This window comes from Diceros bicornis, chromosome 5 (assembly GCF_020826845.1).
Source record: "Diceros bicornis minor isolate mBicDic1 chromosome 5, mDicBic1.mat.cur, whole genome shotgun sequence".
Taxonomy (NCBI): domain Eukaryota; kingdom Metazoa; phylum Chordata; class Mammalia; order Perissodactyla; family Rhinocerotidae; genus Diceros; species Diceros bicornis.
In genome coordinates this window covers 38,399,301-38,529,846 of record NC_080744.1, presented here as the reverse complement: position 1 = coordinate 38,529,846, position 130,546 = coordinate 38,399,301, and the positions used below count along the sequence as shown (strand labels likewise).

The 130,546-nt window shown below is 38.9% G+C and overlaps 3 protein-coding genes and 2 non-coding genes across 12 annotated transcripts; 2 read left to right on the top strand and 3 right to left on the bottom strand.

The window, feature by feature from the left end:
- Positions 1–28,475: 28,475 nt before the first annotated feature.
- On the bottom strand, positions 28,476–89,596 carry KNL1 (kinetochore scaffold 1). 4 transcript variants are annotated; one of them, XM_058541243.1, is made up of 26 exons: positions 89,296–89,594; positions 83,881–83,934; positions 82,907–82,946; positions 81,624–81,683; positions 78,892–78,953; positions 66,030–66,082; positions 65,742–65,775; positions 61,748–61,785; positions 59,311–59,363; positions 52,608–57,716; positions 50,326–50,464; positions 49,577–49,644; positions 49,086–49,184; positions 45,728–45,843; positions 43,888–43,978; positions 43,175–43,291; positions 42,028–42,115; positions 38,293–38,367; positions 38,083–38,122; positions 37,086–37,187; positions 36,544–36,644; positions 34,211–34,279; positions 32,635–32,744; positions 32,312–32,430; positions 31,444–31,566; positions 28,476–30,127 (listed from the first exon to the last, which is right to left on the bottom strand). In XM_058541243.1, exons 2-26 carry the CDS (start codon positions 83,913–83,915, stop codon positions 30,013–30,015), a joined length of 7,056 nt encoding a protein of 2,351 aa, XP_058397226.1. In that variant the 5' UTR covers positions 83,916–83,934; positions 89,296–89,594; the 3' UTR covers positions 28,476–30,012. The 4 variants fall into 4 exon arrangements, 3 of the variants coding, with proteins under 3 accessions (XP_058397226.1, XP_058397227.1, XP_058397228.1); XM_058541244.1 differs by lacking the exons at positions 78,892–78,953; positions 81,624–81,683; positions 89,296–89,594 and having other exon boundaries at positions 83,881–83,893; XM_058541245.1 differs by lacking the exons at positions 78,892–78,953; positions 83,881–83,934; positions 89,296–89,594.
- LOC131406687 (U6 spliceosomal RNA) lies at positions 38,778–38,884 on the bottom strand. The gene has a single exon (XR_009220313.1). It is a non-coding gene; the product is annotated as a U6 spliceosomal RNA (small nuclear RNA).
- Positions 89,597–89,771: 175 nt separating the features above from the next.
- TRNAS-GCU (transfer RNA serine (anticodon GCU)) lies at positions 89,772–89,853 on the top strand. The gene has a single exon. It is a non-coding gene; the product is annotated as a tRNA-Ser (tRNA).
- A 16,476-nt stretch (positions 89,854–106,329) lies between these two features.
- RPUSD2 (RNA pseudouridine synthase domain containing 2) lies at positions 106,330–114,254 on the bottom strand. Its single transcript, XM_058540535.1, has 4 exons — positions 114,077–114,254; positions 109,877–110,589; positions 107,961–108,257; positions 106,330–107,275 (listed from the first exon to the last, which is right to left on the bottom strand). The coding sequence occupies exons 1-4, from the start codon at positions 114,252–114,254 to the stop codon at positions 106,541–106,543; spliced, it is 1,923 nt and encodes a 640-aa protein (XP_058396518.1). The 3' UTR covers positions 106,330–106,540.
- CCDC32 (coiled-coil domain containing 32) lies at positions 114,069–122,752 on the top strand. Of its 5 annotated transcripts, none has more exons than XM_058541237.1 (4): positions 114,069–114,161; positions 115,652–115,907; positions 119,158–119,314; positions 122,064–122,752. In XM_058541237.1, the coding sequence occupies exons 2-4, from the start codon at positions 115,664–115,666 to the stop codon at positions 122,200–122,202; spliced, it is 540 nt and encodes a 179-aa protein (XP_058397220.1). In that variant the 5' UTR covers positions 114,069–114,161; positions 115,652–115,663; the 3' UTR covers positions 122,203–122,752. The 5 variants fall into 5 exon arrangements, with proteins under 5 accessions (XP_058397220.1, XP_058397223.1, XP_058397221.1 ...); XM_058541238.1 differs by having other exon boundaries at positions 114,087–114,161; positions 115,657–115,907; XM_058541239.1 differs by having other exon boundaries at positions 114,115–114,165.
- Positions 122,753–130,546: the final 7,794 nt, after the last annotated feature.

The window sequence follows — 130,546 nt, the reverse complement described above, 5'->3', positions numbered from 1 at the left end:
ATAGAGCTAGTGGAGGGAAGAAAGAAATGGCTGAAGTATTAGTCAAGCTGTGGTACATTACTGAAGATTTGCAGGACTCCAGAGGAAAGAGGCATTGATTGTGAGAGGGTAAACCTTATGGTTTACTAGAAAGTTTGACCTGTGATTCCGATTTTAAAGAGTCAATAGGGTTTCCCAGGCGAGGAAGAGAGAGAAGACATAAACAGAGCAGTGTGGGCATGGACATTAACGACATGGTCAAGGAATAGTATTGTCTGATGAGGGAGGAAAAGTGTCGTAAGAGGTGCTGAGACTGGAAAGTTACGTTTAGTTCAGGCTATGAAGAGGCTTAAGACCAAGTATGGAGCTTTGTCTTTATTTAGGTAATGGGGAAATCATTGAAAATTTTTAAGCAGACGAGTCATGTGGTTAGATCTACTTTTTTCTCCACCAATACTTTATATTTGTGGAGTGCTTCAAAGTTCATAAAGTTTTTATTTAATCCTCACACCATTATCACGTGGCAATGAAGGATAGATTTCGGGAGAGTGAGAGTCAAGACAGCAAAAACTGTCAGGAAGCTCTTGGCAATATTTCAGGCAAGAGATGAAGGCTTGAATTAGAGCAATGCCAGAAAGAACAAGTTCAAAAAGCATTCTGGAGGTAGAATCACCCTAACTTAGTGATTACATATAGTACCTGGGGATAATAGTGAATTGCTTTCCATACCAAAGATACCCACATTTACATCCCGTTCTTCACACACCCTCCTCCTGAGAGCATCTGCAAACCCACAGCTCCTCTTGGCTGAGTGATGTTGTATGACTTTGACCTTTCCTTTTAATGAAATTTATGTGTCTGTGTAGATGTCAAACCAGAGAAGTCCCATCTGCAGAAAGATTAAGAAATTGAGAGACTGAAAAATTGGGAGAGAGTCTGAGACAGAGAGAAACAGTTTTAAATTCTGACTGCTTTCCAGATCTCCTTTCCAGTTTCTCAGAGGCCTGGCAGCACTTACTGCTCTTGAAGTCTGTGAGATACCTCTACATTCCAATAAATCTCCCTTCCATTTTTTTCTACTTAAACCAATTTGAGTAGTTTTCTGTTCCTTTCCTCCAATAACCCGCTAAGAACTGAAAATAAGACAAACTAGATTTTTTGCTGACAGTAAAATTAGCAATCCATGAAAATGTTGATAAATGTGTAACTGATAAGTTTTGGATATATCCTAAATTATAATCTAAGTGATCTATCTGAAATCTCAAGGAGACAACCTCTAATAAGATCAAAACTTAATCAGCAGAAACGTAATCTTTTGTCTCAAGAAAAATAATAATCTCTGGGCCCTAGTGGTTAAGTTTGCGCGTTCTGCCTCAGCAGCCCGGGATTCACCAGTTCCGATCCTGGGCACGGACCTACTCACTGCTCATCAAGCCATGCCGAGGCAGTGTCCCACACAGAACTAGAAGGACCTACAACTAGGATATACAACTAGGTACTGGGGCTTTGGAGAGAAAAAAGAAAAAGAGGAAGATTGGCAACAGATGTTAGCTCAGGGCGAATATTCCTCAAAAAAAAAAAATATGTATATATATATGTGTATATATATATATAATCTCATTGGCATAGTCAGCCTGGAGCACAGAAAGGGAAAGCCAGTGTCACATCCAAGTGATCCATTTGAGTAGTGCAAGGATGATTCAATATTAGGAAGTCTGGGGCCGGCCCCGTGACTTAGCGGTTAAGTGCGCATGCTCCGCTGCTGGCCGCCGGGGTTGGGATCCCGGGCACGCACCAAGGCACCGCTTCTCTGGCCGTGCCGAGGCCGAGTGCAGCACATACAGCAACTAGAAGGATGTGCAACTATGACATGCAACTATCTACTGGGGCTTTGGGGGGAAAAAATAAATAAATAAAAATCTTTAAAAAAAAATATTAGGAAGTCTGTTATTATAATTGACCATATTAATAGGTCAAGAAGAAAAACCGTGTGGTTAATTTCATCATATTGAAAATGCATTCAATAAAATTCAACATAAATTCCTGAAGAGGGCAAAAAAGTTAAAAAGGAATTAGATGTTTCCCTAACAGGATCAAGAAAAAAATAGATGTCCCAAACAAGCTGCTGTCATCTGCTTACCGTGACATGTTAGAAACATTTTCATTAAAATCAAGAACAAAATTGTCTATTGCCTCTGTTATTTACTATTTTTCAGGAAGTGCCACTAAGTATAATAATAAGAGAATGAAGTAATAAAAAATAATAAAAGATGTAAATGTTGGAAAAAATTTACAGATATGATTATATACCTGGATAGTTTAAAGGACAATAAGAGAATACATTAGTGTAACTAATTACAAAATACAAAAAGATCAGAGCTTTATTAACTGCTGACAATAACTAATTAGACAATGTAGGGAAAAAAAGATCCCATTCACAGTAGTAACAAAAACCATTTCTACGAATAAACTTTTGGAAATGTTCAGGGGCTGGCCCCACGGCTTAGTGGTTAAGTGCACACGCTCCGCTACTGGCGGCCCGGGTTCGGATCCTGGGCGCGCACCAGTGTGCCACTTGTCCGGCCATGCTGAGGCAGCGTCCCACATACAGCAACTAGAATGATGTGCAACCATGACATACAACTATCTACTAGGGCTTTGGGGAGAAAAAGGGAAAAAAAATGAGGAGGATGGGCAATAGATGTTAGCTCAGGGCCGGTCTTCCTCAGCAAAAAGAGGAAGATTGGCATGGATGTTAGCTCAGGGCTGATCTTCCTCACAAAAAAAAAAAAAAAAAAGAAAGAAAGAAATGTTCAGGACCTATATGGAGAAATCTCTGAAACTGTGTTCCCAGAGGAGGCTCAACATTATAAAGTTGAAAATTCTCCAAAATCAGAGAATTCCCAATAGAAATCCCAATGGGCTTTGTGGCAATCACTGTTGGTTGCCTACCCAACAGTCATTGCCCTTCTTTATGCCTAAGAGAACCTAGTTTGTGGAAGGATGCTCACTCGTAAGATTTTGGATGACTTTGCCTTTATCTGTATCAGTTTTTTTTAATTTAATTTTTTTGAGGAAGATTGGCCCTGCGCTAACATCTGTTGCCAATCTTCCTCTTTTTTCCTTTTTTCTCCCCAAAGCCCCAGTATGTAGTTGTGTATCATAGTTGTAGAGTTGTAGCTCTTCTATGTGGGGTGCCGCCTCAGCATGGTTTGATGAGTGGTGAGTAGTTCCTCGCCCAGGATCCGAACTGGCAAACCCTGGGCCACCGAAGCAGAACACGTGAACTTAACCACTTGGCCACTGGGCCAGCACCTCATCTATATTCTTTATGTATTGTTTGAATTTTTGGTATGAATTTGTTTTGACTTTATGATGATAATTTAAAATGGTAACAAAAATATTAAATGCCTTGGAATAAACTTACAAGGAAAGTGCACATCCTGTGAGAAGGAAACTTTGAGATATTAAAGAAGGACACAAGGGGCTGGCCTGGTGGTGTAGTGGTTAAGTTGGCGCACTCCGCTTTGATGGCCTCGGGTTCGCTGGTTTGGATCCCAGGTGCGGACCTATGCAGCGCTTACCAAGCCATGCTGTGTCAGGCCTCCCACATGTAAAGTAGAGGAAGATGGCCACGGATGTTAGCCCAGGGCCAATCTTCCTCAGCAAAAAGAGGAGGATTGGCAACAGATTTTAGCTCAGGGCTAATCTTCCTCACCAAATAAATAAAGAAAAGAAGGAAACAAAACAGAAAAGCATCCTATCTACTTGTTTTGGAAGAGTCAGCATCTTAAACATATCAGTTCTCCGTTAGTTATCTTTAAATCTAGTATAACATGATCTCAGTAAAATGTCAACAAGATTTTTTTTTTGGAATTGAACAAACTAGTTCTCACCTTTATATGGTAAAATAAAAAGCAAGAAGAGCCAGGAAAATCCTGATATAATAGAGCCTGAACCAGCCAAATATTAAAACATATTATAAAACCACAATAATTAAAAAGTACTTGTACAAAAATGATGGGTCAATGGAACAGAATAGTTATCCCACTGTCTAAGTTTCCTATTGCTACTGTAACAAATTACCACAAATTTAGTGGCTTAAAGCAACAAAAATGTAGTATCTTACAGTTCTGGATGTCAGAATTCCAAAATGGGTTTCACTGGCCTAAAATCAAGGTGTTGGCAGAATTATGTTCCCTCTAGAGGTCCTAGGAGAGAATCTGTTTCCTTGCCTTTTCCAGTTTCTAGAGACATCAGCAGGGGCTGGCCCCATGGCTGAGTAGTTCAAGTTCTGCATGCTCTGCTTTGGTGGCCTGGGTTCACATGTTCAGATCCTGGGCACGGACCTACTCCACTCATCAGCCATGCTGTGGAGGCATCCCACATACAAAGTGGGGGAAGATGGGCACAGATGTTAGCTCAGGGCTGATCTTCCTCAAGGAAAAAAAAAAGAGGAAGATTGACAATGGATGTTAGCTCAGGGCGAATCTTCCTCAGCAAAAAATAAAAATAGAGGCATCTGCATTCTTTGGTTCCATCTTCAAAGCCAACAATCACTCTGACCTCTGCTTCCATCATCACATCTCCTTCTCTGACTCTGACATTCTGCCTCCCTCTTATAAGGACCCTTATGATTACATTGGACCCACCCAGCTGATCCAGGATAGTCTCTCAGTGTCCAGATCTTTCAAAACATCTGCAAAGTCCCTATTGCCATGTAAGGTAACATTCACAGGTTTCAGGAATTAGAATGTGGACATCTTTCAGGGGCTATTATTCTGCTTACCACACTCAGATATAGATACGAAAACAGAGAGAAATTTAGTGTATGATAAAAGAGGCATTCCAAATGAGTGAGAAAAAATAGGCTGTTTACTAAATGGTGCTGGGATAACTACATAGCCATCTGGAAAAAAATAATTTAGATACTTATCTCATACTGTATGTTAGCGTAAATTTCCAAGTGGATCAAAGATATAAATGTAAATAAAGTATTAAGCCATAAAAGTTCTGAGAGAAACCATGGATCTTACAGTGGGGAAAATCTAGATATGCCACAAACCCTAAAAGCTATAAAAGAAAATATTGATACATTTGACTATATATCTTTAAAATTCTAAATGGCAAAACTCCTCATAAATAAAGTCAAATAAAAAAACAAACTGGGGGGAAATTTGGCAACCTAGATAGCAAAAAGTTGTTTTCCCTTATATTTAAAGATGTCCTACAAGCCAATTAGAAAGACAAATAACTCGGAAAAGTGGGCAAAGGTTATCAACAGATAGTACACAGAAAAGGAGATAAAAATTGCTCTAAAGTGTATGTAAAGAAGCTTAACCTCACACATATTGAGAGAAATGCAAATTAAAACTGTATTGAGATACCATCAAAAAGTTTGGAATGTACTGTATTAGTAAGTTTGGGAAATCAGGCACTCATTGCTCATAGAATTGATAGAATATTTTGGAGGGCAATTTGGTGATATCTATTAAAACTACAAAAGTAACTAGTCTTTGACTTAACTCCATTTCTAGGAAGCTATCCTACAGATATACATAGGAAAAATTTTGGCATTGTTTGCAGTAGCAAAACGTAATAAACGACCTACATGTCTATCAATAGAGGTATGATACATCCATCCAATGGACTGCTATTGTTACTCAGGGAAGTCCCTAAAACATTTTCCATGTCTAATGCTTTGTTTTTAAGTTGTGCTTGCTTATATGAACCAAGGCAGAACATTGCCAGATGGCCACACGGCAGAACCAGTCAAAGTCAGAAAGGTCCAAGATTGTCATGGGGTGCTGTGTACAAAAGGAAACGTGTGCAAAAGGTACCGTGTACAAGAATGGAAGATCTGTGCATGCCCCAAATGCCCCTGCCCCAAGGGATGACTCAGAGACCCCTCCCTCTTCACATCCCATAAGAACCCTGCTCCCTTCCCTTGGCAGGGTGGGGAAGGTGTTTTAGACCTCAAGCTCGGCTTCCTCCATTCGTTGATCAATGAATAAAGTTTCTGCTCTGCTATTCCCAACCTGGTCTCATTCTATTGGCGCCAGTGGCTCTGGGCAAAAGGACCTGCTGGCAGGTTACTGGTCCCTTAGGGCTCAGTAACACTATTCAAGTAAAACAAAAAACATATACTGTAAGTTCTTTTGTACTGATCTGAACCTCTCAAGATATGTAGTTTGAGCAAAAAAGGCAAAATGAAGAATAGTGTATACTGATGTGCTATTATTTGTGTAAAAAAGAGGGAGAGAAGAAATATATATTTACACACTCCTACCTACTCGCATACATGTTTGCTTTCATACATAGGATATTTGGAAGGATGGATAAAAAACTGGTAACATTGGTGGTCTCCAAGAAGGGAAATTGAGTGTCTGGGGGCAGAGTAAAAGAGAAACTTTTTAGGTGGCTCTGCAGCGCAATGTGTAGCACATTGGACTTCTAGAGGCTGAAGGCATTCAAAGAGAAACTATTTACTTTCCTTTTGGTACTTTTTAAATTTTGGACCATGTGAATGTATTACCCACTCAAAAACTAAAAATAATACAGATTTAGATCTGATTTTTTAAAAAGAGCACTCAATAAAACTTTTCATTTTGGAAAATTTTTAAAGGATGGAGGAACTTCAATAGCAAGAATTTGGCATAGTCTAGGGGAGAAAAAAACGAAATTTGGCATCAAAAAGAGTTGCTGGAAGATATACTCCCTTATGGAACAAAAGTAATTCATCAGCCTTCCCTAAAGCCTGTATGAACTCTCTCTCAGCACTATACTACCTCTAGTTTCTTGGCTACCAAGCAAACCTCTTTTCACTTCCAAGTTTTTATTTTGAAAAAATTCAAGCCTACGGTTGAAAGAATGGAGCAATTAAACACCTGTGTACCCAATATCTAGATTCATGAATTGTTTAACATTTTGCTATATTTGCTTTCTCTCTATTTTCTTTGTCTCTGTCACACACACATATATATACACATACACACATATATACTTTGGAGTTTTTTTGTTTTTTTTTTTGTGACAAAGATCAGCCCTGAGCTAACATCCATGCTAATCCTCCTCTTTTTGCTGAGGAAGACCGGCTCTGAGTTAGCATCTATTGCCAATCCTCCTCCTTCCCCCCAGCCCCAAAGCCCCAGTAGACAGTTGTACGTCATAGTTGCACATCCTTCTAGTTGCTGTATGTGGGACACGGCCTCAGCATGGCCGGAGAAGCAGTGCCTCGGTGTGCGCCTGGGATCCGAACCCCGGCCACCAGTAGTGGAGCGCGCACACTTAACTGCTAAGCCACGAGGCCTGCCCAACACACATATATACTTTGAAAAAGCCATTTGAAACTAAGTTGCAGACATGTATTTCCTAATAAAGACATTCTCTTCTATGACCATAATACAGTTATCACACCCAAGAAATTTAACATTGATACAAGAATATTATCTAGTATATAGTTTGTATTCAAATTTCCAAGTGTCCCCAAAATGTCCTTTATAGGTTTTGTTTTTCAATACAGGATTCAATCAAGGATCAAGCATTGCCTTTTAAGTCTCTTTAGTCTCCTCTCATCTAGGAGAGTTCCCCTGCCTTTTTGTTTTGTTTTGATTTCATGACGTTGACATTTTTGAAGAGTCCAAGCCAGTTGTCTAGAGAATGTCCCACAGTCTGGATTTGGTTACTTACTTCCTCATGATTAGATTCAGGTTAAACTTTTTGTTGTTGTTGTTGAGGAAGAGTGGCCTTGAGCTAACACCTGTTGCCAATCTTCCTCTTTTTGCTTGAGGAAGAGTGGCCCTGAGCTAACATCTGTGCCAATCTTCCTCTATTTTGTATGTGGGTCACTGCCACAGTATGGCTTGATGAGTGGTGTAGATCCGCGCCCAGGATCCGAACCCGCGAACCCTGGGTGGCTGAAGTGGAGCATGCTGAACTTAACCACTACGGCACTGGGCCAGCCCCAGGTTAAACATTTCTAAAAATAAGAATACTATATAGATGATGTGTATCAAGCAATCTAATCTGCTGCTCGCTAATTCAACTTCCCTAGTACTCTGACAAAATGGAAGGAGTCCTTGGGTAGCAGACATGCATTGTAAATAAATGAACACCTTTCCACAAGTATGTTTCCCCAAGGTTCAGCTGAATACAATTTAGCTATGATTCCTTAAGATTCAATCTGATGTGGAGCTCAATAATTTCACATGCAATAAACTCATAAGCATCCAGTTTTCCCATGGAAACTAAGCCCAGCTGAACCTTGGGAAACATAACTATGTATTAAAAATATATGTATGTATATGTTATATAAGGTACTAGCTACCATTTTTGGGTACTTACTTTTTGCGGCACTTTATATGCATGAGCTTATTTAACCCTCACTAAAGCTACGATTAAGTACTACTATTGTTTTACAGATGAAGAAAAGTAAAGCTCAAAGAGGTTAATTGCAGCTAGCAATTGCCACAGAGAAGACTCTAATCCAGGATATTTATAGAAGGGATTTGTGACAGGTGTAGCTGCTTCCTATCAGTCCTAACTCAGCAAAGGCCTCCAGAGGCCAGAAGGAAAGGAAAAGACAGCCTTCAACTCTCCACCTTCCTAGGGTAGAGACATTGCTGGGGTAATGGGAATCTAGGTCGTAGCAGAAGATGGCGGAAATCTTCACACCTATCTCAGCGAGGGCTGGCCTTGGACACATTCCCAATCCAAAGAGCAGATTTTTATCCAAATACAGGAGAAATTCAGAGGAACAGCTGAAAAACTTGATTGGACTCAATAAATGAACCATATGAACCAGCTTGACACACAACCAGCTCAGACTCACTAATCACCTAGAAGCTGACAACTCTGGACATATTATCACTGTACACACTGGCCAATTTGAATACTCCAATCATCCCAAACAATGAACGTCCCCAACTAACCATCTTGGGATAGAAAGACTTGCCCTACCTCCAGGACCCTAGGAGCTCTTCACTCACCCTGCCCATTTGCAAAGGATGGGAATGGGAAATGTTAGAACCAGAGCCCCTAGCAAGCAATCTTCTATTTATGTAAAATATTGACGAGTGTTTCCTTTGGAGTTCAAGTGGATGTGGTTATCTCATGATCACTCTTCAAATGTCCTTGGATGACATGAAAACCATACTTCTTAATTATAAGTGCTGATATTGACAGCTGACAAGTAAGTGGTGACTGTTGCTGAGAATTTGTGCATCTGAGTTTTCTTATTAAATCCGTTTGACATTAATTTTAGAATTTTTGCAAGTGATGTTTAAAATTACACCCTTTTGTACTTACAGTTGCATAAGTGTCTAAAGTGTTTAAAAATTGTATGTGCTTCTTATTAGTTGGACACAGGAATGAATTTTAGACAGAATCTGTATTCTGTTTTAGAATTGTGGTATCTGTATGTTTAGCCATGGACTACTAAATATTGCTCTCTCACAACACTGACTCCTGCGATAATGCTGTCCTAATAATGTAAATGCCGGTTGTGCTTACAATAAAGTATGAGGATAAATAAACTTCTTAACATTTTATTAATAACTATTAAGATCTGCTGGGATGTTGTATATTACACTGGCTAATAGCTGCTATGAAGAAATCTCTTGTGAATTTTGTTAGTGCAAGTCTAAACATCTTGCTGAGTTCCAGTAAAGGTAATTCATGTGCCTGCAAATCTGAGCATCAGACTGGATTTTGAAGTTCTTTCCAAAAAAATGATACCATGGTGATTAAAATTTTCTACCTCATTACGTTTTTGCCCTACTTAAATATTTCTGGTGAAATATTACTAAAGGTTTGGAATGTATACATTTGTCCACTTGGGATTTATTCTATTTTTCAGTCTAAACATCTCTATCTCTATCTTCTTCAGCTATAAGTATAATTACTCTCAGCTATAAGTCCTACCTTGGCTCAATCTGATATGTTATTCATTGTTCCTTTTTACAAATCTTGAAACTGAAGATAAGAACATTTTAGGAGTAAGTATATCATTGTTAGGAGTTATAGGGGTGGAAGAAATTTTTCTGTACCTTCTAGATTCTTCTGGCTGGTCTAAGAATTAAATTGACATGAGGTAGAATAACAGGAGAAAATAAAACAAGTTTAATAATGTGTGTACATGGGAGAAACCCAGGAAAACTGAGTAACTGGCCAAAATGGTCAAAGCCACCACCTTAAATACTTTCTTCAGCTAAAGACAAAAGAAGATGTTGGGGGTAGTGGTTTGGGACTTCAAAGGGGAGCAAGGCAATTCACATGGTGATGGAAAAGCAAATGTTTGGTAAACAAATGTTTATCACACCTTGCAGACACAATGGTAGAGAGGACTTTGATCAAATGGGCCTTGCTAGGTTCCTCCCTGTCTACCACACCTACTTAATATTATACTATAGTTATCTATGGTGATAGCACCTTCCTGGAACAGGCCTTTTCAAATTCTTTTAGGCAGTTAGAGGGAAGCTCAAAATTTCTTCCTGAGTCTTTTTTCTTAAAAATAATCAGGCCGGGGGCCAGCCCAGTGGTATCGTGGTTAAGGTCACGTGCTCCACTTTGGTGGCCCAGGGTTCGCAGGTTTGGATCTTGGGCGAGGACCTACACACTGCTCATCAAGCCATGTTGTGGCAGAGTCCACATACAAAATAGAGAAAGATTGGCACAGATGTTAGCTCAGGGTCAATCTTCCTCACCAAAATAAATAAATAAATAAAAATAATCAGGCCAAAGAGACACATTTTGGGGTAGCGAATTCTGCTCCCCTACAGAGTCAATCTCTTGCCCCTCAGGTATTTTGCATTTATGGGAGCACTCAACTTGAAAATTCCATCTGTTTTCCAAGTTTGATTTGTAACTTTGGGGCTGAGCTCTATTATGAAGTCATGTTCCGAAAACCAATAATAATCTCTTTTTCTTATTGACCACAAGAGAAAAAAAAAGACAAATATATATTTTAATATATTATATAAAAAATATAATATATATATATTTAAAACATCAGGTTAGGAGAAGAACAAAATGATAACAAAAATATCACTTAGAAATAAATACATAAGCTTAAGTACTTATTAGAAAAGAAGACTGAAAATTGAGCTAGATATCTACCGATGCAAGAAGTTAGAAAAATAACAGCAAAATGAACCTACAAAAAGTAGAAAGGCAGACATAATAAAGATATAATCAGGAATTAGTAAACTAAAAAACTGCAAAGCCAAATTTGATCTTTTTTTGTTTATTGCTGTAACATTGGTTTATAACATTGTATAAATTTCAGATGTACATCATTATACTTCTATCTCTGCATGGATTACATCATTTTCTCACGTTCACCATCTAAATACTAATTACAATCTATCACCGCACACATGTGCCTACTTATCCCTTTCACCCTCCTCCCTCCCCCCTTCACCTCTGGTAACCACCAATCCAATCTCTGTCTCTATGTGTTTGTTGTTATTATCTACTACTTAATGAGCGAGATCATACAGTATTTGACCTTCTCCCTCTGACTTATTTCACTTTGCATAATACCCTCAGTGTCCATCCATGTTGTCACAAATGGCTGGATTTCATCGTTTCTTACAGCTGAGTAGTATTCCATTGTGTGTATATACCACATCTTCTTTATCCATTCATCCCTTGATGGGCACTTAGGTTGCTTCCACGTCTTGGCTATTGTGAATAACCCTGCAATGAACAGAGGGGTGCATGTATCTGTACCCATTGGTGTTTTCACGTTCTTTGGATAAATACCCAGCAGTGGAATAGCTGGATCGTATGGTAGTTCTATGCTTAATTTTTTGAGGAATCTCCATACTGTTTTCCATAGCGGCTGCACCAGTTTGCACTCCCACCAGCAGTGTATGAGAGTTCCTTTCTCTCCACATCCTCTCCAACACTTGTTGTTTCCTGTCTTGTTAATTATAGCCACTCTGACGGGCGTGAGGTGATATCTCATTGTAGTTTTGATTTGCATTTCCCTAATAATTAATGATGCTGAACATCTTTTCATTTGCCTGTTAGCCATGTGTGTATCTTCTTTGGAAAAATGTCTGTTCAGGTCTTTTGCCCATTTTTTAATTGGGTTGTTAGTTTTTTTGTTGTTGAGATGCATGAGTTCTTTATATATTTTGGAGATTAACCCCTTACCAGATGTATGGTTTAAAAATATCTTCTCCAAATTGTTAGGTTGTCTTTTTGTTTTGTTGATGGTTTCTTTTGCTGTGCAGAAGCTTTTTAGTTTGATGTAGTCCCATTTGTTTATTTTTTCTATTGTTTCTCTTGCCCGGTCAGACATGGTGCTTGAAAATATGTTGCTAAGACTGATGTCGAAGAGCGTACTGCCTATGTTTTCTTCTAGAAGTTTCATGTTTTCAGTTCTTACATTCAAGTCTTTAATCCATTTTGAGTTAATTTTTTTTTTTGTGAGGAGATCAGCCCTGTGCTAACATCTACCAATCCTCCTCTTTTTTTTTTGCTGAGGAAGACTGGCCCTGGGCTAACATCCATGCCCATCTTCCTCCACTTTATATGGGATGCCGCCACAGAATGGTTTGCCAAGCAGTGCATCAGTGCATGCCCGGGATCTGAACCAGCAAACCCCGGGCCGCCGCAGCGGAGCGCGCACACTTAACTGCTTGTGCCACCGGGCCAGCCCCCATTTTGAGTTAATTTTTGTGTACGGTGTAAGGTAATGGTCTATTTTCATTTTTTTGCACGTGGCTGTCCAGTTTCCCCAACACCATTTGTTGAATAGACTTTCCTTTCTCCAGTGTATGCTCTTGGCTACTTTGTTGAAGATTAGCTGTCCATAGATGTGTGGGTTTATTTCTGGGCTTTCAATTCTATTTCATTGATATGTGTGTCTGTTTTTGTGCCAGTACCATGCTGTTTTGGTTATTATAGCTTTGTAGTACATTTTGAAATCAGGGAGTGTGATACCTCCAGCTTTGTTCTTTTGTCTCAGGATTCTTTCAGCTATCCGGGGTCTTTTGTTGTTCCATACAAATTTTAGGATTCTTTATTCTATTTCCATGAAAAATGTTGTTGGAACTTTGATAGGGATTGCACTGAATCTATAGATTGCTTTAGGAAGTATGGACATCTTAATTATGTTAATTCTTCCAATCCAAGAGCATGGAATATCTTTCCATTTCTTTGTGTACTCTTCAATTTCTTTCAGCAATGTTTTATAGTTTTCAGTGTACAGATCTTTCACCTCTTTGGTTAAGTTTATTCCTAGGTATTTTATTCTTTTTGTTGCAATTGTAAATGAGATTGTATTCTTAATTTCTCTTTCTGCTACTTTGTTGTTAGTGTATAGAAATGCAACTGACTTTTGTATGTTGATTTTGTATCTTGCAACTTTACTGTATTCGTTTATTACTTCTAAAAGATTTTTGGTGGATTCTTTAGGGTTTTCTATATATAAAATCATGTCATCTGCAAATAGTGACAGTTTCACTTCTTCATTTCCAATTTGGATCCCTTTTATTTCTTTTTCTTGCCTGATTGCTCTGGCTAGGACTTTCAATTCTATGTTAAATAGGAGTGGAGAGAGTGGGCATCCTTGTCTGGTTCCTGTTCCTAGAAGGATAGCTTTCAGTTTTTCACCATTGAGGACGATATTAGCTGTGGGTTTGTCATATATAGCCTTTATTATGTTGAGGTACTTGCCTTCTGTACCCATTTTATTCAGAGTCTTTATCATAAATGGATGCTGTATCTTGTCAAATGCTTTCTCTGCATCTATTGAGATGATCATGTGATTTTTATTCTTGATTTTATTAATGTGGTGTATCATGTTGATTGATTTGCGAATGTTGAACTATCACTGCATCCCTGGAATAAATCCCACCTGATCATGGTGTATAATCTTTTTAATATATTGTTTTATGCGATTTGCTAGTATTTTGTTGAGGATTTTTGTATCAATGTTCATCAGTGATATTGGCCTGAAATTTTCTTTTTTTTATGTTGTCCTTGTCTGGTTTTGGTATCAGGGTAATGTCAGCTTCGTAGAATGAGTTAGGGAGCTCCCCCCCTCCTCAATTTTTTGGAAGAGTTTGAGAAGGATAGGTATTAATTCTTCTTTGAATGTTTGGTAGAATTCACCAGGGAAGCCATCTGGTCCTGGACTTTTATTTTTGGGGAGGTTTTTATTACTGTTTTGATCTCCTTACTGGTGATTGGTCTATTCAAATTCTCTATTTCTGGGCTGGCCCATGGCTTAGTGGTTAAGTGCGAGCACTCCACTACTGGCGGCCTGGGTTCGGATCCCGGGTGCACACTGACGCACCACTTCTCCGGCCATGCTGAGGCCACGTCTCACATACAGCAACTATAAGGAGGTGCAACTATGACATACAACTATCTACTGGGGCTTTGGGGAAAAAAAAAGGAGGAGGATTGGCAATAGATGTTAGCTCAGAGCCGGTCTTCTTCAGCAAAAAGAGGAGGATTAGCGCGGATGTTAGCTCAAGGCTGATCTTCCTCACACACACACAAAAATAATAATAATAAAAAAAACAAAAAACAAAAAACAAATTCTCTATTTCTTCTTGATCTAGTTTTGGAAGGTTATATGATTTTAGGAATTTGTCCATTTCTTCCAGGTTGTCCAATTTGTTGGCATATAGCTTTTCATAGTATTTTCTTATAATCTTTTGTATTTCTGAGATGTCTGTTGTAATTTCTCCTTTTTCATTTCTAATTTTACTTATTTGAGCCTTCTCTCTTTTTTTCTTGGTGACTCTAGCTAAAGGTTTGTCAATTTTGTTTATCTTTTCAAAGAACCAGCCCTTGGTTTTATTAATTTTTTCTATTTTTTTTTAGTCTCTGTATCATTTATTTCTGCTCTGATTTTTTTAAAATAATTTTATTTATTTATTTTTTTCCCCCAAAGCCCCAGTAGATAGTTGTATGTCATAGCTGCACATCCTTCTAGTTGCTGTATGTGGGATGCGGCCTCAGCATGGCCAGAGAAGCGGTGCGTCGGTGTGCGCCCAGGATCCAAACCCGGGCTGCCAGCGGCGGAGCGTGCACACTTAACCGCTAAGCCATGGGGCCGGCCCTCTGCTCTGATTTTTATTTCCCTTCTTCTACTGATTTTGAGCTTTGTTTCTTCTTCTTTTCCAGTTCCTTTAGGTGCATTGTTAGATTGTTTATTTGAGATTTTTCTTGTTTGTTGAGATAGGCCTGTATTGCTATAAACTTCCCTCTTAGAACCACTTTTGCTGTATCCCATAAATTCTGGCATGTCGTATTTTCGTTTTCATTTCTCTCCAAGTATTTTCTGCTTTCTCCTTTGATTTATTCATTAACCCAATCATTGCTCAGTAGCATTTTGTTTAATCTCCACATATTTGTGGCTTTTCTGATTTTCTTCCTAGAGTTGATTTCTAGTTTCATACCGTTGTGGTCAGAAAAGATGCCTGGTATTATTTCAATCTTCTTAAATTTATGGAGACTTGTTTTGTGGCCTAATATGTGATCAATCCTGGAGAATGTTCCATGTTCATTTGAAAAGAATGTGTATTCTTCGGTTTTTGGATGGAATGTTCTGTATATATCTACTAGGTCCATCTCTTCTAGTGTGTCATTTAAGGCCAATGTTTCCTTATTGATCTGCTGTTTGGATGATCTATCCGTTGGTGTAAGTGGAGAGTTAAAGTCCCCTACCATTATTGTGTTACTGTCTATTTCTCTTTTTATGTCTGTTAATAATTGCTTTATATATTTAGGTGCTCCTGTGTTGGGTGCATAGATATTTACAAGTGTTATGTCCTCTTGTTGGATTGTTCCCTTATCATTATGTAGTGCCCTTCTTTGTCTCTTTTTACAGTTTTTGTTTTAAAGTCTATTTTGTCTGATATGAGTATTGCTACCCCATCTTTCTTTTCATTGCCATTAGCATGGAGTATCTTTTTCCATCCCTTTACTTTCAGTTTGTGTGTGTCTTTAGGTCTGAAGTGTGTCTCTTGTATGCAGCATATATATAGGTCTTGTTTTTTTATCCAGTCGGCCACCCTATGCCTTTTAATTGGAGTATTTAGTCCATTAATGTTTAAAGTAGCTATTGATAAGTATGTACTTACTGCTATTTTTCAACTTTTTCTTCTTGGTGTTTTAGTAGTTCTTCTCTGTTCCTTTCTTCTTCTCTTGCTCTCTTCCCTTGTGGTTTGATGGCTTTCTTTAGTATTATGTTTGGGTTCCTTTCTCTTAGTTTTTTGTGTATTTATTATAGGTTTCTGGTTTGTGATTACCATGGGGTTCATATATAGCAACCTATATATATAGCAGTCTATATTAAGTTGATAGTCTCTTAAGTGTTTTTTTTTTGTGTGTGTGAGGTGGACCAGCCCTGAGCTAACATCCAATGCCAATCCTCATTGCTTTTTTTTTTTTGCTGAGGAAGACTGGCCCTGGGCTAACATCTGTGCCCATTTTCCTTCACCTTACATGGGACCCTGCCACAGCATGGCCTGCCAAGCGGTGCGTCGGTGTGGACCTGGGATCCGAACTGGCGAACCCTGGGCCTCCGCAGTGGAGCGCGTGCACTTAACCACTTGTGCCACCGGGCGGGCCCCATAGTCTCTTTAGTTTGACCTTTGTCTGAAAGCTCTACTCTTTAACTCCCCTCCTCCCAAATTTTATGTTTTTGATATCATATCTAACCTCTTTTTTGTGCATTTGTATCCATTACCCTCTTATCATGGAAATAGATAATTTTTCCTATATGTGGTCTTCTCCTTTCCCCTTAAATAAGTCCCTTTAGCATTTCTTGTAGTACTGGTTTCTTGGTGACAAACTCCTTTAATTTTTGCTTGTCTGGGAAAATTTTTATCTCTCCTTCCATTTTGAATGATAACCTTGCTGGGTAGAGTATCCTTGGCTGTAGGTTTTTTCCTTTTAGCACTTGAAATATATCATGCCTCTCTCTTCTAGCCTGTAAGGTTTCTGCTGAGAAGTCAGCTGATAGCCTTATGTGGTTTCCTTTGTATGTAACTTGTCTTTCTCTTGCGGCCTTTAGGATTCTCTCTTTATCTTTAATTCTGGACATTTTAATTATGATGTGTCTTGGTATGGGCATCTTTGGTTTTATCTTGTTTCGGGCTCTCTGTGCTTCCTGTACCTGGACGTCTGTTTCCTTCTTTAACTTAGGGAAGTTTTCAGCCATTATTTCTTCAGATAGATTCTCTGCCCCTTTGTCTCGCTCTTTTCCTTCTGGGACACCTATAACATGGATGTTAGTGTGCTTGATGTTGTCCCAGAGGTCCCTTAGACTGTCCTCATTCTTTTTAATTCTTTTTTCTTTTATCTGTTCAGCTTGGGTGATTTCTTCTAGTCTTTCATCCAGCTCACAGATCCGTTCTTCTGTATCCTCTACTCTGCTTTTGAGTCTCTCTAGTGAATTTTTCATTTCTGGTATTGTATTCTTCATTTCTGATTGGTTCTTTTTATATCTTCCATTTCTTTGTTGACATTCTCACTGAGTTCATCCATTCTTCTCCCAAGATCAGTGAGCATCCTTAACACTCTTTGTTTGAACTCTCTGTCGGGTAGGTTGCTCATTTCTGTTTCGCTTAGTTCCTTTTCTGGGGTTTTTTCTTGTTCCCTTACTTGGAATGTGTTCCTTTGCCTCCTCATTGTGCCTCTTTCCCTGTGCTTGTGTCTACGTATTAGGTAGGTCAGCTACGTCTCCTGCTCTTGGAGAGGCGACCTTATATAAGTGATGCCTTAGGAGGCCTTGCAGTGTGCTTCCCTGTCCTCTCCAGTTGCAGATGTTCCAGGAGTGACCCCTGTGTGGGCTATGTGCGTCCTTCTGTTGTGGCGAGTTTTTCTTCCAGTAGGTGCCCAGTGAGGCTGAGCTATGCCCCTGGCCAGCTGTTGTAATGCTCAGCTGTGTGTAGTTGCTGTGGGCCCTTCAGTCTCTTTATCGGGTATGAGGTGTCCCAGCACAGTTGGCTGCAAGGTCTAATAGCACATTCCTGTTGCCGTATTTCTATTGAGTGAGTAGGCCCCCAGCGTGGCATGTTGTTAGGCTCAGGGGCTTACAATTGCTATAAGCCTCTAGCCTTTAGGTCCCTTGTCAACTCTCTGAGGATTGCAGCCGGGTGGGGCTGGCATCAGGCACCTCAGGCACGGGAGCACCCAATTGTTTCAGGCTTTGGAAGGTGGGGCCAACCCCCTATGTCGCCCTTTGAGAAGCACAAGTCTTCTGCAGCTGACAAGCCCCGCCGCCAACAGGTCCACACAGTCAACACAGTCCTGCCCCGTGTGCGTGCCCCAACCTCCTGAAGTGGACCCAGTCTCTCCAAGGCGGGAACCCCACACTCTTCACCACCGCCCCACACTCTCCACCCACTCTTTGCACACACACTGCCCTACAGAGGCGGACTCAGTTGCCAGGCTGTGGAGAATCCAGGTAGCTCTCTTAGCAGGCCCACAAGTTGCACGAGGGCTTGTTGTTGGGTGGAGACAGTCCCTAGGGTGGGCTGCCTGCCCTGGCTGAGCTGGATTAAATCGGTTCTCTAGTGGGTGGGGCAGACCCTGGGCTAGCAGGCCCCAGTGAGAACTCCAATGGCGTCTGCCGCTGTCTGTGTCTGCATGCCCACACTAGGCCACAACAATGGCTGCCACCAATGTCCCAGTCCCTGGAGAGGTCTCACTTCTCACCGAGATGCACTCAGAGCCTATCAGGTGAGTCTCTTTTCCCCAAAGGGCTGCGCACTTTTCTTTCTGCTGATTTTAGGCTGCTTTCTGAAAAGGGTGAGTTTGTGTGTGGGCCCTTTAAGAGCTAGTTTTAATTTCTTTGTGCACCAGCATTTCTGGGGGTACACCCCAATATTTTAGTAGCAAGCAAAGTCAGATATTATGCCACTTGTCTTGATTGTGCTAGGTCCAAAAAATGACTATAGCAGGCATGCTCCCCGGCTCAGGGCCCCCGCTCCTCCAGGGAGGGCTGCGTACCTTTGGGCTGCTCCCAGGTGGCCGTGAAGCACTGCGGCTTGTGTAGGTGGCATTTTTTTCTTACCAGAAGGGAATTTCTGTCTCTTCAACCTCAATTAGGATTGTCGTTTGTTGCAAGAGGTCCTCTTACCCAGTTTTCAGTTCTCTCTCAGGGGTAATTTTTCCAAGAGGAGTTGTAAATTGGCTGTGTCCGCAGGAGGAGGTGAGTTCAGAGTCTGTCTATGCCACCATATTGACTTCTCTCCAAATTTGATCTTTTCTTTTAAAAGCCTAATAATCTTCTGGCTAGACTGATCAAGAAAAAAAGAGAGTAAGTACAAATAGCCAATGTCAGGATCAATGATAGGAATATATCTTCATATTTTAGAAAAAAATAATAAGAATGTATAATAGTATTATTAACTATTTTGTGCCAATAAATTTAAAAACCTAGAGGAAATGGATAAATCCCTAGAATTCACCACACTAATAGATAAAAGGAGTAAAATGGTATGATCATCATGGTGAACAAAAATAAAGCACGTGATGAAACTTCAGTATCTATTCATGTTAAATCTTTTAGAAACTAAGAGTAAAATGGAACTCTTCTTAACTGGAAAAAGGGTATATCAACAGCGACAGCAGCAACATGAAAACCTTCAGTAAACATCACACTTAATGGTGAAACTTGAAAGCTTTACTTTGAGATGAGAACAAGACAAAGATGCCTGCCTATCATCACCACCTCTAATCAACACGGTAGTGGAGGTTTAATCCTATGCATTAAGGCAAGAGAAAGAAAGAAAGGGAATAATTATTGTAAAGGCAGAAATAAAACTCAATTTTGAGGATAATCTGATTATGTACATGGAAAACTGAAAAGAAATTTCATAAATTATTAGAATTAATAAGAGTTTAGCAAAGTGTCTGTACACAAAATCAACATACAAAAATAAATTTTATTTTATATACTAGGAAAAATGATGACATTTAAAAAAGATATTTTTTACAATAACATTAAAAAGTAACAAGTAGCAAAGAATAAATTTAGAGGCCGGCCCAATGGCGCAGCGGTTAAGTGCAGGTGCTCCGCTTTGGCCGCCCCGGGGTTTGCAGGTTCGGATCCCCTGCGTGCACCGTCGCACTGCTTGTCAAGCCATGCTGTGGTGGCGTCCCATACAAAGCAGAGGAAGATGGGCACAGATGTTAGCCCAGGGCCAGTCTTCCTCAGCAAAAAGAGGAGGATTGGCATTGGATGTTAGCTCAGGGCTGATCCTCTTCACACACACAAAAAGAATGCATAATGATATAAGGGGTAAATAGAAACATGGGGGGAATTAGGTACAAGAAGTGGGAACTGCTGGGCCTATAAGAGGGCCAGAAAAGTAAAAAAAAAAAAAAAAGAAGAAGAAGAAATTTAACAAATATATATACAATCTCTATTGGGAAACTTATACAACTTTATTGAAAGGTTTTAAAGAAGACTACATAAATGAAGAGACATATCATAGCTATAGATTGGATACTCAAATTTGTAAATATGCCAATTTCCCTCAAATTGATCTATAGATTCAATGCTATCACAATGAAAATCCCAACAAGTTTCCCTTTCCCCTTTGCATCTTTACAATCTCATTCTAAATTTTATATGGAAATGCAAAAGGCTAAGACTAGCCAAGGGAATCTTGAAGAAAAATAAAATGACAAGACTTTTCCAGATATCAAAATTTAAAGATATAGTAATTAAGATGGTGTTTTACTGGCTCAGATATAGACAAGTAGATCAATGGAACAAAATAGAGAACCCAGAAACAGACCCATGCATATTTGGACTCTTGATTTATGACAGAGGTATCACAAATCATTTATCAGGGGAAAGGATGGTCTTTTCAATAAGTGATGCTTGGACAATTGGGTATCCATTTAGGGGAACAAAAAATAAAACAAACTTCTACCTCACATCATATATCCAACTTCAGTTATATCAAAGATCTGAATGTGAATGGGAAAATTATAAAGTTTTAGAAGATAGGATAAAAGAATATCTTCATGACTTTGGGTTTGGTAAAGATTGATACACTTTTGAGAACAATTTGGCATTATCTAGTGAAGTTTAAGATTTACATGTCCTTTGACTTAGCAGTTCCTCTCTTCAGTATATGCCTTATATTCTAGGGCCTAGAGAAACATTTGCATCAGAACCAACTAGAAAGTATATCACTGAATTGTACACTTACGAATGGTTAAAATGATCAGTATTATGTTATGTATATTTTACCACAATACAAAATACCAAAAAGATTAATTTTTTAAAAAAGCAATTCAATGGAAAGATGGGCTTTTCAAAAATGGTGCTGAAGCAATTAGATAGGCATAGGCAAAATATGATTCTCAATCTTAAACCTCACACTTTTTACAAAAATTAATTCAAAATGAATCATAGATTTAAATGTAAAGCATAAAACTATAAAGCTTTTAGAAGAAAATTTAGGAGAAAGCTTTCAGGAACTAGAACTAAGTGAAGGGTTCTTAGACGTGCCACCAAAACCACAATCCATAAAAGAAAAATTAAGTTGCTGGGGGCCAGCCCGGTGGCACAGCGGTTAAGTGTGTGCGCTCCACTTTGGCGGCCTGATGGTTCGCAGGTCAGGATCCCGGGCGTGCACCGAGACACCACTTGTCAAGCTATGATGTGGCGGTATCCCACATAAAGTAGAGGAAGATGGGCATGGATGTTAGCCTAGAGCCAACCTTCCTTAGCAAAAAAGATGAGGATTGGCATCGGATGTTAGCTTAGGGCTGATCTTCCTCGCAAAAAAAAAAAAAAAGAAAAAAGAAAAATTAAGTTGCAATTCATCAAAAATTTTAAGTGTTCTGCAAAAGACCATGTTAAGAGGATGAAAAGACCAACTACAGACTGGGAAAAAACATTTACAAACCACATATCTGACAGAGGACTTGTATTTATTGTATACAAAGAACTTTCAAAACTCAACAGTAAAAACAAAAACAAAAAACAATTAGAAAATGGGCAGAAGACATGAATGGATATTGCACTAAAGAAGATATACAGGGTCCGGCCCAGTGGTGCAGTGGTTAAGTTCAAGCATTTCGCTTTGGAGGACCAGGGTTCGCCAGTTTGGATCCTCGGTGAGGACATGCTCACTGATAATCAAGCCATGCTGAGGCGGGGTCCCACAGAGAAGAACTAGAAGGACCTACAACTAGGATATATAGCTATGTACTGGGGTTTGGGGGAGAAAAAGAAAACAAGAGGAAGATTGGCAACAGATGTTAGCTCAGGGCCAACCTTCCTCAAAAAAAAAAAAAAAAGATATTCGATTTCAAACAAGCACACAAAAAGATGTTAGCCATTAGAGAAATGCAAATTTAAACTGCAGTACTATCATTATACATATATCAGAATGGCAAAAGTAAAAAATAGTGCTAATACTAAATGTTGAGAAACTGGATCTCTGATGCATTGCTGGTGGGAATGTAAAATGGTGCACCCACTCTGGAAAACAGTATGGCAGTTTCCTATAAAATTAAACATACACTTGTCCTATGACAAAGCAAGTGCAGTCTTGGACATTTATTCCAGAGAAATAAGAATGTATGTTTATGCAAAACTTGTATATGAATATTCATAGCTGCTTTATTCATAATAGCCAAAAACTGGAAACAGCCCAATGTCCTTCAATGGGTGAATGGTTAAACAAGCTATGGTACATCCATACAATGGGAATAATCCTCCACAGTAAAAAGGAACAAATTATTTATACATTTGACAACTTGGGTGAATCTCAAAGGCATTATGCTGAGTGGAACAACCCCCAGTATCAAGAGGTTGCATACCTTATAATTCCATTTAACAATTCTAAAATTGATAAAATTATAGAGATGGAAAAAAGATGAGTGGTTGCCAGGGGATAGGGATGGAGGTGTGGGTGTGACCATAAAGTGGTAGCATAAGAGAGTCATAACGCTCCGGTGATGGAGCAGTTCTGTATCTTGATTGTGGTTGTGGTTACACAAATCTATACATGGGATAAAATTGCGTAGAACTATACACACACACACACAAATGAGTTGCATGCAAAAACTAATGGAACAGAAGAAGGTCTGTACATACCTCATATAAGTGGAATCATACAATATTTGTCCTTTTGTGTCTAGTTTATTTCACTAAGTGTAATATTTTCAAGGTCCATTCATATTGTAGCATAAATCAAAATTTTATTTCTTTTTATGGCTGAATAATATTCCATTGTATGTATACACTACGTTTTGTTTATCCATTCATCTGTGGTATGTATATACTACATTTTGTTTATCCATTCTTTCATAGAAACTTGGGTTGTTTCCACCTTTTGGCTATTGTGAATAATGCTGCTATGAACATTGATGTATCTTTTTCAGTCCCTGCTTTCAGTTCTTTTGGGTGTATACCTAGCAGTGGAATTGCTGGGTCATATGGTAGTTCTACGTTTAACCTTTTGAGAAACTGATAAACTGTTTTCCACAGTGGCTGCATCATTTTACACTCCCACCAGCAATGCACAATGTTCTGAATTCTCCACATCCCTTCCAACACTTTTGTTTTTTTATTTTTATTTTTTTTATTATACTCATCCTAGTAGGTTTAAGGTGGTATCTCATTGTGGTTTGAACTTGCGTTTCCCTAATGACTAATGATGTCAAGTATCTTTTTCATGTGCTTGTTGGTCATTTGTGTATCTTCTTTGGAGAAATATCTATTCAAGTCCTCTGTCCATTTTAAAAATTGAGTTGTCTATTATGTTATTAAGTTGTAAGAATTCTTTATATATTGTGGATACTAGACTCTTAGATATATGATTTGCAAACATTTTCTCCCACTCTTTAGGTTGTCTTTTCACTTTCTTGATAATGCACAAAAGTTTTTGATTTTGATGAAGTCTAATATACCTTTTTATTGTTTCTTGTGCTTTTGGTGTCATCTCTAAAATTCCATTGCTACATCTAATGTCATGAAGATTTATCTCTGTTTTCTTCTAAAAGTTTTATAGTTTTAGCTCTTACATTTAAGTCTTTGATCCATTTTGAGTTAATTTTTGCTTATGGTATAAGGTAAGGGTCCAACTTAACTATTTTGTCTGTGGATATCCAGTTTTCCTAGCACCACTTATTGAAAAGACTGTCCTTTCCCCATTGAATAGTCTTGGCAGCCTTGTAGAATTATTTCACCATATATGTGTTGGTTTATTTCTGGGATCTCTGTTCTATTCTATTGATCTTTATGTCTGTCTTTATGCCAGTACCACACTGTTTGATTATTGTAATTTGGTAGTAAGTTTTGAAATCAGTAAATGTGAGTCCTCCAACTTGGTTCTTCTTCTTGTTTTTTTTTTTAAAGGAAGATTGGCCCTGCGCTAACATCTGTTGCCAATCTTCCTCTTTTTCTTTTTTTCTCCTCAAAGCCCCAGTACATAGTTGTATATCACAGCTGTAGTGTTGCAGCTCTTCTATGTGGGACACTGCCTCAGCATGACTTGATGAGTGGTGAGTAGGTCCTTGCCCAGGATCCCAACCGGTGAATCCCAGGCCACTGACGCAGAGCGTGCGAACTTAACTGCTAAGCCACCGGGCTGGCCCCTTGGTTCTTCTTTTTCAAGATTTTTTGGCTATTCAGCGCCCTTTGCAATTCCATATAAATTTTTAGGACCAACTTTTCCATTTTCCACCCTGCAAATAAGCCTGATGGGGTATTGATAGGGATTGCATCAAATCTGTAGATTGCTTTAGGTAGTATACAATTGCCATCTTAACAGTTTAAATCTTTCAATCCATGCACATGAGATGTCTTTCCATTTATTTAGGTCTACTTGAATTTCTTCCAGCGGTGTTTTGTGGTTTCCAGTGTACAAGTCTCGTACCTCTTTAGTTAAATTTATTCCTAAGTGTATTATTCTTTTTGATGCTATTGTAAATGGAATTTTCTTATTGTCATTTTTGGATCGTTCATTGCCAAGTGTATAGAAATACTATAGACTTTTTTTGAGGTTGCCTGTTTTTTCAGCTTTACTGAGGTATAGTTGACAAATAAAATTGTAATATATTTAAGGTATAGAACATGATTTGACATATACACTGTGGAAGGATTCCCATCATTGAGTTAATTTCAATTATATCATACAGTATTATCAACCATAGTCACTGAAATATTATTGATTTTTCTATTTTGATCTTGTATCTTGCACCCTTGCTGAACTTGTTAGTTCTAATGGTTTTTAGTGAATTGCTTAGGATTTTCTATACATATACAAGATCACGTCATCTTCAAATAGAGAGCTTTACTACTTTCTTTCCAGTCTGGATGCCTTTTATTTCTTTTTCTTGCCTAATTGCCCTAATCATGTATAAACAAAATGTGGTATATTCATATAATGAAATATTATTTGGCCATAAAAAGGAATGAAGTACTGATATACACTTTGAAACATTATGCTAAATGAAAGACCACATATTACATGCTTTCATTTATATGAAATGTCCAAAATAGGTAAATTTATACTGATAAAAAGTAGATTACTAGTTGCTTTAGGGGGTGGAGTGGGTGAGAGTGATGTGATGATAGGGTGCAATGCCTAATGGCTATGGTTTTTGTTGTTTTTGTTTGTTTGTTTGTTTTGCACACACACAACCCAGCATTTATTACATGTGGGAGAGAGGGGTTTCACTCGGTCCAGCAGTGGCCGAAGCGTGAGGCCCTGGTACTACGAGCGCTTGGTGTCCTCAACCCTGGCACTGTGTGACTGGAAGAATGCTGCCTCTTTGTGGCCGCACTTCTGGCACAGGTGGTCCTCGGTTTGCAGCAACGTGGAGTCTTGGGACACTTCAGCAATGATATGGATCAGGTCGTCCACTTCCTGTGTGATTTTAATGACACAGATGCAGCTGTGGAAGCTTTCCTGCTGGTAATCACAATTTCGGCACTCATAGAATAGAATGTGATTCTCCTTGTCCTCCTTGGTAAAGCATGTTACATTCCTGGTAGAATCGAATACCCATGAAGCCGGGCTTGTAGGTCCTGTCTGATTCCATAGCAATACTTATGGTTTTAAAAACGTTTTGGTAAAAATATACATAAAATTTGACATCGTAACCTTTTTTTTTTTTTTTTTTGGTGAGGAAGATTAGCCCTGAGGTAACACCTGTTGCCAATCCTCCTCTTTTTGCTGAGGAAGATTGGCCCTGGGCTAACATCCGTGCCCATCTTCCTCTACTTTATATGGGACACCACCACAGCATGGCTTGATAAGTGGTGAGTAGGCCTGTGCCCGGGACCTGTGAACCCCAGCCACCCAAGTCGGGCACGTGAACTTAACCACTATGCCACCAGGCCGGCCCTGACATCTTAACCATTTTTAAGTGTACTGTTCAGTAGTATTAAGTATATCCACACTATACAAGCGGTTAAGTGCACGTGCTCCGCTGCGGCGGCCTGGGGTTCGCTGGTTCGGATCCCAGGCGCGCACCGACGCACCGCTTGTTAAGCCATGCTGTGGCAGTGTCCCATATAAAACAGAGGAAGATGGGCACGGATGTTAGCCCAGTGCCAGTCTTCTTCAGCAAAAAAAAAGAGGAGGCTGGGCATTGAATGTTAGCTCAGGGTTAAGTGCACGTGCTCCGCTGCTGGCAGCCCGGGTTCAGATCTCGGGCGCGCACCGATGCACCGCTGGTCTGGCCATGCTGAGGCCGTGTCCCACATACAGTAACTAGAAGGATGTGCAGCTATGACATACAACTATCTACGGGGGCTTTGGTGGAAAAATAAATAAATAAAATTATTAAAAAAAAAAAAGGTATATCCACACTGTTGTGCGAACAATCTCTAGAACTTTTTTCATCTTACAGAAGTGAAACTCGATCCCTATTAAACAACTCATTTCCCTCCCTTAGTTTTTGTCTCCGAATTTGACTGCTCTAAGTATCTCATATAAGTGGAATCACACAGCAGTTATCTTTTTATGACTGGCTTATTTCACTTCACATGTCTTCTGGGTTCATCTAAGTTGTAGCAAGTGTCAGAATTTCTTTCCTCCTTAAGGCTGAATAATATTCTATTGTATGTATACACCACATTTTCTTTACTCATTTATCCATTGATGGACACTGGGATTGCTTGCATCTTTTAGCTATTGTGAATAATGCTATCAACATTGGTGTACAATATCTCTTAGTGTCCCTGCTTTCTCTTCTTTTGGGTATATACCCAGAAGTCGAATTGCTAGAACATATGGTAATTCTAATTTTTTGAGGAACTACCATGGTGTTTTCCAAAGCAGCTGCACCATTTTACATTCCCACCAACAGTGCACAGGGTTCCAATTTCTTTGCATCCTTGCCAACACTTGTTATCTTGTCTTTTCCATTAGTCATCGAAGTGGTTGAAAGTGGTATCTCATTATGGTTTTGATTTGCATTTCCCTAATGCAAATAATAAGCATTTTTTCATGTGCTTGTTGGCCATTTGTATATCCTCTTTGGAGAAATGTCTATTCAAGTCTTTTGCCCATTTTTTAATTGGGTTGTCTTTTTGTTGTTAAATTGAAGGAGTTTTTTGTGTATTCTGGATATTAAACCCTTATCAGAGAGATGATTTTCAAATATTTTCTCCCATTCTATACATTGCACTCTGGTGATTATGTCCTTTGATGCACAAGTTTTTAATTTTGATATAGTCCAATGTATCTTTTTTACTTTTGTTGCCTGTGCTTTTTGGTGTCATATCCAAGAAATCCTTGCCAAATCCAATGTTATGAAGCTTTTCCCCTTTGTTTTCTTCTAAGAGTTTTATAGTTTTAGCTCTTACATTTAGGTCTTTGATCCATTTTGAGTTAATTTTTGCATATGGTATGTAAGATAAGGGTCCAACTTTATTCCTTTGTATGTGGATATCCAATTTTCCCAGCACCATTTGTTGAAAAGTGGGGTTTTTTTGAGATGATGAAAATGTTCTGAAATTGATTGTGGTGATGCACATATCTGTGAATATATTAAAAACCATTCAATTGTCCACGTTAAATGGTGAATCGTATATGTGAACTATATTTCAATAAAGTTGTTTAAAAAAAAAAGTGATGAAAAAACAATACAGATTGCTGGTCCCCACTCCTAGTGTTTCTGATTCAGCAGGTTTGGGGCGAGGCTGATGCTGCTAGTTTAGGGACTATACTTTGAGAATCACTCCATTAGCTCATAGATAGTTTCCTGAGGAACTTCAAAATAGTTTTCTTTTACTGTCCTTTAGAGACACAGGGATAACTGTGGTTTGTACCTGGTTCTTACATGCAGGTTCTGACATATTTTAATCTTATCTCCGTTTTCAAATAGGTGAGTGTTTCTAAAGGGAGCTTTTTTTGGTATATCTTCAAAGGTCTATTGGATACATGGTAAAAACACTCTTCACTTCATAAAGAGACACTGCTTAAAAAAGATTTCATATAATAAAGTTATTTTAATAGTGCAAAAAATAATCTACTTCCAATCAGTGAAAGAAAAACTTCCAAAAATTTTAATAAAAATAGCCAATACTTTGAACAAATACAAATAAGTAGGTAAATATTACAATTATGTACTCCAAACCCAAGAAAGCAGAGACCATTATTACAAGCCAAATAATTCTTGGAGATGGTCATTCCAGGTTACCAAAATGCAGAAAACAAAAATTCTACTTTTTAGGCTTACAGAAAAGAAAGAAAACAACTTCAGTATGAAAAGTAATTTAAATTTCATGGGAAACAGACCAAATTGATGACTTCAAAAGTTTTTCAAGGTGTTCATAGAAATAGGGAACATCTATATCTTGATTTTTATGGGAAATGACTCTTGTGTTGATTTTTGAAGTTTAAAAGACTATGTGATCTTTTGACTAATAGCTCAGAAGTAGAAGCCAATCAAGAAGGAAGATAACATTCATGGGACCCACAGGACTTTAACTGATCCTAAAGTATAAAGCAAAACTTTAAGATGAATTAGTTTAAAAATCTAAATATATTATAGTTTAGAATTAAACATAAAAGAAACAAAAATTATCATGATTAGGATTTGACTAAAGTTTGGGTAAAAGTTTTCCCATATTTATCTATCTCAAAGAAAGATAATACTGACCATTCAATATCAATGAATATGTTTATTTTTGTATATGTGAATGGTGTGGCTTCAGAAACCAATACTTATATTAAGTTCATTAATTAAGTTCATTACTACTGCGAGAACTTGATAAAACTGGTATTTTGAGTGTGAGCTTATTTGAAATATAATTATTTAATAAAAGGAGATTGAGAATTTGGCTGTAAACCATCCTTCAGAAACTGCCCAGGCAGAAGGGTATCTCTCTATACATCTCCGTGCATTTCTATATATCTCCTTACTACATCACAAACACAAAAACAATATTAATATATTTACATGTATGTATTGGGCCAAAATGAATTAACTTTCCCTACAAAATTATACTTATTAAGAAAACAGTAATAGGAGGCAAGGCCCTCAAGAATAGATGGCAACCATTCCAATAGTTGAGTGCTATTGCTTTCTCTCAGTAATATTTCCGGAATGGAGAAAATAAGAGGATGAATAGTTTGTAGACAGACATGTCTCTACTCCAGAAATATCTGTTAGGCAGAAGCCAGGCAACCTAAAAATCATAGCTCAACACATGGGGAAATGGCTAAGGTTTTTGTCAGTGGTGACACCTCCTCTTATATTTAAAAGTTACTCTTTAGGGCTTGTACTAAAGCAGAGAGCACCACTTTAGTTAGGAGAAATTCTCTCTACATGTTCTATTACTTAAACCTTTGGTAGAGAGATGATCAAGTTGATTGCAGGCTACTTGAGGCCTTTCATCATTCTTGACTGTAGAGATTTAAAAACTAACCATACAAATTAAATATAACATCATCAGAAGGAATTTTACTAGGCTTTTTTCTATGACCTAAAGACAAAGATTAAACAGCAATAGAGATTCTGACATAATATCATTATTAAGTACACTGTGCTTGGTTGTTACAGCTGTGGTCCATGGTTCTAGTGGTAGAAATGGCAGTCCTGAAGCAGATCTTGGTAAATTTGCTTGACTACATTCTTTAGGTAGTTGTCTTCCAGTGGCACTTTAGATAGAATGCTGGTGATTTCATCTTCGCTGGAAAGAACAAAATGTTAATTAATTTTTCTGGAAACTTACACTTATCTCCATTTCAGTGGAATTCATGTTTTTGGGTACGGTCTCTGAGTCTCCGAGGAAACACAAATAGGTATTTCTGGAAATAATTAGACTGTCCAGTTTGAACTGAGAGTCCAAAAACAAGGCCTAAGAACCAATTCTGTATGTAATTACGAGGTGTCTTGACCTAGTTGTTTTCTCTGACTATAAAAATCTAAACTGTTGGTGTTTGCTGATGGATTTGAGGTGGGCACGTTTTTTTTTTTTGTTTTTTTTTTTGGTGAGGAACATTGGCCCTGAACTAACATCTGTTGCCAATCTTCCTCTTTTTGCTTGAGGAAGCTTGTCCCTGAGCTAACATCTGTGCCAATCTTCCTCTATTTTTTTGTATGTGGGATGCCACCACAGCATGGCTTGATGAGTGGTGTGTAGGTCCATACCTGGGATCCGAACCTGTGAATCCCGGGCTGCCGAAACAGAGCGCACAAACTTAACCACTACACCACCAGGCTGGTGAGATGGGCACATTTTAAATTCTGCCATCTTACAGTCTGTCAGCAATGTGTCTAAAAAGTCACAAAATATATAGTAGATATGAAATATTTTTAGTTCTGGTTCCACAGACTAATTGAGAAAAGCATGACTGCTCAGTTTTTAAAGTGATTATTCTGTTTTTAAGGCCATAAAAGTTGTTCATATATGATCTGGGCTAAGCTTATGAAGGATTTTTTTTCCTTCTTGATTCCTATTTACATACAAGTGTTCAAAAAGTGGAGCAAGTATAGAGCCAGCCCTGATGGCCTAGCAGTTAAAGTTCAGCACACTCTGCATCAGTGGCCCAGGTCTGGTGCTTCAGCGGCCTGGGTCTGGTTCCTGGGTGTGGAACCACACCACTCATCTGTCAGTAGCCATGCTGTGGCGGCAGCTCACACAGAAGAACCAGAAGAACTTACAACTGTACACAATTATGTACTGGGGCTTTGCAGGGGGAAAAAGGAAGAAAAAAGGAGGAAGACTAGCAACAGATGGTAGCTTGGGGAGAATCTTCCCCTGCAAAAAAAAAAAGGGGGAGCAAGTATAAAAAAAATAGACCTATGGTCTCCAGCATCCACTGGAGATAGCAACGAAGGTTACTGACTTTAAAGGAACAAATTCTTCAAAATGAAGTCAGAGAGAAGTAACATTTGGCTCTCACTATGGTCTATCCATTTGCTGACCACTTTGAGGGATCTTTCAAATGATAAAGCAAACTAAAAAAGTAGTTGGGAGCCCTATCCTGCTGGCTCTTTACTCACCCAATGTTTCCAAGGTGATTTTGAATGGAAAAAGGTAACGGGACAGATGGATAATGGGCTGAGAGAGACAAAGTTATCTCAAACTTTGCAAATGCTGTAGAGCTGGAGAATAAAAGCCTCAATCTGTAAAAGATGAGATCCTCAATTAAAAATACAAAACAAAAACAGAACAAAACACAAATACATTTTTCTTTTACACTGGCATGTGAAACTTAGGTGTACATTACTTCTGTCCTTATCAAACGGGGAGAGGGTAAAACACCTGGAACAAAGTATTATTATGGTTGTTTTTTCATTGTTAGTCATGAAACTCATTAATAAATTATTTTAAAAAGTTTTTGACTAATTACTTATTATTATCGGTTGAACTGTGTATACCCTCAAAATTCATATGTTGAAGTCCTAATCCCCAGGACCTCAGAATGTGACCTTATTTGGAAATAGGGTCATTGCAGATTTAATTAGTAAAGATGAGGTCCTACTGGAGTAGGGTGGGCCCCTAATCCAAAATGACTGGTGTCCTTAGGAAAAGGGGACATTTGGACCCAGATATACATACAGGAAGAAAGTCATGTGAAGATGAAAGCAGATATTGGGGTTATATATTTACAAGCCAAGGCATGCCAAAGATTGCTTGCAAATCACCGGAAGTTAGGAGAAAGGCATGGAACAGATTCTCTTTCACAGCCCTCAGAAGGAACCAACCCTGCTGACATGTGGATCTCAGACTTCTAGCCTCCAGAACTGAGACAATAAACTTCTGTTGTTTAAGCCACCCAATTTGTAGTACTTTGTTACAGCAGCCCTAAGCAACTAATACACTTACTCAATATTATTTACATCTATGTTCATTAAGTTACACACTTACTCAATATTATTTACATCTATGTTCATTAAGTTATAATTTGGTCCCCATCTCTTTAAAAACTCAATCTCCTCTCCAAGGAGTCTGCAATGGCTCACTACCAGTGAGATTTCTTGAAGCATCTGGGAAAAACAGAAAAAAAAAAAAAAAAAGATGAAATTATGAAAACATTTCAGTGTTTATGGCTTTTTATAAAGAACCCCTCACAGTTAAACAATTTAATATATTTATGATTTCAGGATCCACTATTACATATATAAAATTTCAGTTCTGCTTTTTGGAACAGATAATGTAATTTTCCTTTAAATACTTCAATCAGAATTTACCTTGGGTACCTGATGCTGTGTTGTACATTTCTTCTTCCAGGATTCCTGTTCCTCAATGTACTGGAAAATAAGCTTATGAACTAAAAGGGAGGAAGGAGGAGCTTTATCTTCTGAGGAAGGAAAAAAAAAAAAAAATCCAAAGCAAGGTATTACTTATTATTCACATATTTTATATACATAAGCTAGAAATATTATATAAACTAGAAATACCTCAAACTACTAGGTGTCTAAGTATCTTCTTTTTATTTTCAAACACATAAACCAACATATATGGTGAACATAAAACATTCTTATAAAAATTCAGGCTTTATCACATACAAAATAGAACTTGGTTAAGAGCATGGGCTTAAATGTAACATAACTTGAGTTTAAATCCTGGCTTTCCTTGCTATCTGAGTGATTCTAAGCACAACACTTACTTCTTTTGAGCTCTAGTTCCCTAATTTGTAAAATGAGGAATAATACCTACTTCACAGTGTTGAGGTAACACACACATCTGATACAGAACAAGTACTCATAATGGTAATTTTTTAATTATGGAAATAGCTATTATTAATCTTTGCTCAAGATCTAGTAATAATTAAAAAGAAAAAAATAGGGCCGGGCCTGGTGGCATAGTGTTTAAGCTTGCAAGCTCTATTCTGGCGGCCAGGGGTTCACAGGTTCAGATCCCAGGTGTGGACCTACATACTGCTTATCAAGCCATGCTGTGGCAGGCATCTCACATATAAGATAGAGGAAGATGCTGCCGGCCCTGTGGCTTAGCAGTTAAGTGCGCGCGCTCCGTTGCTGGCAGCCCGGGTTCGGATCCCAGGCGCGCACTGACGCACCGCTTGTCCGGCCACGCTGAGGCCGTGTCCCACATACAGCAACTAGAAGGATGTACAACTATGACATACAACTATCTACTAGGGCTCTGGGGGCGGGGGGGAAAGGAGGAGGATTGGCAATAGATGTTAGCTCAGAGCCGGTCTTCCTCAGCAAAAAGAGGAGGATTAGCATGGATGTTAGCTCAGGGCTGATCTTTCTCACAAAAAAGATAGAGGAAGATGGGCACAGATGTTAGCTCTGGGCCAATCTTCCTCAGCAGAAAGAGGAGGATTGGCAGCAGATGTTAGCTCAGGGCTAATCTTCCTCACCAAAAAAAAAAAAAAAAAACCCAAACAAACCCCAAAACCCCATTTCTTTGAAAACTTATCTAATATTTGGAACATTACCTAGCAGTTTTATGTCTAATATACATTTCTTTTTTCTTTTTTTTTTCCCCCAAAGCCCCAGTAAATAGTTGTATGTCATAGTTGCACATCCTTCTAGTTGCTGTATGTGGGACTCGGCCTCAGCATGGCCGGAGAAGCGGTGCGTTGGTGCACTCCCGGGATCCGAACCCAGGCCGCCAGCAGCGGAGCGCGTGCACTTAACCGCTAAGCCACGGGGCCGGCCCTAATATACATTTCTAAGGACAAATTATTATTATTATTGTTTATATTTATCTTAGTATGTGAAAGCATTCTTAAGGAGCAATTTACACTTGTACATTTCCAACAAATTTTTAGTGGCTTAAATGTTTTGAACTTACCATCTAATAAAGACTGAAAATTCAGGTCAACAATCTTCCTATGAGCGTTGCCCAGAAAAGAGAGACCAACTAGGAAGAACCAGAATAAGGACAGTATTTCTTTTTATTATGTGATTTTAAGCCATAAAACTCATAAAACTCAGTACTTTAGAATCTTACTCTTTCTGAGTAGCAGGGCTTTTTCATAGGCATTTGAAAGTTTATCCTTGAATCATATTGTTCTCTGTCTATGGTAAAGGCTCCCCTTAGACTGCTGAACTACACTGCCTGGCAGGCCTTTGAAGGAAATTTAAGGTGTAGTACATTTACAGTAAATTTATCAAGCCTCTGCCTTTGACCCTTAACTTCTGTGCAAAGATAGTATTATTTTCAGGAACGATATAAGGAAAATGGCTATGACTTCCCACACCTTTTGACTGTCTTTGTACAAATACTGTAAAAATAATTTATGCTTTTACCACTACAGTAATGAGTTTTAGCTGGCCAGGATAGCTGCTTGTTCTTCCAGACTATACAGTTATCTCTTGTCTCTCAAATTCTGATTCTTTTCACTTTGTTGCATATTTTCTATATGTTAGGCGTTGTGGATACAACAGTGAGACAAACAGACATGATCAATCTATGCTCTCAAGAAGCTTACAGCTCAGAGGGACACACAGATAACTGCACTAATAAACACACCAAGAACTACAAACTGTGATAAGCGCTATTAAGGAAAACTGCAGGAAGCAATGAGAACAAATAACAGGGGGGCAAGTAGCAGAGGGAGTAGGTAAAATGAAAGTCATGGAAAACTTTCCTGAGAAAGTGATAACTCAGCTGAGCTCTGAAGGATTATTAGTAGAAATTTATTTAGTGAAGAGGGGGTGCTCTGGTCTGAATGTTTATGTCCCCTTCAAATTCATATGTTGAAATCCTAATGCCCAATGTGTTGGTTTTAGGAAGTGGGACCTTTGGAAGATGCTTAGATCATGCGGGTGGAGCCATTATAAGTGGGATTAGTGCTCTTATAAAAGAGAGCCTGGAGAGCTAGCACAGCCTTCCATCATGTGAGGATATAATGAGAAGTCTGCAACCTGGAAGAGGGCCCCACCTGACCATGCTGGCACCCTGATTTCGGACTTCCAGCCTCTGGAACTGTGAGAAATAAATTTCTCCTGTTTATAAGCTATCCAATTTATCGTACTTTTGTTCTAGCAGCTCAAACAGACTAAGACAAGAGAGCGAGCTTCCAGGCATAAGAAACCTCAGTATGAAGGTCCTGAGGTAGGATGGACTATGACTAAGCATAAAGACCATGATCTTTTAAGGAAATGAAAGAAATCCATTGTGGTCAACATGCAGAAAACAGTATAAGATGAGGCAGGAAAAGATGGAAAAATTCAATTCATGCAGGGCTTTACAGGCTATACTAAATATTTTGATCATTAGTCTAATAGTAGTAGGCACATGATCAGATTTTCAACAATCACAATAGCTTCAGGAAGGAGAATGAATTGGAGAGGAAAAAGAGAAGATCCAGAAAGACCAGTTGGAATGTTACTGTAGTCATCTAGGTTAGAGATGACTGTTGACAGAAGAGATGAAGAAAAGTGTTTGAATATTAAGAAATTAAAATCAACAAGTCTTATTGATGATTTAGATATACCCGGTGAGCAAGAAAGAGGTATAGAGTGATTTCTAAGTTATAATTTTGGACTCGGATGGAAGTTGATGGTATTCTTTGAGAAAAGGAACTTTTAAGGAGAATCAGGTTTGGAGGCTGGGAGATTTTGAAGATCCTAAGTTCCAATTTGGCCATGCTAAAGCTAACTGTTTCAAGAGAAAAGATCTAAACATACTGACAGGAAACTTCAACAAAACAGCTAGGACTCCGTCTAGTCACCATATGGTGATGTCTATCTACTATGATAAGCCCACCAACACACACAGAACTTCCAGTTAACTTCTTAGGTTAACTTAAGTACAAAAAAAACAGTCAAGAGTCACCAGCCATTAGAGTAAATCCTCTATTACAAAAGACAGATGGAAAAAAGGAACTCAGAGTAAACAGTGTGAAGTGCACATTGATCCATTATTTGGATAGACAAAATTTCTATCGTCTAATGTAATTCAACAAAGGGCAACTTTCACTAGCTGAATTTTCATTTTATTCTTTATCTAACAAAATAAAATTCTATTATCACTAATTAAAGTGATCGCCTCTTCTAAGATTTTCAGCAGTGCTATCATTATGTCAATAGTTATTATTGTATTAAAATAAAGATTTGAATCTTTGGTGAGTTTAGCCATACATTTTTCTGCAGAGGAATTATCTTACTTTTGCTACTCACCTACTGGCTCTCCAAAGGTGATGGTGAGTTCTATTGTGTCAAAAAGAAAGGTGAATACAGCTTGATTATCACTCCACTCAATGACATCCCACTCAGACAAACTGGAAAGAGATAAACAAGACAAACATTTTTTGAGGGGGAATAAAAGAAGAGAGTTAACTTCTGATACCACCCAAACAGTACTAGCAGCAGCTGCTGGAGTTTTTCTACTGGCTTGGGAGACAATCAATATTTTAATTCAAATATTGTGAATGTACAAATTTATGCTTTTGAAAGAAGTAAGAATTGACTCAATCTTGAGTTGTGTATCAGGGAAAAACCAAGTCTAGGCAATATAAAGTGTTAAATATTTTAAAATTATAATTCCACAGCACTCCTACCTTGTATATTTTCAGCTTAGTGTTGAGTACACTGACTCTTTTTGAGGTTGCATTGTTAAACAGTGATATACATTACAAACACATGTCAACTGCTATAGTCAGTTTAGACAACCATGAAGGCACAGGATAAAACAGAAACCATTGACACCTGTTTGTCCTTACCTCAACTGATCCAGTAGCTCTTCAGTTCTATTTGTTTGTTTTTGCACAAAGTCTATTTGAGCGAGGGTCTGCTCTTTCTGTACCTCCAGTTCTAAGAGATTTCTGCAAATCAAATTAGGTATTCACAAAAAGGTAAGGCCATCGTTAGGGAATTTGAACTCCACTAAAATAAAAGGTTTATGATAAGAAGTCACATGCTAGATGGCTCCTCAGTGAGGTGAACGGCATCCAAATTTTTGCATTCTTAGTTTTTTTTTTTTTGATGAGCATTAATCGAGAAGTATGAGTCTAATTAGGAAAGGCCTAAATCAATGTCTCTCAAATTAGGATCCATGAAAATTTCTTTGGGGGTTCATATGTTCTTTAAGATTATTATTAAAATTTACATTTTCACTTTGATGATAAAAATATAAGGATAATGGAGATCACAAGAATTCCCACCTTAAAACTGAAATATGCTATAATTTTGGTGCCTGCCATTGGTTTTGTTTAGTTTATTGGAGCTAAACAGAACTTATGCTTTGTTAGTCATTTTGCTAGCATCAGTTTATTTTCAGCCAAACATTATCTCCTGTCAGATTAATGTTGTCAATTGGAATTTTATTTGGTTTTGTCATTATTTGTATTTGATTTCTTTTAGTCTTATAGTTAAATAAGATCCATGAGTATAAGAAATACACAACTCATTTTATGTTTACTTATACTTACTTAAGTACAATATAAAAGCAGTTTAATGCTAGGTTTATTTCTTTAAAAGGATCCTGATATTATTCAAGCTTGAGAAACACCACCTTGGATTAATGCCCTGTAAACAATAAGTGCTTAGAAAATACTTTCGACTAAGACGGCCTCAAGGGTCAAGTTCAAAGTGGAGCAAAAGCCTTGAGTCAGCCTTAGTCAATACTCATGTCCCCAACCTTATCAGTTTCTGAAGGTAAGAAGTCATTTAGCCTTGTAAAGTTTAGCATATTTTTTAACACTCAAACTGAAGGCTGACCTCTGAAGCTCTTCTTCTTCAGTTTTCAGCTGTTCCAATTCTTTGAAAAGAAACACAAAAACAAATTTATCAGAATGGACACATTAAAATGTTGCTACAAAAATCACGTTTTATTGAAATTCTATCTCATTTAATCTTACCTAAATAAATAAACTCAGGACAATAGGTTTTTTTTTTTTTTCCATTTACCTCCTTAATTAATTCAGTTACCTTTCTCTGCAGCTCTCATTTCAGAATCCCATTCTTCCACATTGTCTTTCTCTTCATCCTCCAAATTCTTAGTTTCTAAAGTAGACAATGTGCATTAGAATAACTCAGTCAAAAATAAACCACTAGAGATGAAAAGAATAGATGGTCCCAAAATGAAGTGTGAAGAATATGTCACAAACACTCATCTTTCCCCACCTTTCCTTGCCAATAGACCATGGAGCAGTAATTATAATTTCATACAAAGACTTGCTTCTAGTGGCAGAGAAGTGAACTTTGAGCCATGTGGCAATGATCTCCAATAGCACCCTCTCAGGGGTCACTTTGAGATGGAAATTGTTTATGTATAATTTGCATATATCAATGTTATTGTTAGGCAACCCCATGGACTAAGCAGGAACAGATACTCATATACAAACACATGCACACACATTTTTAATTTTTTGTTTATTGCAATAACATTGGTTTATAACATTGTATAAATTTCAAAAAATATGGAACGCTTCACGAATTTGCCTGTCATCCTTGCGCAGGGGTTATGCTAATCTTCTCTGTATCGTTCCAATTTTAGTATATGTGCTGCAGAAGTGAGCACTTAAATTTTTAATTTAATTTGTTTTTGAAGCCTTGAAGTCATCCTTAAAATCCCTCTCTCTCTCCCCACATCCAAATCAAGCTTAGACTTTTACCTCAAAAGTATTTTTTGAATCTACTTTTTTTCTTCATCACCACCAGCTTCCCTAAATATAAGCTACTGTCCTTTCTAAACCATACTACTCCTTTCTAAGCCATACTAGTCCAACAACTACTTAACTTCTTAGAGTTACTCTTGATCTATTCAAATCCAATCTCTATACTGCAACCAGGGCTTGACACCCTTCAAATGGCACTTAACTGTTCTTAGAAAAAGTCAAAACTCCTTAAGAGGCCATCTTTGGCCTGGCCCCTAGTAACATCTCCAGCTTTATCTCAGACCATGTTCCCTTTTGCTCTCTCTATTCTAGTCACATTGGCCTATTTCAGACCCTTATAATTGGTATATTCTTTCCCATAGAAGGCCTTCTGCATGTATTATTCATTTTTAATAGTATGCTTTGCCTTCCCTTCTCACTTTAACTCCTATTCATTCTTTAGATCTTGGCTTAAACGTCATTTCCTCAGAGGGAAGCCTCTCCTGACCTGACTAGGTCAGATTTCTGTTTCAGGACATTACAGCACCATGTAACCTCTCTACCATAGCACTTACCTGAAAATTATTTGTTTAATTCTTATATTCTCTTCTAGCTCCATTAGGGCATAAAGTTTTTGTTTTTAATCATCATAGTTTTCTTAGCACCAAGCACTGTACATGGCACATAATAGATACTCAGTATATTTGCTCAAGGAATAAGGAAGGGACAAGAAAGAAATAGGGAGCCATTCAGTGGTACTGGAGAGGTAAGTGTGGTTGTTGGTATTTTTAAAGATGAGAGAGAGGTGAATATATCCAGTAGAGGAGGCAGAGAGGTTGAATATACAAGAGATAAGGGAAAGTCAGTGCTATACAATTCCTAAGAAGACAAGAGGGGATGGAATTCAAAGTTTATGTGAAAAGATTGGTTTTAAGGAAAAGAAAGGAATGATGAAAGAATGGATGTAGAAATATATAAGTTTGGTTTGTTTGGTAGCAGAAAGTTTAGAAGTTCTGGCCTAATGGCTTCTATTTTTTTGTGTGTGTGTGTGTGAAGTAGAAAGTAAGGTAATAAACAAAGGTGGGGACAGTTTACGACCATGGAACTCACATACTTATTATCAGTTCATGGAACTCATATACTCATTATCAATTCAATGCAGAAAACATGTACTAGGTACTTACTCTGTGCAAGGCATAGTGCTAAGAACTTGGAAGGACATGGAGAAAAATAAAAGCTGATCTTTGCCCCCACAGAGCTTACAATTTAGTTAGGAAGATAAACTATAAAAAAGTAACTACAATTACAAGTAGATGTGATAGGTACTATAAGAAGTACTAACAAAATAGCCACAGTAGCTCAAGGGAGACAGAGACCACTTCCTTTGGTAGAAAACAGAAAGAGAATGCATTAGCAAAGACCAAGTGGCAGGACTGCTTAGAAATGACAAGACTTGGTTGGAATTTAGGATGTGTAAGGGAGTAATAGTAAATCATGTAAGAAAGGAAGATCTGAAAATGATTGTAGAGAATGTTAAATGTCAAGCTCAGGAATGGAAAGACAGAAAAGTTTTTCAGGGGAGTAACATAATGAAAACTGTCCTTCATAATGATTAATCTGGCAGCAATATACAGATTGGACTGCAGTAAGACAAAATCAAGTTAAGAGTGTAGAAAAATTAGTTAGAAGACTTGAAATAGCACATTTCAGAATTAACAATAGCGTTAATGGGAATAGGAAAGAATACAAGAGATGTTGAAGAAGCAGATATGACAGGACTTGATAAGAGAGACTCAAAGACAATGCAAGTTTTGAGCCTTTTACAATACATAAGAATAGTGACGCCATCAATAGAGATGAGAAACATCATAGGGAGAACAAGTTTTCAGATTTTATTTTGAAAATGGGAGAAGATAATAAATTGCCTCTTACACAGACTTGAAGGTGTTTAAGGACATTTTTGCAGAGAGGTTCAGTAGGAAGCTAGAAATGTTAACTCTGGAATTCATGAGAAAGAGGCTAAAGATGCCCTCACTCAAAATAATTATAAGCTACTTAACAGCAAAATCTGTGTTTTATATATCATTTTTCTTTTTTGGTGAGGAAGATTGGCCCTGAGCTAACATTCGTTGCCATGCTTCCTTTTTTTTTCTTTTTCCTGAGGAAGATTAGCCCTGAGCTAACATCTGTGCCCATCTTCCTCTATTTTTTGTATGTGGGATGCTGCCACAGCATGGCTTGACGTGTGGTGCATAGGTCCGCGCCCGGGATCCGAACCTGCAAACCCTGGGCCACTGAAGCAGAGTGTGCGAACTTTAACCACTACGCCACCAGGCCGGCCCCTATATATCATTTTTGTAATGCTAAGCACGGTATCTGGCATGCAGTAGGTGCTCAACAAATGCTTGAATGAATTTAACTGAATTTGGGAATCATTCATATAAACATAATTGTTAAAGCAGATGAAAACATTAGGGGAGAGAATATAGAAATGAGTAGATGACAAAAATCTAAATGCCTGCTCAATAGGTTAGTTAGAGAGGCCAACAGAGGAGCTAGAAGGAACAGCCTGGAAAAAAGAATAGGGACAGGGTAGTGCAATATCAGAGGTTCAGGGAGATGAAAGTTTCAGGAAGAAAAGAATAATCAGCAGTGTCAAATACTGAAAGAGGTCAGATGGTTAAGGACTGAGAGCTACCGAATTTGATGATTATGTGGAATTTTGTGATCTTTGAGAAAGCAGTTTCAGGACAACAACATTAACAAGTCAGGATTATGAGAGGTAAACTGAAACAATAATTTTCAAATGGAGATAAGTTCACCTAAGTAAAAAAAATAACAAGAGTATTGTCTAGGTAATGAAGATCTTTCCAAAGAGACTTATCTTGGGCATCTCTTGTTGACTGTGTTATGGATGACCACAGTAAAGGAGCTTTAATTTGCTCTAATTTAATGTCTCAAGCTACTAATATAAGGTTTCAGCATAGTGATATCAGCAATCTGTGCTATAGGGAAACATTTAGATAAAATTAAATTTTCTTTTGGAAAAGTATTCAAAATACTTTACCTATTTCCACTTCAGTGAGACAGTTATCAATCTTCTTAAGTATGTTGTCCATCTCATCTATCCTTATGTGAAGCTTTTCCCTCTCATTCTAAACACACAATATTATAGACTGTCAAGTTAAACCTCCAAACAAAACATAAATCGTTCAAATTGCTGATATAACTGCTATGTATAAATCATGAACAGGCAAATCTTAAAATGAAGGTTAAAACTTCAAGTCTGGACTTAAAAATTTTTAAAAAGCAAAAATAACAGATTAATATACAGTCATATGTTGCTTATTGATGGGGATACGTTCTGAGAAATGTGTCATTAGATGATTTCACCGTTGTGCAAACATCCGAGTGTACTTATACAAACCTAGACAATATAGCCTACTACGCACCTAGGCTACATGGTACTAATCTTACAGGACCACCATCGAACATGTGGTTGGCCATTGTCCAAAATGCTATGTGGTGCATGACTGTAAAATCATTTTTTATGCTTTCCTTTATTCCAGTATTTCCATGTAATATAAAATGTTAATATATATTACTTTAAAAAAAGAGTTCTTTAAAAAATGTTTTATGGTCAAATAAATATGGGAAACACGGGTCAAACAGAATTATAGCATTTTTTTCTTTTTAGACTTTAAAAAAAAAAGATTTCTCACTTTAGAATTTAATATGCTAGCTATTATATTTCTCCAAAAGGGGGACATTGCATGTAACATTTCTCAGACTTATTTGCCAATGGAAAGTTTTTTCAAGCAGAGCCTTTCTTAAAGGATGATCATTTTGGGAAGTGCTATTTTAAACACACACACACACACACAGCTGGGTATGGACTATGAGGAAGATAATACTACAGTATAGTCCTTAGCAATGGAAGATCAGAATCCTATATTGTTTTATTTCAATATGTATAATGGATAAGAAATTTGAGATGAGACACAGGCCCATATTAGTAAGTATATTCCAGAATTACTCAAGATGCCAGGATTTGCCACTTTTGATAAAGTGAACCCCACTTCTTACAAACAATTGTAAGTTTTTGCCCAAGTCTCATTCACGTGTCTTCTAAGGAACATTCTTCATATTCCACAACCACTATAAAGTAATTTTAATAGACCTTTCTTTCTATGCTGTTAACTGTCTCGAATTACCTGAGCTGACTGTACCAGCTTGCTGTAGAGAGCCACTTTTCCTTGGTGAGTGAAGACTTTAGTCATCTTGGTAAAATGTGATTTAATTTTGTTCAGGTAAATTCCAAAGGTCTTCAGCTGCAAGGGAAAGTCAAAAGCTATACTGCACTAAAACAAATGAGTTGGAAAAGGCAAATGGTCTGGGAATGCTGGTTCAGCTGCTATGTGCTAAGCTTTGCCCATACTAGACTATGATTTCTAAGGCAGGGCACTTCTCATTTGCAAATTTAATTCCATTTAATAATTTAAAAGCAGAACCAAAGATTTCAATTTTGATTTCTGCTTTTAATTCACTTATTCATATTACAAATTAGAAAATGATAGGATTTTAGTTAATAAAACTCTTTTAACATATTAGGGCACACATAAAATGAGTTGCTTATTATTTAATCAATTAAAGTAAATCTTTTCCTCATCTAAGTCTAAGAGAAAGGCAAACAAGGAGGGAACTCTAAATAAACTTCAAATATATTTCATATTTTAAATTGATGAATTCTGGTTTGAGAAAAGATTATCTATTAGCAATTACTCACATATAATTAATAAAACCTTGGTAACATATTACACCTGAGAAGTTAAAGAACTCATCACTAAGTAACAGTTACTTATTTCATAATAAAACATTGTTCAAAATGTCTATACTGATTCCCATTCAGAAAATGAGACAAAAGTACCTCCTCATCAGAGCAGTGTCTCATTTTTTCCCACAGGTTCTTATTTACACAAGTCAACAGTTTATCTTGGTTCAATGCAGAAAGCTTTAATCTAAAACACAGAAAAGTTAATTACCACAGAGTTCAGAAGTCAGCTTGAATGAATCAACTCAGATCTACAGGCATACTTAATTTAATTCTTCTTAGTCCTTTTCTATACAAAAAGAGAGGAATTCACTCAAGAACAGTGGCCAGCCTGATTTTTTTTTTTTTTTTTGAGGAAGATCAGCCCTGAGCTAACATCCGTGCTAATCCTCCTCTTTTTGCTGAGGAAGACCGGCTCTGAGCTAACATCTATTGCTAATCCTCCTCCTTTTTTTTTCCCCCAAAGCCCCAGTAGATAGTTGTATGTCATAGTTGCACATCCTTCTAGTTGCTGTATGTGGGACTTGGCCTCAGCATGGCCGGAGAAACGGTGCGTCGGTGTGCGCCTGGGATCCGAACCCGGGCCGCCAGTAGCGGAGCGCGCGCACTTAACTGCTAAGCCACGGGGCCGGCCCCAGCCTGACTATTTTGACACTTGTAGAACAGTTCAAGAATGTTATGAATCAAAAAAACTTCCCTCACAAGTAGAATTCTCATCTCAATGTATCAACTTGTTCCAACATGAAAACATGTTGCTTATAAAGAATCCTTAAGGCCTGTCAATGCATAACTATTGTGAAGCTGTAGTTATTATTTTAAGTAAAAGTTCCCAATTCAGTTCAAAGTCCTCTCTCACCTCTGTAGAACAGCATTTATAAAAGTAGCAAAGTTATATATCAGTCTCTTCTTAATAAGTATAAAAAATAAATGTCTATCAGAGTTAGAAGATATTATATATAGGCACACAGGTGCAAAATCAAACAGTACAGCACATCTAAACAGACTGTTTATTGTATGCGAGATCCCATTTCATTCAAAATAAAACATTCTCAGACAAATCCTGAGACACCCAACTCTTTTAAACAACATAAAGATAAGAAACTTGTCTGTCTTGTTCAGTGATGAACCCCAGTACTTAGCACAGTGCCTGGCACATAGAAGGTGCTCATTATATATGTGTTAACCTGCAGGACTATAATTTAACAGCATCCTAATTTTCAAACTACATAGTTACTAAAAGATTATTTTATTTCTTTTCTGTTAGATTGGTTTAAATTTAGTCGGATAGTTCTAGATAAGTACGATATAAACATTATTTTGGGTTGCAAGTCCTGATTTACCTGGGGGAATCTAAATATACCTAATTTGTAAATTAGTCTATAGCGCCTACATAAGCCAAAGCACTGAGCTATAGTCTGAGTAAAACCATGTTCTTTTATACATGCAAATCAAGGGTAAATGTGATAAAATTATAAACCGAAAGGCAATCTTGATTTTAGGCACTATATATAAATCTCTAAAGGAAAAAAATTTTCTTTTGAAGATGTGCTTTTGCAATCAACTTATGATATCATAATCTAATTATTATTGTTTATTGAGGACCTACTTTTTGCTAAGAATGGCAAAAAAACATTTTATATACAGTACACTATTTTTACTGCTCATTTCTACCCACTGAGTAGGTATTATTATCCCCAATTTATGGATGTGGAAAAGAAGGTTAAATGACTTACAGAAGGTTACATAGCTAGTGTTGTAGCCAGTATTGAGCTTCAATCTGTCTGACTACAAAGCTGAAACTTTCCCATATACCATATCACACCGCCAATTAATGCCATAAACTTTTTCCTATGCCAGTGTTATTCTAATTGAAGCTTTACTACACAGATTATTCATTCATCTAGCAAAACGCACACAAAAATGAAAATTTTCATACTCTTCAATCTTTTGGCGAAGAGTCTCGCAATCTTCTCTATAAATCTGTATCTTGGGTCGGTAAACATATTGACTTAACATCAGATCTTCTGGAGTAGGTGGTGTGTTTATCGTAAACTGAAAAAAAAAAATCAGTCCCTCAAAACTGGTATTTTGAGGACAAAACCATATTCAAGAACTCTTTCAAGTTTCAGAGTGCCCATTTTAAAAAGTTCTACAAAGAAATATTTGAATACTCTATTAAATTCACAGACCTAGTAAGCTACAAGTTGAAATTTGAATTCAAGTCTTTGACATCCAAGTCCATTTCCCACAGATGTTTAGGGGGAAAAAAAAAAGAAAATGGTTATGCATTATTTTAAGAAAATCAATTCCTAAAAATTCAAACTTACCGGGAATCCCTTCATTAAAAGAAAGAAAAAAGGTGCCAGTTTCCCAGATTATCCTTTTCTCTTCCCATTTGCTAGTCCTGATCCTTATTTCTACCCCAGGTTGAACTCAAAATGTTCCAGCATATGTAAAATAAGGCAGTGAAAATTTGGTTATTTAAGAAATATCTTATAGCTCTAATCCAATGACTTTTTGATTTCCTTGACGCAGTATTGGAAAAATCAAATCAGCTCCCTACGTCACATTATGTATAAAACACAAACCAAACAAAACCCCCAAACTGTCCATTATTCATAGGCAGTGCGGCACAGAGTAAGTCATTACACCCCTCTACGCTTTGGTCTCCTCGTCTATAAAATGGGCATACTACTGATCAGCCTCTTCAGATTGTAGTAAAAGTTTTTTTAAAAAGGTACCAAAGCCCAGGGCCTGCTAAAGTAATCTAATGAATGTTAGTTTCCTCTCATTCTCCCCTTTTAGTTGATAAATTAAAAGTAACTGAGGTTTTAATCTCTTTTCTCTGTCCCTACCACATCTTCTAGCATATGTGCTAAGAAAATGTAGAAATGTGCTAAAAGCAATTATAATTGAAGTTGACTTTTTTTTTTTAATTTTTATTTATTTATTTTTCCCCCCAAAGCCCCAGTAGATAGTTGTATGTCATAGCTGCACATCCTTCTAGTTGCTGTATGTGGGACGCGCCCTCAGCATGGCCAGGGAAGCAGTGTGTTGGTGCGCGCCCGGGATCCGAACCCGGGCCGCCAGCAGCGGAGCACGTGCACTTAACCGCTAAGCCACGGGGCCGGCCTCCAGGATTTTTAGATTTCTTTCCTGAGATAGCAAAAACTCTCTTTCCATCTTGATGGGTTTGTTCCCAGATCTATTTCCCTAACATTGGTCCTTCTGACCTCTGCAAGGCCTGAAAGGAAAGGAAAAGGGGAAGACCCATACCCTCAAGGGTTAGCTCCTGAGGTATCCTCTCCCTTTTCCACCCTGCCAGCATCCTCTCTGCCTCCTATCCTTCCCCTCTGCTCTCCTCTGTTTCTCCTGGTCCCTTAGTACTCTCTCTGCTTTTCCTAAGAAGGGTGTAGACTCTGGATGCACATCTAGGCACTTTTCTACTCCCCATCTACAGCTGAGGCAAGAGGATTCTAGTGGGAAGGGGCAGCTGTGGTGATAGGAATAATAAAGTTGGTGACCCAAAAGATGTGAGCCCATCGTCCCAGTTTTGGTCTTTGATCTACTTTTCACATTTAGACATACAATCCTCCTGGAATTGATTTCCTTCTAAACAGCTTTATTGAGATTTAATTCACACACTATATAATTCACCCATTTAAGTATACAATTAAATGATTTTTTAAAGTATATTCACAGGGTTTTGCAACCATCAACCACAATCTAATTTTAGAGCATTTTCACCCCCCCAACAAAAGAAACCCTGTACCCATTAGCTGTCCCTCCCCATTCTCCTCCATCCCCATCCAAGCTCCAAGTAACCACTAATCCGTTCACCTTTTGGCTATTATGAATAATGCTCATGTATAAGTTTTTGTATAGATGTATGTATTCAATTCTCTTGGGTATATACCTAGAACTGGAATTGCTGAACCTAGAACCATATAATAGTTCTATGTTTAACTTTTTGGGAAACTGCCAAACTGTTTTCCAAAGTGGCTGTATCATTTGACAATCCCACCAGCAATGTATGAAAATTCCAATTTCTCCACATCCTTGCAAACACTTGTCATTTTGATTACACTTGTCTTTTTGATTACAGCCCTCCTAGTGGATGTGAAGTAGTAACTCATTGTGGTTTTGATTTGTATTTCCTTAATGACTAATGATGCTGAACATGTTTTCTTGTGCTTATTAACCATTTGCTTATCTTCTTTGGAGAAATGTCGTTCAGATCCTTTGATTATTTTTAGATTGGGCTATCTTTTTATTATTGAGTTTCAAGAGTCCTTTATATATTCTGGATACAAGTCTTATAACATGTTTGGTTTGCAAATGTTTTCTACCATTCTGTGGGTCTTTTCACTTTCTTGATGGTATCATTTGTAGCACAAAAGGTTTAATTTTGATGAAGTCCAATTTTTTAATTTTGTCACTTGTGCTTTTGGTGTTGTATAGAATTGATATTTGTGTACAGTGTGAAGTATGGGTCAATGTTCATTTTTTTCCTATGGATATCTAACTGATGGAACACCATTTATCGAAAAGACTACTATTCTGCAGGGGCATCTTTGCCATAAACCAAATGTCCATATATGTGTGAGTCTGTTCTTTAAAAGTTAGATAGAACTCATCTGGTCCTAATGACAATTTTTTTTTGTGTGTGAGGAAGATTAGCCCTGAGCTAACATCTGTTGCCAATCCTCCTCTTTTTGCTGAGGAAGATTGGCCCTAGGCCAGCATCCATGCCCATCTTCCTCTACTTTATATGTGGGATGCCTGCATTGGCTTGATGAGTGGTGCATAGGTCCACGCTCAGAATCTGAACCTGCAAACCCCGGGCCGCTGAAGTGGAGCGTGTGAAATTTAACCACTACGCCATGCTGTGGCGGCATCTCACATACAAAATAGAGGAAGACTGGCACAGATGTTAGCTCAGAGACAATCTTCCTCAACAAGAACAAAACAAAAACAAAAGAAACTTCTGCTATATTTGGATTTTTATAACAGTAAGAAAAAGCATATGTTCAGGAAAAAGTATCAAAAACAAAATAGATGGCAAGGAATGACAGAAAAAACAAAATTTTACCTTATCAAAATTCATGATATTAAAAAAAATCAATTTTTATGCTAACCACAAATGTTCCTAGTACAGGAAAACCTCTGTAGGAAAATGTGCTTCCTCAGAGTCTTTTTTTGTTTTTGAATAAATGCTTGCTTTGATGCAGTTTAGTAAACAAGTACAATATATTTTAACTGAGATAACTATTTTGCCAAGAAATTACACTTACTTTGGCTGGGAGATTGCTCTGTCGGGGTTTCTGTATCAAAATGTGGACCTGAAGAAGTATAAAGAACTCCTTTGTTGTTATTCTCCCATCTTTGAGTTTCTGAGGAAAGAAAAAAAAAGTTTGCATGACTATTCAAGGTGAGCTTTTTTTGACTATAACCACCTCACTTTTTCTAAATAGCTTAAAGTATTTTGCATATATTTGTGGAAATATTATCCAGATATTTGTAGGCTATATATGAGCAGATTTTATCTACTATTATTTCTTAAGGTTATTCAGTAACAGTAGAATTGGGAAAAAACAACATAACAAACGTCTTCTAATTGTGATTTCTACTCCACATAATTAATTGCCATGATGGGTCCTTAACAAAAAAACAGAAAACTAGTCTCCTATATATTTGAAATATTTCATAATTTTTTAAAAATTTAAAAAAGAGAAACAAACCAAGGAAATTAGTTGCATTAGAAATGAGAAATATTTTAACATACCTCCTTCAAGCTCTCTTCACAAATAGTGTCTGTGAGAAACTGTGATTCCATTTGACTATTGCGGTGTGCTAGAAGTAAAGCAAATTCAGGTGATGAACAAGTCAAAATTAAATTGTAAGCTTTATTTTAGTTATCGTTCAGGTTTACATGTGGCTCATGCTCCTGAAGCTATCTACCAGGATCTTTCTGGGAAGATAGTCATTTGTAGGGCAAAGTATATTACAGTTTTGAGGCTCCATTCAATGTTTCTCTACTAATTATAAGCCTTTTAAGGAAAATCACTCTACCACTTGTAGTATAATACTTCTCAATTTATTTTTATTTTATTTATTTTTTTGTGAGGAAGATCAGCCCTGAGCTAACATCTGATGCCAATCCTCCTCTTTTTTTTGCTGAGAAAGATTGGCCCTGGGCTAACATCCGTGCCCATCTTCCTCTACTTTATATGGGACGCTGCCACAGCATGGCTTGACAAGTGATGTGTTGGTGCGCGCCTGGGATCCGAACTTGCGAATCCCCGGCTGCCGAAGCGGAGCGCACGCACTTAACCGCTGCACCACTCGGCCGGCCCCCTCAATTTATTAAAATAACTAAGAATTAAAAATAAACTAAATATTATTTTACTTATCAACTATTTATAACTCCCAAAAAGCTTATATGAATTTCAAATATCTCCTGCACTTAAATACATTTATTACTAGTCAAGCAAGCAGATAACTTCTATTACTTAGCTTTCGTAAAGATCTTACTGCTGAAGTCCAGAGAAGTCCCATCAGCCTTGATTGAATCCAGAGAACTGCTGCAAGTAGATGGGGTCCTGCTCAGGCTTTTTATCAATACACTGTTGGCATTTTTATCTATATCCCCTTCAGCAAGGTGATCAAAAATCTGAAATTATCAATTAAGGAACATCATCAGGACAAAGTTGACAATGAATACTGTATCACTGTATGATGATTACCTACTTGTTGAACACCAACAGAAATACTACTTCTAGCATAAAATTTATCTATAATTCTTATGAAATACCTTAGTAAAAAATTAGAATAAGTAAGAGGCAACTTAGGTCTTTAGAGTTAAAAGTAATTTTATTTAAAAATATACAGAAATAACTTTGTTCATTATATCGTATAAGCAAATTATTTCTCAGATGTATCTAAGTTACAGTCAGATCCTATGAGCTACCAAATGTTGACCTATCTGGTTATTCAACTACTAGTCACGAGGGTCAGGGCTACTATGTTGCAGAAAACCAGAATAGAATATTGGCTGTATGTGGTAGCCTTGGCTAGAGTACAGAGAAGAAATTTATTTCCAGGCTTAGGTACTTCTTTTACCAGGTGACCAAGACTCCTTTGGCTGAAGTCAAATAAGTCATGTGGTCCTGCTTTTACCATTTTAACAATTTGACTTTACAGCCTTAAATGCCATTTTTATGTACCTACTTAGGTATGTTTTTGAGGACAATCTATTCTTTGTCTAAATGCTAGAATGTAAGCTCCATGAGAGCAGATTTTTGTCTGTGAATTCCCACTGATGCATTCCCAGCACCTAAATAGTACCCAGGACATAGCATATACTCAATAAATATTTACTGAACAAAATAATACTAATTTTCACAGAATCTATTCAGTTATAAATTTTATATTACTGTTACTACCTTCTCAAAGCTTCATAGATGAACCATTTCCTCAGGAACTCATCTTATAGAACCACTGAAATCATCTTCTAAGCTTACTTATATACTTCTTAATGGAGTTTGTACTTTGTTTTCTACGAACCTCTGATACTTTCTAATCTTTATTTCTCCACTTACAAAACTCAGTTTAAGTGACAGGTTTTTTCTCCTCTAATTGTCCAAGGAGTTTTGTAAGTTTTGTAAAAAGTTGAGGGAATTCAACTCAACTTTTTTTTTTTTTTTTTTTGCGAGATCAGCCCTGTGCTAACATCTGCCAATCCTCCTCTTTTTTTTGCTGAGGAAGACTGGCCCTGGGCTAACATCCGTGCCCATCTTCCTCCACTTTATATGGGACGCCGCCACAGCATGTCTTGCCAAGCAATGCATCGGTGCGCGCCCGGGATCCGAACTGGCAAACCCCAGGCCACCGCAGCAGAGCACGCGCACTTAACCGCTTGCGCCACCAGGCCAGCCCTCAACTCAACTTTTTACAAAATCTATGACCTCTTTCATAAATACAAAAATCTTACTTCACTTTTGAGATACTGGGCTTGACCTAGGCATTCTCCCATTCACTGAAGAAACAGACTCTCAGCTTCTATGCTTCTACATATCTTCATTAGCCAAGAAAATTCAGTCTTTTCTTTATGCAGTTTGCATAATAAACAGACTTTTTACCCTCCAAATATTTATAACACTGAAGATGACTTTTCAAACTACATATTCCCTGCCTAGAGATTCTCATACACAAAGCCACAGTGGCAAATCACCAGAGGTGACAAAATATCTAGAATTACACACTTTTTTTTTTTTTTTGTGAGGAAGATCAGCCCTGAGCTAATATCCATGCTAATCATCCTCTTTTTGCTGAGGAAGACCGGCTCTGAGCTAACGTCTATTGCCAATCCTCCTCCTTTTTTTTCCCCAAAGCCCCAGTAGATAGTCGTATGCCATAAGTGCACATCCTTCTAGTTGCTGTATGTGGGACGCGGCCTCAGCATGGCCAGAGAAGCGGTGTGTCAGCGTGCACCCGGGATCCGAACCTGGGCTGCCAGTAGCAGAGTGCGCACACTTAACCGCTAAGCCGTGGGGCCGGCCCTAGAATTACACAATTTCAACATTAATTTTTGTACTACTTTCCATTTCATTTTTTGTGACCATTTGTCACTTCAAATTGTTTTCAAGTCTAGCTGTTAGCCAATTAATTCCTTGAGATTCTATATAAAAATATTTCTCCAGCCCCATAAATTGGAAATAATCAATTCCTGCTTATCCAAGACTAAAATTAAAATTCAAAAATATTCATAATTTTTAAAAAACCAAGAACATTCCTTAGTTCAAGACAGAACTCACCTCCTGATCTTGTGCAGTATCACTAAACCTAATCTCACTTTTTCTGATTTTTTTTTCATTCTGAATATCATCTTCTTCTTCTTGTACCCAGGTTCTTTTTTGGCTATTGCAGGTTTCTTCCATTTTATTTTCAGATGGTGAAATCTCTTTTTGGTATGTCTCAATCAAAGCCTTTTCCTCAGTTTCTATACTAATAGAGTCTGAGGAATTAATCTCACCAGGATATATAGGAAGATTTTCCTCATTTATATATTGAGATGGACTTAAGTTCAGTTTAGTTGCAATAAATCCAATGCTTGAATCCTTACTGGAGACGGGCCGACTTTCTAAGTGATTTAAATCAGTTGTGTCTGCTGGAATCTGCTCCAGGTCATCAATACCAGTGACACTACAATTTCTCTTGTTTGGCAATCTGGGCAAAAAGATTCCCAAAGAACATTTCCTCACTTTATCTTTTACACCTGTCGTTAATGGTACAGAGTTGGTTTCAGCTCCATTATGAGAAATTTTATTTTCTTCATCTCTATCATCTTTAACACTGTTAGACACTACATTATCATTATGTATTTCTGTGGTTTTCACTATATTCATATCATTGTGTGGCGTATTTACTAATTGAAGTAATTGTTCTGGAGAAGGTGGTATATGAACAGTTTGGAAATCTAAAAATTCTTCAGTTTTCCCATTCAAATTATTCAAATTTGGTTTGACACTACTAAAACTTGCACCATCAGATGCAATTACAGGATATGATGCTTCTCTAGGATTGGCACAAGTTTGCATGACTTGCTTAGTCAAGTCTGAGTTACTGTGGAAGTCTATAGCTGTATTATATTTAGCTGTTTGAATATTTTCCTTCAGTTCTTTTTTACAGGCTATAGTAAACTGTTTCTCATTATTGAGCATTTTGGACTCATTTTCGCATGTGGGTACAGAGGAATTTCCTATAACAATATTTAAATTATTATTTCCAGCTTTAGACAATATTGTTTCATCTTTATTGACAATACTCTGTCCTTGTTTAGGTAATGGAGGTAGCTGGGTTGAGAGATGAGGCTGAGAAGCAACAAAAACATCATTAAGATAGGTCTTCTTTAAACTATGTTCCGCATCGTCAACAAAGGCCTCCATTTGATCCTTTGGAAGCTTAAAAGATACTCGTTTTGAATTAAGTTTAGTTATCTCTCCCAGATCTTGACCATATACTAAAGTCTGATTAGCTAATAGATTTTGGGGCTCCTTAATCAGATCTTGATCTTTGAGCACTTTTATGACACGGTCTAACTGTCCTTCAGTATTGGTTTGAATAACTATTTCCTTCTCTAGCAAAGAACAAGGGGCAGAGAGTGGCAGTCCCTCAGATTTCAAGGAATATTCACTGGCTAAATCATTTGCATAAGCAAGATCATTTTGTACTGGGCAATTATTGGCTTTCTCATCTTTATCACATAAGGACACGACATTCCCCTCTACATTATCAAAACAGGAAATAACATTTGGTAAACAAGAACAATTATCACTGGGTCCACAAATAGCAGTTGCATGACTCTTTGTAAAATCCACATTTCTTCTGTCTGTACTATTTAAGTGACAGCTTTCAATTTTGGCTTTTTCCAACGTATCAGCCTGGTCTACAACTTTCCCCATGACCTCTTCATCCACAGCAGTGGTAAGAAATTTGACAATTTCCAGCTCACCTTGACACCCAGACAATGTATTAGTAGGAACAAAGGGTATCATATGATGCTTTTGCTCAGTGTGAAGAACAATTTCGTTTTCTACACCCAGTGTTTGTTTTTTAGCGATTTCTTGAAAAGAGCTACCATTCTTAGGAAAAGAAAAATTCAAGGTTTTTCCTTTTGTTATTCCAAATTTAGGGCACTCTTGAAGTATTTTCTCCGTGGCTTGACAATCAATGAAAATAGTATGGGACTTGGTGACTTCCAGATCATTGTGATTACCTACAAACATTACAGTTCTGTCCACAGGCCTAGTGATTATTTTATCTGGTGAGACAATTTTACATTCTAAGGCACTTGTGTGGCTTCTAGTGATCTCCATGTCATCTTGCCCACATGTATACAAAACAGTTTTAGAAGTTCCTGCCAAAGGCATTAAATGGGAGTCTTCTCTATCTTTCAGGACACTTTGGTTATTTATTTCCACTGTACAACTCTGGATGATATCCATATCATTTTTGTCATTCTTTGAAAAAACAACGGCCTTGTCATTTTTGAGTCTAAGGCTTTTCCTTCTTTGACTTTTGCCTGATAGAGGTTCATTCAGAAATCCAGGCTTTTGTACATCTCTGTCATTTTTCCAAATGATTGATTTAGACATTTCCATGTTATCATCAGCTATAAATGCTGCAGCTTTCTCTGTAGGACCACTACTAGACCATTCCTCCAGTGGTGTTAGCTGGCTGACTTTTGCTGCTAAATGGTCACTTTCACCATTTTCTGGAAAGAAAACACTCTCCTCAGCAGGATTAGATGTCACTTTTGGTTTTTCTACGCTTTTCCTCTTGGATAGTTCAAAGTTAGGTCTGTCTGGAAGAACAGTTTTCTCCTTTGTGTGGTAGTCAATGAAAGCGGTATGGGACTTCGTCATTTCTAGTTCATTGTGATTATCTACAAACATTATAGTTTTGTCCCCAGTCTTAGTAGTTATTTCATCTGGTGAGACCATTCTACATTCTATGGCAGTTGTGTGACTTTTAGTGACCTCCACATCATCCTCCCCACATGTATACAAAACAGTTTTAGAAGTTCCTGCCAAAGGCACCAAATGGGAATCATGTTTACCTAATAAAGATTTTTGATTTATTTCCTCTGTATAACTTTTGGTGATATCCATATCATTCTCATCACCCTCTGAAAACACAATAGTCTTATCAATTTTCAGTTGGCCAACACTTTTCCTTCCACAAATTTTGACACCTTGCTTTTCATTCAGGAATCCAGGTTTCTGTATACTTTTGTCCTCCAACACATCCATGATGTTATTAGAAATAAATACTCCTCCAGTTTTTTCTATAGGACTTTTATTACATTTTTCAACTTTTACAGCTATCTGTCTGTTCACTGTTGTTAGCTGGCTGTTAGTGTTTTCTAAATTAGTCTTACCAAGTTCTTGTACTTCAGAAGGACCAAATCCAATGGCAACAGTGTGACTTTTGGTTAGATCCATATTCTGCTCCTCTTCCGAACACATAATTATCTTGTCATGAGAACAGTCAGTTGTGGGATTGCCTAAACTTTTCTTCAGTGGCTCAGGCAGTTTAGAATTCTGGCCCGGTACAGATTTCACTGTATGACTGTTAATAGCAGTATTATGATTTTTCATGGCAGACTGTCCTTCTGATAAGACCAATGGCTTTGTGGTAGGAAACAAAGATTGCTCACATGAAACTGTATTTCTATTATTTCCCAGTGTTACTTGTTTATCAAGATCTCCACCAGAATATACCATATTATGGCTTGTTGCTACGTCCTGGTTAATATCAGCTGACTGAGAAGAATCTTTATCAAGATAGGGTGAAATCTTCAAAACTTGATCTTTTTCTTCGCTCCAGGTGTCAGTTAGGAAGTTTTTAGATATTATGTTTGGTTGTCGGGATGGTTTAACATGACTTTTGGTCATTTCTTCCCATTCATCTGAAGAGCTTTTGCTTTGAGAGTGAGATTTACTGGTATTCTCAGATGCTAGATTATAAGATACAAGAAGAGCTTGACTTTCTAAGTTAGTTGTGTGACTTTTAGTCAAATCCATATCTATACCTGTGAAGATTTCAGTCTTTTTGTCAATCAATGAAATAGATAAAGGATTTGTCAGGCTTTGCTGTAATCTTTCCTTAGATACATGAGGAACTGAGCTCCAATTTACATTCATTTCCCCATCCTCTGACACAGTTATGTGATTTTGGAGCATCATTTCTTTTTCAGATACTGGTGCAGCTGCTATCTGTACATTTGTCTGATCTTGTTTAAAATTCTGATTATCTATTGCAACTGTGTGACTCTTGGTAATGTCCATGCTATCCTCTCCTGAATAAATAGTTTTCTCTATGAGAGGAGTGATGGCATCTGGATTGGGATACATTTTAGAATAATTACTCTCATGCTTTAGCAAGTTTTTCTCCTCTTTCATACTTGAGAGACACTTGGTCAGGTCCATGGCATCATTACAACTAGAATAGAAAAATGTCTTATAATCTTGAATAGCTGGACTGGAACATATAGATTCTGGGATCATGGTCAATGTTCTGGCATCTTGGTTAGAAGTCTGTGTGACTGTATGAGTTTCTGTCCCTGTAATATGAATTCTGGTAACATGTATTTCACCTTTAGGGTTTAAGGAAGGGTCTTGAAAAGGAGCATTTGGTTTATCCTTAAAGATTGTCTTCTTTCCTGGAACTTTAGTTCCATATCCTATTGTAACATCTGTCATGACATTTTGAGTTTGATTTTCTACTTTCGATAAATTATCTGCTGAGGGTAAAATCTGTATAGTGTGGTTAATTGTCAAGTCCATAAAGTCATTGCCATAAACTGTAGCATCATGACCTTTAAATTCCCTTAAGCTGACCTCATTGGATGTGGAAACCAAAGTCTGAATATTGGCTGTGTGACACTGGGTGAAATTCATCCCATCTTGTTCTCTAAAGATTCTAGTCACATTACCGCTATTTTCATCCACATTAAGAGATGCAGGCATTTGATGTATAGAAGAGGCCCTATTTGATTCTTTGGAATGAACAGACATCTCAGAATTTTCTTTACCAGGTCCCGTAGAAGAAGCCTTAGATTTTCCTGTTGTCAATCTTTTTATAAAGTCATTGAAATTTATTTTCTTTTCTGAAGAAGTGTTTTGATCCACAGAAAAATTTAATTCTTTCTTCATTCTTGAATCCTCAGTGTGGAGCTTCAAGCTAGCCAGAAATGATGTGGTATCTATCTTGGTGGACTTGTCACTTTTGGTATAATCTAAAAGGCCTTTGGTAATCATCACAGTGTGACTTGCTGTCAGATCCATCTGGTTTTCATCTGAAAAGATGACTGTCTGGTCATTTGCATGTTTCTTTTCATGGCTGGGTTCTGTAATTGAAATCTATAATGAAAGCAAAATACAAGAGATCAGATCAAAGACAAACTTTTTTTTTTTTTTGTGAGGAAGATCAGCCCTGAGCTAACATCCATGCTAATCCTCCTCTTTTTGCTGAGGAAGACCGGCCCTGAGCTAACATCTATTGCCAATCCTCCTCCTTTTTTTTTTTTCCCCCCCAAAGCCCCAGTAGATAGTTGTATGTCATAGCTGCACATCCTTCTAGTTGCTGTATGTGGGATGTGGCCTCAGCATGGCCGGAGAAGCGGTGCATCAGTGCACGCCTGGGATCCGAACCCGGGCCGCCAGTAGCGGAGCGCACGCATTTAACCGCTAAGCCACGGGGCCGGCCCCAAATACAAACTTTTAAGAAGGCATTTTATAGCATGTATTATGTAGAGAATACTATATAAACAATCATCAGTGATGGTTTCATGATACACTGGTTTGCTTGGATCCATGGTGTGGTGTGTAGCCTGTAATTTGTGATTAAAAAGTTTTCTAGGAGCTGGTCCCGAGGCATAGTGGTTAAGTTTGGTGCACTCTGCTTCGGCAGCTTGGGGTTCAGTTCCCAGGCGTGGATCTATACCACTTATCTGCAGCCATGTTGTGGCAGTGACCCACATACAAAATAGAGGAAGACTGGCAACAGATGTTAACTCAGGGTGAATCTTCCTCAGCAAAAAAAAAAAAAAAAAAAAAAGTTTTCTAAAATCTGTAAACAATTTTAGTGTTTTTGGACAAATTAAAAGTTCAAGGTTAATTATACACCCACTAGAATGACTAAAAAATGAAAAAGACTGACAATACTAAATGTAACTATAATGAAAATTCTAATTACTTTATTAGATAGGTCATTCTCATTCTAAATAAAAAAGACTTGGAAAGGGATAAGTGCATGACGGCTACTTTATAGTACATGCTGTACTCTTGGGAGCTGAGTTCACTTTGAATCTTAATGCAGTGGTTTTATTTGTAAGGACATGGTCTAACTCCTTGCTACTCAAAGTATGGTCTGTGGACAAGTGCACTAGTATCAGTCAGGAGATTGTTAGACATATAGAATCTCAGGGCCTACCCCAGATCTACTGGATAAGAATCTATATTTTAACAAAATCCTGAGATGATTAATATGCCCATTAAAGTTCAAGAAGTCCTGATATAATTACTATATTTGCCTATTATTTAAACTGGCAGTGATTTAACTATTGCTAGTTAATTGGAAAGGTAAGAAGTTTTTCCAGTCTATGCTGGTTCATTTTGTTTTGTTTTTTTTTTTTATAATTTTATTTATTTATTTTTTCCCCCAAAGCCCCAGTAGATAGTTGTATGCCATAGCTGCACATCCTTCGAGTCCCTGTATGTGGGACGCGGCCTCAGCATGGCCGTAGAAGCGGCGCGTCGGTGCACGCCCGAGATCCGAACCCGGGCCGCCAGCAGCGGAGTGCACACACTTAACCACTAAGCCACGGGGCCGGCCCTATGCTGGTTCATTTTGGTAAGTAATCCCTAAATTGTGCCATTACCATTAAAATTCTTTTTTTAAAGTTTTAACTGTCAAGGCAGATTAAAATATGAAGGCCTTTGCATGAACTCATACCTCTCTCTGTTGCCTCTGGGTCTGAATGGGAGCACAAAGCAATGTGTCCATCCCTATTGAGAAAAAAGAAAAAATATAGTCAGTGACAAAAATCTGTATCACCAAGAGCCTGATTTTCCTTTGCTTAGGTTCTTCATCAGTTATGAGTATTTACTGAAGTTTTATCAGTTACTAAGCCCTTCGTAAGCACTTAGGTATTAAATTTCAATAAGACATTTAATTGTCCCATTTTAGGGACAGATCGGTGATTACTGCATTCTCTATGTGACTGAAATATTTCTAGAATGTGGTGGAGATTTTAAAGGCGGAATTTTAAGGGTGGAAAGTTTGGACTGTTTTTTCCCCCTTCCTTCCTCCATTTTTATTTCCTGGATAATAGAGGATACATGGTAAAGAGTACCAACCGATGAGACTGAAATGTTAGGGTAAGATTTTGAAGCGTCTTTTATTCTATATTAAGGAATCTGGACGTTCCCACGATGAGATGTGCATTTTATAAAAATAATTCCAGAGAAGAAGAAAGTAGATTCAAAAGAAGATAAATCAATGAGGAAGCTACTGTAATAGTTCAGACACAACATGATGACAGTTTATGTTAGGGTAAGAGACAATGAGAATGGAAATAAGTAATTAGACTCAAGATATTTTAGAATTGAAATATAAAGGTTTAGGTAAGTAACAAACTGGATTTTGGAAATAAGAAAGACATTGAAGATACTATAATAAAACAGAAAATATATTTAAAAATACTTAAGTTTAAAGGCAAATCTTTAGAACATTTTAAAGAATTTACGGCAACCTCAACTGAGTATGATGAAGTAACTATAGGCTTTTTATTAAAAGTCTTATTTATATATCAAGCTTCCACTCATTTATTCAACAAATACTGATTCAGAAACTATTATTTGCCCCAAAACTCAACTATCTGCTAAAGCACAAAGAACAAGACAAAATCTCTGGATTCAAAGAGTTTCAAGGGCCACCCCAGTGGCTTAGCGGTTAAGTGCGTGCGCTCCGCTACTGGTGGCCCGGGTTCGGATCCTGGGCGCGCACCGACGCAAGGCTTCTCTGGCCATGCTGGGGCCGCATCCCACACGCAGCAACTAGAGGGACGTGCAGCTATGACGTGCAACTGTCTACTGGGGCTTTGGGGGAAAAAAAAAAAAAGGAGGATTGGCAATAGATGTTAGCTCAGAGCCAGCCTTCTTCAGCAAAAAGAGGAGGATTAGCCTGGATGTTAGCTCAGGGCTGATCTTCCTCACAAAAGAAAAAAAAACCAAAAAAAAAAAAAAACAAAGAGTTTCTAGTTTAACAAGAGAGCCAGAAGTAAATACCTAAAATACAATGTGATAAATTCTACAATAGATTGAGAAATAAAAGCAGTGTTATGAGAACACAGGACAGAGTGACTGACTCCTTGGTTTTGTCAGAGAAGGCTCCATTTAAGACAGTATAGTACTACTTAATATATGGTGCCAGTCTGTGAACTGCTTGTTATCAGTTCATAATGAGATAAGGAACTTGCAGCCAATGTAAATCAAGTAATATTTCCTTCACCAAGAAAGCTTTACTAAGAAAAAAAGATGTCAGCTAAACTAAACAGTAGCTTACTGCCATAGCTGATTTACATTCTAGTGCAAGTTCCTTTTCTTTCATGGACTGTAACAGTTTGTGGACTGGCTAATTTGAATAGCACTGAATTTAAGCTAAGTTAAGTGAAAAATGAGAAGACTGCTAGACAAATTGGAGTAGGAAGAGCACTTTAGTAGAAGAAATAAGCATTTACAAATGGATACAGGTAGCAAAAAAGTCACGTGGGGAACTGCAAATAGTTCTTCACGGACTAGAGCCTAGGATGTCTATAGAGGGCACAAGAGATAAAGCTGAAGAAGATAAGCCAAATTATAAAGGCCTTTCTAAGTCTATCCTAAGGAGTATGGGTTTTATCCTGTAAGCAAAAAAGTGTCATTGAAGAATTTTAAGCTGGGAGGTAATATGATCAGATTTAGAAATATGTACTATGGATTAGAAGGATAAGAAAATAAATACAATAGCTCAGGGAAGAATAATGAGGACATGAATTCAAACAGGGACGGGAAGAATAGAGAACAGGTAACAGATTTGTAAGATACTTAGGATAAAGAAGAGGAAGAGAGTAGGGCCAAATGAATATGGGGAATGAAAGAAAAGTCCAAAAATGACTCAATTCCTGACTTGAATGAATGACAGAGTGAGTGAGAGTCCAAGATAGAGAAAAGAAGAGGAACAGCAGATTTAAGAGAAATCATAAGTTTGTAAATTTTAAACTGAAGATTTTCTGTAAAGAACAGAGTGTTCTTCACATTTTTTTTTCATAGTTCTTTTACATATTACTTATCAAGGACTCTGGATGAGGAGAAAAGGTGTATGATAAGAAAAGTATTCTGGTCATACTCACCAGTAATCTCACAGTAGTTATCTTCTGGATTCTTATTCCTAAAAATTAAAAAGTATTTTCAAAATCTATACCATAAACAATTACCAAGAATCATAACAGTTGAAAGAGTAGGGAAGGTGAAAGGTTTTCGTAGGGTGAGTGGCAGAAAAACACAAAGACATCTTTTAAAAAAGAGTTTCTAACACTGGCAGAAGAAATTACAGGGCAATTACAGGACACTCTTCAGACTGGTCTTAATGGCTTGTTAATTTCAAGAATACTATAAAAATATGTTTAATACATGCCACTTGCTTATTTTTATTGTATTTTATTTTTTTCGTGAGGAAGATTGGCCCTGAGCTAACATCTACGCCAATCTTCCCCTACTTTGTATGTGGATTGCTGCCACAGTATGGCTTGATGAGTGGTATAGGTTGGCGCCTGGGATCTGAACCCGCAAACCCAGGCCACTGAAGTGGAATGTGCCAAACTTAACCACTATGCCACCAAGCCAGCCCCTTATTTATTTATTTTTAAAAAAAGAATGACCAAGCCAGCCCTGATGGCCTAGTGGTTAAAGTTTGGCACATTCCACTTTGGCGGCCAGGGTTTGGTTCCCAGGTGTGGAACCACACCACTCACTTGTCTGTCAGTAGCCATGCTGTGGCAGTGGCTCACACAGAAGAACTAGAATGGACTTACAACTAGATTATACAACTATGTACTGGGGCTTTGGGGAGGGAAAACAAAAAAAACGAAAGAGGAAGATTGGCAACAGATGTTAGCTCAGGACGAATCTTTCTCTGCAAAAAAAAAAAAGAAGGGGGCCGGCCCCGTGGCTTAGCAGTTAAGTGCGCGTGCTCCGCTGCTGGCGGCCCGGGTTCGGATCCCGGACGCACACCGATGCACCGCTTCTCCAGCCATGCTGAGGCTGTGTCCCGCATACAGCAACTAGAAGGATGTGCAGCTATGACATGCAACTATCTGCTGGGGCTTTGGGGGGAAATAAATAAAATCTTTAAAAAAAAAAAAAAGAAGGACCTATAAAGCAATTCATTTTCTAGCAATTTAGCCTTAAAAAAAAGCAAATAAAGGAAACAACCCAAGTGTCCATCAATAGGGAGCTAACTAAATGTTGGTGCAGACATACAACAGATAATAATAGACTGAGGTAGATGTATAGGTAACAATACAGAAAGTGCTACAAGACATATTATTAAGTGATTCCATTTTTGTCTTGTTAAAAAAAAAAGATAAACGTACTTGGATATATATATAAAATTTCTGTCAAGACATCCAAAATTATCAACAGTGGTTATCTGTGAGGAGCCTAAGTAATATGGTTTAGAGATTTTTCTGTATCAGTATACATAAAGAGAATCTTTTTTCCCAGCTCAAGAGTAGTCAATTACACAGAAAATTTGCAATTTATTTAACTAGTCCCTTACTGATGAACCTTTAGGATCTTTCACATCTTTTGCCATTACAATAGATGATGTAGTGAATAACCATATATATTCATTATTTCAAACATTTACAAGTATATTGGTGAGATAAATTCCCAGACACAAAACTGCTGAGTCAAAAGGCATGTGCATTTAAAATTTTGAATGAAACAGAATTGAAAGCCCAGGAATAAAACCACACATATACAGAGAGCTAATTTTCAACGAAGGAGCTAAGAATATACAATGGAGAAGGGAAAGTCTCTTCAATAAATGGTGTTGGGAAAACTGGACAGCCACATGCAAAAGAATGAAAGTGGACCATCTGTTATCGCCATTCACAAAAATTAACTCAAAATGGATCAAAGAACTGAAGGTGAGACCTGAAACTATAAAACTCATAGAAGAAAATATAGGCAACACGCCATTTGACATTGGTCATAAAGGAATCTTTTCGGATGCCATGCCTAGTCAGACTAGGGAAACTAAAGAAAAAATAAGCAAGTGGGACTTCATCAGACTAAAGAGCTTCTACAAGACAAACGAAATCAGGATCAAAATGAATAGACAACCCACCAGCTGGGAGAAAATATTTGCAAAGCATATATCTGACAAGGGGTTAATCTCCATAATATATAAAGAACTCACACAACTGAACAACAAAAAAACAAACAACCCAATAAAAAAATGGGCAGAGAAGGGGGCCGGCCCCATGGCTTAGTGGTTAAGTTCGCACGCTCTGCTACTGGCGGCCCAGGTTCGGATCCCAGGCGTGCACCAATGCACTGCTTGTCCGGCCATGCTGAGGTAGCGTCCCACATACAGCAACTAGAAGGATGTGCGACTATGACATACAACTATCTACTGGGGCTTTGGGGAGAAAAAGGGGAAAAAAAAAGGAGGAGGATTGGCAATAGATGTTAGCTCAGGGCTGTTCTTCCTCAGCAAAAAGAGGAAGATTGGCATGGATGTTAGCTCAGGGCTGACCTTCCTCACAAAAAAAAAAAAAAAAAAAAAAGGGCAGAGGAAATGAACAGACACTTCCCCAAAGAAGATATACAGATAGCCAATAGGCATATGAAAAGATGTTCAACATCACTAATCATCAGGGAAATGCAAATCAAAACAACACTAAGATATCATCTCATACCCGTTAGAATGGCTATAATCACCAAGACAAAAAACAACGAATGTTGGAGAGGTTGTGGAGAAACAGGAATCCTCATACACAGCTGGTGGGAATGCAAACTAGTGCAGCCTCTATGGAAAATGGTACGGAGAGTCCTCAAACAATTAAACATAAAAATACCCTATGATCCAGCTATCCCACTACTGGGAATCTATCCAACGAATCTGAAATCAACAATTCAAAGAGGCTTATGCACCCCTATGTTCATTGCAGCATTATTCACTATAGCCAAGAAGTGGAGGCAACCCAAGTGTCCCTTGACTGATGATTGGATCAAGAAAATGTGGTACAGGGCCGGCCCTGTGGCTTAGCGGTTAAGTGCGCACGCTCCACTGCTGGCGGCCCAGGTTCAGATCCCGGGCGCGCACTGACGCACCACTTCTCTGGCCATGCTGAGCCCGCGTCCCACATACAGCAACTAGAAGGATGTGCAGCTATGACATACAACTATCTACTGGGGCTTTGGGGGAAAAAAATAAATAAATAAAATTATAAAAACAAAAAAGAAAAACTTTAAAAAAAAGAAAAGAAAATGTGGTATATATATACAACGGATTACTACTCAGCCATAAAAAAAGACAAAATTGTCCCATTTGCAACAACATGGATGGACCTGGAGGGTATTATGTTAAGTGAAATAAGCCAGAAAGAGAAAGACAAACACTGCATGATTTCACTCATATGTGGAATATAAACCCACACACAGTCAGAGAGAACTGTATTGTAGTTACCAGGGGCAAAGGGGGTGGGGTGTGGGCACATAGGGTGAAGGGAGACATGTATATGGTGATTGACAAACAAAAAGGTACAAGCAAAACTTCACAATGTTATAGACTATTAAGACATCAATTAAAAAAAAAATTTTGAATGATATTGCCAACTGCCTTCTACAATTTATACCTACTAGCAATGAGCGACTCTTCACCTATATTCTTAATTGATTAGATGAAAAATTATATCTCAATATAGTCTAAGTTTGTATTTCTCTTATAATGAATGAAGATAAGCCATCTTTTCATTTGTTCAAGAGCTACTGGTATTTACATTTCTATGTATTAATATTGAAATAAAACTAATCTAATGGAAAAATCTGAAGACTTGATATTTATTATTTTGTACTAGGTGATGTATTTAAGGATATATACATATATGACAGTGGAGTGTTTCATCACTTTATTAAAAGGATAAGCTGCACTATGCACATACTTATCAGATATAGCAATATATTAAATTCTGCAAAGAATTTGTTTTCTGAATCAATCCTAAGTATTCCACAAAAGGGACACAAAAAATAAAAAAAGAATATTAATTTAAAAGACACTTCATTAATAGGAATAAACAGCTTTTAAAATACAATTTGAATCACACTTTCCTTACTTACCGTAGAAACAGAACATTTTCTCCTGCTTCTGTTTCTACAAATAAAATAAAAAATAAGTTTGTTCAAGGATACACTGATAAAGCATTAGAAAAATTGCGTAAGGACATTAACAATAAAAAAAAAAAAAAAAGAAATTACTAACTGTCCTTACTTTCTGCCCCTCCGTGGCTCAAGTTATACTTTTTAAGCAATAAGATAGACAATAAGTGATACAAATTATCTGGTTAGATAGCTGCAGTAAAATTTTATGGAAAACAGATTTAGCAGGGATTGCAATAACATATTTACCTTCAATTTCTGATTTCCTCACTATTTTCTTATGCGGCTCTGTTTGGAATACCCTAGAAGAGAAAATAAAGATTACTGAAAATCTGCAATTTTTAACCAGAACCCTATGGTGTTAATTTATAGTCTGTTTTGAGATAGGTACAGATAACACTTTGATTTCAGCTTCCTTTTTGCTATACAGCACATACTATTAATATTTCAAATGCCAAAATTAGTTTACTACATTAAAATCTCTTATGGTTTTTTAATGAGCTGTGATTGAATCATTACTTTATTCCTCTCAATTACCTAAAATATTAATTTTATTCAACAAACATTTATTAAGCACTCACTATCTACCTGGTGCTATATACTAGAGTCTGACACATGATCCTTCACCTCAGGGACATTTCACTCTAAGTAGAGAGCTGGATTATAAACATTACTTCACTGACTTTTGTTATTAACAGTTCAGATAAGGTGGCATGGACTCCAGAGGAAGGGATCTCTTTTCATTGGGATGATTAAGAATAACCTTCATGGAGAAGTAGCATTTCATATCTGCCTTGAAGCATCCGACCAGTTCATTTTCATTCGTTAATATTAAGTATCATTCATGATATAGAAGCTCTTAATTAGAAGTAGAATTTTATTTCAATTACAAAAAAGCAGCAAACATTTGCATGCATGCTGTGTGCCAAGCACTGTGCTATGTTCTTTACATGCATTTTTAATAATTATAACAATTACCATGTTATTTTACAGATGTAGATATTGAGGGTCATAAAGGTTAAGTAACTCCCAAGGTCATATAACTGGTAAGTGGCAGAGCCAAAATGCAAACCCAAATCTCTCTGACTTCAAAACCTGAGTTTATAACTACAAAGCTATACTTGAAACAACTTTTCTTCAAATAATTTATAATAGAAAAATAGAAGCCTTTTTATTCAAATATGAGCAGGATCAGTAGTTGGTCAATCAATCAAAAAATATCTTTTAAAATAAGGAATCATAACTGATCCTTACACACCTTAAACATTAAAAAAAATTAAAACACATAAATGAATTTTAATTTGCAAATCTCCTAACATCAATCTGAGGTCTTTACTCTGAGTGTGGATCTACTGTACAATTTCAGTGTATTTATAAAGTGAAATAAACAAAGAAATCTTGAAGCAACGTGAACACAGAATCCTTCTAAATTTTTAGGAATGTTTTCCCTATCTTTTTTTTTGGTGAGGAAGATTAGCCCTGAGCTAACATCTGTTGCCAACCCTCCTCTTTTTGCTGAGGAAGATTGGCAGTGGGCTAACATCCATGCACATCTTCCTCTGCTTTATATGTGGGACACCTATCACAGCATGGCTTGATGAGCGGTGCACAGGTCCGTGTCCGAGATCTGAACCCGTGAACCTTGGGCCACCGAGGCAGAGTGTGCGAACTTAACCACTATGACACCAGGCCAGCCCTTGATTTCCCTATCTTTTACATTGTCTCACCCATACCAAATTTGAAAGCATTTTTAAAAATAAATTCACCTGTATCAAGTTTTTCCTAGCCATTCAATATAATTTTCATAGAAATAACTATCTTAGAGCTCATTTCCAATCAGCTCTCAGGATCTGAAGTTTACGGACATGACAGTGTGTTTAGTGTGCTATAGGTATCAGTATGTTTTACAGGGGGAATGAAAAATATAGGTTAATTCTAACAATTCAGTTAGGTGGGAGTTGTTAAGAGAGCTTTTATTATACTTGTTTCTATATCTAGAATCTTGTAATTTTTTCAATTAATCTATTTTAACAAAGAATACCTTTTTGAAACATTACTTATACACTGTTTATGACATTTTCTGTGATAACATACACTATCTCATTTTGGCCATGCAATAACACTTTGAGAAATGTAAGGACTATTACTTCCATCTTAAAAAAGGAGGAAACTGATGCTCTGATAAAGTTAAATGACTTGAACTATCAAGTTTTAGTAATAAGCCAGAACTTGTTCCAGGTTTTTTGGTTTTTGAATCTGAAATTCCTTTTACTATCCCAAAGCCATTTTAGAAAAGTAAGTATAGTGAGTAGATTATTTCCAAGGAATGGAAAGGATGGAATAGGTATAACAGCATTTGGGAGGGGTAATCAGAAGTAGTGGAAAAAGGAGTAGACTTAATCACGATACCTATATTATAATTGTGGCTCTGTCACTACCTATATTACCTTGGGAAAGCCATATCACCTCCCTGGGTTTAACCTTCTCATCTAAAAAATGAAGAGTTTGGACTAGATTTTCTAAGGTTCCTTCTAATTTTAACATTCTATCATCCAAAACACAAATTTGAACAGAAAATCCTGAATTTTCTCATATATCTAACTGTACTTTACAGACAGATAAGAAAGGAATCCTATCCCAGGCACTCCTTGTCTAAAAAGCTCCCTGTTGACTTCTGGGAACATGTTTTTTATTAGCCAAACTCATAAGACAAACAAAAGAAACAGAATAAGCCAAGTAAGCATTAATAACACAGAGCAAATCTGAAAAACAAAGAAAACAGAAAGAACAGAAGCATTATAATACCAAGCAGATAGATCTAGAAAATATAATACAATCTAATTCCACAAATAATGAGAGTACTAGAGGAAAAAGAAAATACCAACAATGTGAAAAACATAATAGAAGACATCATAATATAATGCTTAAGAATACTTGATGTGAGGGGGCTGGCCCAGTGGCACAAGCGGTTAAGTGCACACGGTCCGCTGCGGCAGCCTGGGGTTCGCTGGTTCGGATCCCGGGCACGCACTGACACACCACTTGTCAAGTCATGCTGTGGTGGCGTCCCACATAAAGTGCAGGAAGATGGGCACGGATGTTAGCCCAGGGCCAGTCTTACTCAGCAAAAAAAAGAGGAGGATTGGCAGATGTTAGCACAGGGCTGATCTTCCTCACACACACAAAAAAAGAATACGTGATGTGAAATAGTCCAAGGTCTGACCCCTACCCCTTACCTTAACAGGTATAGGAACCTGAGCAAGTTACTTAAGCTAAGCCTGTTTCATTATCCATAAAATCAGATATGATTGTTAGGATTCAATGAGTAATAAATGCATATAGTGTTATAGTACTTGTCACATTGTAAACATTCAATAATATTAGCTATTAATAATAAATCACATTTTGACATATATAAACCCACTTTCAATTATTTGAGACAGGTGATCTTCCTATATTAAAATGATCATTTCAACATGATTATTGAGATGACATAGTTTTTTGGAGAAATAATTCAGAAGAAAGCACCTTCAAGCACCTATTGTCAAGTTTTTAAAATCTAAGAGGCAAAAAAAGCTCTTAGAAGTTGCCTCTAGGAAGGAAACAAAATATTTTTTAAATCTAAAAATAAGAATGACATCTGATCTGCCCATTCCAACTTTATGGAAAATAAGGATTTGGATTTAAAAATAAAAACAATGACAATAACAAAAATCAGCTTGATTGTTCCATCTTACTTGTTAACACCAAAAAAAATTCTAGATGAATTAAACATATTAAAAATGAACCGATAAAAAGACCAGAAGAAAATACAGGGACTTACAAAAACATGGGCAGATATGACCATATAAAAATTTAAGACATATTTATATAGGAAAATATCCAATAAGCAAAATTAACATGGGTAAAAAAATTTGCAATACAGATGAAAAAGGGCTGATATCCGTAATAGTTAAAAGAACTTTAACAAGTCAAAAGCAAAAGACAACTATTCACATCAAGAAGAAGAAAGACCTAGAAACAATGACTAACTCAATAGTGAGGAAAACCTATAGCATCCAGGTTGTGGTCTCTAAATGCCATTTCCTACTAAAAGGAATTGGGCTCGCTCCTTGGAGAACTGGCTGATTACAGGTCTGGGACAGATAATACACAAAATGAAAATAAATATCTTGTTATACTATGAAGCAAAGAGGCTATCAAAAATTATGGGGTTATGTCAAGAGGTTAGAAACTAATCTGAAGAGATTCCTCTGGTCAAAGACAGAATAATTTGAGTATCAATAAAAATAATAATTACAACATACTGAAGCACATTAAATATAATTAAGTTCATGATTTAGATACTTAGATTTAGATATTTAGATAAAGATCCTAGGGGAAAAAAGCCTCATTAGTCAACTTTGAGGGATACTTAGAAATCAACTCATTACACTGAAAACTAGTAAATAAAGGGGAAAAAAAACCCTCAAGCATTTAACCTGACTTTCCTATGTGAACCATAATTCGGAGTATACAAATAGCTGTTATGGGGAAAGTCCTCTCAACAGAAGTGCTGTTAATAAATGAAGAAGGTATGACTGAATGAGAATATTAGCAACTAGCAAAATCTAAAGCAATAATGGATTTAGGCAATGATCATCAATGGCTGTTAACATCACAAAAAGAAAGATAACTGAACATTAAGTGCCATCTGATGGAAGCACAGGATGCTACCTATGAAGTATTCTTGTCTCAAACAAGAAATTTAAGTCAAATCAAACCTTCCAGATCTAACAACCAAGTGACAGGAAATCTAGAGTAAAAGTACATATTAAACAATATTATCCCAGGGGGATACAACCGGCAAAACCCAGAATGTGGGACACTCTATAGGACAAACAACCCAGTTTCTTAAAAAAATAAATTATAAGAGGATAAAAAGGTAGGTAGAGCCTACAGATTAAGAGACTTAAAAGACATATCAACCAAACGGAATGTGTTAACCTTGTTTGGATACTGAGTCGCACCAATCATCTAGGGCAAAAAATGGAGACAATCAGAGAGAAATATGAACACTGACTAGATGTTTGACGATATCATGGAATTACTGTCAACTTTTAAAAGATGTGCTAATAGTATTATGAATATGTTTTTTAAAAATATACTGTATCTTTTAAAGATATAACTAATGAACTATATCTGGGATTCACATAAAAATAACTCAGTGGGAGAGGAAAGGGAAGTAAGTGGGGGTGTAGTGAAACAACAGTGGCCATAGTTGACAACTGTTGTAGCTGGAAAATGGGTACCTGAGTTTTCATGATACTGTTTTCTCTACTTTTGTGTATGTTATCAATTTTCCATGATAAAATGGAGGAAAAAAAGGAAAAGGAAATTGAAAGTCTTTTTTTTTTTACTTCCCAATGACCTCTCTTTTTATAACTCCAATTTCCTTATACATGTGTTTGTAATCCAAACCTTTGTACTCTCTCAAGAGTTTTTGCATATATTTTTTTCTTTTTTTTTGGTGAGGAGGACCAACCCTGAGCTAACATCTGATACCAATCCTCCCCTTTTATCTTGAGGAAGATTGACCCTGAGCTAACATCTGTGCCCATCTTCCTCTACTTTATATGGGACGCAGTGTGTCCATATATAAAGCCCACATAACAAGCGGTGCATTGGCGCACGCACGGGATCCGAACCTGCGAACCCCAGGCTGCCGAAGGGGAGCGCGTGCATTTAACCGCTTACGCCACCGGGCAGGCCCCGAGTTTTTGCATATTTTAACTCTTGTTTCTAATTATGGAATAAAAGGCTTTATTCAATGCTTCAAAAAAAGATAAGGATGAAAATAAGCAACATTAGAAATAAGAAAGTGGACTATAAATACAGACTATTTTTTCTTTTTTTTTAAAGATTTTATTTATTTCTTTATTTTCCCCCCAAAGCCCCAGTAGATAGTTGTATGTCGTAGCTGCACATCCTTCTAGTTGCTGTATGTGGGACGTGGCCTCAGCATGGCCTGAGAAGCGGTGTGTCGCTGCGCACCCGGGATCCGAACCCGGGCCGCCAGCAGCGGAGCGCATGCACTTAACCGCTAAGCCACGAGGCCGGCCCAATACAGACTATTTTTTAAAAAAATTATAAAAGAATATCATGTATAACTTTAAACCTATACATTTGAAAAAAATCATTGATTCTCTAGGAAAATATAAATGATCAAAATTAGCTAAAGCAGCAGCAGAAAACCACAATAGATAGTAAATAATAAACAACCTTAGGAATAAGAAAGTCGACTATAGATACAGAGATTATTTTTTAAAAATTGTAAGAGAATATTATATATAACTTTAAATCTATATTTGGAAAAAAACCAATGATTTTCTAGAAATATATAAATGATCAGAATTAGCTGAAGAAGTACAAAACCAGAATAGATAGTAGACAGAGTAGAAACTGAAAAAGTAGTCAGAGATGAACACCTTATAAAGGTACCTGGTCCATTAAAAACGAAAAAAGATCTATCCATAAACTCTTTATGTACTGATATGGAAAGATCTCCAAGATATATATATATAGTTAAGTTTTAAAACAAAAAGCAAATACAGACAAACATAGATAACATGTTACCATTTATGTACAAAAGTAAGAAAAAAGAATGCATATCTGTGTTGGCTTGTATATGTATGAAAATTATCTAAAAGAACAATAAGATCTATTTGGGGAATAGAAGCTGAATAGATGGGGCAAAAGAGTGGATAGGAAACTAGTTTTGTAGGTCACTTCCAATAAACTTATATAAAGTGTTTACAGCATAGAAAATAAAAAGCTTTCAGATTGATTTTTATAAGACTTATAGAACACTAACAATAAAACCAAGTAAGAATAGTACACAAAAAATCTATAGGCTAGGGCCGGCCCCGGGGCTTAGCGGTTAAGTGCGCACGCTCTGCTGCCGGTGGCCCAGGTTCGGATCCCGGGTGCGCACCAACGCACCGCATCTCCGGCCATGCTGAGGCCGCGTCCTACATACAGCAACTAGAAGGATGTGCAGCTATGACATACAACTATCTACTGGGGCTTTGGGAGAAAAAAATAAATAAATAAATAAAATTATAAAAAAAAAAATCTATAGGCCAATCTCACATATGAATATTAGTGCAAAAATCCCAAAATATTAGCAAATTGAATCTAGTAATGTTTTAAAAGAATATTTTATGACTAAGTTGGATTTATCCTAGGAATGCAAAGATAATTCAACATCCAAAAAGTTATTTTATCATAATTAAAGATTAAAGTAGGAAAAACTTGGGGCCAGCCTGGTGGCGCAAGTGGTTAAGTGCGTGCGCTCTGCTGCGGCGGCCTGGGGCTCACCGGTTCGGATCCTGGGCGTGCACCAATGCACTGCTTGGCAAGCCATGCTGTGGTGGCATCCCATATAAAGAGGAGGAAGATGGGCACAGATGTTAGCCCAGGGCCAGCCTTCCTCAGCAAAAAGAAAAAAAAAAAAAAAGAGGAGGATTGGCAGATGTTAGCACAGGGCTGATCTCCTCACAAAAAAAAATAAATAAATAAAGTGGGAAAAACTCTATAGCTCTTTTATTTTATTAATTTATTTTTTAATAATTTTATTTATTTATTTATTTTTTAAATAATTTTATTTATTTATTTATTTTTCCCCCAAAGCCCCAGTAGATAGCTGTATGTCATAGCTGCACATCCTTCTAGTTGCTGTATGTGGGACGCAGCCTCAGCATGGCCGGAGAAGCGGTGCGTTGGTGCGCACCCGGGATCCGAACCTGGGCCGCCGGCAGCAGAGCGCGTGCACTTAACTGCTAAGGCACGGGGCCAGCCCTATAGCTCTTTTAATAGATGCTCTAAAAGCATTTAATAAAATCCAATACTCATTCTTGATTAAAAACAAAACAAAAATCTGCAACAATATAGTTAAATTTACCCAACAATAAAGGGAGAATAGATGTACTAATTTTAACAAATGTAAATAGGTTGAACTACTCTATTAAAAAATGGCTATTGACTAAATTAAAATTTTCAAAACTCAATCTACAACTATAATGCACAAATTGAAAATTTTCCAAGTTAGGAAACTATCTATGGACAAACATAGCAAAGGTAAAGATAATTATGAAGTTATACAACACATTAAGTTTCACAGCAAAAAAAGTATTAGCAATAAACAAGGTTGCTATCACACAATAGAAGGAAAATTAACAATGAAAACTAACAATGATGAATGACCCAAATTACAAATAAAGAAAAAAGATGCCAGAGGAGAAAAATTAAAGAAATACAAAGAGGAAAATGCAGAAATATATTTCCACAAAATCCAAATGTTAGAGTGCCACATATTAGGTAGGCAAAGAGTAAGTGGTAAACCAATATAATATAAATAATAAAGCATATTTAATAAACATATGGAGATACCTAACCAAAAGGGCAAAATAATTCTTTCCTCCATTTTTCTGTAAATTTATCTTAATTACAGTTGTTCCTTGCTTTCTCTCTCTCTTTTTTTTAAATCTACATAGTATCTATGATATAAGGAAAGCTTTCAAAGGTGTAATCTTGCAAAAATTATTTATGAACCAAGAAAGACACATGCTTTAGTAAACACAAAATTTAAAGGGCTCAATAACACATAAACTTTAAAATATTTTCTTCAATATTTCCTAAGTAGATGAGGAAATAAAAAATGAAACATTTCAAAATGAGAAAAAAAAAGTATAAAGGAACAAAATATAGAAAAAATAGTAATGGCAAATAAAGTACAAATTAAAATAACTAAGAGATACATTATAATCAATCAAATTAGCTAAAAATAAGTACTAAAATCTAATGTTTACATATATTGGGAAAATATGTACATTATTAAATGGTTTAGTGGTACTAAAACCAATAACAGAAATGTAATAAATGCTACACAAATGCTTCTTCCTTTAACCCCAGCAATTCTACTTTGGCAAATATAATCCCAACGAAGTAACTCAAAAGAGAAAAGGTACTTTACGCAAAAATATCTAATGCAGCACAAGGAAGAATCAAATGGCCAACAGAAAGTTAAAAATGATTATTTTTACATTAACATGAACATACCCAAAGAAAACATGTGAAAGAAAAGTCAGTCTGAAACAAACGGGAGAAAATGAGTTATTAAATCAAACTGGCCATACCTATTCAAGGAGTATACAGGTAGAGGCATTCAAGGCTTTGCAATAGACATGTATTTGTGTGCTACTGTGGAGATGGATTAATTAGGTTTCATAGCCTGGTGCCATTAAACATTCTGAATCATTCACATAACTAATAGTTCAGATTCCATGATTGGCAAGTCATATTTACATTACAAATTACAGACAAAAACAATATAGAGTCTGCAAATCGAAAGGCAAGATCTAGGAAGACAGTGGCAACTTCACCAAGAAATATACCACCTAGGGAAGTCTACTGGCAGGCAACACCTAGTCTTCCCTGATTATACCAAATCTTATTATGCGTCTTTCTTTTTATTCCCCAAAATTCAACATATATCAAATATTGACAACTCATGTTTATCCAGGAAGACATTAATTGATTTATGGATAGAAGATGAATAGAAAAAAGTTATAAAGCAATTAAAATTACTATCAATTTACAACAAAAAACTTGTATTTCAGAAGGCATCTTACTGTTGGGAACTACTCAGTAACTAAAAGATGTCATGCATTGTCGACTGCAAAGTGGGAACTCCCTTCTTCACCCCTTACCAACAATTACCTACTACTGCTCCAAGGAAAAGAAGAAAACAGGTTCCTAATAGCCCCACAACCGAAATCCTGGGCAACTATACTTATCCTAATGCAAAATCATGTTTTATATGACAATTGTAGAACTGGAGTTACTTAATTTGTCTGATCCTAAAGGCTTGATAAGGTAAAGTTTTAGGGGGACAGAGAGGAACAAATGAGAAATGAAAAACAATGCAGATCAAAGCCCAGGACTTTGCTAGGAAGATTCTGGACATGAAACAATCAGGCCTCATCCTAAAATGTTCAAATTCAAGGTTAGATTGATCTAGGAGCTGACCTCACAAAAGGTCAAACAAGTATTCTGAGGTATACAGAAAACAAAATTTGAAGAAGCTGATATTAAATAGTCTGTTTTTATGATAGCTAAAAACAGAGCCTTTGTTTACAGAAAAACAGCTACCCTGGAATACCACCACATCCCTTCCCCCTCCACAACAATGTCCTGAAAATAGTTGGTTCAGGAAAAACCAACCCACTCAATTATGAGTAAAAAGCATAGAATCTATAAAGACACCATAAGATTAAAAGGAAGAAAAGCAAAACATAATTTATTAACATAAGAAAAACGCTCATCAGAAAGATGTTGTCCCAGAGCAGATGAAAATTGTATATACACAGTTTGCTACAGATTTAAAAAGCATAATAAAGCAGTCATCTCTGTGAAAGAATACAAATGAAAGCAAAAGTACAAGAACTCAAGGAAGACATGGCGAGACAGCAGGAAATGAAACACAAATAGATCCAACTCGTGAAAGAAGCAGAAGAAAAAATATAATCATCACAGGATGAAGGCAAAACTAGAAAGGGCACAAGGGTGAACAAGCACTTTGGAAAATATGTTTAAGGACATAAAGAAAATTTTTAAAATGAACAAAGTTAAAAAAATAAAAAGAATTAAGAGAGAAAATAATATACATAGAAGAAAAGCAAAGAATATTTGTGCATAAATTATTGAGTTCGTAAAGAAATGTAAAATAATGGAACAGAAAAAGATATTTAAAAGTTAATTCCAGATTCAAGACCCAAAACAGTCAAAATAGAGATGTACCCTAGTAATGTCAATAAACTTCAAATATAAAGGAAAAAAAATCCGTTAGGCAGCCTGTCAAAGACACAGTCATTTATGAGGGGGAAAAATCATTCACTCCTCAGATATGTTCATAGAAATATTTAATGCCAGAAGACAACAGAATCACATTACATTTCCTTCCTTAAGGAAAGAAAATGTGAACTGAAGATTTTATATCCAGGTAAACCTTCTTCTTCACGTATAAAGGCTATAACAGTTTTGCGCTCCCAAAAACTCAGGGAATATTTTTTCAATGAACCCTTCTTACGGAAACAATAAGAGAACAAACTTCAACCAACAAAGAGATAATTAGGGCAACTACAGCAAAGGAAATGATGTGAACATGTAAATAGATATAATACAACTAAGACAAACAAATGTGACAGATGCCCTAATGTCAAACACTGAGAGAGAAAGAGAGGTGATAAAACTAAAAAAAATAGGGAAGGGAATGAGGACGGGGAGAAAGTGAGAGGCAAAAGTATGTTAAGTAGGGCCCGCCTCGTGGCTTAGCGGTTAAGTGCGCGCGCTCTGCTAATGGCCCGGGTTCAGATCTCGGGTGCGGACCGACACACCGCTTCTCCGGCCATGCTGAGGCCGCGTCCCACATACAGCAACTAGAAGGATGTGCAACTATGACATACAACTATCTACTGGGGCTTTGGGGAAAAAAAGGAGGAGGATTAGCAATAGATGTTAGCTCAGAGTCAGTCTTCCTCAGCAAAAAGAGGAGGATTAGCACGGATGTTAGCTCAGGGCTGATCTTCCTCACAAAAAAAAAAAAAAGTATGTTAAGTAACTATCTATTATAACTGCCAAAGGATATCACATAAAACAATGGAGTTTTAATTGAAATTTAAGCATATTTAATGGTACAAAGGTATATTATTGACTAAAATTGGGTTGGGGGAAAGGAAATAGACTAATTTTACCATTGTTCATACCTGGTCAAACAATACACAAAGGTATACCAGGCAAATGAAAACAAAAATACAGCAGAGACAGGAATCTTAATATCAATCTAGGTAGAATTTGGGTCAAAAAGCAATAAACAAAGCAAAGATGAGTATTTCATAATGCTAGTAAGTGCAATTCTGAATGAAGATATAACAATGATGACTATGCACCAGAGAACATAGAATCAGAATTCATAAAGAAGTACGACTGGAAATATAAAGAGAGAGTGAGATGCACTATCAATAAGAGACTAATTTACCTCTCTATTAAATTCATGACAGATTAAAGTGACTAAAACTATACAAGATCATAGAAAACCCAAATATCACAAGGTATAAGGTAGATATAATTGATATATATTGAATTCTACCCCTTAAATACAAAATATATCTTCTTTTCAAGTACCTATGGATCATTCACAAAAACTGATCATATACAAGATCACAAAGAAAATTTCAATAGAAATCAAAATAATGATTAACATTCTCTAATTACAATATAACTAAAAATTAATGACAACAAAATGCCCTTACCACTTATTTTTAAATTCTTTAATAAACAACTTTGGAATTCATGAGGAAATACATATATACTGCTGAACATCAAGAAAATAATCATAAAAATACTACATATAAGAATTACATTAAATTAATAAATTAACTTAGGGAGCAGTGACACCTTTATGATGTTGAATCTTTTTATTCAGAAACTTGTTATATCTTCACTTGTACAATTCTTCTTTAGCATCCTTCAGGAACGGTTTTTTCTTTATATGCTTTTATTATTAAATTTACAGCAACAAAATATAATGAAAAAAGACATTTATCTTCTCTCTGGTTATTATTTATGTATAGGAAATATATTGATTTCCATATATTAATTTTGGTTCCTGCTACTTATTGTCTGTAGAGGTATTTCAATAAATATTCTTGGATTTTCCTAATATACAATCATTTAATCTACAAAAGGTAATAAATTTACCCTCATCTTTCCAATGTTTATAACTCCAATTTCTCTTTCTAGTTTATTTTTGTTGGTTAGCACCTCCAATACAATACAAACACAAATATAATACAAATAACAGTGGCAAGACATAGTTATTTTGTTCCTGACTTTAGAGGGAATGCTTTCAATGTTTCTCTTTTAAGGATAATGCTGAATAACAAACTTTTAAATAACAATTCTCTAATACTTATCTAATTGAAACACAGATTATCAGAGTTAGTACCAGCATATTTGACTTAACACACAAAAAAGCATTACCTATAACATTTTATTTCTCCTTTCAACTTACTTTATAGTATCTGCAAAGCTGACTCGACGAGAGCTTTTCTTATTTCTCAAAGCATTGGATTCCTAAGGGCAGAGTATATATGTTATGATTCTTTTTTTTTTTTAAAGATTTTTATTTATTTATTTTTCCCCCCCAAAGCCCCAGTAGATAGTTGTACGTCATAGTTGCACATCCTTCTAGTTGCTGTAGTGGGACGTGGCCTCAGCATGGCCGGAGAAGCGGCACATCAGTGCGCGCCCGGGATCCGAACCTGGGCCGCCAGCAGCGGAGCGTGCGCACTTAACCGCTAAGCCACGGGGCCAGCCCTGTTATGATTCTTAATGAAGGTAATTAGGTCTCCAGAGTACTAGACAGAGACTAAGTCTTATTCTCAATTAATTTGACATTATTATTAATTTTGATAATTATTATTAATTTGATTCTCCAAAATATCCTAACGTAGAAGCACTTAACAAACATGAATATGATTTTCAATCTGAGTGATAAACATACCGACACAAATAACATACATTTAAGGAAGGTGATTATTGTCCCTTACTTATCTCTCTCCTTTTAAATGAATGGTTATTTCGCTGTCAAGAAGAAGAAAGACTGGGGACAAACCAAGTGAAAAGTTGCCTGTTATGGTAACCTTACTATACTATTTTTTATTTTATTATTTATTTATTTATTTATTTTTTTGTGAGGAAGATCAGCCCTGAGCTAACATCCATGCTAATCCTCCTCTTGTTGCTGAGGAAGACCGGCTCTGAGCTAACATCTATTGCCAAAGCCCCAGTGGATAGTTGTATGTCATAGTTGTACATCCTTCTAGTGCTCTATGTGGGACACTGCCTCAGCACGGCTTGATGGGCAGTGCATAGGTCTGTGCCCAGGATCTGAACCGGCAAACCCCGGCCACTGAAGCCAAGCACGTGAACTTAACTACTACGCCACTGGGCCGGCCCGGTTTTTTTGATAGTAGCCATCCCACTGAGTATGAGGTGATATCTCATTGTGGTTTTGATTCACATTTCCCTAATTATTAGTGATGTTGAACATCTTTTCACTATAATATACTATTTTAATTTTCCCTCATCTTCCTTAACAAGAGCAAACATTTTTACTCACATTGATATCAAACACAAAAAGCAAAAGAGAGAGAAACAAGCAAAATCCACAGAGAATTTTATTGTGTTAATTCTGAATATCTGAGCATAAGTCTTATTATAACAAATAATCAAGAATGTTCATCCTCTCTGTTAAGACCTTAGCAGACACTACAGGTGGCCTTGAGCTTAATATGACAATACTGACATAGTAAATATTGGGACTAACAGAGACTAATGTATTTCTTTTTAAAAAAAACCCAAAATTGAAATTTGTGTGGTATATTGGAAAGAGCACTGAGCTAGAAATTGGGAGATTAGAGCTCCAATTTGAAGTCTGCCACTAACCAGATGCGTGGGCTTAGACAAAACGTTTAACCTCTTTGGACTTTATATTTCTTGTCTATAACATGAAGGACCTAGATTCAAGATTACCGATGAGGACCTTGGTTTTAAAGCTCTTTGAGTCTATGAATGTCATTTATTCATTCAACAGTCATTGAATTTTTAAAAAATACATACACAAATACACCAGATCTGTGCTGAGTAACAGAAAAATAGTGGTGAAGGAAACAAATACAGTCTCTACTCTACTGGGGATTAATAATGAGACAGATATTAAAACAAAAAAATCCACACAAATATAAAATTCAAAGTGTGATATGAAGGAAAACTATATAAAAAAAAATAATTTAGCCTGAGAATCAGGGAATATTTCTTTGAGGAAGTACATTTAAGTTGAGACCTGAAGGATTATTTAGAAGTTAGTAGAGAAGAGTTAGAGTTAGTAGTTAGAAGAGCTGGGTAGAGGGAAAGCATTCTAGGCAGAATGTGTGCAGAGGCCCTAATGTATTTGAGAAAGAGAAAGATTAGAGAGGCCAAAATAGAGTGAGCACTCAGAATTATATATCTCCAAAACTATATGCATTTCATCAATCAACAAAATGTACTGAAAGTCAACTATATACTAGGCACAATAAATTAAAAAAATACATGATAAAGTTCCCACCCGCAGGGAGTTCTCCATTTAGAATAGACATTAGTAAATAACTACAATAGAAGGTGGTAAGGGATGATTTTTTCAGAAAAGTGATACCAAAGCTGAGTTTTGAAGGACAAATAGGAATTACCAAAAAAAGAAGGCTACAGATTTATGATAAAGCAAGTATGATAAAATTTTAATTGTAGAACCTAGGTGATGACTATATGAGCACTGTAAAATTCTTTCTACTTCTCAGTATGTTTGAAAAAAAATTTAATAAAATGTTGGGAGAAAAAAGAATAAGGGATTAACCATTTAGACAGAGGGAACATCATATGTAAACATTTGCAGGCTTGACAGTTCATGCTTTGTTTGGGGAATAGTAAGAAGTTCCAAGAGGTAAGACATATGTGTGAGAGCGGCAAGAAAGAAGGCTGGAAAAGTAAATAGGGGTTAAAAGTCACAAATGCCAGTGTATTCAAGTGTTTGGATTTTAACCTGAAGGCCATGGGATTTTTGCTTGTACACATTCAATTGAGAATGATTTATGATGTTCTCTCTTCATATAGCTAATAAAGTTCCTGACTATTAGAAATATCACTGAAAATAATCATCTATAAAGCACTTATATAAAGCTTATATATATAAAGCACTAGACTTACCTGAACTGTTTCATTCCCACTTCTGAGGTCCTGAAGAGGACTCCTTGGGGGTTTCAAAATCTAGAAGAGTTAAAATTTTTCAAAAAAATCTGGCATATATATATATATATATTTTGTGTGTGTGTGTGAGGAAGATCAGCCCTGAGCTAACATCCATTCCAATCCTCCTCTTTTTGCTGAAGAAGACTATGGGTCTGGGCTGACATCCATGCCCATCTTCCTCTACTTTATATGGGACGCCACCACAGCATGGCCTGACAAGCGGTGCGTCGGTGTGCACCCGGGTCTGAACCCGGGCCACCAGCAGCGGAGCCCGTGCACTTAACCTCTATGCCACGGGGCCGGCCCCTGGCATATCTATATTTTAATAATCAGTTCATTTCAAGTTATACTATGAGCCAAAAGGTAGAGATGCTAAATATCCTGTAAAAACCTCAAAAACTCCTCAAATTCATACTGTTCAGTGCTTTACTTTGTGGCTGGTTTAAATATTTGGCATCTATTATCTTCTCCCTGCCCACCTTCCCCAATTATTTTGCCTACTCTCATTCCATGTGGTCTGGATAAAGCTCCACCTCGACTCTAGGATACAACATGTAGCCCTAGTCTAGAACAATCTGCACATGATATTCTCTCATCAACAGTGATTGGTTCAGGAATGAGGACGTGACCCATATCAAGATAATCAAGCTAACATGATTCAATCCTGAGTCTTTTGTTTTTTTATCTTGAGGAAATAGATTCTATTTTTCATGTAGGACTTGAACCTGGAAGCTGGGAGAGCTACATATACTGTAGTAACTATGGGGAGAGAGCCTGTCTGATAATGGAGATTACCCAGGGGAAGCAGTCAGAATAGGAAAAGTGAAAGGAAATCCTAGTACTAGCGTATTATTGGATATTGTAGTCAGTAAGTAGTACCTAAAGTCATCCCTATCTTTGGATTTTTCAGTTTTATAACCCATAAATTTTGCACTTAATTCAGTTTGAGTTGGATTTTTTGTGTCTTGCTACCGCTTTGTACATCAGTTTAAATATATTTTTTAACAGCTCCATTGAAGTATAAATTTACATAGCATAAAATTCATAAAATTACTATGAAATTCATAAAATACAAATTCTAGTACATTTACAGAATTGTGTAACCAGGATAAATATTTGTCTTTATCCAGAGAGCAATAAGAACCAGTGGGGGTGGGATGGTGATGCCACAGTCAAAATTACTGTGGTATATAATCACTATTCAATAAAAGGTAACAATTATTGACTTAAGTGTTTCTTACTGAAGAATGTCGTCTTCTAACAGGTCTCTCTGTATTGTCGCTGAAAGAGGAAAAAAAAATTTACACACACATTGGTAAAAGACTGAATTTTCAAAAGCCATCACCACAGCATCCCTTACATGCTTTTAAATTGGCCACCACTTTCACTTAACACTTGGCATCACTTTCACTTAACAAAATTTATAAGACTTCAAATTTAGTATTTAGGAAGTCAGTGTTTAAAAATACATATTGTATACTACAAGACTTTCTCTTGAAAAACAACCAGTACAACATACTTTACCATATTTACAGAGGTACAATTATAAGATACATGGGCTATAAATCAAGAGACTCTAGTTCTGGTTTTACTACTGTGTGATTTTTAGACCAGGTTTTGAAAATTCAAATCCCTATGGAGGCCAAATAGATAATTTAGAACGTGCAAGAAAAACAGGTGGCGTTGAAACCACAATGGAGAGTTCCTGCCTGGTCTAAAAGTTACAGCTATTACACTGCTCAGGTTAGTTGTTGCCAAGCAAAAATATAAGCCCAGTGTTGCCACACTTGATTTTTCAAGAGAAGCTGAAAATCTAACTGTTGTACGAAATCTTGAGATTTTGAAATTATGGCAACTAATTCAAAAATTAAAAAACATTGTTGAGGAAAAAAAAAATTAGGTCTATAGGCTGTAAACAGGCCACCAGTTTGTGAGGCCAACTCTAGACAAATCATTTCATTTCCTTGGGCCTCAATTTTCTCATCTTTAAATTGAAGAGATAGGAGGTGGTCTCTAAAGTCCCTCTCAGTTTTGACTCTAGATGAGTTTATACAAAGACATGGCAAGGAGGGCGATGACTTTGTAACATTTACTTCTTTTCCCTGGAACAGAATGGAGAAAGATTTCAGAAGTTATCAAATAGGTGTTACTAGTAGGAAAAGTATCTTTCTCTGATAAAAAGTTGAATGTTTTCAGTTGCATTGCATGAACTTACTTTTCTTCATTAGCCTCTGAAGACATCCCATCCATTTTTGAAGAAAAATTTTTTCTGTAACAAATACACAATATTAGAAAAGGTGAGAAAGAAGGAAGAGAAACTACAGTCTATGAAGAGATAAGAGCAGAATTGTGACTTCAGGATTACTTTCTGGGGAAGACCAAAAAAAGGAAGGAAAAGCTACACTATGAGGCTATAAAACATGAGCAATTTTGAGGAGTTTAAACTACTCTGTTATAATTAATGCTTCTGGAAAGTTCTCATTCAAGATAAAATCAGTGACCAACTCTGATTGGGATGATATATACATTAACGGTTCAAATAAAAATTCACCCTAGCTTATAAGAGCTTATGGATCACATAAAAATTCAACCTCAAAATGAAGCCAATTAGACATCAAAATACAATGGATTTGCATAATATGCATACTTTTATGAAAATTCAACTATAAATACTCAGCAAAAAAATTTTAAGACAGAAAAATAACATTTTAAATAGTGCAGCTGATTATGCTTACAATTCCACTCAATGAGCATTTGTCTTGGAAAGACTGTGAAATAAAAGGCATAACCTGAAGTTTCCTCAATTGGTCTCAGTTCCTATCTACCTGTAACTAAGATAAATGTTCACTTTATGCATTAACTTTAGAACCTCACCCCTAGGTAAGAAAAAATTCCATTGCAGATTTCAGAAAACAGAATAGCTAGAGATTTTGACTCAACAATCTTAGCATTTCTACCATAACACTAAATTAATACCATATACATAAACTGTTAGAATCAATGTTCTTACTTTTAGCAGTAAGTAAAAAAAAACAAAACAGGTACTTAGAAGATATCTTATTTTACATGCTTTCATCATACATAACAAAAGCCAAATTAGGGAACAATTCTTCAAAATGAACATGAACTTCATACTGAAATAAAAGTCTGCTTATTTTTTATTATCAATTTATTCAATTAGCTATCAATATAGACAAGATGATGGGCATCTTCTAGGATTTGATCTACGACCCTCTCCTTTTGTTCTTCATCACTTGATCAGTCGGCTTACCCATTCTTCTAGTTTCACTTACCTCCTGTTCACAGATAACACTCATTATGTAGTTAAAACAATATTTTTGATTTTTAAATTTTAGCTTTTATGTACACAGTATAAGAAGTTGATTTTACAAGATCGGTTTTTTAAAATAGCAGCTCCCTGCACTTCAATAGCCTCCTTCCCAAAAGCAACCACTGTCACTACTTTAAGCTAATTATTCTGTATTTAAAGAAAGTTCTCAAGCCAGCCCTGATAGCCTAGTGATTCAAGTTTGGTGCTCACTGCTTACGCAGCCAGGTTTGCTTCTGGGTGGCGGAACCACACAACGTATCTATCAGCTGCCATGCTGTGGTGGGGGCTCACATAGAACTAGAATGACTTACAACTATGATATACAACCACGCACTGGGGCTTTGGGGAGGGAAACAAAAAAAGAGCAAGCTCTCTTTTCTGCAATGACCTCTATCTCACATATATACACACACATACCCCCCCCATTCTCAGACAAATACAGTACAAGAAAAGAAAGATTACATGCCAATTTCACTAGCATAAATACAAAAATCCTAAATAAATAGCAAAAAGGAGCCAGCAATTTGTAAAAAGGATAATATATCATGGTCATGTTGGTTTTATTCCAGAAATGCAAAACTGGTTTAACATTAGAAAATCAATTTTACAATTCACCATACTGACAGATCAAAAGGGAAAAATCATTTGATCGTATCAACAGATAAAAAAAAAGTTTGATGAACTTTAACATCCTTTCATATTTAAAAAAAGAAAAACTTGGCAAACTAGGAATAGAAGGTAAATTCCTTAATCTGACAAACAGTATCTATTTAAAAAACTGACAGCAAATATCAACTTAATGATGAAACTCTAAAAAATTTCCAAGATCAAACAAGTAAGACAGCTATTTCCACTTCTATTCAATCCACCATCAAGTCTTAGTAGCTCTATTCCAAGTATATATTCCAAATCCATTCACTTCTATCTTCAATGCCACCACCATAGTTCAAGCTACCATCATCTCCCATGTAGAATACTGCAATATTCACATCACTGGTCTCCCTGCTTTCACTCTGATCCCCTTACAGTCCTTTATCCACATAGTAGGCAGTTATCTTCTTAAACATAAATCACATTTAAGACATTCTCCTACTTAAAACTCTTCAATGGCTTTCCATTGTACTGAGAATAACCTCTTCACCAAGACCTACCAAGCTCTACAACATCTGGTCCCTGCTAGCCTCTCACACTTTATACTTCATCTCATACCACTGTCTTCCTCAATCACTACACTAGTCACACTGTCACACTGGCATTACTATTCCTGCATACACAAAGTGCTTTCCTGAGTCACTGAATTTATATTTGCTATTCTCTCTTGCTAAGAAAGTCAAGAAAAGCACTCTTTGCAGCACTGTGTATGTCTCCTCTGTAGCATTACCACAACTGTAAGTTAAAAATCTGTTACGTAAATTAATTACTCCTGTTATCTTCCCAAACTACCCTTGCCCCAACAGCAAACTCCATGAGAATAGGGCTGGTGTCTCTTATGTTTACTGTTATATTCTGAGAACCTACCACAGTGCTTTGTAAATAATAGGAGCTCAATAAATATCTGCTGAATGAGTAATTAAGAAACAATTCTTTAAAGTTACCTTTATGATCATCCACTTGCAATATTCTCCTTTTGGGAATATTTTCAAATTTAGTGACATATTCACAGATAAAAATATTAAATATTATCAAGTCAGGATCACCTAAACATCTTCACTGAAATAGTCATTGAAGCCAAAATATAATGATGTACATCTGAAATTTACACAATGTTATAAATCAATGTGACTTCAATAAAATAATTTTTAAAAAAAACTACCTCCCCCAAAAGAAACAGTCAGTGAGCATCATTCTTGTCTAAGGTGTAGATCAGCTGGCACTTAACTAGCGATGAGATTCAAAGCTTATTGAAGCCCCCTTTTTAAAATACTCTATTTATTACATAACTGTAAGTTCCACCTTCAAGAGAAATATGAGACCTTAGATCTTCACATTAAGCCTTATTCGTAAAATGCGGTAATGGTGGAACGCTTGATCACTGACACATTAATTGACTACTGACTGGTTCCAAAACTGTGCACCTGGCACAACACATGGGTGCTACAGCATACTCACAGAAGTGTCCGGGGATATTTTAAATTTTTGAGAGAAACAGCAATTCTTGACATCTGTCAGGCACTGTAGGCACACACAGTAGGCACTGTGTGAACTACTATCTCAAAATAGTACCTATTCACATTACATTAGTTTTGATAAAATATTATTGCAAAGCTGGATTTTTGGCAGATGCTGTGATATAAAGCAAGTACTTTTTATCAATGTGGTACAGGAAATGAGGGTGGCAGTGTTCAATCTGATTCCAAGACTTGAGAAGTTGTGCAGTGTTCAACAGGCACACATATTCAATTAGCAGACAATTGTGATTATTTAAGGATAAAACTAAAATATGACCTTTTCCTTCAATTTATACATATTATTTTTTTCAAATGGCTACTAAGTGGTTAGGACATAAATTTATTTCAACTTAATAACAACTTTTAAGTTGTTTGGACCTAACTATTTAATATAAATGGAACTGTTAGGTATTTCTTTTGGCCTAAGGGCACCAAGAGCCAAGAAAGTTTGGGAAGTACTAATCTAAATAATCCAGAGGTCTGCCAACTGCAGCTACTGGGCCAAATGAGACCTTAAAAGTGTTTTTTTAATATTTTGAATGGGTGGTAGAAAACAAAACACAACAAAAAAGAATATGTGACAATGTCCACAACCACGTAGTCTGCAAATATTCGCTATCTAGCTCTTTGTCTACTCCTGCATTTACACTACCAATATCTAGAGTTAACATATTCCATAGTGTCCAATGATATAGGCTCTAGGCCTATGCTGCCCAATACAGTAGCTATTTAAATTTAATTAAAATAAAATTTAAAATTCAGTTCTTCATTCACAATAGCCACATTCCAGGTGCTCTAGTCACATGACTAATGGGCACCCTGTTGAACACTGCAGATACAAAACATTACCATTAACACTGAAAGCTTTATTGGACAGCACTGTTCTACTATCAATATCTAGAGTATCTTCTACAGTCTCATACTGAGCATCAAACACATCATTAATACCACTCCATTAATACCACATTTTTACTCAATTTACATTTGTCATCCTGTAAACATTTCCAGCCACTCACATAGTCAAAAATTATAGTGTTTTGAACAGAACCTTTAATCAGCAAAATCTTACAATACATTAACTCCTTATCTCCGTATTCTTGCAAGTGCCACCTCAAATGCCACTTTCTCCATGAAGCCTCCTTTAGCCTCCATTGTCAAAAGCATCAAACAATCTCTCCTTTCTCCGTGCTCCCATACTACTTGACAATGTCCTATAATCCTCTACATTGTATTGTATTATCGTTATTTGTGTATCTTAATTATTTCTCTTTCTGGACTGTGAGCTCCTCTAGATTAGGGACTCTGAATCCGCTCCCAACCCTAGGACAAGACAACAAGGAACTCAATAAACAAATGAGGAATTCGATTGATTCAATTCAATTGAATGAAAACTTCAATCTTAACATCCAGAGTGAGCTCCGCTTTGGTCTTGTCTGTCATATCTCTATAAACTTATCTTTAAAATTCCAATCAGCAATTAATGTTTTTTCCTTAAACTCTAGCATTGCGATAAACAGCAAGAAAAGGGTCCTTAACTCTGAACTAATAATGGACAGAGGAAGATTTTTTAAAACTCATTTGTGGCGTACCAATACTGGCTTTATTTGTTAACGTTAATTTTTTTGCAGGAAACCAAAAGTCTGCTCAGTGCTGCCAGCACTCCGACCAGACCCGGTAAATAAGCCAGGGCAAGCCGCGAGTTTAAAACCACTGATCGCTGTCACTTCATTTACAGCTAAGACAAGACTGAGTCAGAAACACAAGCAGCGGGGAGCTCCCCAGGGGAGAGCGGCAGAGGTACGAGGAGGAGGCCGGGCCCTGACAGAAGATGGCGGGGCGCGGCGGACCCGGACGCCGAGAGCCGCGGACAGGCAGTCCGAGCCGGCCGGGCGAGGGGCCCAGGCGGCTGGAGAGGTGCTAGGCAGGCGGCCGGCGGCACAATGTGCAGGCCGAGGTGAGGAAAGCAAGCGGCCTGCACCCGGGGAGAAGCGTCTACTCTGGGCCCGGCGCTTTCGGAAGCCGCCGGGCTGAGGGAGCGTCCCCGACCTCCCGCCGCCGGGCCTTCAGAGCGCTCAGACAATACCTAAAGCCCCCCCTCCAAAGCCCAGAACGAAAGGGTCATTCTCTTTACCCGCCGCAGCCCAACTGCTTCACAAATTCTCTTCAGACTTGTTTGGGGTGCGCGCGCCCCTCAGACCAGCGCCTCACCGCCGCCGCTCCTCTTCACCTCACAACGTCCAGACGGCCTCAGTGAAGTATTCAAATCTAACCGCCTAGCTGGTGCGCATGCGCAAAGCCGCTTTACGCGTCGGCTCCGCCCCTTAGACTCCAGAGCCGCCCCATTCCTAAGACTGCTTTAATCAAACTTCCTTTCCAGCCTAGATGCCAATTTTATTTCCTTTAAGCTTATCTCTTTTCTACTGGGTTTTCCTTTATCCTTCCCCATTGCAGATCCCCCTTATCATGGGAGCGGCCATCTTCTTTAGATCGTTTGCTATAAGAAATGATCGGATCTTTGCTTCCGTACAAAATGGCGGCCTCCATAACATTGCGTCACATCCCCCTAGTATTACTCCCTATAGCTACCAGGAAGAGGTAGGTTTCTGGGACGAGGTGGCCGAGTGGTTAAGGCGATGGACTGCTAATCCATTGTGCTCTGCACGCGTGGGTTCGAATCCCATCCTCGTCGAAAGGAAGGTCGTTTTTTTTTTTCCCTCCGCCTTCAGATTTGAAATTTATTCGCGGAGTGGAAATAGTTGAATATTCCAGTTATGATATACTAGTCAACTTAGCACCATCAATCTCAGGTTTGAGATACGTGAAAGACAGCTTTTGGAACGTTCTGACTTCACAGATAAAAGAGGGAAAGAGACATCAGAAAATGTCTATGCTGGATTTAATTTCTATTTATATGAAGTAAATAGCGCATAGAATTCCACGATTATTACCATCCTCATATGTTCCATCTTCATATGCTTGTCTGCTCCATATTAATTAACCGAGCACTTGATTGAGGGGTCTCAATTATTCTGGACTCTTAACTCAGGGTTTTTAATTCGTACCTGTCCTTACTGTGAAATATGAGCTTTCACTTCAAAAGCTACCGAGAGACGCAGTGTTCAGGATTCTCTTCCAGCCTCCAGTAGGCTGCAAGTGCTCAAGAAAAGTATACACTGGGAAACATTAAACAGATGTTGACAACATGTAGAACCTTGGTAGTACTATCTAGAAGCCAAACACTGAAGACCTGAAACATGGCTACCTTCCCAGCGGAGAAGAAGGTGTTAAATCGTCTCTTGGATTTAAGCAGAGAGGCAGGAACAGGGAGCAGAAAAAGAATAGATTTCCCTCTTGAAAGGTCATCAGGCAGATTCATTCAACTCACATTTAACAACCTTTATTTATCCAGTATTTATTATCCACAGGCACCACATGAATTACGTCACTTTAACTCACCATTACCCTATGATCATGATAGACATTTTTATTAGTCCATTTTGCAGATGAGGACACTGCAAGATAAACTTGCCCAAGGTTATACAGCTTTTCCATAGTTGCAGAGAGGGCAGTGTTACCCAAATCTGTCGAACTCTGGTGGCTTTTAACCACCATCCCATACCGCGCTGGAGATTGGTAAACATCGCTCCTCAATCCTTTACGTTAGTGGTTTACACATTCTCTCCGCACCGCACGGTACCCCAGAGCCTGGCGCCTGACAGGTGCTTCAGCAAGGCAGTAGCCCCTGCTCAGCTGGCTCCACTGGCTTCTCGCTCTTAAACCCAAATCCATGGGCTGAAGGCTGCGAGTCACCCCAGCACCTGTCTTCAGCCTTGCCTCCGATCTATTTGCGCTGCGAGTCACCCCAGCACCTGTCTTCAGCCTTGCCTCCGATCTATTTGCCACCCGGCTGCTAGGAAGGGTTTCTATCCGGGTGCTACTCACCCCCAAGGGGTTCATGGATAGAATTCAGTTGGTTGTTTAGTTGGGGAAAAAAATTGCATCTTTATTTTCACTAATCTCTAATTGAAAGCACTTCCTTCAATAAAGATAAGCAACAAACCGCAGTAATGTTAACCTACCTGTGATTTTGTCACCAATAGAAATCTCAGATATTTTTATAACACATTACTGTTATTGCTTTATGCTCATCACTACTTCAAAATAATGGTAGTTATTAGACTTGCCCTTAGATCTTGTAATGTTATGCATTCATAAAGAAGTACATACATTATTATATCACAGATTTTAAGAAATATTTTGATAACTGTATTCTAATGTAGTCGGTTGCCTTTGTATTCCAACAAACTTAATTTTATGCATTTTAAGACAATATTCTGAGAAGGGACCCATAGGCTTCACCAGACTCCCAAAGAGGTCTATGTCACAAAAAAGGCTAAGAGCCCCTGAGGGACTTTTCTAAAGTTCCCTCAAGACACTGAATAAACTTTTCCTGAACCAGGTGCCAAGACCTTTGCAGATGCTGTCCCTATTCTTCTCCCTGGAACATGCTCCCACTCCCTCACACCTCCTTCCCATCCATCTCTGCCTGGCTGGCTCTTGCTCCTTCTTCAGAGCTGTTTAGATGTCATCCCCATCAACAAGCCTCCCCTAACTCGGCAACCTGCAGCTCCTTCTTAGATTTCCCTCAACTAGTCCCTGTGCTCTCTCCCGCTTGTGGGCCTTAGCACCCCTCCTAGATGCTCCTGTGGCTCCCTGGGTTTTCCCCAGCACTTGCCAGACTATTTATACTGCCCATTAGTGCTGCAACCCTCTCAAGACCAGCAGGGCTGCATCATTTTTCTGAGTTTTGCCTGCTTCTTACAATGATGACTTCGTATAGAAAATTGATAAAGTCTATCAATGTGTCCAGTCTCTACAAATAAAAAATAAGTGGATTATTTTCTCAAAGGAAAATCTTCAGCTGTAGAAGTTCTGAAAACACAAAGCACTGAAAATGTCTAGAGGAAAAAAAAAAAAGAAATTGTGAGTGGAAGCTTACTTTTGTATTCTTCAGTTCTTTACCTGTTTTCATGCTTAGTTCATTTGTGGTTTCTTTCATATGAAATTGCAGTAGAACTTGTTATGGCAGACCCAGTTTTTTGCATTTTTATGATCTTTTGATCTGTAAGAACAGTGTTTATTTTACCCTTTCTAAGAGAATCAAAAGAATCAACAACATGCTAGATTATTTACAAGCCCAGGAAAAAAAATGCTTGGATTAGTAGTAATGGAAAAAGAAATTTAAAAGCTAAGGCAGTAAAAGAGTTAGAGGCGCTGTCTACTGGAGCAGCTGCAACTGTAAAACTTGGACAAGACAGTTCTATAGGAATGGCGGCTTCGTTTTGAAAGATCCCGGTTACTTTCCAAAATTTGTCAACAAACCACAGCTCAAGGAAACCATTCTTCATCGACACCAGGGTTCTTCTTCACAAGTCCTATCCTGAACTATCACAGGACTTAATCTCTGGAAAGAACTATTGCACTGTCAAACGCATTACCAAGCTATTGCAGCTCTCTTACTACTTCAGTGCCAGGAAATGGGTCTTCATTCTCTGAGTCCAGCTTCAGGAAGACCCATCCTGTCCAGAGAATGAGGTGCTCTGGGAAGAAGAGTCCAATGTTTAGCTGGTGATAATCTGCACCCCAGGCAGGCCCATATGTGTCAGCAGCCCTTATATGATGTAGCTCTGAAGGAAGAATTGAAATCCAATAAATTTTTTTCTGTACCTACAGTTTGTTTCTTAACTCTCACAAGAAAAACTCAGACCCTGGGCTGCAAGACTCGCAAAGATTGATTTGAGAGGCAGGCAATGACAGAAGTGAGTTCTGTTTGTTCCTTACCCTTAGGAAGTGTGGTCCCACTGGAGAACCATCTCTAGGAAGAAGGTCATGACAAGGCCTGGAGAGGTTCAAGAATAAATCCAGGCATTCTCAGAGAGTCTGCAACACCAACCCAAAACATTTTTCTTTGCTCAAATCATTCTCTGAGCTGCATGGTATCATGTGAAAAACATTGACTTTGCGATAACAGCTCTGGGAATATCTGCTGAGCTGAAAACAAAATAATTTTTTCATGTGAAAAGTTAATAGAGTAAAAACTGAAATCTAGTTTATACTAACCTTGCTTAGGAAAGATAAAGTGAATAAACACCAATAGACGAGGAGAAATGGGGAATAACACTTGTGATATCCCATGCTTTGTACGTTCTGCTGAGATAGCTATATACAACAACAGTTGTATAGCAACAACCAATTACACCTTTCCTTCTCATCACATTGAGGAGGAGCAATGTCTCAGATTTCAAATTTCAAATTTTCATTTGATATCTCCAAAGTGAAGTAAAACTGAGTCAAACCCAATTCCAATAGGGTGAAGTTAATAGATGAAGGCAAGACCTGAGGACATGACCCATGATTCCATGGAGTTAGAAACAGAAGTAATAATTTCTTTTTTGATTGTGATACTATGGGCTAGTAAATTTTTCATACTTCTCTTTGGGCTAAATAACAGGTCAATGACTCTGGGCACTTTTTCCCCTCTGGCTTTCTCAAAGATTCTGATTTTCTTGAATATTCTTATCTGAACATTTTGATTTATATTTATCAATTCTAGATAAAATCCCTTCAGTAAATGCTTAGAAGTGTTATTGATGGACAAATGAAGGCTGCATTTGTTCTGGACTATGACAGCATATAGAGTGATAAAAACAGACCATTAAAAAGTCCAAGTCATTTCAATGATCAATTTTCTGTTGATAGCTGATACACATAGCTATGGATTTAATATTCTGATTTTTAACATCTTGAATGACACAGAAACTTGACATCTGAAAAAAATCTTTTTTTCTTTCAGCCTTTAAAAAATTGAGATAGCTCCTTGACAATGGTTTCTATGTAGTCACTGAAAAGATCACTTCCAATCAACTCTCCTTTCAATGACTGTCAGTAATCATTTTTTGGTATAATCTAGCAAGTAACAGAGGCAGCCTTTATTTTAGCCCATGATGCAGGACTTTAAAAATAAATTTTTTTTGGCTTAAACAACAGAACTCCAACAGTTCTGGAGACTAGAAGTCTGAGATCAAAGTGTCAATAGAGTTGGTTCCATCTGAGGGCTGTGAGGGTGAATCTGTTCCACACCTCTTTCCTAGCTTCTAGTGGTTTGCTGGCAATCTTTGGCTTGTAAAATTCTTAATCCTTACAATTTTGCCTCAATTCTGATTCTGGAAGATGTAGCTTTTAGGATTAGACATAAAGCTATTCTTTTAAAATTCTTAACCTACCTTAACTTCAACATTTAGAATGTTGGAAAGTTTACAAGAAAAAAGAACTAGAAAAATTGCATCATTTATTACTTACTTGAATTACTGAAGTATTTTCAAGAATCTCGTGTCTAGATGCCGTGGTAAGGAAGTGTTAGAAAATGCAAGGCACAGGGCTTTCTTTGTGTCTGAGAGTATGCCATATCTAGACTACTAAAGCCATACGCTGCTTTTAGATCCCTCAGTTCTTTTACGATAAGGAAGCAGTATTTGAATCTGCTAAGATATATTAAAGTGGTCAGTCACTTTTGCAAATTATTATATATTGCTTATCATTATAGTCTCCAAAATACCAAACATATGGTGTCCTCTTTCCATCACTGATAAAAGTGACCATGGTCTAGGTACTTAGGAATGGTACCCAACAGCTGCATGGAGGTCGAGCAGACCTTAGGAGTTGTGCAGTGGGTGACTAAAAGAGGAGAGTCACTATTTCAGAGGTAATCAAAGATAAAAAACAAAAAACAAAAAACGAAGAGAGAGAGATCTTTTAACATTTTTTATTTTAAAAATTTTATCTTGAAAGATATCATATAAGGAGACTATACATACATATGTAATATATTGTGTACATACAGTTTAAAAGAACAATAAAACCAATGCTATGTATACATGACCCAGTTTAAGAACAGAACATTACCCGCACATTTGAAGCTTCCTGTGTGCCCCTCCCTGCTGGGATCCTCCCAAAAAAGAGATAACTACTTACTGAATTTTGTGTTAATCATCCTCTTGCTTTTCTTACCAAATATGCATGTATAGATCCCTGAAAAATGTTTTGTCTTGTCTGTTTTTGAATTTTATATAAATGGAATCATATTATATTTATTCATCTGTGCCTGCTTTCACTCAACATTGTTTTATTCATATAATTCATTCATTTTCACTGCTGCTTAGGATACAATTGTCTGAATATACAATTAGATGTCCGTTCTCTTATGGATGGATAGTGTGGTTGTCTCTAGTTTTTTGCTATTACAAGAATGCTGTGGGGGCCGGCCCCGTGGCTTAGTGGTTAGGTGCGCGTGCTCCACTACTGGCGGCTCGGGTTCGGATTCCGGGCGCGCACCGACACACTGCATGTCTGGCCATGCTGAGGCGGCATCCCACCTACAGCAACTAGCAGGATGTGCAGCTATGACATACAACTATCTACTGGGGCTTTGGGGAGAAAAAAGGAAAAAAACGAGGAGGATTGGCATGGATGTTAGCTCAGGGCTGATCTTCCTCACACACACAAAAAAGAATGCTGCTGTGAATGTTCTTATACATGCCTCCTGGGGTAGATGTACAAGTGTTTCTCTAGGTATATAGCTAGAAGTGGAATCATTGGTTATGTGCATGTTCAACTTCACTAAGCAATTTTTAACTTTTTGATGTGGTTAATGGCTGATAAAAATGTTGCAGTTTTGAAAACATGGACAAGCTTCAAATGAAAGGAAGAGAGTACATAGAGGGTTTGAGGGGAAGAAAACAATGGTCATAATCACAGACAATACTGTTTACCATGTGCAAAGCAAGTGTTCTAAGCAGAATGAGTGCCTTGCTGATGATACCTCTGACTACAGTAAACTTATCCATCCAAAACCTGGTTACATTCCTTAGGCTTCTCTGCTTCCATCTTTGGTTTTCAATAATCCTATGTTCTAGAAAATCCTCAGTCCTGAGGACCAGTGATCCAAAGCCTGAAGAGGCTCTGAAATGAGCCCATTTTCTCCAAAGCCTTTGGGAACAAAATCCACTGAGCAAATCTCCATTGAGAGATGTAGACATTCCAGGAAACTCATGGTTCCAACACACAACTGGAACTAAAGCCAACCTTGAAAATGCAGCTGTCTGACCAGATGTCTCAGTCACAACATTCAGCTGTCTCTGCCTCTCACGCTACTTACTGGAGGGAATGAAAATTGGTATAATCTTTTTGGAGGGCAGTTTAGTATTACCTATCAATCAGTATTTAAAACTATTGATACCATAATTACACTAAATATTTGTTCTACAAAAACACTGGTACAAGTGAGAAAGGATATAAGCATGTTCGTAATAACGAAATTTTGCAAACACCTAAAATTCCACCAATAGGGGATGGATTAAATTATAGTGTAGTCACACAATGGAATACAATGCAGCTATTAAAAAAGATGTCCTAGAGAAAAGCAAGTTGGGGAACAATTTGTATGGCATGATCCTATTTTTATTTAAAAAATACATATAGATTTTATGTATCTAGGAAAAGAAAACAGCCAGGAAGGAGACTGTTTAATTATTAATAGTGGTTACCTCGAGAATAAGGGTAAGGAGAGCAGGGGCTATAATAAGAATTAAATTTTTTAAAAGGATATCATTTTACAAGGGGAAAAAACACATTCAAGCAGAGCCAATTGTTAACTACAGGAAAGATCAACAGGATTCAACCTGAGCTCAACCTGAGCAACCTGGGCAATACCTTTTTCACGGGTTTTATATACATACCCTAGCACTTAGCACAGCATTTGACTGACGCAGAGACCAATTACTTGACTAGTATTTGCAAGGTGGAAGAACACACACACACACACACAAACACATAACCTGTTTTTTTTTTTTTTTTCGGTGAGGAAGATCAGCCCTGAGCTAACGTCCATTCCAATCCTCCTTTTTTTGCTGAGGAAGACTGGCCTTGGGCTAACATCCGTGCCCATCTTCCTCCACTTTATATGGGACGCTGCCACAGCATGGCTTGATGGGCAGTGCATCAGTGTGCGCCTGGGATCCGAACCGGGGCCGCCAGCAGCTGAGCACGCACACTTAACCGTTAAGCCACAGGGCCGGCCCGCACATAACCTGTTTTTAAATGTCTGCAGACTAATGGAGTCATTGCAGTCAGAGACTCTTTTTTTTTTTTTTTTAAACACCATGCATTTATTTTTTATGTATTTATTTTTTTGTGAGGAAGATCAGCCCTGCGCTAACAACTGCCAATCCTCTTCTTTTTTTGCTGAGGAAGACTGGCCCTGGGCTACCAAACCTCCTCTTTTTTTGCTGAGGAAGACTGGCCCTGGGCTAACGTCCGTGCCCATCTTCCTCCACTTTATATGGGACGCCACCACAGCATGGCTTGCCAAGCAGTGCATCAGTGGGCCCCCGGGATCCGAACTGGAGAACCCCTGGCCGCTGCAGCGGAACGCGCGCACTTAACGGCTTGCGCCACCAGGCTGGCCCCCGCCCCCCCCCCCCCCCAGAGACTCTTGTTTTTAATAGAGACTCTGAATCAATTTTACTCAATAGAACTTAGTGTGATGATGGAAATGTTCTGTATCTGTGCTGTCCAATATGGTAGCCATTAGACCAAGTGGCTTTGAACATTGGAAATGTGGCTAGAACAACTGAATAATTGCATATTAAATTTTATTTAATTTTAGTTAATTTAAAAATAGCCACATGTGGCTAGTATTGGACAGTGCAGATTTGAAGGATCTGGTGAAATATATAGACTTTCCTCAGAAAAATACACACATACACAAAATTTTGCATACAATTTCAAGAGATCCAGGGACTCTTTCAAGCCCATCCATACGTCCTTACATCAGGAACCTGTGAAGCTGACTAAAAGGAGAATAAGATAAACAAGACCAGAGAGGGAAAGAAAACAGGCAAAGGCTAATGCTCCATTCAGAACCCTAGAAGGCAACAGACTAGGTATGGAGGTCTGTTGCCTCCCTCCTCCTCCCATCACACAGAACATTTACCTCACTGTATATTAACTATTTACTGGTCTTCCCCACATTATGCTGTACACTGCAGACTGTATACTCCATAAGAGCAGAGGCCACATCTATCTTATTCACCATTACATACCTAGAACCTATGTAAACCTAGCACACAGTCGGCATTCAAATGTCTCCTGAGTGAATGAGTTTTACCAGGCATCTGATTCTTGCCAGTCCTAGAAAACCAGAGATCCTGGGTTAAGAAGGGTCTCAGTGATAAGGGGAGTTGGCTGGCTCATGAGAGATAGAGCTAGAGTTTTCACAAATTTGAGCAGACACTCAGATCCATGAGAATCTTGTCTCACCCAGGCTGTTCCCTTGCCTTGTAGTTGAGTCCCTTGTTGATATACAAACCACGCAAAGACTTCAGTAGTCAGTGATAGTGAGCCATACGCTGTGACCAGAAGGCTAAATATCCCCAAAGCCTTTCTCCTTGGGTGTCTTCTCCTGTCTTCTCTAGCTCTGGAACGTTGCCCCTCTATCTGAAATCCCTCTCATGTCTCTATTGGCAAATTCTAACTGATTGTTAAATTCCTCTTCCTCTGGGAAATCTGTGCTGGCACTTCCAGACAGAATTATGCCATATATTCACTGGTCCCCTTTGTATTTTGCACATTCCATCACGTGTGCTTTACCAAGGCCAGGCCTAGTCATTCATTTCTGTACCCTAGCATTAAATAATGTTTGCTGTATAATAGGTGGTTAACAACCAGTATGGACCACTGAAAGAATATAAATTTAATTGTTTTTCCCCACCCACACTATGACTGCCCAGTATGTGTTGGTCAAAGGTTATAGATTAGGTGTTAATAAGCCTGTCTTGGGGGCCGACCCCGTGGCGTAGTGGTTAAGTGCGTGAGCTCTGCTGCTGGCGGCCCGGGTTGGGATCCTGGGCGCGCATTGACGCATTGCTTGTCAGGCCATGCTGTGGCGGCCTCCCACATAAAGTGGAGGAAGATGGGCATGGATGTTAGCTCAGGGCCAGTCTTCCTCAGTAAAAAGAGGAGGATTGGCATGGATGTTAGCTCAGGGTTGACCTTCCTCACACACACACAAAAATAAGCCTGTCTCATTCACCCTGAAGGAGTCTGAAAACAAAAACCCAGACTTCTCTTTATGGGTACTCCAAAGAAATAGGAAGTACATGACAGATATATAACAGAAGGAACAGAAAGGAGAAAGCTTCTGCCTGAACAGAAGTGAAAGGGCTGTCCAGGCAGAAATGCAGGGCAAGAAACAAGCAGTGAGAACATCCTCAATATGGTAAAGGGAATTTACGAAAAGCCCACAGCTAACATCATACAATGGTGAAAGATTGAAAACTTTCCCCCTAAAGATGCCCACTTAAGCTATGCTACTTCTATTCAACATTGTACTAGAATGACAATGAGATATCCAGAGCAATTAGGCAAAAAAAGAAACAAAAGGTATCCAAATAGGAAAGGAAGAAGTAAAATTATCTCTTTTTGCAGATGACATGAAAAAAAATACACACAGGGCCGGCCCCGTGGCTTAGCAGTTAAGTGCCCGCCCTCCGCTGCTGGCGGCCTGGGTTCAGATCCCGGGCGCGCACCGACACACGGCTTCTCCAGCCATGCTGAGGCCGCGTCCCACATACAGCAACTAGAAGGCTGTGCAACTATGACATACAACTATCTACTGGGGCTTTGGGGGAAAAAAAATAAATAAATAAAAATTAAAAAAAAAAAGAAAAGAAAAAAATACACACACACTTTAAGAATCCACAAAAAAAACTATTAAGCTAATAAAGTCAGCGGAGTCGTAGGATACAAAATCGACACAAAAAAATCAGTTGTAATTTTATACACTAGCAATGAATAATCCAAACATGAAACTAAGAAAACAATTCCACTTAAAATAGCATCAAAAAGAATAAAATACTTAGGATTAAATTTAACCAAGGAGGTACAAGACTTGTACACTGGCAATGACAAAACATTGCTGGAAGAAATTTAAAAAGACCTAAGGGCCGGCCCCGGGGCTTAGCAGTTAAGTGCTCGAGATCCACTGCTGGCAGCCCGGGTTCGGATCCCGGGCGTGCACTGACGCACTGCTTCTCCAGCCATGCTGAGGCCGCGTCCCACATACAGCAACTAGAAGGATGTGCAACTATGACATACAACTATCTACTGGGGCTTTGGGGGAAAAATAAATAAATAAATAAATAAATAAATAAATAAATAAATAATTAAAAAAAAAAAAGACCTAAAAATATAAAAAGATATCCCATTTTCATGGATTGGAAAACTTCATAGTGTTAAGATGGTAATACTACCTAAAAACAACGTACAGATTCAATGCAATCCCTATCAAAACCCTATCAGCCTCACAAGCAACAAAAGCAAAAATAGACAAATGGGACTACATCAAACTAAAACTTTTGTGGATCAAAGGACGTAACCGACAGAACAAAAAGGCAACCTACTGAATGGTAGAAAACACTTGTAAATCATATATCTGATAAGGAGTTAACATCCAGAGTATGTAAAGAACTCCTACGATTCAACAACAAAAAATCAAATAATTCGATTAAAAATGCACAAAGACTTGAATAGACATTTCTCTAAGTGATATACAAATGGCCAAGAAGCATATGAAAAGATGCTCAACGTCACTAATCATGAGAGAAATAAAAAATCAAAACTACAATGAGATATCACCTTATACCCATTAGGATGGCTACTATCAAAAAAACAGAAAACAAGTTTTGGTGAGGATGTGGAGAAATTGGAACTCTTGTGCATTGTTGATAGCATTGTAAAATGGTGCAGCTGCTATGGAAAAAAGTATGGAGGTTCCTCAAAAAATTAAAAATAGAAATACCATATGATCCATCAATCCCATTTCTGGATATATACCCAAAAGAATTGAAAGCAGGATCTTGAAGAGATATTTGCATACTAATGTTCATAGCAGCACTATTCACAATAGCCAACAGGTGGAAGCAGCCCATGTTCATCAACAGATGAATGGATAAACAAAATGTGATATATACACATATACATATGTATATATAAAATGAATATCATTCAGCCTTAAATAGGAAGGAATCCTGTGACAAGTTACAACATGGACGAACCTTGAGGACATTATGCTAAGTAAAATAAACCAATCACAAAAAGACAAAAACTGTGTGATTCCACTTATATGAGGTATCTAAAGTAGTCAAATTCATAGAAACAGAAAGTAGAATAGTGGTTGCAGGGCCTGGGGGGAGAGGGAGTTGTAGTTTAATGGGGATAGAGTTTCAGTCATGCAAGACGAAAATGTTCTGGGGATCTGTTTCACAGCAATGTAGATATACTTAACACTACTGAATTTTATACTTAAAAACAGCTAGGATGATAAATTTTATGTTTATGTGTTTTTCATAAAAAATTAATAAAAATTAATTTTGAAAATCCCATCAGCCTTTTTTGCAGAAATGGAAAAGTTTATCCTAAAATTCATAAGGAATTGCAAGGAACCTGAATAGCCAAAACAGTCTTGAAAAAGTTGGAGGACTCACAGTTCCTGATTTCAATACTTACTACAAATCTATGGTAATCAAAAAAGTGTGGTACTGGTATAACAGACAGAGAGATCAACGGAATAGAATCAAGAGTCCAGAAATAAAAGTCATACATCTGGGCCAGCGCCGTGGCTTGGCGGTTAAGTGCGCACGCTCCGCTGCTGGCGGCCCGGGTTCGCATCCCGGGCGAGCACCGACGTGCCGCTTCTCCGGCCATGCTGAGGCCGTGTCCCACATACAGCAACTAGAATGGATGTGCAACTACGACATACAACTGTCTACCGGGGCTTTGGGGGAAAAATAAATAAATAAAATTAAAAAAAAAAAAAGTCATACATCTATGGTCAATTAATTTTCTACAAGAGTGCCAAGATCACTCAATGGGGAAAGAATAGTCTCTTCAACAAATGGTGCTGGAATAACTGGATATCCACGTGTAAAAAAATGAAGTTGGACCCCTATCTCACATATACAAAAATCAACTCAAAATGGATCAAAGACCTAAATGTAGGAGCTAAAGCTATAAAACTCTTATAAGAAAATATAGGGGTAAATCTTCATGACCTTGGATTTGCCAATGGATTCTCAGATATAACCCTCAAAGCACAATCAACAAAAGAAAAAATAAATTGGATTGCATCAAAATTAAAACTTTTGTCAAAAGCACAGACGACAAAAGCAAAAATAGACAAGTGAGACTACATCAAACTAAAAAGCTTCTGCACAGCAGAGGAGACAACAGAGTGAAAGGCAACCTATGGAATGGGAGAACATATTTGCAAACCATATATCTGATAAGATGTTAATATTCTAAATATGTAAGGAACTCCAACTCTATAGCAAACAAACAACCCAATTTTAAAATGGGTAAAAGATTTGAATAGATATTTTTCCAAAGAAGATCTACAAATGGCTAAAAGGTATATGAAAAGATGCTCAATATTACTAATTATCAAGGAAATACAGATCATAACTACCATGAGATATCACCCTCACACCCATTAAGATGACTACTATAAAAAAATATGTGTTGGCAAGGATGTGGTGAGATTGGAACCTTTGTACACTGTAGGTGAGAATGTAAAATGGTGCAGTTGCTATGGAAAACAGTATGGAGGTTCCTCAAAAAATTAAAAACAGAAATACGATATGATTCCGCTGAAGGAAACCAGAATGTCACCCCAAAGTATGCCTCTTTGACATAAAAATTATTTTGAACTGAAGGCAATTAAGAAGCGGCAAACCCAGAAAATGCTCCCTTTTTTCTGCCCAAAGGCAGGATATAAATTCTCCTTTTACTGGAGACTCTCTTACTAGCCCAGATACAGCACCAGAGGAATCTGCAAACAAACCTTACTCCATTAGTTTCCTCCCACATATTTACCTTCCCAGTTTGCAGCCCTTGGAAGCCTAAAATTGCTTTCCTTTGTCCTGTCATTTCTCTACAAATTTATTGTTCTTTGTTGAAGACACTATGCTAGGTGGGATTCTAAGCCACCATTTTGAGTTCTTTTGGTTACATTTCTCCTGTGTAATGTGTGCCACACCTGTTAATAAACTGTTTTTCTTTTGTTAATCTGTCTTTTTGTTAAAGAGTCCCAGCTGAAAACCTAAGATGGATAGAGGTAACGTTTTGTCTCCCCTACACAGCAGTCCCACTGCTGGGTATTTATACAAAAGAATTGAAATCAGGATATCAAAGAGATGTTTGCACTCCCATGTTCACTGCAGTATTCTTCACAATAGCCAAGATGTGAAAACAACCTAAATGCCCATCAACAGATGAATGGATAAAGAAAATGTGGTATATACGTACAACGGAATATTATTCAGCTTTTAAAGAGGGCATTCTGCCATATGCAACAATATGGATGAACCTTGAGGACATTATACTAAGTGAAATAAGCCAGTCACAGAAGGACAAATACTGCAGAATTCCACTTACATGAGATATTGTGATATTGTGATTTATAATAAAAAATATGTATTTGATCTTCATTCCTGGCACAGACACCTAAAAACCTTGGAATTTCCTAAATGATTAGAGTGATAAAAGTGTCTTTTGTTATTTATAACATGCCTTTTCAATCACACTAGAGTTTACATTAATGTGGTGACTTTTGGAAAGCCCTGAAGGATGGGGACCGGTTGCCAGGGGAACCAACCCTATGATCAGAGGGGAGAGGTGAGGGGCTGGAGATCAAATAAACAATGGCCAATGATTTAATCAATCATGCCTAAGTAACGAACCCTCCATAAAAATCCTAAATGACTAGATTCAGAGTTTCCAGGTTGGTGAACAAGAAGGCATCCACGTGCCAGAGTGTTACACCCCAGGCTCTATGGGGTCAGAAGCATCTGTGCTCAGGACCTTTCCAGACCTTGCCCTAAGTAGCTCTTCACCTGGCTGTTCATTCATATCCATTAATATCCTTTGTAATAAACCAGTAATCTACTAAGTAAACTTTTCCTGAGTTTTGTGAACCATTCTAGTAAATGATTGAACCTGAGGAGGGGTTTGTGGGAACCTCTGAGTTATGGTTGGTCAGAAGCACAGGGGATCACCTGGACTTGTGATTAGCAGCTGAAGTGAGGGGCAGTCTTGTGGGAATGAGCCCTTAACTTGTGGGATCTGAGCTATCTCCAGGTAGATAGCTGGAGTGTCAGAATTGAGTTCAATTGCAGGACACCTAGCTGGTGTCAGAGAATTGCTTCGTGTGGGGAAACCTCCACACATTTGAAGTAGAGTATTCTGTAAGTAGTGAGTAAAGGAAAATGACTTTTTCTTTTCAGGTACCTAAAATAGTCAAACACACAGAAGCAGAGAGTAAAATGGTGATATCAGGGGTTGGGGTCAGGGGGAATTGGGGAATTGCTATTCAATGGGCATAAAGTTTCAGTTACGCAAGATGATTAAGTTCTAGAGATCTGTACAACACTGTGCCTATAGTTAACAATACTGTATTGTACACATAAAAATTTGTTAAGGGGTAGATCTCATGTTAAGTGTTCTTACCACAACAAAAAAAATTAAAACTTTTGTGAATCAAAGAATAATGTCAATAAGATGTATAGACAACTTACAGAATGGGAGAAAATATTTGCAAATCATACCTGATAAGGGTCTTGTATCCAGAATATATAAAGAACACTTATAACTCAACAACAAAAAGACAAACAACCTAATTTAAAAAATGGGCAAAAGGGGGTCGGCTGGGTGGCATAGTGGTTAAGTGCACGCGCTCCGTTTCAGTGGCTAGGGATTTGCAGTTTCGGATCCCGGGCGCGCACTGACGCACTGCTTGTCAAGCCATGCTGTGGTGGCATCCCATAGAAAGTAGAGGAAGATAGGCACGGATGTTAGCCCAGGGCCAATCTTCCTCAGCAAAAAGAGGAAGATTGGCATCGAATGTTTGCTCAAGGCTAATCTTCACAAAAAAAAAAAAAAAAAAAATGGGCAAAAGACTTAGACATTTCTCCAAAGGAGATATATCAGTGGCCAACAAGCACATGCAAAGATGCTCAACATTATTTGTCAACAGGGAAATGCAAATCAAAACCACAATGAGATAACACTTCACCTCCACTAGGCTGACTATAATCAAAGCAACAGAAAATAACAGGTACTGGTGAGGATGTGGAGAAATTGGAACCTTTGTGTGTTGCCAATGGGAACGTAGTATGGCTCAGCTGCTGTGGAAAACAATTTGGTGATTCCTCAAAAAGTTAAACATAGAATTACCATGACCCAGCAATTCCATTCCTTAGAATATACTCGAAAGAACTGAAAACACGTATTCAATCAAAAACTGGTATACAGGGCCGGCCTGGTGGCTTAGCGGTTAAGTGCACGCGCTCCTCTGCTGGCAGCCTGGGTTCGGATCCTGGGCGCGCACCGACGCACCACTTCTCCGGCCATGCTGAGGCTGCGTCCCACATACAGCAACTAGAAGGATGCACAACTATGACATACAACTATCTACTGGGGCTTTGGGAGAAAAAATAAATAAATAAATAAAATTATAAAAAAAAACAAACAAAAAAACTGGTATACAAATGTTCATAGCAGCACTATTCACAACAGCCAAAAGGTATAAACAACCCAAATGTCCATCGACTGATCAATGGATATAAAATGTAGTATACCTATACAACGGACTACCATTCAGCCATAAAAAAGGAATGAAGCCATGCTGTAAATGGGACGAGCCTTGAAAACATTATGCTAAGCAAAAGAAGACAGACACAAAAGATCACATATTGTATGATTCCATTTATATGAAACATCCAGAATAGGCAAATCTATAGAGATAGAAAGTACATTAATAGTTACCAGGGGTTGGAAGGAAGGGGAAATGGGGAGTGACTGTTGAATGAGTGTGTGTTTCCTCTTGGGTGATGAAAATGTCTTGGAACTAGATAAGAGGTGATGGTTACACAACATTGTGAATGTACTAAATGCCACTAAATTATATACTTAAAATGGTTAATTGTATGTTACATGAATTTTACCTCAATAAAAAAAACTGAAAGAAAGCAGTAAGAAAATCAGACACACAAGGTGTTAGAAAAAGGGATATATTTACAAATCAAAAAGTCCCCAAACTCTAGCTGGAGGGAGAGGAAGGAAGGAGGTAGCAAGTACGAGCAGGTCCTTTAGGAGCCCAACCTCACTCCTGTAGAAACCGTGAGTACCAGCCCATGAGGTCAGTCCCACCCCATGGCCCTTCCCTCTTCTAACCCAAGAAGCAATCCCTCCACTGGCCACAGCCCTCAGTCCTCTTGCCAGTCATCCTGTGCCCAGGCAGGCATGCGTGAAAAGTACTCAAAGTCTGGCCCTTTATAGCGCAGGGCATGCAGGTACATCACAAGGTCCTGGGGCAAGGGGTCCTGTCGCACCAGCCGGCATTCTGCACAGAGAGGGTCTATCTCTTGATTCACAACATCTGTTTCGGCTGCGTTCCCTGGTGCCAAGGCCATTGTGTCCAGATCCTGAGAGGCTGCCTCAACTGCTCTATCCATCTTCTGGGCAGATGCAGCCAACTCTTCTAGGCAGTCCTTGCCCAGCTCTGAGGAGGGAGCTGTAGATTCCGTGAGTCCTGGGGACAGGTCACCCTCACAGAGATCTAACACATCCAGGCTCTGTTTGGCCTGGTGCTCTGCCACAAGGTCCCGAAGCAGTTCCTCATCTGTCTTGGGAATGTGGCCACCCCGGCCACGGGAGGGGCCCCAGGCAACTGAGTTGTAGATGGGGTCATTGAGGATGGGGTGGCCCAGAAACTGGAGATGGACTCGGATCTGGTGGGTGCGGCCTGTGAGTGGCCGGCACCGCACCACACTGGATTGGCCATTGTAGCTCAGTCTCTGGAACACTGTCTCACAAGGCTTGCCCCGAGTATCTACACGGCACACCCCTACCTTGTAAGACACTACCAAGATGGGTTCCTTGCAGGTCACTTCCTCAGCGGGGAACTCCCCCTCCACTCGGCACACGTACTCCTTCTCCAGCTACATAGAAGGGAAGAGCAAGCAAGTCAGCACAAAGCCTCAACTCCTGAAGCCCAGACTCTCTGCAGTGATGAAGAATGCACCAGTGTCAGACAGCAGAGGATTTAAATCCCAGCTCCACCATTTGCCAGTTTTGTGATTCTGGGTACATTACTTAGCCTTTGAAAATCCCATTAAGTTGTCTAGAAAACGTGAGATTAGAAAAGCATTTACCGCACAGGGTGTTACAAGGATTCAGTAAGTTAGGCTCTAATGTACTCGGTATTGAGCCTGGTATACAGTAAGCACTCAATAAACCTACCACAATCAGATCCAGAATTACAATTTCAAGACCACAATCATTACCATTTAATTCTTCTACCCATGCCTCTTCCAACTTCATCCAGAATCTTTCCACCAAGTAGGCTCTCCCCACAATCTTAAAAATCTTGCTCAGCCTGTCATCACTTTAAAACTCCACAACAACAAACTACTAAGAGAAGCAGTGTATGCCATCTCTAAAAATCTTTTGAAACATAAGAGATAATAACCTATCTTTGGCACTTTAGGTGTTGACCTTTCTGAAGGTAGGAAGCTTCGCCAGTTAAACATGAAGACCCACTTCAGAAAGAACTCAGCAATGCCCTTTTGACACAGAGATTTCTGTGCCCAGGAAGTGGCCCGCAGGAAACAAAGCCTGGCTCACCTGCCGGTCTCGAACCTGCTCATGAATTCTCTCCGAGACGGCTGCTGTCTTGGCAAACATGAGGACCCCGGAGGTAAGGCGGTCAAGCCGATGCAATGGGTGTAGCTCCTTGAGCTGGTGCTCCTTGCCCAGGATGAAGATGACCGTGTTGTGTCGGAAGCGGCCACAGGGATGGACAGGAATGGAAGAAGGCTTGTCCACCACCACCATGTCTTCATTCTCAGCTAGCAGGCGGATAGGCTCTGCTGTGACTGGTGGCTCATGCCTGTGCACTGTGTTCTGCAAGAAGTCATTGTCCTGCCAATGACATAGGCAATCGGTCAGCCCAGGAGCCAACAATTGTAATCAGTCAACTGCACACACAGCTTCCCGTTCTTTATTGACCCGGAAGAATGGTTGCAGTACATGGTTTCGCAGAAAAAGCAGTGTGCATAGCATATTCCCATTTTGTAAAAATACAGACACACAGGCAGATAGCAGGCATTGAAAAAGTACTAGAAGGATTTACACAAAAATGTTAATAGTGACATCCCTAGGTGGTGGAATTACGGATGTTTTTTGATTTTGCTTATCTGTATTTTCTCTATAATCAAGTTATATTTAAAAGCCATTTTTTTCTAAAACAGAGGGAAAAAACCTCCATATATCATCATTTATTATGACCCTGAACAAACACCAAACTATAGGTCCAGAGATCTGAGCTCTAGACCTGCCTGGATTTCCCACAGGCTCACTGTATGATCTTTTTTTTTTTTTTTTTTTTTTTTTTGTGAGGAAGACAGCCCTGAGCTAACATCCATGCTAATCCTCCTCTTTTTGCTGAGGAAGACTGGCTCTGAGCTAACATCTATTGCCAATCCTCCTCCTTTTCTTTTTTTCCCCAAAGCCCCAGTAGACAGTCGTACGTCATAGTTGCACATCCTTCTAGTTGCTGCTGTATGTGGGATGCAGCCTCAGCATGGCCGGAGAAGCGGTGCGTCAGTGCGCTTGGGATCCGAACCAGGGACGCCAGCAGCGGAGCGCGCGCACTTAACTCCTAAGCCAGTGGGCCGACCCCTCACTGCATGATCTTGAGCAAGTCACTTAACTTCTCTGGGCCTGTTTCCTTATCTGTAAAATGTGAGGGTTAGACCAGATCTGTGCTTCTCAAAACTGGGATGGGAGCAGGCATTCAAATCACTCATTCCCCAAATGCTGAAACTACCTTGCCTCCTTCACAACTACGATGAACTAGTGTTACCAACAGGATTGTCTGGCACTTCTTGACCGTGAAGGAATTTTAAAGAAGGGTCAAAGCGCTGGGCTATACAATTCTAGTCTCTATCTCTGACATTTCACAATTCTATCATATCAGGCTCTATGATAAATAATTTAAGCAGTAGTTATAAGAACACAGGCTTTGGCGGTGACACTGTTGCCTTACCGCTGTGAGGTTTACCTTAGTTTGGTTTCCTCACAGGTAAAATCAAGTGGCAATACCTACCCCACAAGGCTGTCATTAGAATTAAACGTTAAAGTACATAAAAAGCCTAACTCTGTGCCCAGCACACAGTAAGGGGACGTAAATGATAGCCTCTATTATTACTGTTTGTAGGGAGGTCTACAATGCAAGGTAGGAAGTGATCAGCGCCAGTGCCACAAGACAGTTCCTAACAGGAGCTATGAGAATTCCGACTTCTATCCCTTGGAAACAAGAAAACTGCAGGGATGGAGGGGATAAATGGGCTGAGTTTTGAAGCACAGAGGATACTTGCGGAGACGAGGTGGGAGGAGAGGGCTAAAAGAGTGTTCCAAGTGAAAGCGAGAACGCTTCAGAATTACCCCGATTTTACTCCAGCACCTACGCCCACTAACTCTGAAAAAAACCCCTGCCCCCTTTCCTCGCCCGTTTCCGGCCGACCCCATCAGGACTCCACCTTGAGCACAACGCTGAGGTCCTGTACTGGCTCCTTGTTGAGGTGCAGGCGCCCGGCCCGGACCGCGGCCTCGTAGTAGGCCAGGGGCTGGGCTCGGAACTCGGTGCTGAACACGTGCAGCAAGCTGTGGCCCACCCAGCGGCCTTTGCAGTAGGTCTGGAAGTCAAAGTAATAGGGCCGCACTTTGCGCAGGCCGCCCTCGAAGTAGTAGCTGGTCTCTGCAAAGTGCTCATCGCCGAAGCTCACCCCAGCCCGCCGCTTCTTCGGGGGCGGCACGACGCGCTCCCCAGTTGCGCCCCGCCGCTTCTTCCGCTTGCCTGGGCCCTGGGCTGCAGCCAGAGCCTGCTCCCCGCTCCCTGTGGCCTGCTTCCCGTCCCCCGGGGCCGGCTCCACTCCCGCGTCGGCCGGCTCCGGGCGCCCTGGGGTCCGCTCACTCCTCGCGTCGCCACCCGCGTCTCCGTTTTGCTGAACCGGAGCCCTCAGCCCGCTCGCTGCCTCGGCCTCGGTCGATAGTGTTTCCGTCATCCGGCTCCTACTGCCACCCCAAGACCTGGCAAAGCTGAGGCGCCGGAGATTGAAGCACCCCTGCACCACAACCGGGAGCCAGCGGAGGCCGCCCAGCCACATAACCGCGCGGCCGCCGCTCCTGGGTCGCGATCTGAGGACGTCACTCAGCACCAGCCAATCAGTGAGACCCAGTCCCGAGGCGGGGACTGCGAAGAGAGAGGGTGAGTTGAATGAGTTGAATGAATGGGGAGTTGAGAGGCTGTGAGGATGACTCACCAAAAGTGTAGATTCCATGTAGATATGCTCAAAGCCCCTTAGGGCTGGAAAACTCTTGAAAGGAGTTGCTTAAAACAAAACAAAACAAAACGGAATGAGGATTCCTAAACTCTGAATACAACAAGAAGCACTGTGTTGTATAATTTAAAAGGGCGAATATTATAGTACGTCACTTATATCTCAATAAAGCTGTTATATATGTATTTAAAAATACACACACCCCAGAAGCAATGTTTTCACACCTGTCCTTCCCCCTAACAGCATGAGAAGGATTAGAGATCTTCCATTTGCTCCTGTCCTGAGATTAAAACTGCAAGTGGATCAGATGATGTATTTATCAGAGTTCTTAAATGCAAAATACTGAAACAAACTCTGATTCACTTCATCAGAGAGGGAAATATTGAAAGGATATTATTAGCACTTCATAGAATTCACAAGAGAGCCGGAGAACAGGCTCAGAAAAAGATCCGAATCAAGAGAAGCCAAGGCCTCTGAGAACCAGCCACATGACAAAAGGGTAAATTGTACGGTATGTCAATTATATTTCAATAAAGTGATTATTTAAAAATAAATGTTTTTCAGAATGTATCTGAGGCATGGACAAGGAGAGAGGTATCAGAGAGGTCTAGAGAGGGAGTCCTTGTGGGATTGTCTAAAGCCTTGCTACTCAAAATGTGGTCTGTGAATTAGCAACCTGGACAACACCTGGCAACTTGTTGGAACTGCAGTGTCTATGTTCAGTGGCAGTGGGGTGTTCCCTGAGCAGTCCCTCAGTGGGATTTAGACACTGTTCCTGATTTTATAGACCCCAAGCCTGACTCTCTGGCCCCTCTTGATATTCTGTGAACTAATTAATATCCTTTAATCCTGTGCTGTACAATAGAGTAACCATTAGCCACATGTGGCTATTTAAATTTAAATTAATTAAAATGAAATAAAATTTAAAATTCAGTTCTTCAGTTGCACAAGTTGCATTTCAAGCGCTCAACAGCCACATGAAGCTAGTGGCTACCTTATTGGACAGCTCAGATACAGAACATTTCTATCATCACAGAAAGTTCTATTGGACAGAGCAGATTTAATCACTTCCTTTTACTGCTTAAACTGGCTAGAATGAGTTCTATTGTTTGAACTAAGAACTCCAACTAACTACTATGATAAGGATTTAAGTCTTTAAGAGCAATGGGAAATCATCAAAGAGTTTTTGGTGTGTGTGTGTGTGTGTGTGTGACATGATCTGATCTCCATTCCAAAAGATCACCCTGATTGCAACATGAAGAAGGGACTGAAGAGTGAATCACATGGTCTAGCTCCAGTTCAGTGTGGTCCTTGACCATGAGGGTTCTAATTCAAACATTCACACACCAAACAAATTTGGAACATTTGCCAGGCATCACTTGGCTCTGGAGATACAGAGGTAAGAAAAACATGGGTCCTGATCTCAGTGAAAACATACGCTAGTTGAAAAACATATCTGTGCTAATCATACTGCTGTTAAAGCAGAGAGTCTGAGATAGAGGGATGCTGACTGCCCCCATGTGGCTTTCTGGTGTGAGCATTCCTTGAGGAGGGGGAGATTACCATGGTTTATGGTTTCAATTTTGCAAGTCCAGGATCTGGTTTGGATTTATTTAGCATATATACTAATTAAACTCAGAAGACATAGGTGAATCGGTAAGGATGCCAATTTGTTAATTTACAGCTGTAACTTTAAGTTATAAAATGTATTCCATTTCATACCAGCAACTATTTATGCCCACTGTTAAAGGCACCCTCATCCTGCCATCAAGATATTTAAGAGGCCAAATTGGAAATTAAGAGTTTGGTGAGCAGGAAATCAGAGAAAAGGGCATAAGTGAGTCGAGAGGCCATGGAGTAGCTTGATGAAGCACCCATAAACCTGCGACAGTGCCCCTTCTATGAATCAGATGCTACCAGATTCATGTCACCACGTCGGGTGGTAGTTGGAGGACTCTGAGGATCCCTCACTAGGAGACTACACCTCTACCCCGCCACTCCACTGCCATTTATTCCCTATGTATAAGCACTGCCAAAATCTTGCTCCTTTGTTTTCTAACCTCCTTGCTTTCCACTTCCTTCTGTTTGCATATTCTTTTTTTGTGTGTGAGGAAGATCAGTCCTGAGCTAACACCCACGCCAATCCTCCTCTTTTTGCTGAGGAAGACCGGCTCTGAGCTAACATCTATTGCCAATCCTCCTCCTTTTTTTCCCCAAAGACCCAGTAGATGTTGTATGTCATAGTTGCACATCCTTCTGTGGGAAGGATGTGGGACCCGGCCTCAGCATGGCGGGAGAAGCGGTGCCTTGGTGCCCACCCAGGATCCGAACCCCCGCCGCCAGTAGCGGAGTGCACGCACTTAACCGCTAAGACACCAGGCCGGCCCCCTGTTTGCATATTCTAAGAATGGTTATAAATGGGAGCAACGGAGTACCTTGTAGTTCCCTTTCACATGGTGGTAGTTATTACCACCATAGCCACACAGATTGGCTTTAAACCCATCTAGAGACTATATCATCAGCAAAGTTACTTCTACTCATGGTTGGTTGATGTCTTTCAGCACATGTTTCTTTGAGAGAGAGTAATCGGCCCTGGAAATTAGGTGTGGATGGGGGAAGAAGGGGTGCATCTCAGCGAACTGATAACCTTGAAGGATATCAAAGGTCATCTCCTTTAAAAAAACGTTTCTGACCTCCTCCTTCCCCTCATGACCACTCTCTCCTTTGTGTACTCTGGCCACACTTCCATCATACCCTCTATAATTCTTTGCTGTTATTGGTAAACCTTTCTGCCCCCATAGCGCACCCTCCTACACTAAACTGTCAAGACCTCTGGGACCCATACCAGGTCTTATCTGTCTTGAATTCCCGCTTAATACAACGCGTAGAATACAGGAGGAGCTTGGTGTCTATTGACTAAATGAATGAGAGAAAGCTTCATAACTTGGTGAGTGAGACATGGGTCTCCTGCGACAGTTAAGGAAAGAAGTCGCCTTCTTCCCCATCTGAGCCGCCGAAGTGCTATACCTTGAGTAGAGAAGGGCTGAAATTTGCAGAGACAAACACTGGCCCAGAGAATCATCCGGAAGGTGAACTTGCTCAGGGAATTAAGAAAAGTCAAAGGCCTTGGAAACTGGGCTTTCTATCCGAGCAGGGAATGTGAGGCTGTCGCTGTCCGCGCGGCTGGAACGCACAGAAGTAAGCGGAATCTACCTGGCCCTAGGGAAGGTAGAGGCCCAGCGCACGTGATTCCACCGTTCCCCGGCAACAACAGTCCCGCTCACCGCTGCCTCGCACTCTGCTCCTCGCTTCCTCACCCAGTTGAGCTCCACTCGACCAATCGACGCACAGAACATCGCCAGCTCGGGCGTTGGTTGGAGGACTCCCGGGATCCGTCACTTGGAGACTCCGCCTCGCTATTTCTTCCGGTTGCCAGCGACAAAGCTGAGCCGAGTGTTTGCGGGCTGCTGGGCCGGTGATTGCGGTAGGTGAGGAGGGGCGGGGTGCTCAGCGTTTTGTATCCCCGTCTCCGGCCCCATCCTGGGATACCACAAAGGGGCCTCGGGGCCTGACTCATCCTGCCCAGCCAGTGCTTGAGGCCAGAGTGACTGAGGCCCGGGGTCTGGACACCAGCATTCCCTGCGCTGTTCTGGACTTCCTAGTGGGGAGAGCGGGGACCGGGGCACAGGTGCGAGCAAAGTTCAGATTTGGGTGGGTTCAAACGATTTCGGGATGGGGGTGGAGGTTCATTGTGGCCCCTGGCATCAATTCATCCAGGGCCGCCGTGAAATATCTGTCGCTTTTACTTCCGGGCCCTTGGCTGGCTGAGCTCCCTCTCTTGGAATTATTCAGACCTTTGTCCAGGCAGCTTTCCTAATCTCAGAGATCCCTCCTAAAAGATGTCAAGCCATCCTATAAGATTAGATAGTTATGAAAGCCCCAGGCTCTGTGCGTGGCCGTTCCCACCTAGCTCTGCTTGGTTCTTTCAGTATATTCCCAAACAGGCAGAGTGGTATTGGGTAAAAATATGGATTTGATTTTGGAGCGGCACAGGTCAGGTTTCCAATCAAGGATTCACCATATATCAGTAATGTGCCCTTGACAAGTTACCCTTCTGATCCTCGTTTTTTTCATCCGTAAAATGACAAAAATATCTTTCAGTGTTTCTGACTCTTAAAATAAGAACATGAGGCATATTGCCCAGCTTCTAGATGTAATGAGTACATGGGCTTTTGCATTTGACAGTACTCTCTGACAGACAGTTTTCACCAAGCAGCGCTTTTATTATCCTCCTCTGTATGGAACAGTGCAAGACTGTTAGTCTGTGCCCTATTGAAAATAGAATTTAATTGGCCGAGGACAGAGTGGTTGTATTTTGGAAAACCTTTGGAGAAAAGTGCAGGACGGTCTTCCTCGCTGGAAATGTCCTAGAAATTCCTTTGTGTGTGTGTTAAAACATATATAATGTAAAATTTACCATTTTAACTATTTTTAGATGTACAGTTCAGTGGCATTCATATTGTTGCACAACCATCACCACTATCTATCTCTAGAACTTCCCAAACTGAAACTCTGTACCCGTTAAACAATAACTCCCATTCCCCCCTCCCCAAGCCGCTGGCAACCACCATTCTGTTTTCTGTCTCTATGAATTTGACTGCACTAGGTACCTCATATAAGTGGAATCATTCAGTATTTGTCCTCTTGTGTCTGGCTTGTAGAAATTCCATTTTTAAAGACAAACTTCATTATGAAAACAACTTGAATGCAGAGCCAGAAGAGGACCCAATTACCCTTTTGGCATCTTTTTATCTGTAACATAGGAATCTAATAGAAGACATTTTAAGTTTTGTTAAGAGAAACTTCTTGAAAGCCTATTACCTTCCTTCAGTGGGTAAACAAATATCCAAGTACCTCATACTTATACTGTATCCTTAAAGCCAGTTCTTACTCACTTGAGCTTCTGTTTTTCAGCTCAGATTCCAAATGAAAATGTTTGAGAGCATTGACTCTACAGCCACAAGATCTGGCCCGGATCTTTGGGCTGAAATCTGTTCCTGTCTGCCAAATCCTGACCAAGAGGATGGTGCCAACAATGCCTTCTCAGACTCCTTTATGGATTCTTACCCTGCTGGTGTAGGCCAGAGGGAGGCCCCAGACTCTGCTGTTCAGCCAGCTATAAAGCCGTGGGCTCCCTTGCAGGATTCAGAAGTGTATTTAGCATCTCTAGGTAAGTTAGATGGCTTTTCTTTTATTTATTTATTTATTTATTTATTTATAATTTTATTTATTTATTTTTCCCCCAAAGCCCCAGTAGATAGTTGTATGTCATAGCTGCACATCCTTCTAGTTGCTGTATGTGGGACGCGGCCTCAGCATGGCCAGACAAGCAGTGCGTCGGTGCGCGCCCAGGATCCGAACCCGGGCTGCCAGTAGCGGAGTTCGCACACTTAACCGCTAAGCCATGGGGCTGGCCCTCTTTTTTTTTTTTTAAATCAAAAGCTGGTGGCTTTTTTTTTTTTTTAATTTTTTGTTTATTGCAGTAACATTGGTTTATAACATTGTAAAAATTTCAGGTGTACATCATTGTACTTCTATTTCTGTTTTGTACTTCTATTACATCATGTTCACCACCAAAATACTAATTACAACCCATCATCACACACATGTACCGAATTATCCCTTTCACCCTCCTGCCTCCCCCCTTCCCCTCTGGTAACCAGAAGCTGGTTTTAAGGAAGCATGCTGAAGTTCTGTTACATCATACCTGGTTTTCTATTCTTAATTTTTTTTTTTGTCCTCACCACATGTATCTGTCAGAGATAATTCTAGTGGTTGTTTCAGGTTGATTGTTAGGAAGGAGCCTCCTTTTTCTTGTACATCTCTTAAAACAGTCCTTGTTGCCTCCTGCTTCTGACTGTTTCATCTGAATTCTACTTTATTTCTTGTCATTCTGTAGAACCCTCTTGCCTCCTAATGGTGACCCATATATTCAGCTAACTCAGAAGTATCACATCTTATGCAATCCTGAAAGGAAAGGTCATGGCCCCAGAGCTACATATGGATTTCTGATGCTACAGTTTGAAAAACTGTTATATTAAATAGCTTATGTTGGAATGGGAGCATGTTGACATAAAATTCATTCTGCTTCTTGTTAGCCATTTTATTTTTTTAATATTTCCTGAACACATCTTCACTCTCCTGTCTTGTGGCCTTAAGTGTAAGTATTTAGACAGACTCCAAACACAGGAAAGAGATTTGGATTGTCCCATGCAAGGGGAAAGAAAAATATCATTCTAGGGCAGTGATTGCCAGTCTTTAGAATCGTGGTATCCTTTTATTATTAAACATCCATGAGACCCATCTATGTGTCATGAAACCAAATCTGGCAATAATTATTTGAGGAAGGAAAGGCAATTTAGGACGAAGAAGCTTTTGAGGAAGGACAGAAAGAAGAGTCACAATAGAGTTTACATGATTGCTAAATAATATCTTGGAAAAACAAAAAGAATTTTGTTAATGATGTACTGGAGGAAAAAGATAAGGGAAAAAACACAGGTGGAATGATGGATAATGAGAAAGATGAGGGTTTAATGTGAAATTTGTCAGGAAGCCACCAAAGATAGGATAGTAATACTTGCAGCCATGGCCGAGGAGATTGACAATTCTGTTTTGTGGTGGTCGGAGCATCTATTTAACAATGATAAGCAGAAGAAGCAACAGTCTGAGAAAGCTGAAGAACCAGATCCTTTGGTTTATTGGTGCTCTGTGCCAAGGGACTATAAGAAACATTCATGGATTTGGTGATGATTTTGATTGGTGAAGACTGGTTCAGAAAGTTAAAACTCCACTGATCATTTTTCTACAGTCAGTTAAGAAGAAGATTAAAATTTCCTTCTCTGAGGAAAATAAGAGCCATTTCTGTTGCCTCTGGCAGAGTCTGGGAGGCAATGGCAGGTGGGTTTGGAGTATGCAGTGGCGAGTGTTTCTGCCTGCCTAATTTAGATCACACCTCATCAGGGACTCAGCACGCTCAGAGAAGGAAAGACCGTTTCCAGCCCAAAAGAGTACCGTCCACCTTGACAACCAAGGCCAGACAATATAAGAATTGTTTTTATTGCCAATAAAGCTATATCAAAGAGAATCCACTAAAAGCAACAATTAAAAACTTAGCCAGTTCAGTGTGAGATATACATAATCCTTTTCACATCCTCAAGGAGAAAAAACTCCTCAAATATTTAACATTTGTCAACTGCAGGTTTTTTCCATGGGCCAGCTCTTGGTGGTAACTTGCAGCAACAAAAAGTGTTTATTGTTTTGATCTGTGGGTGCTAGCTAATGTGGATTGTTTAGAAATGAAAACGGGATTGCAAATCATAAAGTTTCTATTGGTTCTAAGATTGATGATCACTCCTACCCCCTCCAAAAAGCCATTGTTTACTCATTTATTATAGTTGAAGGCTATGCTTAATTAAGGCAGAAGGCAAGTGGTGATACCCTTTCTTGCATTCCTCAAAGGGGGATATCTGTTCAACAATTATACTTAAAATGCAAAGAAGAGTAATTAAACATCCATCATCAGGAAACCATATGGACCACTCTCAAAGGGATTACAAGATGTTTGTTTTCATTAGGCTCCAACATTCAGGCCACAAGTTGAGCAACTTTAAAAATTGCTGGGAGATTCCTTTTCTTTTTTTTTTTTTTGTGAGGAGGACCAGCCCTGAGCTAACATCCAATGCCAATACTCCTCTTTTTTTTTTTTTTTTTTTGCTGAGGAAGACTGGCCCTGGGCTAACATCCATTCCCATCTTCCTCTACTTTATATGGGATGCCGCCACAGCATGGCTTAACAAGCGGTGCGTTGGTGCGCGCCCGGGATCCGAACCGGCGAACACCGGGCCGCCCCAGCAGAGCGTGCATACTTAACCGCTTGCGCCACCAGGCCGGCCCTGAGATTCCTTTTCTTTAATCAAGAATTTAGTCACACATAGAGATCTTAAAGGTCTCTTATTATTGAGTTCTCATCAAGTCAATTTTAGTGTCTAATGAACCATTGGATCTCTCATCATTTTCTCTAATTCTTTCTCATGAGGTTTGGAAACCACTTCATGTCACTCTAACAAAAAGAAAAACCATTTACTCCTCCGAGAGACTATTTTCAAGGAGTTGAAAAAAGACGTAGTATACACATGTCAAGCCAGGGAAAACAAGCATTCCTTAGAGAGATACCTGCTGGGTTTCTGTGATTTCAAAGAAAACATGCCATCGATTTATTTATGAGAAGAGTGAAGACATTGTGAAGGAAAAAGAAAAATGTACATTTCCCTTTATCTGTCCTCCTTAAAAAATAAGCTCTTTTGCAGGGAATGTGAATGTACTCCTCAGTGAGAGAATTTTTAAGTTGTCATTTTACGTTTTAGATTTAGTTTTATTTCTTATTCACTTTCCTTGTTAAGCTCTAGTTCTTCTCTCTTTAGAGAAGAAACTGAGAAGAATCAAAGGTTTCAATCAGGAAGTGACTTCCAAGGACATGCTTCGAACCCTAGCTCAAGCCAAGAAGGAATGCTGGGATCGGTTCCTCCAGGAGAAGTTAGCATCAGAGTTCTTTGTGGATGGACTTGATTCTGATGAGAGGTAATTGATTCCCAGTCCAGTTCCAGGTGACGGTCTGTTTCACTGAAGGCATTTCTCTTTCTCTAAAGATTCAGGGAGAGTGACATCTGAGTGCAGATATTAGTTGATGTCAATATCAGCTTTTCTGAGCTAAAATCATCCTTTGTGAGGTTGTTCTGTCTGCTCTTAGTCCAGCAGCAGATTTTTGAGAATGGGTATTTTTGCCAAAAGGCAAATGCCCCACCTACATCTTAATTACAGGTTGAACAGAGTTGAGGATAAACCATTGTCTTCGTTTTTAAGTACACAGTTCGCTTGAGAAAGTAGTAATCAATCAACAATTGGAACTGTGTCTTCTTATCTGTGAATCTCCAGTGCCTTACCGAGTTTCTGTCATGTTATAGGCACTCAGATTTGTGTAGACTAAATGAATGAATTTCTTAAGCATCTACTGTGTGAAGGCACTGTGCTTGATGTCATGGGGGGCGCAGTGGGGTGGAGGGGAAATGTAAGGCAGTTTTAGACCCTTTTCTTTGGTCTTCAGAACTAGGGGGAGAGATAACAAATATATTTAAAGACATATCTAACAAAATGCGGCAGCATAAGAGCCAGATGCGTAGAAGTGACAGAACATGCTTTGGGAGTTCAGAGACCACTGAGCTCCCCATGGGCTCTGGTGTTTGTGCCAGAGAAGGAGGCAGGACTTGAACAGTACCTGCAGGTGGGCCGGATGCAGAAAGGAGGAGAGGACATTCTGCCACAAACAGCAGGATGGTGCTTGACACCCAGGAAAGTGGCTCTGCCACTTGCTGCTTGTATGTTCTTGCGTAAGTAACCTGTGTGTGCCTCAGTTTCCTGCTCTGTAAAGCAAGGAGTAGTAGCTCTTACCTCATAAGGTTGTTATGAGGGTTAAATGAGTTACTATGTGTAAAGTGCTTAGAACAGTGCCTGGCACATGGTAAGTACTATGTAAGTGTTAGCTACTATTAATTATTCTTCCTAACAGAATTTTTTAAAGTTCAGTAAGAAATTATTCAAAATAAAAATCAGAGAGGAGAGTAAAAACCTGAATTTTAACAAAAGGTCTTGGAGGAATATGACTTAACCTAAGTTTGCAACATATCATTAACATTGATTTTGAGATTCCCGTGGTGTCAGATGAAGATACTGCTTTTGAAATCATGGACAGTATGTGAATAAAACTTCATAGTTACATTTTACTTTTTAATTTGCAAAGTACTTTCACTTACATTATCTCGAAGACTGCATCAGCGTGCCCCTGGATCCAACAGAAGTCATTGTGGCATCTAAGGTCAGGGCAGCTACCCTCTGAGGGTTCAGAAAATAATATAAATTTTGCTCTTTTCTGTCTCTAAAAGATCAACCCAGTTGAACCTTAAACTGCCAGAAAAACACAAGACTTGAAGATGCACAGATTCCTGACCCACTAATAATTTGGTATTATGTTCTCTCCCCTCTTGAATATCTCCCTCTTCTCCAGTCTGAGAAGAAAAGACAGAACTTTCTCCTGCATAATTCTCAAGTAGGAATTCTTTATCTCAGAAATCACTTAGCACCAAGGCTCAAGTTCATGTTTCTGTGTATTTATCAACACTACCTAAAATAATGTGGTTTTCCATTCTCTGTAGAAATAATTGAAACAATCCTATGGAAAGTGTGGTAGATGAAGATTAAACGCCGGTGTAGCACCTGAGTCCCCCGAGCTGTGGGCACTTGTTCCCCTGAGCCTGCATCTGTGGGATTGCTTCTTTCTATCAGTGTTCAGGACAAGCACCAGGAAACAGTAGATGTGCATTTGTTTTCAAACTTCAAAGTTTCTGTTTTAAATAGAGGCCATTTTGTAGTGGAATTGTGTGGTTCTTCATGGAAGTGAAGGCCGGGTAGGTGACCCACCTCGGCATGCTTTTGGCAGGGGAGTAATGGGCTGAGAAATCCAACTGTCCACGACATGATTCCCCCATTTTAGGTGTCTAAAATCTGCTTGTTATAGCTTTATTTCTTGGCTTAAGCTAATAAATAGCTTGTGCTATTGAAGAGCATAGAATGAGGTTTACGTTATTTCTAGTCATTTATACTTTACCATGAATGTCTAATAGCTTTAGAGTGGAGGATCCTGGGTATTTAAGGAGGGTAGGACACTTTCTGCCTCCCCACAGATCAAAAGAAAACAAGAGCCCTCTGGCATAGTGGCTGTTCCTTTGTGGGGGACATTGCTGCTCAGATATTTCCATCGTGGGGACTTGCTATAGGATGAACTAAACAAAAAACCCACAATTAAACCCCCAAAATCATGCTTCGTGCAACTAAGTGCTGCAAGTATAATTGAGTGTCTCAGGTATAAGAGATTTCAAGATGCTCAGGTTTCTGCGTCACTAATTATTTGGTGTTTATTTGAATGTTTCCTCCCCTTGACAATTTCTCTCCTCTCCAGTTTTGAGAAAAAAAAGACAGGACTGAGGCATAAGTTCTTAGCTATTCTCATTAAGCCTTCAGAGGCTCTGCATTTGAAGGGGGGCATGGTGCTGCTTATAGCCAAAGTACCCACTAGGGGGTAAATTATGCCACGGAGCTGCCAGAATGCACAGCTGTCAGAGGAGTATCGTCGTTTTCCCCATGTTAGCAGTGAAAAACAATTGTAGGAAGAAATTGGTGGTGGGCGGGAAGGCAGTATTTGAGTAACTGAGATAATCATTAAGTGATTAATCAGTAAGGTCTGATGCAGCCACCTTTTTCTCCTGCTCTTTCCTAGCACCTTGGAACATTTCAAGAGGTGGCTCCAGCCAGATAAAGTAGCCATCAGTACAGAGGAGGTCCAGTATCTGATTCCTCCAGAGTCACAGGTTGAGAAGCCAGCGGCCGGGGACGAGCCAGCGGCAGCGGAACAATAAATTACACACACACACCTAGCAGCTGTCACAGGTCCAGAGGGAACAGCGGAGAGCTCAGCAGCAATAGCAAGGAAAAAATCTAGGGAGGGAAAAAGCCCAGCCTTCCATTCCACAAAGCAAAAAGCTGCGGGCCGCTGAGGACTTGCTTGGGGCTGGCATGTGTGACTGTCTTGGATAAAGTGACTGACCTGGGGCTGGATCAAAATACTGCTTTCCTCTATTTCTCACAGCTTGACTGAGCTCTGTTGCTGCAGGTGAGAAGTCTGCTAAGCATCTAGTGAAAGACTGTGTGTGCAAGTATTTGGAGAAACTGATGCCCATGTGTATAATGTATAAGTTAAGTGAGCCATAATTTTTCTTGCCTCTTCTGGATTTTCCCACCTGTGTCCCAAGCATTCCCTTGGTAAATTGTCAGGGGTGAGTGGGGCCAAGGAGAGTGAAGTCTGCCGCGAATCCAAGCTCCATCTGGGGCTTCTCTAACAAGTCCTTAATAAATATAGGAACTTCAGGAAAAGAGGCTGGGCTTTTCGTTCATCTGATTTGTTCTCTGTGGGAAAAATGAACAAAAGAAGTGTGAAAATGGGTGGGTGGATGTTTCTGTGAATATATGTATGTTTTTTTATTTTATGCATAGTTTCTCCCCTAACTTCCTCCTGCACTTAAAAAGGGTCATGTTCCAAATTAGACTTGTAAATATGGTGTTGGTATTTGACACTACTCCTGAAGAGTTCCAAGCTTGCTCCTCATGGCAGCTTTCCTGGCTGAGCCTGTGCTTCCCTCCTTATTTATGGTGTTCTTGTTCAGTCTGGGTTGTCCATATAACTTTTCTCATTAGAATAGCTATGTTTGTGGTGCTATCGACCTGATTCCTCCCAGAGAGATGTTCCGAGGCAGTGAGGAGGTAAAGACAAATGCATGGGGACCTGGGGGTGCTGGTAACCTTTGCCAGCCTCCTGTTTTTAACACATGCCCTCTGATAAGCCAGATCTCGGTGTTCAGAGGGCAGGATTCTGAGGCCATGGCTGCATGGAGCTTCTTCCTGGGTTCCAAATCCCTAATGATGAGCAGAGTGGCCATAAAAATCTCCAGAGAACATTTGCTCATTTCTAAATCAAGTATTTGCTTTGTCTGCAAGGATGGGAACCAACCAGGTGATTCCATATACTTGCTTAATTATATGAATATTTTTGTTGTAATTTCCAGATATATTTTCCTTTTTTTTTTCATTGTCGAATGGTGTTAGCTTTATTCCTACTGATTTTTATTAGTAGGATACCTGTGACATAGAGAGTGGCCCTCTGTGTTCCCCAGACACTTTGAGGAAGCCAGACACTGACAATCAACTGGCCCTGGACCGAGCTTGCAAGCTGCCATCTCTGCCTGGGTTTAAGTGCCAGACCTCACTCTTCCTACAGGGTCATCTGTGATGGCTTTCATCTGGATGAATAGGTTGAAAAAAAAAAGACTTAAGATTTTCTTTTCCCTGCATGATAAACAAAATTTATTCTTCCTCAGTAACAAGAATTTAAGAAAAAAAGAAATAAGGCCCCAAAACAGTCTCCCAAAGAGCAGCTGATCACAGGATGGTTGGAGAATGTGTCTGTACCAGAATAGAGTGTTTCTGTAATTCAGGCAAGATTCTAGCTTTGCCTTTACCCTACCTCCCATTTTCTACCTAAGAAATAGAAATTTTAGTATGAGAAGGTGGGGAATTGATTTAGAGGAACCGAAAAGCAATTGTAGGACTGAAAGGCTTGTAGCCCCATGTGAAAACCTGATGAGGTATTGGAGGAAGGCCCCAGATCTGCAACTGCCTTCTCACTTAACTCTTCAATAGAAACAAGTTTCCACAGAAGGGAGTCCAGTGCGTTGTAACCATGGTTGCTTAATTGGTTTAGAGGTGACAACTTGAGTGATGGCTCTAGAAGGTGAAATTCCATTTACCAAAAGCAAATTTGATATTAATTCCCCAAGCTAACTTGTTAATATAGGCTATTGAAGTGGCACTAAATTTGAAACCAAGAGTCTTGGGTGCTATCTTTATCTGTCTTGTGGCTTACTGTGTGATCATAAATAAGTCAAATGACCTCTTTGTGTTCCAGTTCCCTTTCAGAAATTGGACTAACCATAGGAAAAATAGTATTGGCCAAAAATGCTGATCTGTTTCCTTTAACCCTGGAAGCTTCTAAGGAACCAGTTAGGACCTTCCTCAAATCAGTAAAATTTGAGTTGAGAGAGCCTGTCTTAATACCCCTTTCTTCCTTCCTTATGCCTTTAGTGAAACACACAGACAAATGGAGAATATTTAGTGCTAAACCTTAGAGCCAGGAAAGGGCAATTACCAGTAGGGCCAAAGCAGTAATGACTTGGTCTACCCAGGGAAGGTTGGGGTGGAGCCAAGGAGATAAGCTGACTGCCGCTATTCTCTCCCGGCACTTGTTCTCATCACCCAGGGCTTGGCGAGATCAGTGCTGGAATGGCACAGGCTTGTGTCCAGTACCTGCTCCAGAAATAGGCTCTGGATGTAGGCACAGCAAATAAACAAACATCCCACGAGCTGTTGTGAGGTGTGTCCCTCCCAGGCAGGCCTGCCCACCAGGACTATTGCTGGAAGAGGGAAGACGCCCTGGAGCTGCTTCCTGGCCCTGCCTTGAAGTGAGTCCCCCAAGGCTGAGAACAGCTCCAGCCATGTGAAACAGCCAATATTTTCCTGAAAATTCCAAACTATCCCAACCAGCTTGGGCCCTACTTCAGTTATAAGATACAAGACAGGACACTACCATAGCAATCTTAGGTTTGTGGGAGGTCTGTTTACTTGAACCCAGAAGTGGGTTATTTAAGGCACAGATTTCACTCATCTAACCAATATTTGCTGAGCCCCTGCCATACTTTAGGCACTGTGCATGGTGGTGAATAAACAAAACCACATCTTCCCACATGGACTGATGGAGGGGGAGATATGGCCTAGCTAATTAGTGCTGTAATCACTAGTGCTGTAGAACCTAGGCGAAGCACAGGGTGCTTTGAGAGCATGTGGGAAGGAGATATGAGAGCCCTAGGCCAGTTGGTTGGGAGGTAGGAGAGAGGCCCAGTGAGGGAAGCCAAGTCCAGATAAAATGAGTAGCAGTTAGAACAGAGGGATAAGAGGCCGGCCCGGTGGCTTAGCGGTTAAGTGTATGCACTCCACTACTGGCGGCCCGGGTTCGGATCCCGGGCATGCACCGATGCACCGCTTCTCCGGCCATGCTGAGGCCGCGTCCCACATATAGCAACTAGAAGGATGTGCAACTATGACATACAACTATTTACTGGGGCTTTGGGGGAAAAAAAAAAAGGAGGAGGATTGGCAATAGATGTTAGCTCAGAGCCAGTCTTCCTCAGCAAAAAGAGGAGGATTAGCACAGATGTTAGCTCAGGGCTGATCTTCCTCACAAAAGAAAAAAAAAAAAAAAAGAACAGAGGGATAAGAGCATGGAGGCAGAGAAAAGGCCCAGAAGAGGAAAGCTGAATGTACAAAGGCCTAAAGCCAAAGAAAGTTTGGAGACTGGAAAGGAGGTCAGTGTAGCTGGAGCATAAAGGACAAAAGAGGAAGTATCAAAAGGTGAGGTTGGAAATCAGTGAACGAGGCCAGGTGTGAAGGGCTTTATAAGCCATGTTAAGGAGTTTGGAATTTATTATGGGGGCAATAGGGAGCTAATAGATCATTTTAAAAGAGGCATTGACAGGACCAGATTTGCATCTAGAAAGGTGGTTATGGCTGCCATGAACTTGACATGATTAAATGGATTAGGGGAGCACAAATTCACACTTGGCAATGATATGTCTACATGAAATAATGCAATTAGAGGACTAGTGGTTTTCCTTTGTTTTTATTTTCTACCTATTTCTTTGAATTATTTTCTCACTATTACAGAACCAATAGAATCATATAAGGCAGATTGTATTTTCCAAAGACGGCCGTCTCAATATATCGCATCCCACACTTTCATCTTACAGTGTGATGTGGACACTTCTCTACTGAGAGGTTGGGTGAATATTCCCTCCTCTTGAACCTCGGTAGACCTGTGTGGCTGCCTTGCTAATAGAGTACAGCACAAATTGTGACTTCTGAGGGTAGGTCTTAAAAACATTCCACCTGGGGGGAGGTGTGTGTGTCTCTCTCTCTCCATGCTCCTTGGTAGCTGTGAACCAACATGTAAGAAGTCGGCCTACTTTGAAGCCACCGTACTAGGGAGGCCCTGGAGCGAGAGAGGTGCTCTGAGCAGTTCAGTCCTCAGCTGTTTGAGTTTCCCACCCCAGGCACCAGGCGTATAAGTGATTCAAATGATTTCAGGCCCCGGCCTTCAAGCGGCCCAGCTGACACTAAGTGGAACAGAGACAAGCTGTCCTGTTCCTGCAGAGCCCTGTAGATTCATGAACAAAATAAATGTCATGATTTAAGCCACTAAGTTTTGGGTTGGTTGGTTACTCAGCTATAGAACTGGTATACCATAACCTAGGTTTCATATTTTATGTAGCTAATTTCAAGTATTTTATTTTGCAGGCCCTTCTAGTTTCTGATAGAGAATTTTAATACTTATGCTGGATGCATAAGTATGTATGGAGAGGAGCAAAATTGGATGCAGGGGACCAGCTGTGAGGTGGTTGCAGTTGTCTAAGAAACAGATGACAGTGACTTGAGGACTTCTTTTTCTACTTAGGATGTAGAATGCTAGACGAAAATGTCACTCCCACCCTAACAATGAGAAATAGATAATCTACAAAATTATAGCTTTTCTTGAGCCCTCAGAAAGCTGAGGCCACAAGGCAACCAAGTAAAGCCTCTTCAAGGAGAGAGAAGGACACGGGAACTGTTTCAGCTTAGCAGAGCATGCGAGGAAGAGGTGGCTCTCATACAAGCAGGTAAGAGACCAACAAAAATTTTAACAAAAATTAAAAGACTACACATTGACTAGCGACTAGCGTGTCAGTTTAGAATAGGAGGAGACTATTCCAGACACGCGGGAGTTTGTACTCACAGGCGAGCTTTTTTCCACATGCCTCCTCTGAGGTTCATGAGAAAAAGTGGGAGCAGGGCGGGAAATGGGCGAGAGCTCCTCTCCTTGTGGTGCCGGCAGGCAGGAGTTGATTAAGACAGCTGCTGGGGAAGGCAAAAAGCCTCAGCTGCTGCCACTATCCTTCTCTCCTGCAAGCAAAAGCCTGGGGGAGGGGCAACAAACTCTTGCTTCAGGGGGAGGAATAAAAGCAAAACTCATCTGCTTCTGGGTGAGGTAAAAACCTTCTGCCTTTCTTGAGCACAGGCAAAACCCACTGCTTCTGGGGGAATAAGAGAAGCAAAAATCCTCTACCTCGGGTGAGAAGCAGGAAACTGTCTTGGGTTGAAAATTCAAGCAAAGGTCTGCTCTGCTGGGAGAGAGGGCAAGAAACTCTGGTCACCTAAAACCAACCACAGATATAAGGCAGGGTTTGGCTGTCATAGGGGTAGAAATACTGAGAAAGCCCCACTCTCAAAGCTCAGGAGCATAGGACCTGCCTAAGATTGAAGCTGAGCAAGGATATCAGAGACCCTGCCTTGCCTTCCATGAGCCTAGCACCAAATAGCAAGCAACAGCATTCTACTGCTGATGGAGGGGCGGGCATGCATGGATGGCTGGAAAGCTGAGGGTGGGAGCAGGAACGCAGAAAAACCCGCTGACACTCCAGTCTTTTGGGGCCATCCTCTCATCTTCTGGCACTATATCAGACGATGCTCCACTGCTATTCATAGGGTTCTCATGGCCAACTTTTCCGGAAGTGGATGGCAAGGTCCTCCTTCCTAATCTTTCTTAGTCTGGAAGCTCTGCAGAAACTTGTCCACCATGGGTGACCCTGCTGGCGTTTGAAATACTGGTGGCATAGCTTTCAGCATCACAGCAACATGCAGCTGCCACTGTATGACAACCAATGGACAGGTGGTGTAGTTCCCTGATGTAGAAACGAACCAGGGTGGTGTGAGTGCCAAATCTTAACCACTAGACCACCAGGGCTGGCCTGAGATAGTGATAGCAAGAAGAAAACCCAAACCCCGCCTAACTTGTAACTAGATTGACTCAACTCCCCAGACCAACAGACTGACAGAAGGGGCATACACACTTTCAGGCATAAATACTATTCACCTCAGTCTCTGCTGTTCCACACGTGATTGGCATTTAATAAAAATTTAGGAAACATACAAAAAGGCAAGAAAAAAAACCTAACGATTGTCAAAAGATAAAGAAATCAACAGAACCAGACTCACAGATGACACAGATGTTGGAACTACCAGACAAGGACTTTAAAATAACAATGACTAATACGTTCAAGGGTCTAGTGGAAAAAGGTGGGCAACTCACATGAATAGTTGGGGAATTTCAGCAGAGACCTGGAAACTATAAGAAAGTCAAATGGAAATGCTAGAAATAAAAAACATGATATTAGAGATGAATTCTTTCAACAGGTTTTTCAATAGCTAGGCACAGCTGAGGAAAGAACCAATGAACTTGAGCAATGTCAATAGAAATCATCCAAGCTGAAACATACAGAGAAAAAGGAGTTGGAGGAAGAAAAGAAAACAAAACAAAACCAAACTTTCAAGAGCTGTGGGACAATATCAAACAGTGTAATATACATGTAATTTGAATCCCAGAAGGTGAAGAGAGAGAGAATGGGGCAGAAGAAATATTTGAAGATGTGATGGTTACATGAATGAGGATGTGGCAGTGAGGCTGGACAGAAGTGGATATGAGAAGATTTAGGGGGAAGAACGATAGGAACTTGGTAACTGAGTGGAATGAAGTGTGAGAGAGTGGGGAGAGTGAAGCATGGCACCCAGGTTTGGCACAAGGTAGCAGTGGGTGGTTAGCAAGTGGTGATGCCAGGATTGAGAGCCAGGCCTAGCTCTCTCCAGAGCCTGTGCTCTCTGTTGCTGCACCATACTGCCTCCTCCAGGCAAGACTGGAGCGACAGTGGGCCTCTGCTCCTTGATCCCCCACCCTCCAGTGCCAGGCTTCACTAAGCCTTCAGTGGGCTGCCCCCATGAGTCAATGTGTAGCTAAGAGATACTCATCTCCTTCCATTCTCCCCACCTCCCTTTCCCAAGTGCTACGTGTCACAGATTGTTCTGAAGTAAAGAATTTCTCTTCCAGAACAGTCTCTCTTCTCCCTTCATGCTGACCTAATCCACTTAAAAAAAAAAAAATCAGTTCTTTTACAGATGAGATAAGTGGGGAGGGAGGAGGCAGAGGCGGAAGTGGGTGAGACAGATCATGTCTATGTGTGTGCATGCATGTGTGCACAGGATGGGTTACTGAGAGTTCAAGAGCATTTTAAAGAATAGGACCAGTTTTGGTTTTTCAATCTTATGTCCTTTTTGGATGGACTGGCTCAGCAGAATGCCAACATGCAGTGTGGTCTTCAGCATGGTCCTTCGTCCTTCATCAAATCACAAGATCTGGGAGACAAGATGGAGGGTGTAGGCTGGATAAGAGTACAGTTGCGTAGATTCACAGTTATTTGAACAACCACCTAAAAAGTATATTCATTGATTGATAAACTGACATGATACTGCTTTTTTCTTTTCTTTTTTTTTGCTCTGTCCAGCTCAACATTTTTATCAATGATTTGGATAAGCACATAGACAGCATCCTTATCAAAAGTGAGAGAGATAGATAATAGATTGAATAACAGAATCAGAACTCTAAAATTTTTCTATAGACTGGAATGATGGGACAAAGTATGAGACCTAATAAGGATAAATGTGAAGCATTTTTATCCCAATTTATCATTTAGGATAAAAAAAATTAACTACACAATTAGAGGACAAAGAACTATGTACTAGCTAGTATGTTCTAGTGACAGAAGCCAGACTCAATCTAGATTAAGCCATAAAGGGACATTGATTGGGAAAGACAGTAGTAGAGTTGGCTTCAAGGTCAGCTGGATGCAAGGACTCAGACAGTATCTTTTTTTTTTAGGAAGATTGGCCCTGTGCTAACATCTGTTGCCAATCTTCCTCTTTTTCTTTTTTCTCCCCCAAACCCCAATACGTAGTTGTATATCATAGTTGTAGAGTTGTAGACTCTTCTATGTGGGCTGCCGCCACAGCATGGCTTGATGAGTGGTGAGTAGGTCTGCGCCCAGGATTCGAACTGGCGAACCCCAGGCTGCCGAAGTGGAACACGCAAACTTAACTGCTATGCCACCAGGCGGGCCCCTCAGACAGTATCTTTAATCTCCTTTCTTTCACTCTTAACTTTTCTGTGTATTTCTCTGTGTGTTAGTATAGCACAGAGTTCTGGGAGTTCTGCACATCGTTGCAGTTTAGCAA

Bases quoted from the DNA above. Each gene is read 5' to 3' on its own strand.
- CCDC32 (XM_058541237.1), top strand. From the start codon at position 115,664: ATGAAAATGTTTGAGAGCATTGACTCTACAGCCACAAGATCTGGCCCG. The intron at 115,908-119,157 runs GTAAGTTAGATG...TTCTCTCTTTAG, and splicing joins AGTGTATTTAGCATCTCTAG to AGAAGAAACTGAGAAGAATC. The intron at 119,315-122,063 runs GTAATTGATTCC...GCTCTTTCCTAG, and splicing joins GGACTTGATTCTGATGAGAG to CACCTTGGAACATTTCAAGA.
- KNL1 (XM_058541243.1), bottom strand. From the start codon at position 83,915: ATGGATGGGATGTCTTCAGAGGCTAATGAAGAAAA. The intron at 66,083-78,891 runs GTAAGTTGAAAG...TTTCTCTTCTAG, and splicing joins AGCTTTGCAGATACTATAAA to GGTATTCCAAACAGAGCCGC. The intron at 32,745-34,210 runs GTAAGTTCAAAA...TTCCTTCCTCAG, and splicing joins TTTTCAGTCTTTATTAGATG to AAGATAAAGCTCCTCCTTCC.
- RPUSD2 (XM_058540535.1), bottom strand. From the start codon at position 114,254: ATGAGTCAGGCCCCGAGGCCCCTTTGTGGTATCCCAGGATGGGGCCGG. The intron at 110,590-114,076 runs GTGACGGATCCC...CTCTCTTCGCAG, and splicing joins TAGCGAGGCGGAGTCTCCAA to TCCCCGCCTCGGGACTGGGT. The intron at 108,258-109,876 runs GTGGAGTCCTGA...TGTCATTGGCAG, and splicing joins ACCTCAGCGTTGTGCTCAAG to GACAATGACTTCTTGCAGAA.